Source organism: Triticum aestivum, chromosome 5B (genome assembly GCF_018294505.1).
Source record: "Triticum aestivum cultivar Chinese Spring chromosome 5B, IWGSC CS RefSeq v2.1, whole genome shotgun sequence".
Lineage (NCBI taxonomy): Eukaryota > Viridiplantae > Streptophyta > Magnoliopsida > Poales > Poaceae > Triticum > Triticum aestivum.
Genome location: NC_057807.1, coordinates 429,656,771 through 429,800,949, shown reverse-complemented (window position 1 = coordinate 429,800,949; position 144,179 = coordinate 429,656,771).

The window sequence follows — 144,179 nt, the reverse complement described above, 5'->3', positions numbered from 1 at the left end:
GCATGGAACAATCAAAAATTATAGATACGTTGTAGACGTGTCAACGTCTAACTTGTTTTTGCAGGGTATGTTGTGATGTGATTTGGTCAAGACGTGATGTGATATACATTGTTGTATGAGATGATCATGTTTTGTAATATCGACAACTGGCAAGAGCCTTAGGGTTGTCTTTTAAGTATTGTATGACCTGCATGTCAATCATTAAGCGCCATATAATTGCTTTACTTTATCGCTATGTGTCGTGGTTTTGTCACGACAGATGTCCTAATGAAAGGACTTAGGTGTGGAGTCATCGCAACTAGGTTAGCTTGAAGGGTTTAACCGGGACAAAGGACACAAAGAGTTTACCCAGGTTCGGCCCCTCGCGGTGGAGGTAAAAGCCTACCCCTACCTTTAGTTGTTTTGCTTGAGTTTCGATTACAAGGGAGCGAATACACATGACCTAGTTCTCGATTGCTTGTTTCTTCAGTTAACCCGTCGCCGGGTCTCACCTTTATATACACAGGCGGAGACATGGCGACTTACAGAGTCCCGGCCGGCTCACACATCGTGACCGGCTCGGTTTGTAACTAAGCCTTACCTTACCAGACAAGATATCATACAATGGTTTGATAGGCCCCCGGTCTCGAGCCTTCTCCAGGCCCGCCTCCATGAGCCCGCCATCTTCACGCCTTAGGCCCCCTTGGACTTCTTTATACTGAATTGCGAACGGTATAACCCGGACCCTCCTGGGTGGGTCATACCTCAGAGTTATATCCCCAACATTAGGCCCCATGTTGACTTGAACTTGTTCATGTCAATCTTCACCCTCTGGACTTGAATAGAACCGTGCTCCAGTGTTGAACCTTATTCGTGCCATTATAACCCACCATGGCATAACACCAGTGAACCTTTGTAACCCGCCATGACGTCATGCGCATTGATTTCGCATACAACCGAGGATATCTTAACGGATCCTTATCTTTAATAGCCTTCCCGAAAATTGAGGCGCATTTATTGTTAACATAATCATCTCGTCTCCTCGATTCTGCGCATGGCATCTCATTTCTTCCTTATAAATAGGGACATGGGCCCTCCTTCACCTTTTACCCCCTGCCTCTGTGTCTTCTTCCTCCTCGAGACTCTGCTGCGACCACCGCCCTCCTTCGGTGACATCCACTCCGGCCGCTGCATCAACCTGAACGGACCAGAAAAGCACGGCGCACTTCCATTGTTTCAGTAGAATGATAAGCACCCACCTTTCCCCATAGCAAATCTGCATTAGGGTTTCGGCCGTTCGTCAGTGTTCTTCACCGTTTCTCATGGTTCCTCTTTAGAACATGTAGTTTGATCTAAAAATAACACCGATATTGCGTGGTACTGGTTTAGCATTGTTTTTCAATCGCAGTTGCCTCCCTTTGTCCAAGATTCGATCTTAGCTCATGAGTTCCTCCACTGCCGCAACCTTAGGTTTAAGATTTATTCTTATTTTCTGAACTGCCACACATCCCAAATTATAATCAGAACTTGTAGCATCTTTTTATCCAACACTTAGAGAAATCTTTACTCCAATCCATATATGTAGATATTAGCTCCGCTATGGCAACTTAAAAGAGAATCTGTAACCCGCCAAATGCCTGCCGACTTAAATCTGAACTTTTTAAACCACCAATACTTCTCGGTGTTGATATTATCATTATGAATTTAACCTGCCAAATTTTCCTTCTTAGGCTTTGCGTAGCCAACATGACTAAGACCGTCACTTCATGCAACTGGGTTCCTTCAGTCATCACGGAACAAATTCTCAAGGAGTACGTTCAAACAGGCATCTTGGCAGCAAAGGATGCCATCAACTGGCGGGTTCTAGAACCAAATGAATCCAGACCTCAGCCAAGTGAGAAGGAGGTTATAGTCTTTATTGATCACATAAAGCGGGGTTTCTCACCACCTGGGTCAAAATTCTTCCGCGATGTTCTACACTTCTTTCAACTCCATCCCCAAGACATCGGACCCAATTGTGTTTCAAATATCTTCAACTTCCAAGTCTTCTGCAAAGTATATCTTCAAGAAGAACCCAACGTTGAGCTCTTCAGAGATTATTATTACTTGAACCGCCAGACTGAATTCATAGATGGGCCTAGAACTCGGTGGAATCTCAATCCAGCGACGAAGATATGCTATCTTCCCTTATGCTATGCTTCCAAGTCACCCTAAAGACTAGAATCAAACTTGGTTCTACTGCCAGGACACGTGTCCCTATGATGAGAATCTTCTGTCTGGTTTCTGCGACCACCGGCTTAACCCAAAACACCCCCTTCCATACCGGCATACTACCGCTGAACAAGCCAAGTACATGCCTACCTTTTCAAAGGTTAGAGCTTTGCTAGCCAATGGATTAACCGGTGTCAACCTGGTCCATTGCTAGGTTGCTTGGAGGGTTATGCCTTTGAGCCACCGACTCAGTTTAATGTGTGCATACACTGGCGGCGTCAAAGATCCTCAATGCCACTGCCAAATACGTCTGACTGATAGAGCGATCAATGACTTGACCAAATCTCTGCTTGGGGGAAGCTTAGAGAGCTGTAGCAAGGCGGGGTTGAATCCCTTCTGCGCTCTTAACCCGCCACCAGATGTAAGCTCTCCAACTCATTTACTTTGCTTACTGTTTATATAAAGCTGCATATCCCTTATCTTCTTTTGACTTATGCAGGCCGACTCTGCTTTCTGGAACAAGAAGTATGAAGAGAAGAAGAAGGAGGCCAAAAAACCCAGGGCCAAGACCAAGGCCCACAAGAAAAATAAGAAGAAAACCAACACCTCAGGACTGTTCACTCTAGAGGATTAGAACCAACGCCTCAGGACTGTTCACTCTAGAGGATTAGTCGGAGGTAGAACTTGATTCTCTTGGTTCCCTTTTTATGCATCTTATTAACACTGACTCCTCTAAGGATGATGCGGAAGCCAGCCAGGGAGGTGATGAAGAGGTAACTATTATTTCCTCTAATCCAGAGCCTTTGCCAAGACAGAAAATTTGACGAGTGACCCGGAAAGTAAGGTTTTCTCACCCTTTAGCTTACTTGGATCCAAACTTTATTTTGAAGCAACTACAACATGAGACCTGGCGCAAAACCCAAAATAGTGGAGGTGGAGAACTTCCCTCCGGTTTACCCAACACACCGGGCCCTCGCAAATGCCGGAAAGCGATGCCTCAGAATTCAATCTCTTTTTATCCAACGACGGGTCTTATTCGCCAACCACTTAATCCTTCTGACTCAAATTATTAGGCAACTTCTCATTCTTCTTCTGGCGACTCTTCGTAGACCCAAATGCCTACCTTCATAGTTGCCCATGGGTAACAACATTTTACTTTGTCATTTAACATCTGTAAATTGAAATACTGATATATCTCCATCGTATCTACTTTTCCAAAAACTTCTGCCCTTGTTTTGGACTCTAACTTGCATGATTTGAATGGAACTAACCCGGACTGATGTTGTTTTCAGCAGAATTTCCATGTTGTTATTTTTGTGTAGAAATAAAAGTTCTCGGAATGACTTGAAACTCCACGGAGATAATTTTTTGAATTAATAAAAAATACTGGCAAAAGAATCAAGACCAGGGGGCCACACCCTGTCCACGAGGGTGGGGGGCGGCCCCCCCTATCTCGTGGGCCCCCTGAGGCTCCACCGACCTCAACTCCAACTCTATATATTCACGTTCAGGGAGAAAAAAACCCAGAGAGAAGGATTCATTGCGTTTTACGATACGGAGCCACTGCGAAGCCCTAATCTATCTCGGGAGGGATGATCTGGAGTCCGTCCGGGGCTCCGGAGAGGGGAATCCATCGCCGTCGTCATCATCAACCATCTTCCATCACCAATTTCATGATGCTCACCGCCATGCGTGTGTAATTCCATCATAGTCTTGCTAGACGATGATGGGTTGTATGAGATTTACCATGTAATCGATTTGGTTTTGTTAGGATTTGATCCCTAGTATCCATTATGTTCTGAGATTGATGTTGCTATGACTTTGCTATGCTTAATGCTTGTCACTAGGGCCCAAGTGCCATGATTTCAGATCTGAACCTATTATGTTTTCATGAATATATGTGAGTTCTCGATCCTATCTTGCAAGTCAATAGTCACCTACTATGTGTTATGATCCGGCAACCCCGAAGTGACAATAATCGGGACCACTCCCGGTGATGACCGTAGTTTGAGGAGTTCATGTATTCACTAAGTGTTAATGCTTTGGTACGGTACTCTATTAAAAGGAGACCTTAATATCCCTTAGTTTCCAATAGGACCCCACTGCCACGGGAGGGTAGGACAAAAGATGTCATGCAAGTTCTTTTCGTAAGCACGTATGACTATATTCAAAATACATGCCTACATTACATTGATGAACTGGAGGTAATTCTGTGTCACCCTATGTTATAACTATTGCATGAGGAATCACATCTAACATAATTATCCATCACCGATCCATTGCCTACGAGCTTTTTCACATATTGCTCTTTGCTTAGTTACTTTACATTGCTACTATTACAATTACTACAAAACTGCTACTATTACTTTTGCCACTGTTACCGTTACTTCCATACTACCTTGCTACTAAATACTTTTCTGTAGATATTAAGTTATCCAGGTGTGGTTGAATTGACAAGTCAACTGCTAATACTTGAGAATATTCTTTGGCTCCCCTTGTGTCAAATCAATAAATTTGGGTTGAATACTCTACCCTCGAAAAATGTTGCGATCCCCTATACATGTGAGTTATCAAGACTATTTTCTGGCGCCGTTGCTGGGGAGCATAGCTCTATTCTTTGAGTCACTTGGGATTTATATCTGCTGATCACTATGAAGAACTTGAAATACGAAAGAACTAAAAAATTTCCCTCAACTACGAGGGGAGGTAAGGAACTGCCATCTAGCTCTGCACTCGATTCACCATCTGTTTTGAGTGAGCTTGCGATACCTAAACCTGCTTCTGCTGTTAATTCTCATATGTCGCATGTTATTGATGATGCCACTTCTGCTACACATGATACTTATGATGAAACTACTTCTATGCTTGATAATACTGTGCCACTAGGTGAATTTCTTGATGAACAACTTGCTAGGGGTAGAGAGAATGAAATTATTGAAACTGATAATATTGATGAAAGTGATGATGAAGATTATCTCCCTAGATATGAACTGCCTGTTGTGCCTGAGGGTTATGTCATGGATGAAGAAACTGCTAGAGATTTTCTTGCTTGCAATTATAGATCTGATCTTAAGAAATTGTTAGATAAGCTGATAGAAAAGTCTCTTAATGCTAGAATGAAATATGACCCTGCTTTTTCTACTTCGCCTATCTTTATTACTGATAAGGATTATGATTTCTCTATCGATCATGAGATAATTACATTGGTTGAATCTGATCGTTTTTATGGCTACGAATCTGAAACTGTTGTGACACATCTTACTAAACTGAATGATATAGCCACCCTATTCACTCATGATGATAAAACTCGTTACTACTATATCCTCAAGTTATTTCCATTCTCATCAAAGGGTGATGGTAAAACTTGGCTTAATTCTCTTGATCCTGGTTGTGTGCGTAGTCCCCAGGATACGATTTGTTAATTTTCTGCTAAATATTTCCCCGCTCATAAGAAACAAGCTGTTTTAAGGGAAATATATAATTTTGTGCAAATTGAAGAAGAGAGTCTCCCACAAGCTTGGGGGACGCTTCTCCAATTACTTAATGCTTTGCCTGATCATCCTCTCAAGAAAAATGAAATACTCGATATCTTTTATAATGGACTAACCGATGCTTCCAGAGACCACCTGGATAGTTGTGCTGGTTGTGTTTTCAGGGAAAGAACTGTTGATCAAGCTGAATTGTTATTGAATAATATGTTGATTAATGAAAACAATTGGACACTTCCTCAACCAACTCCTATGCCAACTCCGAAGAAAAGGGGTATTCTATTTCTCAGTCCTGAAGATATGCAAGAGGCAAAGAAATCTATGAAAGAAAAGGGTATTAAAGCCGAAGATGTTAAGAATTTACCGCCTATTAAAGAAATACATGGTGTTGATAACCCGACATAGGTAGTAAAGGTAAATTCTCTCTATAGATTTGATGAAGGTGATATCCCTCGTTATAAGTCTGCTAGCCAATGCTTGGATGAGTTTGATAATTTTATTGTTAAACAAGAAAACTTCGATGCTTATGTTGGTAGACAATTGAAACGTAATGCTTATATGATTGAACACTTGAGTGATTATATGTCTAGAGTTAAAGGTGAACTTAAACTTATTAGTAAACATGCCTCTATGGTTACCACTCAAGTAGAACAAATGCTTAAAGCTCAAAATGATTTTATCAATGAATTAAATAATAAGAGAAATGATAATGTTGTGAGGGTTATGACTAGTGGTGGTAGAATGACTCAAGAACATTTGTATCCTGAGGGCCACCCTAAGAGAATTGAGCAAGATTCTCAGAGAAATAATGTTGACGCACCTAGTCCTTCTAAAAAGAAGAAGAAGAAAAATGATAGGACTTTGCATGCTTCTAGTGAACCTGTTGTAGACACACTTGAGAATCCCAATGATATTTATATTTTTGATGCTGAAAAAAAATCTGGTGATGAACATGAACCTAGTGATAATGTTAATGATAATGTTCATGTTAATGCTCAACCTAGCAATAACAATGATGTAGAGATTGAACCTGCTGTTGATCTTGATAACCCACAATCAAAGAATCAACGTTATGATAAAAGAGACTTCATTGCTAGGAAGCATGGTAAAGAAGGAGAACCATGGGTTCAGAAACCCATGCATTTTCCTCCTAAACCATCCAAGAAAAAGGATGATGAGGATTTTGAGCGCTTTGTTGAAATGATTAGACCTATCTTTTTGCGTATGCATTTTACTGATATGCTTAAAATGAATCCTTACGCTAAGTACATGAAAGATATTGTTACAAATAAAAGAAAGATATTGGAAGTAGAAATTTCCACCATGCTTGCTAATTAAACTTTTAAGGGTGGAATACCAAAGAAACTAGGAGATCCAGGAGTACCAACTATACCATGCTCCATGAAAAGAAACTATGTTAAAACTGCTTTATGTGATCTTGGAGCCAGTGTTAGTGTTATGCCTCTCTCTTTTTATCGTAGACTTGAATTGAATAAGTTGGCACCTACTAAAATACCTTTGCAAATGGTCGATAAATCAACCGCTATACCTGTCGGTATTTGTGAGGATGTGCCTGTTGTGGTTGCAAACGTTACTATCTTAACGGACTTTGTTATTCTTGATATTCCCGAGGATGATAGTATGTTGATTATCCTTGGAAGACCCTTTTTGAATACTGCAGGGGCTGTTATTGATTTCAACAAAGGCAATGCCACTTTTCATGTTAATGGTAATGGGCATATGGTACACTTTCCGAGGAAACAACCTCAAGTTCACAGTATAAATTCTATTGGAAAAATTCCAACTATTACTATTGGAGGTTTTGAATTTCCTCTTCCTACTGCCAAGAAGAAATATGGTATTCTTTTTATTGGGGATGTACATATCCCCGTTGAGGTAACTTAGTGCTATTTGAAAGTTCTCCAGTTTCATGTGATTCGGAATGAGTTTGTTAACAAGACTTGATCAACCTTGTTAGTGGATTCCTTTTGATGAGCATGAGATGGATGAAGTTAGAAAGCACAACTCTCTGTGCCATCCTTTCACGTTCTGTTATTTAGATTAAATAAAGCAAAAATATTATTTTTGTCTGTTTTCTAAAATTGTCCCTGCAATAAAAATACCCCGAAAATAAAAGTTCTCCAAATGCCCTGAAAATGAAATATGATTTTTCTAGAATATTTGAGAATATTTGGCACTGAGAACACATCAAGGGGAGCCAGCACCTGGCCACGAGGGTCCAGGGCGTGCCCACCCCCTGCCTCGTAGGCCCCTGGTGGCCCCCCTCCACTTATTCATGCAACCACACACTTCTTCTTCCTCCCAAAAAAAATCACCAACCAGCTCAAGCACGAGTTCTAGCTCATCTTGCTGCCATTTTTGATCTCCTTGCCCAAAGCTTCTTTCACGAAACTTTTTTGGGGGATTGTTCTTCGGTATGTGACTCCTCCAATGGTCCTATTAGTTTTTTAATGCTTTATTCATTGCAAATTTTTGCTGCTGAGGTGACCCTGTTCTTGAGCTTGCATGTCAAATTTATATAGTCCCAAGTAGTTCTAATGCATGATAGAGTCTCTAAGCACTTGTGGGAGTAGTTGCTATCAATTTTGTTGAGTTTGGTTCACTTTTATTTGAAGTTACTAAAAATTTCAAAAAAATTCAGAAAATGATGAAGAGATTTTTGAGGGGCTCTTCGAGCCAAATCTCGAAGGATAAGCAAAGTGAAGAGGATAAAAGCCCAAATATAATCTCCTTCGCACTGTGGAGGTTCGGCCATGTGAATGTCCTTGTGATGAGTTCTTTAGAGCAGCCGTGATTCATGATGATTTTTATTATTTAGCTGAGAATGCAGGCCTCACCGACTTCCTCCACGACCAGCTCAATCAGCACGTACCTCATCCTACTAGAGGCCATTTATGCGTACTGGAGCATGACACCCGCTCCAGACCCTGAGCCGGAACCACCACTTGACCCTTATCGACAATCCGTTTATCAGTGGGATCCGGAGGAGACCGCCAACCAGTGGCACCCAGATGACACTCCTCCGCACACCGGAGAAGGCAGTTTTGATCCGTGGGATTAGAACAACTTAGGTCGAAAGCCTAAGCTTGGGGGAGTACGTATTTCTCACCGACATTACATTCATGTTCACACACTCATTCCAGTTGTCGGTGCTCATACTTTTTCATTGTACTATCCATGCTAGTTTATTTTCTTTTCTAAGTCTTTTTCTTGTGTGTTTGAAAAACCTTAAGAAAAACAACAAAAAAATAGTTATAGCTTTTAGCTAGTTTACTTTCCGTGCCTGTAGTAGTAGTAATTAAAACAAAACTCAAAAAAGAATTATCATTCTTCTTTTGCTTGTTGGGAGCTTTCCCATGTAAATAGTTTTATTTCTTTTCTTTTCTTTGGGGGTCGAGAGGAGAAGACCATGATGAAAATGTTGAGTGGATCTCTTATGCATTATTATTGATTTAACCAAGATCCCATATTACCTTGTCTTATCCCTTGAACTGAATACTTGCAGATTCCAGCTTAGTCCAATGCACATGCACTATTATTGTTATCCACACCGTTCGGTCGTGCAAGTGAAAGGCAATAATGACGATATATGATGGACTAATTGAGATGAGAGAAGCTGGTATGAACTCGACCTATCTTGTTTTTGTAAATATGATTAGTTCATCGTTCCTGATTCAGCCTATTATGAATAAACATGTTTGCAATGACAATTAGAGATTATAGTTGCTTATGCCATGCTTAATTAGCTAGGAGTTTAAATGGTTTACCTTGTGTGCCAACATGCTATTAAAATGGTTGTGATGTGGTATGATAGGGTGGTATCCTCCTTTGAACGATTCGAGTGGCTTGACTTGGCACATGTTCATGCATGTAGTTGAAACAAAATCAACATAGCCTCCATGATATTTATGTTCATGGTGGATTATATCCTACTCATACTTGCACTCAGTGTTGATTAATTTTAATGCATGTTCATGACTGTTGTCGCTCTCTAGTTGGTCGCTTCCCTGTATTTTTCTAGCCTTCACTTGTACTAAGCGGGAATACTGCTTGTGCATCCAAAATCCATAAACCCCAAAGTTATTCCATATGAGTCCACCATACCTTCCTATATGTGGTATCTACCTGTCATTCCAAGTAAATTTGTATGTGCGAAACTCTAAACCTTCAAATGAAATTCCGTTTTGTATGCTCGAACAACTCATGTATCAACTAGGGCTATCTATATCTTCCATGCTAGGTGGGTTATTCTGAAGAGGAGTGGATTCCGCTCCTCACTCACGAGAAAATAGCTGGTCACCGGGATGCCCAGTCCCATGCTCAAATCAAATCAAAATAATTGCAAACAAAACTCCCCCAGGATTGTTGTTAGTTGGAGGCACCCGTTGTTTCGGGCAAGCCATGGATTGATGATTTTTGGTGGTGGGGGATTACAAACTTTACCATTCTGTTTGGAAACCGCCTATAATGTGTGTAGCATGGAAGATATCGAGATCTCTCGGTTGTTATGTTAACAATGGAAGTATGGCACTCAAAATATTATTTATCACTATTTCAAAATCGAGCTCTGGCACCTCTACAAATCCCTGCTTCCCTCTGCGAAGGGCCTATCTATTTACTTTTATGTTGAGTCATCATCTTCTTATTAAAAAGCACTAGTTGGAGAGCACCGCTGTCGTTTGCATCCATTACTATTAATTTATATTGAGTGTGACAATGACTGGATCTCTTTTACCATAAATTACAATGTCTAGTCAGTCCTTGATCTTCAGGGGTTCTCTGCATTTATGTTTTGCGGTCTCAGAAAGGGCTAGCGAGATACCATCTTGTTATATCATATTATGATTGTTTTGAGAAAGTGTTGTCATCCGAGATTTATTATTATTTCTCGCTAGTTGATTATGCCATTGATATGAGTAAACATGAGACCTAAATGTTATTGTGAATGTGGTTAGTTCATAATCTTTGCTGAAAACTTGAATGCTGGTTTTACATATTTACAACAACAAGAGCAAATCGAGTTTGTAAAAGTTTTTCTTTATCACTTTTAGTTTGTTAACTGAATTGCTTGAGGACAAGCAAAGGTTTAAGCTTGGGGGAGTTGATACGTCTCCATCGTATCTACTTTTCCAAACACTTTTGCCCTTGTTTTGGACTCTAACTTGCATGATTTGAATGGAACTAACCCAGATTGACGTTATTTTCAGCAGAATTGCCGTGGTGTTATTTTTGTGCAGAAATAAAAGTTCTCGGAACGACTTGAAACTACATGGAGATTATTTTTGGAATTAATAAAAAATACTGGCGAAAGAATCAAAGCCAAGGGGCCCACACCCTGTCCACAAGGGTGGGGGGCGCGCCCTACCCCCTGGACACGCCTCCCTATCTCGTGGGCCCCCTGAGGCTCCACCGACCTCAACTCCAACTCTATATATTCACGTTCGGGGAGAAAAAAAACCAGAGAGAAGGATTCATCACGGTTTACGATACGGAGCTGCCGCCAAACCCTAATCTCTCTCGGGAGGGCTGATCTGGAGTCCATTGGGGGCTCCGGAGAGGGGAATCCGCCGTCGTCGTCATCATCAACCATCCTCCATCACCAATTTCATGATGCTCACCGCCGTGCGTGAGTAATTCCATCGTAGGCTTGCTGGACGGTGATGGGTTGGATGAGATTTACCATGTAATCGAGTTAGTTTTGTTAGGGTTTGATCCCTAGTATCCATTATGTTCTGAGATTGATGTTGCTATGAATTTGCTATTCTTAATGCTTGTCACTAGGGCCCGAATGCCATGATTTTAGATCTGAACCTATTATGTTTTCATGAATATATGTGAGTTCTTGATCCTATCTTGCAAGTCAATAGTCACCTACTATGTGTTGTGATCCGGCAACCCCGAAGTGACAATAATCGGGACCACTCCCGGTGATGATCGTAGTTTGAGGAGTTCATGTATTCACTAAGTGTTAATGCTTTGGTCTGGTACTCTATTAAAAGGAGACCTTAATATCCCTTAGTTTCCAATAGGAACCCGCTGCCACGGGAGGGTAGGACAAAAGATGTCATGCAAGTTCTTTCCCATAAGCACGTATGACTATATTCGGAATACATGCCTACATTACATTGATGAACTGGAGATAGTTCTGTGTCACCCTATGTTATAACTATTGCATGAGGACTCACATCCAACATAATTATCCATCACCGATCCATTGCCTACGATATTTTTCACATATTGCTCTTTGCTTAGTTACTTTACCGTTGCTACTATTACAATTACTACAAAACTGCTACTGTTACTTTTGCCACTATTACCGTTACTTCCATACTACTTTGCTACTGAATACTTTGCTGCAGATATTAAGTTATCCAGGTGTGGTTGAATTGACAACTTAACTGCTAATACTTGAGAATATTCTTTGGCTCCCCTTGTGTCGAATCAACAAATTTGGGTTGAATACTCTACCCTCAAAAACTGTTGCAATCCCCTATACTTGTGGGTTATCATATACTTATATCCTCCTTTTCTATTTTCAGCGGTATAGCAAAGCCAAGCAAAAAATTGAAAACGAATAAGCCGGCTAAAGACCCAAAGTCCATGAGCCGGAGAAGCAAGCACCAGAATCTGAAGCCTCAATTCAGAACCCTGAGAACACTGCTGATGAGCCCCCACCAGAAATTCCAAACACCCCTGTGGATGCTATGAACATTGACCCATCCGGAACTAAGCCGCCAAGCCCAACCAAACCCGTAGAAGATGTTGAAGACATTCTAATTACTGGCACTGGCTTTGTAGAGCCAGGAAATCCTACCATTCTGGCAAAACACTCTGTGAAGGAAGAGCTAGTTGAAAGACGGAAGGTCAAGTTTGACATTGCCAACTACTCTCACTTGGGTGTCAATGAATTATTCTCTGGCTATCTTAGTCAACTTCATGCTAGTCGTGATCTTGAGGTGGATATCATCAAGAAGATGCGCCAGAATTATGAGGTATGAACATCTAGCTCCTCCGTTTATACACTTATCCAGCCCCAAGTCTTAGCCATAGGAAAAGATTAATTGAGCATGGTGAAGACTTTAATCAATATACCATAATAAATTTTGAGCCATAGCCCCCATGAACCAGCTTGCCTTGACAAAGATGAGCCAGATCATTTAGATTAGCTCTACAGAATAAAACTTCACCTCATAACCCTCACAGGCCGGCTTATCCGAAAAAGATGAGCCGGATCTTTCTGCAACTTTAAATTTAAAAGAGCTTCTTCACACATTAGCCCCCAAGTGCCGAGTGCTTTGTTTGCAAAGGGCTTGGGACTTGTATGTATATTATGTCTTGAAAAATTGGATGATGAATGTATAATCTTTACTTGCAGGAGACCTTGACTCAAACTGAGTCTCAGTTGAGCGACTTACAGACCAGGCTGGAACATCAAGAGGCTGAGACCCGGAAAGCTGATACCAAGTTTAAATTTAGCTTGGATGAAAATGAAAAGCTCAAGGCCGACTTTGCTATGGTGAAATCCACCTGGGCTGAGGAGAAGTCCGCCTTAACACAAAGAGCAGAAAACGCCGAATCGTCTTTGAAAGAGGTCACCGCAGAATTGACCGGCTTAAAGTGCCACATTTCTCAGATGACTGCTTCTATATTTCGTAAGTAACACAAGACGCTTTGAACTATTCCCAAAGTTCACTTGTAACCCGCGTGGTGACTCATCTACTCATTTTGTTTAACAGGCCCCAGGAGTGCCAACCTTGGCCAGGACATACTGGTGAAGCTGAAGGCCACTTACACTTTGGTGGGGCAACTTTGCACAGGCGCTCAGTGCACTATAGCCTCCATCTCTCACACCAAACAGGCACCTTCACTTCTCAGGGAGGTTTTGGACAAACTCTCTGTCCTGCCCACAAGAATTGAAGAGATAAAGCGATCATATGCCAGAGCTGGTGCTATTACTGCCTTGAGCCGGGCGAAAGCATGGCAAGCAGAACTAGACCCGGAAGAATTGGCCACTAGTTGCCCAAGTCTAAAATAAGACGGGTCTCCCTTTGACCAAAATGACTTTGTTGCTTGTGTGAAGGAGATGCGCCCATTGACAAGCAAGCTAGCCAAAGAAACTAATCTATCCAGATATCTGGCGGCTTATATAGCGGAAAATTCAAAAGTGAAGGCGCCGGCTTATGAAGTCGTGGGTCTCATCCCTCCAATACATAAGCACACATTTGGTCCTGAAGTTGATCCATCCTGGGTTATAGATGATGAGGCTGAATTTCAAGCCTTAACTGGCATCAACTGGTCATCGCTTAACTTCCAGACGATGGAAGAAGAAGAAGAAGAACCGACGCGGGTTAACCCAGAGTCTTCAACTCATCAGGAGCAGAACAACTAATCCAAGGGGCGGCTCTCAGACCACAGCGTAACGTTTCTTGTGAATTTTTTTGAATCATTTGGGCTTCGTGAGGGCCTTCTAATAGGCTAGTATGAAACACTAATCTTACATGCCATCGTGCATGTTTACTTGCTGAATATTTTAAACCACCGATCTAATGTTGAAGATCTGTTGTTTGCATTTATAATATTAACCATCATGTGGGTCATATTATCATATTCCCTGCACACAAGTAATGACATGTGCACTGGCGGCTTAAACTAGGGCTGGTCACAAATATCTTTTGAACAACCTTGGTAACATAGTCTTTGATAAGAGACAAAGCGCTATCTAAGTTGGAAATATGCTAACGACTCGAAGTCGAAAACCAGGGTAGTTTACCAGAACCCTGAACATTTATAAGAACATGTAAAAACATACCTATAGACGAGAATAGCTCCTTTTCAGAATAAGAAGTCGTAGACATTGAATGTCATAATGTTGGTTGCGCGAGGAAAATCTCTTGGTGGCTTATAAGCTATTGTCGGGGCGGGTTATTACCCCAATATGCTCAATTATGAGTCATATAGTCAAGGCTACATGGCCTGAATTGTAAAAACCATATGAAGAAAAAAGTTGAACATAAAGTTTTGCAGGAAAAACAGAAATCCAGAAACACAAGGCTTTCATAGGCCGTCGGGCCAAAACACAGATGTTGGTGTTTACACCTGGCATGTAAGCCGATCGAGAGGGTAAGCATGGCTTCATTGAGCAGGAAGCCCCCAAACGATTAATAAGACGACATGTAAGCCGGATCAAGAGGGTAGGCTATGCTCAATGAGCAGGAAGCCCCCAAGTGACCATAGGAGATGACATGCAAGCCAGATCAAGAGGGTAGGCTATGCTCAATGAGCAAGAAGTCCCCAAGTGACAAGAGGAGATGGCATGTAAGCCGGATCATGAGGGTAGGCTACGCTCAATGAGCAAGAAGCCCCCAAGTGAGCACAGGAGACGACATGCAAGCCGCATCAAGAGGGTAGGCTACGCTCAATGAGCAAGAAGCCCCCAAGTGACCATAGGAGGCGGCCTGTAAGCCGGACCAAGAGGGTAGGCGACGCTCAGTGAGAAGGAAGCCCCCAAGTGGCCTTATGAGGCGGTATGTAAGCCGGACCAAGAGGGTAGGCGATGCTCAATGAGCAGGAAGCCCCAAGTGGCGTTATGAGGAGGCATGTAAGCCAGACCAAGAGGGTAGGCGACGCTCAATGAGAAGGAAGTCCCCAAGTGGCCTTATGAACAAACAATAAAGGCTCAAATACTTAGAAATGAAACAAAAGAGGCCCTGAATTAACAGGGATGCCGGCTTTATTATAATGATCATAATATATACATTTAAGAAAATATGTACATCACAAGAACCGGCGGCTCAAGTGTAATATGGCCGAAGATGAGCAATGTTCCACGACCGATGGGTCTCCTCCTCCGATGTGCGTGAATCTTTGTGTTCTCGAACATCAATAAGGTAATATGACATGTTGTTTAGGTTATTGCTGACCACAAAAGGCCCTTCCCAAGGTGGGAATAACTTATGCATGTCTGTTTGATCTTGGATGAGTCGGAGCACCAAATCGCCTTCTTGAAAGGTTCGAGTTTTAACCCAGTGGCTATGATAGCGATGCAGATCTTGCTGGTATATCGCCGAACGAGCCGCCGCAAGGTCAGGCTCTTCATCCTATAAATCAAGAGCATCTTGACGTGCTTTTTCATTATCAGCTTCTATGTAAGCCGCAACTCGAGGCGAGTCGTGACGGATATCGCTTGGAAGAACCGCCTTGGCCCCGTAAACCATGAAGAAAGGTTTGTAACCTATTGACCTATTGGGGGTGGTGTCTATACTCCACAACACTGAGGGTAATTCCTCAACCCAACAACCCGGTGTCCTTTGCAAAGGGACCATAAGTCGTGGTTTGATTCCTCTCAAGATTTCTTGATTGGCTCATTCAACTTAACCATTAGACTGGGGGTGAGATACAGATGAGACGTCAAGACGAATATGCTCTCGTTGATGGAACTCTTTCATAGCACCTTTGGACAGATTAGTGCTATCATCAGTTATTATGCTGTGAGAGTAACCAAAGCAAAAGATTACTTTTTTCATGAATTGAACTGCCGTGGTTGCATCACATTTGTTGACCGGCTCCGCTTCAACCCACTTAGTAAATTAATCTACTGCCACCAAGAGGTGGGTCTTCTTATCCTTAGACCTCTTGAAAGGTCCAGCCATATCAAGCTCCCAGACCAAAAACGGCCAAGTAATTGGAATCATCCTCAATTCTTGAGCCGACACATGAGTCCGTCGAGAAAACTTCTCACAACCATCACATTTGCTAACTAGATCTTATGCATCAACACGAGCCATTAACCAATAAAACCCATGACGAAAAGCTTTAGCCACAAGGGAATTAGAGCCGACGTGATGGCCACAATCTCCTTCATGAATTTCTCTTAGAATTTCATGACCCTCTTCAGGAGAAACACAGCGCTGGAACACTCCTGTGACACTACATCGGTGTAACTCACCATTGAAAATAGTCATGGATTTAGACCGCCGGGTTATTTGCCTGGCCAAAGCTACATCCTCACGTAACTCTCGCCAGGTCATATAAGCCAAATAAGGAACTATCAAACCAGGGGTGGCGTGGAGAGCCTCCACTAACTGTGCCTTTGGATCAGGAACTGCAAGATCTTCTTCGGATGACAACTTAACTGAAGGATTATGCAATATGTCAAGAAAAACATTAGGGGGCACCGACTTACGCTGAGATCCTTGCCGGCTCAAAGCATCAGCTGCCTCGTTCTTCCTGCGATCAATGTGTTCCACTTGGTAACCTTTGAAGTGACTAGCAATGGTATCAACCGCCCGATGATAAGCCACCATGAGCGGGTCTTTAGAATCCCAAGTGCCTGAAACTTGCTGAGCCACCAAATCCGAGTCACCAAAACACCTGACCCAACTTAAATTTATCTCCTTGTCCACTCGCAGGCCATGGAGTAGATCCTCATACTTAGCTGCATTATTAGTACAAGGAAACATCAACCTTACAGCATAACAAAAATTTGTCACCTCATGGGGAAGTCAATATAACTCCAGCCCCCGAGCCCTCAAGCTGCCTAGACCCATCAAAGTGGATTGTCCAATAAGTATTGTCCGGCTTGTCCTCAAGCATCTGCAACTCTGTCCAGCCATTGATGAAATCCACAAGAGCTTGAGACTTGATAGCTGTCCTTGGCCTATATTTCAAACCATGGGGTCCAAGCTCAATGGCCCATTTGGCCACTCAGCCTGTGGCTTCTCTGTTTTGAATAATATCACCTAAGGGAGAAGAGCTGACCACAGTAATGGGATGACCAAGAAAATACTGCTTCAACTTGCGACTGGCCATGAACACCCCATATACTAGTTTCTGCCAATGCAAGTATCTCTGTTTTGACGCAATTAAAACCTTACTGACATAATAAATCGGCCTTTGGACTGGATATTCCTCACCCGGCTCTTTCCTTTCCACCACAACTGCTACGCTGACGGCTCTGGTATTTGTTGTCACATATAGGAGCAAAGGTTCCTTCTCAATAGGAGCCGCAAGAACCGCTGGCTCAACCTGCTGCTTCTTAAGTGCTTCAAACGCCTCATTAGCAGCATAACTCCAAACAAAATGATCTGTTTTCTTCATCATCTAGTACAGAGGAATAGCCTTCTCTCCCAAGCGGCTTATAAACTGGCTTAAAGCTGCAATATGACCCGCCAGACATTGAACATCATTGACACATGCCAGCTTAGCTAGTGAAGTGATAGCCCTGATTTTCTCTGGGTTAGCTTCAATGCCTCTCTCAGAAACCAAAAAACCCAATAGCTTGCCTGCAGGCACACCAAAAATGCACTTGGTCGGGTTAAGCATCATCTTGTAGACCTCGAGATTATCAAAGGTCTCTTTCAGATCCTCCAACAGAGTCTCCTTCTTTCTGGATTTCACAACAATATCATCCACGTAGGCATGAACATTGCGCCCAATCTGACTATGAAAATAGTTCTGCACACAATGTTGATAAGTCACCTGGGCACTCTTAATCCCAAAAGTCATAGACACATAGCAGAAAGCTCCAAAAGGCGTGATGAAGGCCGTCTTCTCTTGGTATTTGACTGCCATCTTGATCTGATGGTATCCAAAATAAGCATCCAGAAAACACAAATGCTCACAACCCGCCGTAGCATCTATGATCTGATCAATACGGGGAAGAGCAAAGGGATCAACTGGACAAGCCTTATTAAGGTCTGTGTAATCCACACACATGTGCCAAGTGCCATTTTTCTTAAGTGCCAGCACCGGGTTAGCCAACCACTCAGGGTGGAAAACTTCAACGATGAACCCAGCTGCTAAGATCTGGACCACCTCTTCCCCAATGGCCTTACGTCTCTCCTCATTAAAATGACAGAGGAATTGCTTCACCGGTTTAAACTTAGATCGATGTTGAGAGTGTGCTCAGCGAGTTCCCTCCGTACACCTGGCATGTCTGAAGGCTTCCATGTAAAGATGTACCAGTTCTCACGGATGTACTCGATGAGCGCACTTTCCTATTTCGAATCCATATTAGCACCAATAGTGAACTGTTTGGCTGAATCATCAGGGACGAAGTCAACCTGTTTGGTGTCATCTGCCGACTTAAACTTCAACAAAGGGTCATGCTATGTTATTGGCTTCTTCAAAGGGGTCATATCTGCAGGGTCAACATTTTCTTTATAAAACTTCAGCTCCTCCATTGCACAGAAAGACGCAGCATAAGCAACATTGCCTTCTTCACATTCCAGAGCTATTTTCCTATCACCATGCACCGTGATGGTACCCTTGTGACCCAGCATTTTGAGCTACAGATACACATAACAAGGTCGTGCCATAAATTTGGCGTAAGCTGGTCATCCAAACAGAGCGTGATAGGGGATTTTGATCTTGAATACTTCAAAAGTTAATGTCTCTGCCCTGTAATTATGTTCATTGCCAAAAGCTACTTCCAAAGCAATCTTACCAACTGGGTAGTCTGACTTGCCAGGCACCACTCCATGAAAAACTGTAGAGGATGACTTAAGATCTTTGTCAGTCAAATTCATCCAGCGAAAAGTATCATAATAAAGGATGTTGATACTACTGCCCTCCGTCCATAAGCACCTTAGTGAACTTGTAACGTCCAACCTGAGGAGCCACCACCAAAGCAAGCTGACCCGGATTGTCAACCCGGGGCGGGATCCTCACGGCTCCGTACAATTGGCTACTCGGACCATTGTAAGTATCGATGTACGGCCGGCTCAACCGTACTCACCGCTCGCTTATGAACCTTCTGATCTCGCTTGCATAAGCTAGTAGTGAAAACATGATATTTGCCGCTACTTAACTGCTTTGGATTACTCTCATACCCTAATTGTTATTGTTGATTGCCCTAATTGGGTTGCTGGTTAAAGCTGCCCTGATTGCCCTGACCTTAAAAACCGGAATTTGAGCCGCCACCTCCAAAGCCGAACCTGTATGAACCGGATCCCGACCCGCTGTGCAGGCCATTATTGTCATTGTTGTTCTGAGGAAACCCGGAGCTCATAAACTCCTTCATGATAAAACAATCCTTCCACAGGTTAGTCGATGGTCTATCTGGATAACTGTGCTTCGGGCAAGGCCGGTTCAATTCTGCCTCAAGGTTAACCTTTGACCCTCAAGTACGAGGGGCTGGTTTCCCTCTTCGACGCTAACCGTCATTTCGGGAGTTGGTATTGGACACAAAATCTGACCCATCGTCAGGTTGCTTGCACTTACCGTTACCACCCTGGCCATGACCTGTCATATTCGGCTGTTGCCCCTTTCCATTGCCATTCTTCTTCCCCTTGTTCGACTTCTCCTCATCAGACCCTGGATCTTAAGTATTGTCAGAGTCGGCGTATTTGATGAGAGCCGCCATGAGCTCTCCCATATCATTACAGTGACATTTAAGCGACCCCAATTTCTATTTGAGGGGGATAAACCGACAATTCTTCTCCAAATAAGGACAACAGGACCAGTGTTGATGTTGTACGAAGAGTGAATAATGGCTGAGACCTAGCGGACCTAGTGACTGGTTGACTCATCCTCCCGTTGGATAAACGTGTCTAGGTCAATAATCGACAGAGGCTATTTACATGTGTCTTTGAAATTCTGAATAAAATGTGCCTTCAACTCCGCCCATGAATTGACAAAATTTGGAGGTAAACCTTTCAACCATGTTTGAGCCGGCCTGTACAACATCATGGTGAAGTACTTGGCGCACACAACATCATTAACATCCAGCATTTCCATGGCCAGTTCATAACTCTCAATCCAAGCCTCAGGCGGTTGATCAACTGTGTAGTTAGGAACCTTATGAGGAACCTTAAAATCTTTAGGCAGACGTTCGTTTCGTTGAGCCGACACTAGACAGGGCACTCCAACTGACCTAGTAGTCACCCTGGCTTCTATAGACAAGGAAGGGTTTATTTGATGTTGTTGAAGAGCCGCCAGCTGAGCCGTCAGCTCCGCCTCTTGGCATGCCCGTGCCTGATCTTCCTGGTTCTGGACACACTGGTACAGTGACGTGCTATATAAACGGTTTTTAACCCCTTTTCGTGATGGTGTTTGGAACTGTCGCCAAGTGAGTGTGGGCGATAGGGAGGTCCTTCCCACACGACCAAGAAACCATCGGGGACAGGCCCTCCTGGTACACTGGCTCGGGCAAAATGAGTTCGTGTGAAATCTGGCGGGGCATCAAAACCCAATTATTTCTGTTTGTATTTACATCCCACACGGTGAATCCTAGAAAAACATTTCCGATCGTATGTATATCACACACAGTTTTTTGTGTGGAAACGTTTGTGCAAGGTGGCCTAACGCAAATAGTTCTCTGCCGGAAGCCGCGTGTGATTGTTAGTTGTATGAACACGCCTACTTTGTAGAAACCGTGCGTGTTGTTTGAGTTCATCGCCCACGGTGTTGTCTGAGTAACCGTCTGCAATAGAAAACCCCAATAAGCAGGGTAATTAGCCTATTATTGATAATCCATGTACTAATCAAATTGATATTTCTTATAAAACACACCAGATATTTCATACCCATAAAACAACAACCAGGATTTCATAATCGAATTACATTAGATAGCTTCGGCACTCAGTTAGGACAATAGACAACAGCACCAAGTTTCACATGCAACATCGAAAACCTTTGGAAAGTAGCATCATACACGGTAAATAGATAGATGAATCTCATCTAGGAAACGACAGAAGCGGAAGGCAAATATTGAGCCTTTGGTGATGTTGAATGTCCTTGCAACTTTAGGCCAGTGGCTATGGATAATTGCCCGCCCAACCTTCATCCGCTTCAGGAAGACTTCAATATTGTACCATGGGTGTTGAATGAATACCTTCCTCGGCTCTTGACCATGCAGGTGGTTTGAGAGGTAATCATCGGTGAATTGTTTTGAAAAATACCGAAAACAAAGATATGCAAACAAGTTAAAAGAGTTAGTACCATCCTATAGTTGACTGATGGCGCAAGGGGTAAAAACAAGGTAAAAGAGTTAGTACCATCCTATAGTTGACTGATGTCTTCTTCATTGTGCAAACAAAGATCTTGTTGTTATTCTTTGCAAGTTTCTTCATCCTAACAATCTTTCTGAGTTTCTTAACTTGACTGATATTCATGGACATCTCATTTCCCCATATGCAAAATGGGTTGACCAGTGGGTCTAAGCCTCTGATAGCAGGACCTACATGTGCAAGACCAAATTGTAAGAAACGTAAATATTAGAATGATTCCTGCAACTACACAATAATGTGCTATTAGCCAAAGGACCATGCTTAAACAAACCTCGATGGTAAACCGCAGTGTCTCCCATTGTTTCCCTGCAACACACATAAGGAAGATCTTGATTAGGTTAATTGAGGGTTGTCATACTATCAGTAGAATATGTATTGAGTACAGCCAAATTAGATTTATTTCACATGCATAATAATACAAAATTGTACCCACAACAAATGAAAATCAAATTGCAGAACTAAACCAAATAGTTAAATGGACAGCAGACCAAATGAACAAAAATAGTTAACTAAGCACGACATTGCAGAATAGAAACATGTACTAGAAGATAAGCCAGTTAACAAAACAAAGATTGCTTGAGAACATTACTACGAAATGTAGCAATTGTTGGACCAAACTGTTAACTAAACATTACATTTCAGAGGACCAAAGTTTTAACTGAATTTTACATTTCAGAGGACCAAACTATAAACTGAACATCAGATTGCATATTAACATTACACATGAAAAATCACTAGAAGGCATTGTCGGTGGCCTCGAGAAAACAACACGAACTGTATTTTAAAGTAGACAACCGCGTGGCAGTGTCGACGGTGGCCTCGAAGACAAGGTGCTCCTCCAAGATCTAGCGGTCGGCACACATGGCATCCATAGCGACCTCGTGTGCGCGTGCGGCCATGATTTAGTTCTTCGCTGCCAGATGCTACTGAGCTCCATGTTATACTGCGTGCAAAATGGTTGTGGGTGGCGCTTAATTGGAGGAGGGGGATAGTGATTTCGGCGAAAGGTGTCGTGCCGTCGGTTGGGGCATGTGGTACGGGAAAGGAGGAGGATGGTGTGGGTGGGGTGTGGATTATCTGACCATATCGACGAGGCCGCGCAGCAAGAAGAAGGGTCCGCGGCGAGGTGGCCGCGCAGCAAGAAGAAGGATCACCGACGAGGAGGCGGCACTGCAAGAAGAAGGGTCGTCGATGAGAAGGCGGCACTGCAAGAAGAAGGGTAGCCGGCAAGGAGGTGACACTGCAAGAAGAAGGGTCGCCAGCGAGGAGGCCGATCTGCCAGTAAGCAGCAGTGAAGGTTTGAACTTGGAAAGCAAGGAGGAATAATGGAAATGTGGCTTTTGGTGGGAGGGAGGGGGTGGGGAGATGGATATTCCCGCGGTGGCAATTTTTTTTCGCTCGGTGCTGTGAGAAACTGGCGCGCAAGTGTTGTTCAAGCGGGGGTGGTGGACTGTAGACGATGAAGCTTCCTACGTAAGCCAGACAAGACGGTGCGCCAAGATATTTTATATCGCATCCCACATGATTATTTCTAGTAAACTGTTTGTGGTATACCTGATTTTTTTAATTATGTTTTGAAAGACAAAATGGTTTTATGGAGGGAAAGGATGGTGTTTGAATTGTTAGAGCATTTATGTACAGTGAACATGCAACTACATGAGTGTCGTGTTTAAATTTGGAATTATTCCGGGTTCGTTTGGCATTTTTATGGATTAATTGAGTTTCTCAGCATTTAATGTGCATAATTCAAACATGAACTACAAGCATGCTCCAGTGCCCCAAAGTTTGTTGAAAAATCACATGTGTGTCTTTGGGTGAATTTATAGGTCCCATGCAAGAAATGGGGATGAAATTCAAACATCTGGGCGTCATGGCTCAGTTGGGGACATTGAGAAACTTGGTTTTTAAATTCCTGGAAATTCAAAACTCGCCTGAAAATCATGAAACTTGGCATGGTGTCATTTCATGTCACCAACATGTTGTGGTAAAATAATTGATTGCATTTGGACAAGTTTTTGGTATAAGCTTGTTGCAAACCGAAGCTTCTCTCGAGAAGACTCGTGGTTCCCGAGGGGGGACGTGTCACCTTTGTGTTCGAAATGATATATGTTGCATCCCCCCTTATTTTTTTACAGAGGCAACATAGAACTATATGAGTGTTGTGTTAAAATTTGGAATTATTCCGGGTTCGTTTGGACTTTCTTATACATTAATCGAATTTCTGGTGATTTAATATGCATAATTCAAAGTTGAACTACAAGCACATGCTTCAATGCACCAAAGTTGGTTGAAAAATCACATGTGTGTCGGGTCAATTTCTAGGTCCCATGCAAGAAATGGGAATGAAATTCAAACATCTGGGCGTCGAGGCTCGACCGGAAAGATTGAGAAACTTGGTTTTTTAATTGATGTAAATCCAAAACACGCCAGAAAATCATGAAACTTGGCATGGTGTCATGACATGGCAGCAACATGCTGCGGTAATTTTTTTGGCCAAATTGGGACAAGCTTTGGTATAAGCTTCATGAAAACCGGAGCTTCTCTCAAGAAGGCTCGTGGTTTCGAGGGGAACGTGTCACCTCCGTGTGCGAAACGACATACGTACATTGCCTTCTCCCACCTTAATTTGTTTACACAGGCAGATTAGACCAAATAGAAGTATCGTGCTAAATTTTGGAATTATTCCGGGTTTGTTTGGCCTTTTTTATACATTAATTGAATTTCTGGGCATTTAATGTGCATAATTCAAATTTGAACTACAAGCACATGCTCCAGTGCACCAAAGTTGGTTGAAAATCACATGTGTGTCCTTGGGTGAATTTCTAGGTCCCATGCAAGAAATGAGAATGAAATTCAACATCTGGGCGTCGTGGCTCGGCCAGAAAGATTGAGAAACTTGGTTTTTTTAATTCATGTAAATCCAAAACATGCCTGAAAATCATGAAACTTGGCATGGTGTCATGACATGGCACCAACATGCTGCGGTAATTTTTTTGGCCGAATTGGGACAAACTTAGGTATGAGCTTCGTGCAAACCAGAGCTTCTCTCAAGAAGGCTTGTGGTTCCGAGAGGGAACGTGTCACCTCCGTGTGCGAAATGACATACGTACACTGCCTTCTCCCGCCTTAATTTGTTTACACACGCAGATTAGACCAAATAGAAGTATCATGCTAAATTTTGGAATTACTCCAGGTTCGTTTGGCCTTTTTTATACATTAATTGAACTTCTAGGCATTTAATGTGCATAATTCAAATTTGAACTACAAGCACATGCTCTTGTGCACCGAAGTTGGTTGAAAAATCACATGTGTGTCCATGGGTGAATTTCTAGGTCCCATGCAAGAAATGAGAATGAAATTCAAACATCTGGGCGTCGTGGCTCGGCCAGAAAGATTGAGAAACTTCATTTTTTTAATTCCTGTAAATCCAAAACATGCCTGAAAATCATGAAACTTGGCATGGTGTCATGACATGGCACCAACATGCTATGGTAATTTTTCTGTCTGATTTGCGAAGGCGCACACATTAAAAATCAATAAAGTCATTTTGGAACAAGCGTTGTCACGTTACAAATCGGAAACACAACTATTATTGAAACCATGGGCGTTCTACTTCCCAATTACGTGCCGCCATGCGTCCCTTTTTTATTGGCTAGGAGGTGCCGTGTGGGGTTGCTATTTGAGTACGGGAGGCGTGCAATGAGACCCCTGCGTGTGCTCATCGAGAGGAGAGCCCTTTGACCTCTATCCGTAGGGCACCTCCCTCCCAGCGTCTCCATTAATGGCGCCCGAGCCCCTATTTCACGATGTAGCTATGTCTCACTGGACTAAGATTTAAGAGAGAAAAATAAAAATCTGAAAAGAAAGTTTTGCACGGATCTTGATGTAAGATCCGACGGACCTATATAGCATCAACTGTGACTTATAGCAAGCATGATGAATATAGGATGATGACAGTGGATAATAACTGTCTTACATATTTAGGAACATAATTAAAGAAAGCCAAATGCGGCGACGCCCTAAATACACAAGGGCAAAAGAAGAAGGAAGACAACGATCTGGCTTGCCAATCTCTACTTTCTTGATGCATTGTTGCAGGTTGCGGGAACTAGTCTCCGCGACGAGCGGCGATGAGCTCATTCCTGTCCTCAATATGCTTCTTGAGAGCATCCATGGATTCCTCCACCAGCCTTTTGCGCTTCATGCACAACACAACATTCTCGTCCATAAGTTTCTCGACGATGATGCTGGTCCTCTTCAACAAGGCACTTGTCTCCTCCTTCTACTCCGCACTTCCGACGATCTTCACCCTCAATAGGTCGAGCTCGGCCTGGAGCTTCTCACTGCTCTCCCTTAGTTGTCGGACGACGCCGGTAGCCTGTTCAAATGAGGCTTTCATGTCGTCCTCCAACCTCGCCCAACCAGAGATCTGATCCATCTGGCTATGGACGATCGCATGCATGCGCCTGTAAGAGTCCTCGCCTACCCGAGAGACATTTTCCCAGGCCACCACGATGCAGGAGGACATCTCTGCTACTTCCGCGGCGCGGCCGGACATCTCTGCTGCTTTCACGATGCGGTCACAGTAGTCTGCTGCATCGACGGCATGGCGGGACCTCCGTGCTGCTTCGGCGGCGCGGCGGGACCTCTGTGCTGCTAGGGCCATGTGGCTGGACATGTCGGCTGCTTTCGTGGCGAGGTGGGACATCTCTCGTGCTTCCGCTTCCATGCTCGCCTCTCCCTGGTGGTAATCTCTTGACCCAGAACTCACGCTGGCCATGGCAGACGGAAGGGAACGATGATGAATGACTTGTTTGTTTTTTGTCGATGAGGAGTTCAGGAGGAATGTGCAGTCATCTTAGAGTAGTAGTATTTATAACTGAGTACTAATACGCCCCTAAGTGGGAAACCATTTAGGTTTTGATTGGTGTGAAAAGGTTTGCAATTTGGAAGGTGACGGGATGCAGGCTCAAAATTTATTGACGGTTCTATAATTTCTAAGTGTGGCACTATTCCCGGATGGTGTAATGTGGGCACGCTTTCTCGGCCGCATAAGTGGCGTTTGGTGCACCGCAATAGGCAATGCAAGCACATGTCTTGTTCCAAGAACCGTGAGCGCTCGTTATTACCATCGCGCACACTTCTTTTAATTAGAATGTGTGCCCGTCTAGTGCACATATGTTGATCTGTCTAATTGTTTCTGTTTGTTGTGGCTAATCGCAAACAGTTCATCCATGTGAAGTGTATGCCATCAATCGCACACACCTTTGATCTGGCTGATCGTTTATGTTCTGTTGCCTAATCACAAAAAGTTAATCCTTCTGAAGCGTATGCCCTCAATCACACACACCTTTATCTAGCTATCCATTTCAGTTGTTCCCCCTCATCACAAACAATTAATCTGATCGAACTGTATGCCGTATATCGCACACGCCTCCATATGGCTGCCCGTTTCCGTTCTTCTTCCTCATCACAAATAGTTCATTGAACTGAACCCTATGCCGTGCATCGCACACGCAACTAAAACTTGAACCGTGTTTGATGCATCCGTCATCGCAAAAGTTTTTCACCTTTTTTGACGGTTTTTTACACCACAATTTGCGATTATTACATCGCACATAGTTTCGTAAAAGGGTCTCTGATCGTAGTGTCGCGTTAGCAGCATCCTGCAGTAGTGACATATTGATTACCATGAGGTGGGACTCGGTGCTGTTCACAACTGGAAATCACTGGTGATTCAATGCGCCGGCTGTAACTTAGACTTTGGCACTGAGTTGAGTGGATTCGACCGCGGCTATAAGAGTAAGCCGCCTGCTGGGCTACCGCAGTCTGAAGAAGCTCCACAGCCTTGCAGGCCTCGACCACCGCAGGAGACTCGCCTTCCACTGGGAGAGCCGCCAGCCCTGAGTCTGTAGCAATCATGTTACCCAACGGGTTAGAGAAGTGACCCGAAGGTGTTGAGACTCGCTGAGGTGGGGTTAAATCTGCATGGGGCAGGTCTGCTGCACGGGGCTGAGCCACCGCTCCAGTCGCAGGCACCTCAGGGGACTAGGCCGCACCGCGCGGGTTACTTGGCCTTGCGCCAGGCGTGATGAAGAGGTTCCTTCCTTCAAATTGTTGAGGCAAACGACTCTGGTGCCTCCTCCATAAGACGACGTTAGATGCATTCTGATCCAGACTCAAACGAAAAGCCTCAGCATGAACTCGTTGAGACTCGGCTTCCAAAGCGACTCACTCTGTTGCCATCCTGGCGTTCTCAGCATTGAGCTCCTCCTTAGCCTGAGCTATCTCATCCCACAATTTTGCAACGTCCACCTTATGTCGTGCCTGAGTCACCGGGGTTACTTCCACTGTTAACAAAGTTGCCAAAGACTCCAAGAGCTCAGATAAAACGTGAGCCAGCGAGCGCACAGGGCCACTTGCTTCAGCCGTCGCAGCGGCCGTTGAACTAGAGGTCATAGCCGCAGCGGTTGATGAATTCAGAGCCTGTTGCGTACCAGTCATGAAGATAGCTGCCCTGCTCGGCGGCTCATAGGAGTCCGGAATACTGTCACCATCAGAACAACCCCCAAGCCTGCCGTCTTGCAGTTGATAGATTGAATCGGTCTCGCCAGTTGAGGACTCATCAACTCAATAGATGGTCATCTCTCCACCAGACATAGAGTCCTCCTCAAGATCTGCCCCATGGATGAAACCAATGAAGGCACGCTTCTGGGCGGGTTGAAATTTGGCGGGTCTCGCGCGCCGAGCCATTTCAACGGCATCGGAGCAGTCGACCGACTCAGGATCTGATTCGCTGATCTTGCTGATGAAGACTTGAATTCTACCGAAGGGGACCCGATATCCATAATCGATTGAATCGGCCTCGCGACCCCAACTAGAGTCGTCTATGTAGATCTTGCCACGGCGGCTCTTGGTCATTTGTCCCATGGCGTATCCCTTGATCCCTGAGAAGCTGCCCTTCAAGAACTCGAAACCACCATGCTCTTGCCCCATGGTGGGCGCCAACTGTCGTGGCTTTATCACGGAGATGTCCTAATGAAAGGACTTAGGTGTGGAGCCATCACAAGTAGGTTAGCTTGAAGGGCTTGAACGGGACAAAGGACACAAAGAGTTTACCCAGGTTCGGTCCCTCATGGTGGAGGTAAAAGCTTACTCCTGCCTTTAGTTGTATTGCTTGAGTTTCGATTACAAGGGAGCGAATACGCATGACCTAGTTCTCGATTGCTTGTTTCTTCAGTTAACACATCGACGGGTCGCACCTTTATATACATAGGCGGAGACCTGGCGGCTTACAGAGTCCCGACCGGCTCACACATCGTGACCGGCTCGGTTTGTAACTAAGCCTTGCCTTACCAGACAAGATATCATACGACGGTTCATAGGCCCCTGGTTCCAGGCCTTCTCCAGGCCCGCCTCCATGAGCTGCCATCTTCACGCCTTGGGCCCCTTGGACTTCTTTATACTGAATTGCAAATGGTATAACCCAGCCCTTCCTGGGCGGGTCATACCTCGAAGTTATATCCCCAACACTATGCGTTAGCAATAGTTGGCGAGACGACCTCCACGCAACAATGGAGATCAAGGTGTCGCGCTGGTGACAATGAAGATCATGACGTTGCTTTGGGGATGGAGATCAAAATCACAAGATATGATGGCTATATCATGTCACATATTTTGATTGCATGTGATGTTTATCCTTGATGCATCATATTTTGCTTAGAACAACTGTAGCATTATAAGATGATCCCTTCACTTAATTTCAATATAAAAGTGTTCTCCCTAAGTACGCACCATTACTAAAGTTCGTGTTTCGAAACACCTCTTGATGATCGGGTGTGATAGACTCTACGTTCACATAAAGTGGGTATAAGCCAATTCTACACAAGCAGAATACTTGGGTTAAACTTGACGAGCCTAGCATGTACAAACATGGTCTTGGAACACTGGAGACCGAAAGGTCGAACATGAGTCATATAGTAGACATGATCAACATAGATATGTTCACCATTGATGACTACTCCATCTCACGTGATGATCGCTCATGGGTTAGTTGATTTGGATCATGTATCACTTAGATAACTTGAGGGATGTTAATTTAAGTGGGAGTTCATTAGTAATTTGATTAAGTGAACTTAATTTATCATGAACTTTGTCCTGATAGTCTTTGCAAATCTATGTTGTAGATAAATGACCCGTGCTACTGTGTAACATCCCAAATTTTCAATTTGGAATATTATACATAGGTCATCATATGCATATCATATTTTAATTGCATTTTGGTTTGATCGTAGAAATTCTTAACAACTCAAGGACCTACCGAGAGAGTTGGGGATTTCATTTATTTTCATATTTGAATTTTCTCAAATTGAAAAGAGGATCGTTTTGATTTTATTCTTTTTCTCTCCAAATATTTCAAATATTAAAAATAAAAGACAGGAGATAAAATCACTTCTCCAAAATAAAAGAAGTATTGGAGGAAAAATGTTAAAATCAAATAAATATTTTATTTGGATTTTTATTGCTATTTTACTTTGAATTAGGAAAAATACGCATTTTTCAAAATTGCATTAGTAGCCCAAATAAATGCTTACTTTGTGTGCAATATTGTTAGAGGACCGTGAAAATTTATTTCGGGATTTTTGGACTTCGTTTGGTTTTTTTACTCATTTTACTCCGTCCGTTTCTAAAAAAAATCGCAACCGACCTACGGGCCGTGCCCGAGCCGGACTCTTCTGGCCAGCCCCTTTAAAGGGAGAGCCCGAGGCCCCGCCTCAGCCCAGCTGCCACCCTGCCCCAAACCCTAGCCGCCGCCGCCCGCCACCCATGACGCGTCGCCACTGCCGCCGCCGCTGCTGCGCTGACGCCTTGCGCCGCCACCCCGTGCTGCCGCCTCCCTGCCCGCCGGAGCCGACGCCGCCGCTGCCGACGACACAGCCGCCGCCCGCCGACAGCGCCGCCGCCGCCCGTCGAAACCTCGCCGGAGCCTCACCGGAGTTAGCCGCCGCCGCCGCCGGTCTTTTCGCTCGGTTAGGTAAAACCGTTCGTTTTTTAAAAACTCTAGATTGGTTTTTTTCATTATTAGATGGGTTTTTGTGAGGTTAGGTTAATTTGTGAACTCTCGATCGTTAGCTCGTTTTAACGAATGAATTCGTTCGTTTGACTATGTTAGCGGACGTTCGTCCGATGGGTTTTTCTTTTTCTGTTTATTTTCGCCAGGGACCTATCCGCGATTAATTTTATCGCAGATTAGCCCCTGTTCTTCAAACCCTCGCAACTTTTTAACCGTTAGTCGGAATCTAGTGCAACCACCGCCAAAATCTTCGTGTCGAGCACTTCTTTCTGTTTAATCAACTTGAATAGGATTTTGACCAATTAAAATTTGGTTTCAAGCAGTTTTGGTTTAGATCTTCTTTTGAGCGTAGTTTGAGTTTTGTAGCTCCATTTCGGTTGATTCTTTTTGCAAATCGAAGCTCTTCAGTTGAACTTTCAGATTGGATCTTCTTATTTGAGTTTTAATCATGCATCTATGCTTGAGTGCTTATGTATGCTATTGTTTGTTGCGATAGAATTCCCGGAGTGTGAAGCGTGCTACTACGAGTCTCTAGGGTTTGCAGACCGTCAGCAAGGCAAGTAATACTTTGATCATATCCCTTTACTACCCAGTTTTTATGCATTAGTTCCAATCCTCAAACATTGCATGGTTAGGACCTGTATAACATGCGGGTTTGGGAAGTAGATGATGAGGTAGAACCTATTGCCCTTTTATTATCAAACCTTTGGGAGTTACTTCTACGTTATGCTCAGATTGCTATGCTGTGCTCATAGACGTGGATTGGTTGAGTGTATCCATGACAGATGTGAGAATTGTTAATTAATGGTTAACTTCAGGTGGCTACTTAAATACACATTTGGGTGGATTGGTTGCGGGCACCTGTAGAATCCAGTGTTGTCCTAGGATATCCCGGAGTACCTACGTGATCATCCTATGGTTCGCCACCCAGGCTCGAAGGGATCATAAGATTATTCATGCTAGAAACTTCCGTGTGCAGCCACAAGCTATTATGGGCTCTAGCATAGTTGAGTAGGTTGCATGACCTCTTTCAGGGGTGGGCTAGCAGATGTCCATCCAGAGTAAAGAGTTAATGTTTCTGAAAGACTGTGTCTTGGTCATCCGTTTCTCAAACACCATGTAGTGCGAGAAATCCAATGGAGGAGATCGAGTCTTGTGGGGAAAAGTGTGCAAACCTCTACAGAGTGTACAAAATAATCATGGTTAGCCGTGTCCCTGGTTATGGACATCTTGAGTATCTGGTTCTTGGATTATCATGTTGATCTCATCACTCTAAATTAATTTGTTGGGTAAATTGATACATGTTTAATTGGGGTTGAGTTGGAGGAACTTTCTTAATGTTTAACAACCACCATGATAGTTAAATAAAATATATTCCTTTGTTGTTGGAAAAAATTGGCTTTATGCAAAACATTAACCATAGAGCTTTCCACCAGCCATATATGCATGTAGTGATAGAATTTTTTTTGTTCATTACTCTTTTCTGTTACATTGCCAGCATATTCCCTGTGCTGACCCATTTCGGGCTGCAACATATCATGTTGCAGACTTTTCAGACGAAGAGTAAGGTGCGCTAGGTCGTTGTCGTTCACTCAGCTATGCTATGAGAGTTGATGGACTCACTTTATCTTCCAAGCCTTCCATTGTTATCTTATTTAGATGGCCTTAAGCCATATTACTGTAATAAGTTCTCTTTTGAGACATTCAATGTAATAAGTGTGATTGAAACTCTGTTATAAATCCTCGAGTACTGTGCATGTTAGCATTACCTATCCAGGGATGACACTGATGCACAGAGACTTGACCGTTTGAGGTCTGGTCGCTATAAGATGGTATCAAAGCACGTGCTGATTGTAGGACATGACCACTAAGTTAAACCATAGGTCACTCTTCTCTAGTCATTTCTGACTCCTCTCCCCTTTTCCACTCTATAGGATGACGGACTCAAGGAACAAGTTTACACAACCGGATGAACACTCCCCTTTTGGGCAACACTTGAAGGAAGTCACTAGGTACCCGAACATCGGAATACCAAGCTTCACCGGGACCTACATCGCCACTTTACCAGAAGAGGAGCGTTGGATGATTCGAGTTCAAGTTCCAGGAAGGACATTCATGCTAGTTACTTAGCCCATAGAGTTTTCCTTTGATGCACCAACCTAGAGTCTAGGAAAGAGCATGGCAGCCCACATCACCATGGGACGCATGGCGAAGTTTATCACAAGGATCTTAAGGACACTATCTACCAGATATGTGGGCGCCGAGATGAGCAATGGGAGATGATCAGCACCAGGAGGTACATGTCCATTGCAGCTTTCATCCAGGAGTTAAACCAGCACATTCGTCGCCAGGAGAACCAGATGTGCGCAAGCATGATAGATCTTAAGAAGTTGATGACCAGGATTATGGAGCTAGAATAGGAACTCAAGTCTACACGCGGCGGATATGAGGAGGTAATGACAATACTAGTGGAGAAGAATGACGACCTTACGAGGAAGCTAGGAGTATTAATGGGAGACCCCGCGCCAGGAGGAGATGACGACCATTCCAAGGACATTCGTTATGAGGACTACATCATCATTGACGACACCGATTCTGACCCTGACGATAGTGATGATGACTACAAAGACGAAGCTGGAGCAGATATCATGGAGTCATCCACCGATCAGAACTTCTAGACGACCACCACATTATTAGTGGTATACCCCATGTATATATTATTAGTCTGAGCACTTTTGTAATGGTAGTTAGATCGTCTTTATGCCCTTGTTTGAATTGATTGGTGTGATATGAATATGTTTCTCTCATGTGCATATGTGTAGTGTTTTCCCTTCAGACATCATTCTATTCTATTTTCTCACCTTTTCTAAACCCATCAGATGCCTCCGAGACGTGACAATGGATTTGATTTCCCACCGGAGCTCACTCAGTTGATCCAGCAAAAGAATACCTTGATGCAGCTACTAGTTCAGAATCAGAACAAAGGCAACAACAACAACAACCCACCACCACCACCACCTGTTGATCACTTAGCCCGTTTCCTAAGGCTGAATCCGCCCATGTTCTCTAGTAGCACCGAGCCGATTGTTGCAGATGATTGGCTCCGCAAGATTGGAAGGGAGCTGACCACTGCAGGATGCATAGATGCGGAGAGAGTGCATTTTGCGGCACATCAGCTAGATGGACCCGCAGCATCATGGTGGGGGAATTTCACTGCCACTTATCCCATTGACACTGTTACATGGGATCAGTTTCAGCAGGCTTTCCGCACTGCCCATGTTTCAGCTAGAGCTATGAACATGAAGAAGCGCGAGTTTCACAACTTGCACCAAGGAGGACGCACAGTGGGACAATATGTGGATGAGTTTAGTAAGTTAGCACGCCATGCCCTGAAGACGTAGCTACATATGCTGCTAAGCATGAGAAGTTTTTGGAAGGACTGAGTGATGAGCTAAGCATGCAGTTGATGGTGGCAACATTCAACAACTACCAAGAGTTGGTAGATAGAGCTTTTATGATTAAAGGGAAGCAACAATAGATAGAGAGCCGCAAGAGGAAGTATGGACAAGGGAAGTACAATTCAGGAGCTCAGCACAGACCTCGTTTTACCCCGAACTCGGGAGGACACATTCACCATAACCATGGAGGCCACACTACCAATGGGGAAGTTCGCATAACCATAGTGGCCCCAAGAATGAGAATGGGAATGGAGGAAGCAACAGCCAGAACCGTTCCAACCCAGCAATGCCCGCCAAGAAGGATCTAAGTCACATAACCTGTTTCAAGTGCGGGAAGAATGGACATTACGCCATTGAGTGTTCTGAAGCCAAGAATGGAAATGGCAATGGAAGCTCTGGGAAGAAGCCCAACCCTTTCAACAGGGGACAAGTGAACCACGCTAGCGTGGAGGAGGTTGAAGAGCAGCCAGATGCAGTTATAGGTAAGTTGTTCGTTAAGTCATTTACTGCAATCGTTCTTTTTGCTACTAATGCATCGCATTCATACATATCAAGGGGATTTGTGGATAAGTATAAGTTGCCCACCAAAGTTCTTAGGACACCTTGATACGTCTCCAACGTATCTATAATTTTTGATTGTTCCATGCTATTATATTACCTGTTTTGGATGTTTAATGGGCTCTACTATGCACTTTTATATTATTTTTGGGACTAACCTATTGACCGGAAGCCCAGTCCAAATTGCTGTTTTTTTTGCCTATTTCAGTGTTTCACAGAAAAGGAATATCAAATGGAGTCCAAACGGTTTGAAACCTTCAGGAGAGTTATTTTTGGAACAAAACACAATCCAAGAGACTTGGAGTGGACGTTAAGAAAGAAATGAGGCGGCCACGAGGCAGGAGGGCGCGCCCCCATCGTCGTGGGCCCCTCGTGGCTCCCCTGACCGACTTCCTTCGCCTATATATACTCATGTACTCTGAAAACATCCAGGAGCACCACAAAACCCTATTTCCACCGACGCAACCTTCTGTACCCGTGAGATCCCATCTTGGGGTCTTTTCCAGCGCTCTGCCGGAGGGGGAATCGATCATGGAGGGCTTCTACATCAACACCATAGACTCTCCGATGAAGTGTGAGTAGTTTACTACAGACCTTCGGGTCCATAGTTATTAGCTAGATGGCTTCTTCTCTCTCTTTGGATCTAAATACAAAGTTCTCCTCGATCTTCTTGGAGATCTATTCGATGTAATTCTTTTTGTGGTGTGTTTGTCGAGATCCGATGAATTGTGGGTTTATGATCAAGATTATCTATGAACAATATTTGAATCTCCTCTGAATTCTTTTATGTATGATTTGTTATCTTTGCAAGTCTCTTCGAATTATCAGTTTGGTTTGGCCTACTAGATTGATCTTTCTTGCAATGGGAGAAGTTCTTAGCTTTGGGTTCAATCTTGCAGTGTCCTTTCCCAGTTACAGCAGGGGCAGCAAGGCATGTATTGTATTGTTGCCATTGAGGATAAAAATATGGGGTTTATATCGTATTGCTTGAGTTTATCCCTCTACATCATGTCATCTTGCCTAATGTGTTACTTTCTTATGAACTTAATATTCTAAATGCATGTTGGATAGCGGTCGATGTGTGGAGTAATAGTAGTAGATGCAGAATCGTTTCGATCTAGTTGTCGCGGACGTGATTCCTATATACATGATCATGCCTAGATATTCTCATAATTATGCACTTTTGTATCAATTGCTCGACAGTAATTTGTTCACCCACCGTAATACTTATGCTATCTTGAGAGAAGCCACTAGTGAAACCTATGGCCCCCGGGTCTATTTTCCATCATATAAGTTTCCGATCTATTTTATTTTGCAATCTTTACTTTCTAATCTATATCATGAAAATACGAAAAATATTTATTATCTCTATCAGATCTCACTTTTGCAAGTGGCCTTGAAGGGATTGACAACCCCTTTATCACATTGGTTGCGAGGTTCTTATTTGTTTGTGTAGGAACGAGGGATTTGCGTGTAGCCTCCTACTGGATTGATACCTTGGTTCTCAAAAACTGAGGGAAATACTTACGCTACTTTGCTGCATCACCATTTCCTCTTCAAGGGAAAACCAACGCATGCTCAAGAGGTAGCAAGAAGGATTTCTCGCGCCGTTGCCGGGGAGGTCTGCACACAAGTCAAGACATACCAAGTACCCATCACAAACCCTTATCCCTCGCATTACATTATTTGCCATTTGCCTCTCGTTTTCCTCTCCCCCACTTCACCCTTACCGTTTTATTCGCCCTCTCTTTTCCCGTTCGCCTCTTTTTCGCTTGCTTCTTGTGTGCCTGTTTGCCCTGATGGCCTTGCCTAAAAGCCTTGATCCTCACCTTAAAAGGTTGGAAGAAATCGAAAACAACGTCAGAAGCTTTATGACTTTAAAATTTGAGCATAATAATTTCTTTAGAAATGAGTTTAAAGAACAGAAAAGCTTTATGGAATACATGAATAAAGAGCTTGATGATACGTCTAAGGAATTTTATGGTTTGAAATCTCAGTTTGCTCGTCTTGAAAACGTAATAGCCCAAATTTCGGATAAGCAGGCACCTTAGTTAATAAGATGGCCGCCAAACCAGAAGGGTTAGAAGGAAATAGGGATGAAGATCTAAAAGTGATTGACGTGTCTCCTATTAAATCTTTGTTTTGCAATATGAATCTTGATAATGATGGGACTGGAGATGAGTCAACTTTAGTTAAAAGGCGTCCCAATGATTCAGAGTTTTTAGATCTTGATGCAAAAATTGGTAAAAGTGGGATCGAAGAGGTCAAAACTTTACATAGCAATGAGCCCACTATTTTGGATTTCAAGGAATTTAATTATGATAATTGTTCTTTAATAGATTGTATTTCCTTGTTCCAATCCGTGTTAAATTCTCCTCATGCTTATAGTCAAAATAAAGCTTTTACTAAACATATCGTTGATACTTTAATGCAATCTTATGAAGAAAAACTTGAATTAGAAGTTTCTATCCCTAGAAAAGTTTATGACGAGTGGGAACCTACTATTAAAATTAAAATTAAAGATCATGAATGCTATGCTTTGTGTGATTTGGGTGCTAGTATTTCCACGATTCCAAAAACTTTGTGTGATGTGTTAGGTTTCCGTCAATTTGATGATTGCTCTTTAAACTTGCACCTCGCGGATTCCACCATTAAGAAACCAACAAGAAGGATAATGATGTTCTTATTGTTTCAAATAGGAATTATGTGCCCGTAGATTTTATTGTTCTTGATATAGATTGTAATCTTTCATGTCCTATTATTCTTGGTAGACCTTTCCTTAGAAAGATTGGTGCAATTATTGATATGAAAGAAGGAAATATTAGATTCCAATTTCCATTAAGGAAAGGCATGGAACACTTTCCTAGGAAGAAAATCGAATTACCTTATGAATCTATTATGAGAGCCACCTATGAATTGAATACCAAAGATGGCAATACTTAGATCTATTCTCGCTTTCATGCCTAGCTAGGGGCGTTAAACGATAGCGCTTGTTGGGAGGCAACCCAATTTTATTTTTGTTCCTCGATTTTTGTTCCTGTTTAGTAATAAATAATTCAGCTAGCCTCTGGTTAGATGTAGTTTTATGTTTTAATTAGTGTTTGTACCAAGTAAAGCCTTTAGAATAACCTATGGTGTTAGTTAATTTGATCTTGCTGAAAAACAAAAACTTTTGCACGCACGAGAATAATTTTAATAAATCACAGAAATGTTATTTTCAGATGATTATTTTTGCAGAAGATTAATAGAGAAATTACCTAGGACTTCCTAATTTGTTAGAATTTTTGAGGTTCCATAAGTATTCGAGAGTTACAGATTGCTACAGACTGTTCTATTTTTGAAAGATTCTATTTTTCGTGTGTTGTTTGCTTATTTTGATGAATCTATGGCTAGTATCGGGGGTATGAACCATAGAGAAGTTGGAATACATTAGGTTTAACACCAATATAAACAAAGAATGAGTTCATTACAGTACCTAAAAGTGTTGGTTTGTTTTCTTATACTAACGGAGCTCATGAAACTTTCTGTTGAGTTTTGTGTTGTGAAGTTTTCAAGTTTTGCGTAAAGATTTGATGGATTATGGAATAAGGAGGCAAGAGCCTAAGCTTGGGGATGCACAAGGAATCCCAAGGTAAAATTCAAGGACAACCAAAAGGCTAAGCTTGGGGATGCCCCGGAAGGCATCCCCTCTTTCGTCTTCATCCATCGGTAACTTTACTTGATGCTATATTTTTATTCACTACATGATATGTGTTTTGATTGGAGCGTCTTGTATGATTTGAGTCTTTGTTTTTTAGTTTACCACAATCATCCTTCCTGTACACACCTTTTGGAGAGACACACATGAATCGGAACTTATTAGAATACTCTATGTGCTTCACTTATATCTTTTGAGCTAGATAATTTTGCTCTAATGCTTCACTAATATATTTTAGAGCACGGTGGTGGTTTTATTTTATAGAAATTATTGATCTATCATTGCTTCACTTATATTATTTTGAGAGTCTTTTAGAACGGCATGGTAATTTACTTTGGCTATAAAATCAATCCTAATATGATAGGCATCTAAGATTGGTATAATAAAAACTTTCATAAAAAGTGCATTGAATACTATGAGAAGTTTAATACTTGATGATTGTTTTAAGATATGAAGATGGTAATATTAGAGTCGTGCTAGTTAAGTAATTGTGAATTTGAGAAATACTTGTGTTGGAGTTTGCAAGTCCCGTAGCATGCACGTATGGTAACCGTTGTGTAACAAATTTGAAGTATGAGGTATTTCTTTGATTGTCATCCTTTGTGTGGTGGTCGGGATCACGCGATGGTTAAATCCTACCAACCCTTCCCCCAGGAGCATGCGTGTAGTGCTTGGTTTTGATGACTTGTAGATTTTTGCAATAAGTATGTGAGTTCTTTATGACTAATGTTGAGTCCATGGATTATACGCACTCTAACATTTCCATCATTGCTAGCCTCTTCGGTACCGTGCATTGCTCTTTCTCACCTTGAGAGTTGGTGCAAACTTCACCGGTGCATCCAAACCCCGTGATACGATGCGCTCTGTCACACATAAACCTCCTTATATCTTCCTCAAAACAGCCACCATACCTACCTATTCTGGAACTTCCATAACCATTCCGAGATATATTGCCATGCAACTTTCCAAGGTTTCATTTATTATGACACGTTTCATCATTGTCATATTGCCTGGCATGATCATGTAGTTGACATCGTATTTGCGGCAAAGCCACCATGCATAATTTTTCATACATGTCACTCTTGATCCATCCCGGTACACCGCCGGAGGCACTCATATAGAGTCATATTTTGTTCGAGTTGTAATTCATGAGTTGTAAATAAATAGAAGTGTGATGATCATCATTATTAGAGCATTGTCCCTTGAAAAAAAGAAAAAAAAGAGAAAGGCCAAATAAAAAAAGGAAGGCCCCCCCAAAAAAAGAGAAAACAGGGGACAATGTTACTATCCTTTTTCCACACTTGTGCTTCAAAGTACCACCATGACCTTTATGATAGAGAGTCTCTTATTTTGTCACTTTCATATACTAGTGGAAAATTTTCATTATAGAACTTGGCTTGTATATTCCAACAATGGGCTTCCTCAAATGCCCTAGGTCTTCATGAGCAAGCAAGTTAGATGCACACCCACTTAGTTTCTTTTTTTGAGCTTTCATACATTTATAGCTCTAGTGCATCTGTTGCATGGCAATCCCTACTCCTTGCATTGACATCAATTGATGGGCATCTCCCTAGCCCGTTGATTAGCCGCGTCAATGTGAGACTTTCTCCTTTTTTGTCTTCTCCACACAATCCCCATCATCATACTCTATTCCACCTATAGTGCTATATCCATGGCTCACGCTCATGTATTGCGTGCAAGTTGAAAAAGTTTGAAAAGGCTAAAGCATGAAACAATTGCTTGGCTGAAACCGAGGTTGTGCATGATTTGGATATTTTGTGTGACGAAGATGGAGCATAGCCAAACTATATGATTTTGTAGGGATGAACTCTCTTTGGCCATGCTATTTTGAGAAGACATAATTGCTTTGTCACTATGCTTGAAGTATTATTATTTTTATGTCAACATTAAACTTTTGTCTTGAATCTTATGGATCTGAATATTCTTGCCACAATAAATATGTTAGGTAGCATTCCACATAAAAAATTCTGTTTTTATCATTTACCTACTCGAGGACGAGCATGAATTAAGCTTGGGGATGCTTGATCCATCTCCAACATATCTATAATTTTTGATTGTTACATGCTATTATATTACCTGTTTTGGATGTTTAATGGGATTTACTATGCACTTTATATTATTTCTGGGACTAACCTATTAACCAGAAGCCTAGTCCAAATTGCTGTTTTTTTTGCCTATTTCAGTGTTTCGCAAAAAGGAATATCAAACGGAGTCCAAACGGAATGAAACCTTCAGAAGAGTTATTTTTGGAACAAACACAATTCAGGAGACTTGGCGTGGACGTCAAGAAAGAAACGAGGCGGCCACAAGGCTGGAGGGCGGCCTAGGGGGGTAGGCATGCCCCCGCCTTCGTGGGCCTCTCGTGGCTCCCCTGACCGACTTCCTTTGCCTATATATACTCATATACCCTGAAAACATCTAGGAGCACCATGAAACCATATTTCCACCGTCACAACCTTCTATACCCGTGAGATCCCATCTTGGGGCCTTTTCCAGCGCTCCGTCGGAGGGGGAATCGATCACGGAGGGCTTCTACATCAACACCATAGCCTCTCCGATGAAGTGTGAGTAGTTTACCATAGACCTTCGGGTCCATAGTTATTAGCTAGATGGCTTCTTCTTTCTCTTTGGATCTCAATACAAAGTTCTCCTCGATCTTCTTGGAGATCTATTCGATGTAATTCTTTTTGCGGTGTGTTTGTCGAGATCCGATGAACTGTGGGTTTATGATCAAGATTATCTATGAACAATATTTAAATCTCCTCTGAATTATTTTATGTATGATTTGGTATCTTTGCAAGTCTCTTCGAATTATCAGTTTGGTTTAGCCTACTAGATTGACCTTTCTTGCAATGGGAGAAGTGCTTAGCTTTGGGTTCAATCTTGCGGTGCCCTTTCCCAGTGACAGCAGGGGCAGCAAGGCACGTATTGTATTGTTCCATCAAGGATAAAAAGATGGGGTTTATATCATATTGCTTGAGTTTAACCCTCTACATCATATCATCTTGCCTAATGTGTTACTCTGTTCTTATGAACTTAATACTCTAGATGCATGTTGGATAGCGGTCGATGTGTGGAGTAATAGTAGTAGATGCAGAATTGTTTCGATGTACTTGCCGCAGACGTGATGCCTATATACATGATCATGCCTAGATATTCTCATAATTATGCACTTTTCTATCAATTGCTCGATAGTAATTTGTTCACCCACCGTAATACTTATGCTATCTTGAGAGAAGCCACTAGTGAAACATATGGCCCCCGGGTCTATTTTCCATCATATAAGTTTCCGATCTATTTTATTTTGCAATCTTTACTTTCTAATCTATATCATAAAAATACCAAAAATATTTATTATCTCTATCAGATCTCACTTTTGCAAGTGGTCGTGAAGGGATTGACAACCCCTTTATCGCGTTGGTTGCAAGGTTCTTATTTGTTTGTGTAGGAACGAGGGATTTGCGTGTAGCCTCCTACTGCATTGATACCTTGGTTCTCAAAAACTGAGGGAAATACTTACGCTACTTTGCTGCTTCACCCTTTCCTCTTCATGGGAAAACCAACGCATGCTCAAGAGGTAGCACACCTATGTTAGTAAGCTCGCCAGCAGCGGAGCATATGGCAACCCAAGGATGTTTTCAGATGCCATAGACCATAGGTAGGCATTTGTTCCCCTCAGATCTGATAATCTGGAGTCACAAGGATTGGATGTGATATTTTCGGTATGGATTGGTTATCGATGTATGGAGGAAACATCGATTGTGCCAGTATGTCAATTATGCTCACCACCCCAGAAGGAAGAATAATAAAGTATGTACCCCGGCATGTGCTGAAGAGGACTCAAGTAAATTCCTTATCAGGAGTTGTACACGAGGAAGTACCAGTGGTGAAGGATTACCCAAATATATTTCCGAAGGAGTTACCAGGCATGCCACTGATACGTCTCCAACGTATCAATAATTTTTGATTGTTCCATGCTACTATATTATCTGCTTTGGATGTTTAATGGGCTTTACAATGCACTTTTATATTATTTTTGGGACTAACCTATTAACCGGAGGCCCAATCCAAATTGCTGTTTTTGCCTATTTCAGTGTTTCGCACAAAAGGAATATCAAACGGAGTCCAAACGGAATTAAACCTTCAGGAGAGTTAGTTTTCGAACAAATGCAATCCAGGAGACTTGGAGTGGACATCAAGAAAGAAACGAGGAGGCCACAAGGCAGGAGGGCGCGCCCGGGGGGTAGGCGCGCCCCCGCCCTCGTGGGCCCCTCGTGGCTCCCCTGACCGACTTCCTTTGTCTATATATACTCATATACCCTGAAAACATCCTGGATCACCACGAAACCCTATTTCCACCATCACAACCTTCTGTACCAGTGAGATCCCATCTTGGGGCCTTTTCCGGCGCTCCGCCGGAGGGGGAATCGATAACGGAGGGCTTCTACATCAACACCATAGCCTCTCCGATGAAGTGTGAGTAGTTTACCATAGACCTTCGAGTCCATAGTTATTAGCTAGATGGCTTCTTCTCTCTCTTTGGATCTCAATACAAAGTTCTCGTCAATCTTCTTGGAGATCTATGTGATGTAATTCTTTTTGCGGTGTGTTTGTCGAGATCCGATGAATTGTGGGTTTATGATCAAGATTATCTATGAACTATATTTGAATCTCCGCTGAATTATTTTATGTATGATTTGTTATCTTTGCAAGTCTCTTTGAATTATCAGTTTGGTTTGGCCTACTAGATTGATCTTTCTTGCAATGGGAGAAGTGCTTAGCTTTGGGTTCAATCTTGCGGTGTCCTTTCCTAGTGACAGCAGGGGCAGCAAGGCACGTATTGTATTGTTCCATGAAGGATAAAAAGATGGGGTTTATATCATATTGCTTGAGTTTATCCCTCTACATCATGTCATCTTGCCTAATGCGTTACTCTGTTCTTATGAACTTAATACTCTAGATGCATGCTGGATAACGGTCGATGTGTGGAGTAATAGTAGTAGATGCAGAATCGTTTCGATCTACTTGCCGCAGACGTGATGCCTATATACATGATCATGCCTAGATATTCTCATAATTATGCACTTTTCAATCAGTTGCTCGATAGTAATTTGTTCACCCACCGTAATACTTATGCTATCTTGAGAGAAGCCACTAGTGAAACCTATGGCCCCCGGGTCTATTTTCCATCATATAAGTTTCCGATCTATTTTATTTTGCAATCTTTACTTTCTAACCTATATCATAAAAATACCAAAAATATTTATTATCTCTATCAGATCTCACTTTTGCAAGTGGCCGTTAAGGGATTGACAAGCCCTTTACCACGTTGGTTGCAAGGTAATTATTTGTTTGTGTAGGAACGAGGGATTTGCGTGTAGCCTCCTACTGGATTGATACCTTGGTTCTCAAAAACTGAGGGAAATACTTACGCTACTTTGCTGCTTCACCCTTTCCTCTTCATGGGAAAACCAACGCATGCTCAAGAGGTAGCACACCTATGTTAGTAAGCTCGCCAGGAGCAGAGCATATGGCAACCCAAGGATGTTTTCAGATGCCATTGACCATAGGTAGGCATGTGTTCCCCTCAGATTTGATAATTTGGAGTCACAAGGATTGGATGTGATATTGGGTATGGATTGGTTATCGATGTATGGAGGAAACACCGATTGTGCTAGTATGTCAATTATGCTCACCACCCCAGAAGGAAGAATAATCAAGTATGTACCCCGGCATGTGCCGAAGAGGACTCAAGTAAATTCCTTATCAGGAGTTGTACACGAGGAAGTACCAGTGGTGAAGGATTACCTAGATATATTTCCAGAGGAGTTACCAGGCATGCCACTGATACGTCTCCAACGTATCAATAATTTTTGATTGTTCCATGCTACTATATTATCTGTTTTGGATGTTTAATCAGCTCTACTATACACTTTTATATTATTTTTGGGACTAACCTATTAACCGGAGGCCCAGTCCAAATTGCTGTTTTTTTGCCTATTTCAGTGTTTCGCAGAAAAGGAATATCAAACGGAGTCCAAACGGAATTAAACCTTCAGGAGAGTTATTTTTCGAACAAATGCAATCCAGGAGACTTGGAGTGGACGTCAAGAAAGAAACGAGGAGGCCACGAGGCGGGAGGGCGCGCCCGGGGGGTAGGCGCGCCCCCGCCCTCGTGGGCCCCTCATGGCTCCCCTGACCGACTTCCTTTGTCTATATATACTCATATACCCTGAAAACATCCAGGAGCACCACGAAACCCTATTTTCACCGCCGCAACCTTCTGTACCTGTGAGATCCCATCTTGGGGCTTTTTCCGGCGCTGCGCCGGAGGGGGAATCGATCATGGAGGGTTTCTACATCAACACCATAGCCCCTCCGATGAAGTGTGAGTAGTTTACCACAGACCTTCGGGTCCATAGTTATTAGCTAGATGGCTTCTTCTCTCTCTTTGGATCTCAATACAAAGTTCTCCTCGATCTTCTTGGAGATCTATTCAATGTAATTCTTTTTGCGGTGTGTTTGTCGAGATCCGATGAATTGTGGGTTTATGATCAAGATTATATATGAAAAATATTTGAATCTCCTCTCAATTCGTTTATGTATGATTTGTTATCTTTGCAAGTCTCTTCGAATTATCAGTTTGGTTTGGCATACTAGATTAATCTTTCTTGCAATGGGAGAAGTGCTTAGCTTTGGGTTCAATCTTGCGGTGTCCTTTCCCAGTGACAATAGGGGCAGCAAGGCACGTATTGTATTGTTGCCATCAAGGATAAAAAGATGGGGTTTATATCATATTGCTTGAGTTTATCCCTCTACATCATGTCATCTTGCCTAATGCGTTACTCTGTTCTTATGAACTTAATACTCTAGATGCATGCTGGATACCGGTCGATGTGTGGAGTAATAGTAGTAGATGCAGAATCGTTTCGATCTACTTGTCGTGGACGTTATGCCTATATACATGATCATGCCTAGATATTCTCATAACTATGCACTTTTCTATCAATTGCTCGACAATAATTTGTTCACCCATCGTAATACTTATGCTTTCTTGAGAGAAGCCACTAGTGAAAACTATGGGCCCCGGGTCTATTTTCCATCATATAAGTTTTCGATCTACTTTATTTTGCAATCTTTACTTTCCAATCTATATCATAAAAATACCAAAAATATTTATCTTATTATCTCTATCAGATCTCACTTTTGCAAGTGGTCGTGAAGGGATTGACAATCCCTTTATCGCGTTGGTTGCAAGGTTCTTATTTGTTTGTGCAGGTACGAGGGATTTGAGTGTAGCCTCCTACTGGATTGATACCTTGGTTCTCAAAAACTGAGGGAAATACTTACGCTACTTTGCTGCATCACCCTTTCTTCTTCACAGTAAAACCAACGCATGCTCAAGAGGTAGCAAGAAGGATTTCTGGCGCTGTTGCCGGGTAGGTCTACGCACGAATCAAGACATACCAAGTTCCCATCACAAACTCTTATCCCTCGCTTTACATTATTTGCCTTTTGCCTCTCGTTTTCCTCTCCCCCACTTCACCCTTGCCATTTTATTCGCCCTGTCTTTCCTGTTCACCTCTTTTTTGCTTGATTCTTGTATTTGTTGCCACTATGTCTGGAACTGGGGAGGTTATTGTTGATAAGGACAATAGTAATAACATGGGAAACTTTGATTCTTTTGATGATCCTGCTGAAGAACCCACCATCTTACATACTAAAAAGTTTAGAATCGGTAGTGGTAATATTATTGGAAAAGGGGTTATTCAAGATTTCTTTACTTGTGCTGGTGCTTTGCCCGCTATGGGCGGATCTATTCTTCATAGAACTAGTAGTCTTGCGGATGCTTTACCCTTGCTTATAGTTGAACTTGAAAGACAGTTTATGCATATGTATCCTTGCATACAAAGGATTTTCCTAGAATTTTCCAATATTGGGCATTCTTCTGTTAAGCGTGCAACTACTATCTTTTTGGCACATGAGTTCAGATTTATAAAGAAAGAAGCCAAAGAAATCATTGTGCACTATAGGGTGGACGCTGGTCATCCTCCCTTAGAGGCGATTCTTTTTAATCAAGAAGACATAATGCGTTGACGATATTTAGATCATGTTGCTTATAATGAAAACCTTAGAAAGAAGGTTCCTACCGATGTTCTAGTTGATAGAATCTCCGAACTTAATGATGATTTTTCTATTCAAAACAATGGGCTGGGATTTTCCCTTGAGCAAAGGCTCATGACTTTTTGCCAATAGAATGCTTATAATGATGAAGTGGTTGTGCAATATGAGGGGCCAAAGGAGGAACGCATACCTCCCGAGCTTGATCTTGGGGACTTCTGTCCTATTAAATTTAGCCCTTTTGATTACTTTTGCTTTCCACAAAGAAAACTTGCTGCTGAACGTAGGGAATATGAGATGAGTTTTCGTGATTTGCCTTATCATGATTCATGATGGCACTACTTAGATCTATTCTTGTTTTCATGCCAAGCTAGGGGCGTTAAACGATAGCGCTTGTTGGGAGGCAACCCAATTTGATTTTTGTTCTTTGCTTTTTGTTACTGTTTAGTAATAAATAATTCATCTAGCCTCTGGTTATATTTGGTTTTATGTTTAATTAGTGTTTGTGCCAAGTAAAACCATTAGGATAACCTACGGTGATAGTTAATTTGATCTTGCTGAAAAATAGAAACTTTTGTGCGCACGAGAATAATTTTCATAAATCACGGAAACATGATTTTCAGTTGATTCTTTTTGCAGAAGATTAATAGAAAAATTACCGAGGACTTCTAATTTGGTAGAATTTTTGAGGTTCCAGAAGTATTCGAAATTACAGATTACTACAGACTGTTCTGTTTTTGACAGATTCTGTTTTTCGTGCGTTGTTTGCTTATTTTGATGAATCTATGGCTAGTATCCGGGGGAGGGGGTATGAACCATAGAGAAGTTGGAATACAGTAGGTTTAACACCAATATAAATAAAGAATGAGTTCATTACAGTAACTTAAAGTGGTGGTTTGTTTTCTTGCACTAACGGAGCTCATGAGATTTTCTGTTGAGTTTTGTGTTGTGAAATTTTCAAGTTTTGGGTAAAGATTTGATGGATTATGGAATAAGGAGTGGCAAGAGCCTAAGCTTGGGGATGCCCAAGGCGCCCAAGGTAAAATTCAAGGACAACCAAAAGCCTAAGTTTGGGGATGCCCCGGAAGGCATCCCCTCTTTCGTCTCCATCCATCGGTAACTTTACTTGATGCTATATTTTTATTCCCCACATGATATGTGTTTTGCTTGGAGCGTCTTGTATGATTTGAGTCTTTGATTTTTAGTTTACCACAATCATCCTTGCTGTACACACCTTTTGGGAGAGACACACAGGAATCAGAATTTATTACAATACTCTATGTGCTTCACTTATATCTTTTGAGCTAGATAATTTTGCTCTAGTACTTCACTTATATCTTTTTAGAGCACGGTGGTGGTTTTATTTTATAGAAATTATTGATCTATCATGCTTCACTTATATTATTTTGAGAGTCTTTTAGAACAGCATGGTAATTTGCTTGGGTTATAAAATTAGTCCTAATATGATGAGCATCCAAGATAGGTATAATAAAAACTATCATATAAAGTGCATTGAATACTATGAGACGTTTGATACTTGATGATTGTTTTGAGATATGAGGATGGTAATATTAGGGTCATGCTAGTTGAGTAGTTGTGAATTTGAGGAATACTTATGTTAAAAGTTTGTGATTCCCGTAGCATGCACGTATGGTGAACCGTTTTGTGATGGAGTTGGAGCATGATTTATTTATTGATTGTCTTCCTTATGTGTGGGGGTCAGGATCGCGTGATGGTTAACTCCTACCAACCCTTCCCCTAGGAGCATGCATGTAGTACTTTGTTTTGATAACTTGTAGATTTTTGCAATAAGTATGTGAGTTCTTCATGACTAATGTTGAGTCCATGGATTATATGCACTCTCACCCTTCCACCATTGCTAGCCTCTTTTGTGCCGCGCAACTTTTGCCGGTATCATACACCCACCATATACCTTCCTCAAAACAGCCACCATACATACCTATTATGGCATTTCCATAGCCATTCCGAGATATATTTCCTTGCAACTTTCCACCATTATGTTTATTATGACACGCTCCACCATTGTCATATTGCTTTGCATGATCATGTAGTTGGCATAGTATTTGTGGCAAAGCCACCATTCATAATTCTTTCATACATGACACTATTGATTCATTATCCCGGTACCCCGCCAGAGGTATCCACATAGAGTCATATTTTGTTCTAAGATTCTTTAGTTGTAAGTAGATAAAAGTGTGATGATCTTCATTATTAGAGCATTGTCCCATGTGAGGAAAGGATGATGGAAGCAATGATTCCCTCACAAGTTGGGATGAGTCTCAGGAATTTATGAAAAATGAAAGAGGCCAAATAAGCCCAAATAAAAAAAGGCCAAAGAAGCCCACCAAAAAAGAGAGAGAGAAACAGAGAAGGGACAATGTTACTATCCTTTTACCACACTTGTGCTTCAAAGTAGCACCATGATCTTCTTATTAGAGAGTCTCCTATGTTGTCACCTTCATATACTAGTGGGAATTTATCATTATAGAACCTGGCTTGTATATTCCAATGATGGGATTCCTCAAATTGCCCTAGGTCTTCGTGGGCAAGCAAGTAGGATGCACACCCACTTAGTTTCTTTTGATGAGCTTTCGTACACTTATAGCTCTAGTGCATCCGTTGCATGGCAATCCCTACTCACTCATATTGATATCTATTAATGGGCATCTCCATAGCCCGTTGATACGCCTAGTTGATGTGAGACTATCTTATCCTTTTTTGTCTTCTCCACAACCACCGTCCTATTCCACCTATAGTGCTATGTCCATGGCTCACGCTTATGTATTGCGTGAAGATTGAAAAAGTTTGAGAATACTAAAGTATGAAACAATTGCTTGGCTAAAATCGGGGTTGTCCATGATTTAAATATTTTGTGTGATGAAGATAGAGCATAGCCAGACTATATGATTTTGTAGGGATAACTTTCTTTGGCCATGTTATTTTGAGAAGACATGATTACTTTTTTAGTATGCTTGAAGTATTATTACTCTTATGTCAATATTAAACTTTTGTCTTGAATCTTTCGGATCTGAACATTCATGCCACAATAAAGAAAATTCCATTGAGAATTAATCATAAGTGGGATGCTTGTCCAAGTATGGGCAGTACCCGAGCACCGGTCCACCCACATATCAAATTATCAAATTACCGAACGTGAATCATATGAACGTGATGAAAACTAGCTTGATGATAATTCCCATGTGTCCTCGGGAGCTCCTTTCTCATTATTAGAAATTGTCCAGGCTTATACTTTTCTACATAAAGGATTGGTCCACCTTGCTGCACTTTATTTACTTTGTTTACTTGTTACTCGTTACTATTTATCTTATCACAAAACTATCTATCACCTACAATTTCAGTGCTTGCAGAGAAAACCTTACTGAAAACCGCTTATCATTTCCTTCTGCTCCTCGTTGGGTTCGACACTCTTACTTATCGAAAGGACTACGATTGGTCCCATACACTTGTGGATCATCAAGACTCTTTTCTGGCGCCGTTGCCGGGGAGTGTAGCGCTTTTCGTGAGTGGAACTTGGTAAGGAAACATTTATATAGTGTGCTGAAATTTTCTTTTACTTGTCACTATGAAAACTAATCCTTTGAGGGGCTTGTTTGGGGTATCTTCACCCCAACCAGAAGAGCAAAGAGTTGCTCCTCAACCTACTGAACTTTATGAAAATATTTATTTTAAGATTCCTTCGGGTGTGATAGAGAAACTGCTAGCTAATCCATTTGCAGGAGATGGGACGTTGCATCCCGATTTACACCTTATCTTTGTGGATGAAGTTTGTGGATTATTTAATCTTGCAGGTATCCCCGATGATGTTGTCAGAAGGAAGGTCTTCCCTTTATCTTTGAAGGGAGATGCATTTACATGGTTTAGGCTATGTGATGATACGAGATCTTGGAATTATAAGCGATTGAAGTTGGAATTTCACCAGAAGTTCTATCCTATGCATCTTGTTCATCGTGATCGTAATTACATATATAATTTCTGGCCTCGCGAAGGAGAAAGCATCGCTCAAGATTGGGGGAGGCTTAAGTTAATATTATATTCATGCCCCAATCATGAGCTCTCTCGGGAAATGATTATTCAAAATTTTTATGCTCGGCTTTCTCTTGATAATCGCAACCTGCTCGATACTTCCTGTGCTGGTTCTTATATGCTGAAGACTATTGAGTTCAAATGGGACTTATTGGAAAGAATCAAATGCAACTCTGAAGATTGGGGTTCCGACGATGGCAAGGAGTCAGGTATAACACCTAAGTTTGATTGTGTTAAATCTTTTATGGATACCGATGTTTTTCGTGGATTTAGCGCTAAGTATGGACTTGACTTTGAGATAGTAGCTTCTTTCTGTGAATCTTTTGCTACTCACGTTGATCTCCCTAAAGAGAAGTGTTTTAAATATAATCCTCCTGTTGAAGTGAAAGTAGTTGCACCTATTACAGTCGAAGAAAAGACTATTATCTATAGTGATTCTATTGTTCCTACTGCTTATGTTGAAAAACCTCCTTTTCCTGTTAGGATAAAGGATCATGCTAAAGCTTCGACTGTTGTTCGTAAGAGTAACACTAGGACTTATACACCTCCTGAGCAAATTAATGTTGAACCTAGTATTGCTATGGTTAAAGATCTCTTGGATGATGATTTAGATGGGCATGTTATTTATTTCTGTGGTGAGACCGCTAATATTGCTAGGCCAGATACTAAGACACGTAGGCCTGTCCATGCTTGTTATTTCTGTTAAAATAGGAGACCATTGTTATAATGGCTTATGTGATATGGGTGCTAGTGCTAGCGCTATACCTTATGATTTATATAAAGAAATTATGCACGACATTGCACCTGTTGAATTAGAAGACATTGATGTTACTATTAAGCTTGCTAATAGGGATACCATTAAACCTGTTGGGATTGTTAGAGATGTTGAAGTTTTGTGTGGGAAGGTTAAATACCCTGCTGATTTCCTTGATCTCGGTTCCCCACAAGATGATTTTTGTCCCATTATTTTTGGTAGACCCTTCTTGAATACAGCTAGTGCTAAGATTAATTGTGAAAAGAATATTGTCACTGTTGGCATAGATGGTATGTCTCATGAGTTTAATTTCGCTAAGTTTAGTAGACAACCTCGTGAGAGGGAACCACCTAGTAAGGATGAAATTATTGGTATTGCTTCCATTGCTGTTCCTCCAACTGATATGTTAGAACAATACTTGCTAGACCATGAAAACGATATGTTTATGAAGGAAATAGATGAAGTGTTCCTTAAACAGGAACCTATGCTGAAACATAACCTTCCCGTTGAAATTCTTGGGGTTCCCCGTCCACCCAAGGGGGATCCCGTGTTTGAACTCAAACCTTTACCTGACAATCTTAAGTATGCTTATCTTGATGAAAAAGAAATATATCCTGTTATTATTAGTGCTAACCTTTCAGTGAAAGAAGAAGAAAGATTGTTGAAAACTTTGAAGAAGCACCGAGCAGCTATTGGATATACTCTGGATGATCTTAAGGGCGTAAGTGCCACGTTATGTCAACACAAAATTACATTGGAGGACGATGCCAAACCAGTTAGAGATCCTCAAAGACGATTAAATCCCAAGATGAAGGAAGTGGTAAGGAAGGAGATATTGAAGCTCCTTGAGGCAGGTATTATTTATCCCGTTGCTGATAGTGAATGGGTAAGCCCTGTCCATTGCATTCCTGAAAAGGGAGGTATTACCGTTGTTCCTAATGATAAAGATGAATTGATCCCGCAAAGAATTATTACAGGTTATAGGATGGTAATTGATTTCCGTAAGTTAAATAAAGATACTAAGAAAGATCATTACCCCTTACCTTTTATTGATCAAATGCTAGAAAGACTATCCAAACACACACATTTCTGCTTTCTAGATGGTTATTCTGGTTTCTCTTAGATACCTGTGTCAGCGAAGGATCAATCTAAAACTACTTTTACTTGCCCTTTTGGTACTTTTGCTTATAGACGTACGCCTTTTGGTTTATGTAATGCACCCGCTACCTTTCAAAGATGTATGATGGCTATATTCTCTAATTTTTGTGAAAAGATTTGTGAGGTATTCATGGATGACTTCTTCGTCTATGGATCCTCTTTTGATGATTGTTTGAGCAACCTTGATCGAGTTTTGCAGAGATGTGAAGACACTAGTCTCGTCCTGAATTGGGAAAAGTGTCACTTTATGGTTAATGAAGGCATTGTCTTGGGGCATAAGATCTCCGAGAGAGTATTGAAGTTGATAAAGCCAAAGTTGATGCTATTGAAAAGATGCCATGTCCCAAGGACATAAAAGGTATAAGAAGTTTTCTTGGTCATGCCGGCTTTTATAGGAGGTTCATTAAGGACTTTTCTAAAATCTCTAGGCCTCTGACTAATTTATTGCAAAAAGATATTCCTTTTGTCTTTGATGATGATTGCGTAGAAGCATTTGAAGTACTTAAGAAAGCTTTGATCACTGCACCTATTGTCCAGCCACCTGATTGGAACTTATCTTTTGAAATTATGTGTGATGCTAGTGATTTTGCTATAGGTGCTATTCTAGGGCAAAGAGTTGATAAGAAATTGAATGTTATCCAGTATGCTAGTAAGACCCTTGATACTGCCCAGAGAAATTATGCTACTACTGAAAAATAGTTCTTAGCAGTTGTGTGTGCATGTGATAAGTTTAGACCTTATACTGTTGATTCCAAAGTTACTATTCACACTAATCATGCTGCTATTAAATATCTTATGGAAAAGAAGGATGCTAAGCCTAGACTCATTAGATGGGTTCTTTTGCTCCAAGAATTTGATTTGCATATTATTGATAGAAAGGGAGCTGAGAACCCCGTTGCAGATAACTTGTCTAGGTTAGAGAATGTTCTTGATGACCCACTGCCTATTAATGATAGCTTTCTTGATGAACAATTAGCGGTCGTCAATGCTTCCCGTACTGCTCCTTGGTATGCTGATTATGCTAATTACATTGTTGCTAAATTTATACCGCCTAGTTTCACATACCAGCAAAAGAAAAAAAAAATTCTTTTATGATTTAAGACATTACTTCTGGGATGATCGACACCTTTATAAAGAAGGAGTGGATGGTGTTACTAGACGTTGTGTGCCTGAGCATGAACAGGAACCGATCCTACGTAAGTGTCACTTTGAATCTTATGGAGGACACCATGCTGGAGATAGAACCACACACAAGGTACTACAATCTAGTTTTTATTGGCCTACTCTCTTCAAAGATGCTCATAAGTTTATCTTATCTTGTGATGAATGTCAAAGAATAGGTAACATTAGTAGACGCCAAGAAATGCCTATGAATTATTCTCTTGTTATTGAACTGTTTGATGTATGGGGCTTTGATTATATGGGACCTTTTCCTGCCTCTAATGGTTATACACATAATTTAGATGCTGTTGATTACGTTACTAAGTAGGTAGAAGCTATTCCAACTAGTAGTGCTGATCATAACACTTCTATTAAAATGCTTAAAGAAGTTATTTTTCCGAGGTTTGGAGTCCCTAGATATCTTATGACTGATGGTGGTTCACATTTTATTCATGGTGCTTTCTATAAGATGCTTGCTAAGTATGATGTCAATCATAGAATCGCATCTCCTTATCATCCGCAGTCTAGTGGTCAAGTAGAGTTGAGCAACAGAGAGCTCAAATTAATTTTGCAAAACACTGTGAATAGATCTAGAAAGAATTGGTCCAAAAAACTTGATGATGCATTATGGGCCTATAGAACTACATACAAAAATCCTATGGGCATGTCTCCGTATAAGATGGTTTATGGAAAAGCATGTCATTTACCTCTTGAACTTGAACATAAGGCATATTGGGCTATTAAAGAGCTCAATTATGACTTCAAACTTGCCGGTGAGAAGAGGTTGTTTGATATTAGCTCACTTGATGAATGGAGAACCCAAGCTTATGAGAATGCCAAGCTATTCAAAGAAAAAGTCAAACGCTGGCATGATAAGAGGATACAAAAGCGTGAATTTAACATAGGTGATTATGTGTTATTATTCAACTCTCGCTAAAGATTTTTTGCAGGAAAGCTTCTCTCTAAATGGGAAGGTCCTTACGTTATGGAGGAGGTCTATCATTCTGGTACCATAAAAATCAACAACTTCGAAGGCACGAGTCCAAGGGTGTTAAACGGTCAAAGAATTAAATATTATATTTCAGGTAATCCTATCAATGTTGAAACTAATATTATTGAAACCGTAACCCCTGAGGAATACATAAGGGACACTTTCCAGAATGTTTCAGACTCCGAAAAGGTATAGGTATGTGGTACGGTAAGTAAATCGACTCCAAAACAACTCCAGTGGCAATTTTTATCAGTTTGGGGTTATTTAAGAATTTTAGGAAGGAAGAAGTAGTCCGAAAGGGACACGAGGCTCCCACGAGAGTGGAGGGGGCGCCCCCCCCCCTATAGGGCGCGCCCCCTATCTCGTGGGCACCTCGTGTGCCTCCTGGACTCCGTTTTCTTGCACGTTACGTATTTTGGTCGGAAAAATTCATTATATATACTCCCGGAGGTTTTGACCACCGTATCACGCAAATATCCTCTGTTTTCGTTTCGAGCTGTTTCCTGTTACAGATCTAGAGCACCATGGCATCACGCTCCTTCAACAATGAAGACAAGGATGCTTGGCTATTGAAGATAGAGCTGAAAAGAGAAGAACCGGAAGAGATCGACAAGGATGAAGGGATCAAGAAGGCCATGGAGGTTCAAGTCCCGGCAGTGAAAGAAGAAGACATCCCTCAACCCTTACCTAACCTTTTTACTCCAACGGAGATTGAAGCTTTCAAGATGGTTGAGTTAGCTCGCATACAAAATAAGTATCTCACACAGGAGAATATTTTGTTGAAGGATCATATCACCGGACTCAAGGGCATTATCCACAAGTTGGAGGAGCTTTTACGCTTGATGTGCGATTATCTGCCATCATCATCACCACCTCCATCACCTCCAAGGAAATAATCACATGGGTATGGGCACTCCCCTTGGCAACTACCAAGCTTGGGGGAGGTGCCCCGGTATCGTATCACCATCACACTCCTATCTTTACAGTTTTATTTAGTTCGATCCTTTTAGTAGTATCTTGATCTACTAGATTGAAGTTTTGATATCAAGTAGTTTCGAATTTTGCTTAATGCTCTCTTTTCGTAATCGAGTCCATGAGTTATCTATAATAAAGATTAGTGTTGAGTCAAGGGCTTTTTCTTTGTTTTTATGATCTACAGAAAGAAAAAAAAGAATAAAAGAGTTCATATTGATCTTATGGATAGTAATAACTTCACACATTGAAAGTAAGGCATAAAGGTTGTTGAGAGTTGATGAACGTAGTTTTGGTCATCGTTGCAATTAATAGGAAGTAATAAGGGAAGAGAGGTTCACATATAAATACACTATCTTGGACATCTTTTATGATTGTGAGCACTCATTAAGTATGACATGCTAAAAGAGTTGACGATGGACAAGGAAGACAACGTAATGTTTTATGTTTTCTCACATCTCAGTTAAAGTATGTTGACATTGACCTTCCGAACATGTTGAGCTTGCCTTTCCCCCTCATGATAGCCAAATTCCTAGCACCAAGTAGAGATACTACTTGTGCTTCCAAATACCCTTAAACCCAATTTTGCCATGAGAGTCCACCATGTCTACCTATGGATTGGGTAAGATCCTTCAAGTAAGTTGTCATCGGTGCAAGCAATAAAAATTGCTCCCTAAATATGCATGACTTATTAGTGCGGAGAAAATAAGCTTTATACGATCTTGTTATGGAAGCAATGAAAGCGACGGACTGCATAACAAAGGTCCATACACAAGTGACATATAAAGTGGCTTTCTTTCATACTAAGATTTTGTGTATCCAACCCTAAAAGCGCATGTCAACCTCTGCTTCCCTCTGCGAAGGGCCTATCTTTTACTTCATGTTCTTACTTTATGCTTTTATTTTGTGCTTGAGTCAAGGTGATCTTCACCTTTCCTTTTCTTTCATTTTATCCTTTGGCAAGCTCCTCGTGTTTGAAAGATCGTGGTACATATCCAATTGGATGTTCATTAGCATGGGCTATTATTGTTGACATCACCTAAACGTGAATACGTCGGGAGGCAACACAATAAGCCCCTATCTTTCTCAGTGTCCTTCTGAAACTCCATAACCACAAGTATTGCGTGAGTGTTAGCAATTGTAGAAGACTATATGATAGTTGAGTATGTGGACTTGTTGGAAAGCTCTATTGTTGACTCTTTCTGATGTTATGATAAATTGCGATTGCTTCAATGACTAAGATTATAGTTTGTTAGTTCTTAATGAAGTTTGTGAACCATACTTGATATTGTGAATTGATTATTACTTGAGCATAAGAAATTATATAATGGAATCTATACATGTTGCTGTTATAAGAATGATCATGATGCCCTCATGTCCGTATTTTATTTTTATCGACACGTCGTTCTCTAAACATGTGGACATATTTTTCAATATCGGCTTCCGCTTGAGGACAAGCGAGGTCTAAGCTTGGAGGAGTTGATACGTCCATTTTGCATCATGCTTTTATATCAATATTTATTGCATTATGGGCTGTTATTACATATTTTATCTCAATACTTATGGCTATTCTCTCTTATTTTACAAGGTTTACCATGAAGAGGGGGAATGCCAGCAGCTGGAATTCTGGCTGGAAAAGGAGCGAAAGTTGGCAACCTATTCTGCATAGCTCGAAAAGTCCTGAAACTCCACGAAACAACTTTTTGGAATTAATAAGAATTTCTGAGCGAAAGAAATACACCAGGGGGCCCACACCCTGTCCAGGAGACAGGGGGCGCCCCCCATAGGGCGCGCCCCTATCTCCTGGCCCCCCTAGTGGGCCTCCGGTGTCCATCTTTTGCTATATCATCGCTCTTACCCTGGAAAAAATCGTGGGCAAGCTTACGGGATGAAACTCCGCCACCACGAGGCGGAACCTTGGCGGAACCAATCTAGGGCTCTAGCAGAGCTGTTCTGCAGGGGATACTTCCCTCCGGGAGGGGGAAATCATCACCAACGTCATCACTAACGATCCTCTCATCGGGAGGGGGTCAATCTCCACCAACATCTTCACCAGCACCATCTCCTCTCAAACTCTAGTTCATCTCTTGTATCCAATCTTGTACCCAAAACCACAAATTGGTACCTGTGGGTTGCTAGTAGTGTTGATTACTCCTTGTAGTTGATACTTATTGGTTTACTTGGTGGAAGATCATATGTTCAGATCCTTAATGCTTATTATTACACCTCTGATTATGAACATGAATATGCTTTGTGAGTAGTTACGTTTGTTCCTGAGGACATGGGTGAAGTCTTGCTATTAGTAGTCATGTGAATTTGGTATTGGTTCGATATTTTGATGAGATGTATGTTGTCTTCTCCTCTAGTGGTGTCATGCGAATGTCGACTACATGACACTTCTCCATTATAGGGCCTAGAGGAGGGCATAGGGAAGTAATAAGTAGATGATGGGTTTCTAGAGTGACAGAAGCTTAAACCCTAGTTTATGTGTTGCTTCGTTAGGGGCTGATTTGGATCCACATGTTTCATGCTATGGTGGGATGCTTGCAATAGGGGTTAATCATAAGTGGGATGCTTGTCCAAGTAAGGGTAGTACCCGAGCACCGGTCCACCCACATATCAAATTATCAAAGGACCGAACGCGAATCATATGAACGTGATGAAAACTAGCTTGACGATAATTCCCATGTGTCCTTGGGAGCTCCTTTCTCATTATTAGAAATTGTCCAGGCTTATCCTTTGCTACATAAAGGATTGGGCCACCTTGCTGCACTTTATTTACTTTGTTTATTTGTTACTCGTTACTATTTATCTTATCACAAAACTATCTATCACCTACAATTTCAGTGCTTGCAGAGAAAACCTTACCGAAAACTGCTTATCATTTCCTTCTGCTCCTCGTTGGGTTCGACACTCTTACTTACCAAAAGGACTATGATTGATCCCATACACTTGTGGGTCATCACATATCATCTTGCCTAATGCGTTACTCTGTTCTTATGAACTTAATACTCTAGATGCATGCTAGATAGCATTCGATGTGTGGAGTAATAGTAGTAGATGCAGAATCGTTTCGATCTACTTGTCGCGGATGCGATGCCTATATACATGATCATGCCTAGATATTCTCATAACTATGCACTTTTCTATCAATTGCTCGACAGTAATTTGTTCACCCATCGTAATACTTATGCTATCTTGAGAGAAGCCACTAGTGAAACCTATGGCCCCCGGGTCTATTTTCCATAATATAAGTTTTCGATCTACTTTATTTTGCAATCTTTACTTTCCAATCTATATCGTAAAAATGCCAAAAATATTTATCTTATTATCTCTATCAGATCTCACTTTTGCAAGTGGTCGTGAAGGGATTGACAACCCCTTTATCGTGTTGGTTGCAAGGTTCTTATTTGTTTGTGCAGGTACGAGGGATTTGAGTGTATCCTCCTACTGGATTGATACCTTGGTTCTCAAAAACTAAGGGAAATACTTACGCTACTTTCCTACATCACCCTTTCCTCTTCAAGGGAAAACCAACGCATGCTCAAGAGGTAGCAGCCACTGGATAGAGACATTGAGTTTTTGATTGAGCTTTTGCCAGGCACCGGGCCAATGTCAAAGAGACCGTATCGGATGCCCGCAAAGGATTTGGAGGAAATTAAGAAGCAGATCCAAGAGTTACTGGATAAAGGTTACATATGACCAAGTTCGTCACCTTGGGGAGCCCTAGTGCTTCTAGTGGAAAAGAAGGATGGATCATTAAGGATGGTTGTTGATTATGGTGCGTTGAATGAAGTGACAATCAAGAACAAGTACCCGCTACCGATGATCAATGATTTGTTTGACCAGTTGCAAGGAGCTAAAGTATTTTCCAAGATCGATCTGTGAGAATGTACCACCAGCTGAAGATTCAAGAGTAGGATATACCTAAGACAACTTTTACCACAAGGTACGGGCTATATGAGTATACCGTTATGTCATTTGGTCTAACTAACGCGCCTGCCTATTTCATGAACATGATGAACAAAGTGTTTATGGAGTCTTTGGATAAGTTCGTCGTGGTGTTCATTGATGACATATTCGTCTACTCAAAGAATGAAGAGGAGCACAAGGAATATTTGTGTTTGGTCCTTGAGAAGCTTAGGGAACACCAGTTATATGCCAAGTTCAGCAAATGTGAGTTTTGGTTGAAGGAAGTTGGATTTCTCGGACATGTTATATCCGGAGAAGGAATAGCAGTAGACCCCACCAAGGTTGTTTCTGTGACTAAATGGGTGCACCCACATCAGTTGGAGAGATCAGGAGTTTTCTCAGACTCGCAGGTTATTATCGGAGGTTCATTGAGAATTTCTCCAGGATTGCAAAGCCCATGACAGAGTTGTTGAAGAAGGACACCAAGTTCAAATGGACTGAGGAGTGTGAAGCTAGTTTTCAGGAGTTGAAGAAACGTTTGGTTACAGCCCCAGTGTCGATTCTACCAGATCAACGAAAGGATTATCAAGTGTATTGCGACGCTTCACGTCGAGGACTTGGAGCAGTGCTTATGCATGAGGGAAGAGTTGTTTCATATGCCTCATGACAGCTTAAACCCCATGAGCTAAATTATGCTACTCATGATTTGGAGTTAGCAGCCGTAGTGCATGCGCTGAAGACATGGAGACATTTTCTCATCGGAAACCACTCTGAGGTATACACAGACCATAAGAATTTGAAATATATCTTCACGCAGAAGGAGTTGAACCTCAAGCAGAGGAGATGGTTGGAGCTCATTAAGGATTATGATATGAAACTGCATTATCACCCCGGAAAGGCCAATGTAGTAGCAGATGCGTTGAGTCGCAAGAGTTATGTTAATACACTCATGACCAGCGGATTACCTAAGGAGTTAGCAGAAGATCATCACGAGCTATGTTTGGAAATAGTTCCGAGAGGTTATGTAGCAGCATTGGAAATTCAGTCCACCTTGATGGGTAAGATCAGAGAAGCTCAGAAGACTGACAAGGAGATTGCGGAGATAAAGGAAATGATGAGAAAAGGAAAGCCTAAAGGATTTCGTGAGGATGAGCACGATACTTTATGGTTTGAGGATCGCATATATGTGCCTAATGACCCCGAGATCAGGAAGTTGATTCTGTAGGAGGCACATGATTCTCCATATTCAATTCACCCAGGAAACACTAAGATGTATCTGGATTTGAAGGAAAGTTTCTGGTGGACAGGAATGAAGAAGGATATTGCCAAGTATGTAGCAGTATGTGATGTATGTCAGAGAGTTAAGGTGGAGCATCAGAAGCCAGCGGGATTGCTACAGCCATTGCCGATACCTGAATGGAAGTGGGATAAGCTTGGCATGGATTTTATCACTGGATTGCCCAGGACTCATTTGCGCTATGACTCTCTATGGGTTGTGGTCGATCGATTGACGAAAGTAGCTCATTTCATCCAAGTGAAGACAACCTATACGAGTGCTAAGTTGGAAAAGATATACATGACCAGGATTGTATGTCTGCACGGAGTTCCAAGGACCATTGTATCAGATAGAGGAACCCAGTTTACCTCAAAGTTCTGGAATCAGTTGCATGAGACTTGGGGTACTAGGCTAGAGTTCAGTACAACCTTTCATCCACAGACAGATGGACAGACCGAGAGAGTCAATCAGATTCTGGAGGACATGTTGAGAGCTTGTGCGCTAGATTATGGATCTAGTTGGGACGACAACTTGCCGTATCCAGAATTCTCTTATAACAACAGTTATCAAGCCAGTTTGAAGATGGCCCCTTTCGAAGCTTTTTACGGAAGGAGGTGCAGGACACCGCTATTGTGGGATGAAGTTGGAGACCGTCAGTTGTTTGGACCAGATCTAATTAAGGAGTCTGAAGAGAAGGTTAAGTTGATTCGCGACAGACTCAAGGTATCCCAGTCTAGGCAGAAGAGTTATGTGGATTCTAAACACAAAGAGACAGTTTACGAAGCTGGAGATAGAGTATACCTTCATGTGTCACCACTTCGAGGAGCTAAATGATTCAGAGTTAAGGGAAAGCTAGCACCATGTTTTGTGGGACCATACCGAGTTTTGGAACATATGGGGGGAGTTGCTTACAAGCTGGAATTGCCAGAAGGATTTTCAGGAGTTCACGATGTGTTTCATGTTTCCCAGTTGAAGAAGTGCCACGTAGAGATGGCTGATATTCCTCTAAGAGATACAGTGCCACTGGAAGCAATTCAGTTGGATAGTGATTTGACTTACGAGGAGAAACCAGTGAAGATTCTCGAGTTTGCCAGCCGAGTCACATGTAACAAGGTTATCAAGTTTTGCAAAGTTCAGTGGAGCCACCATACCGAGGATGAAGCCAGCTAGTAATGAGAGGAAGATCTACGGAAGGACCACCCACACCTATTTTCTAGCCAACCCGAATCTTGAGGGCGAGATTCATCTTAAGGGGGGTAGCTTTGTAACATCCCAAATTTTCAATTTGGAATGTATACATAGGTCATCATATGCATATCATATCTTAATTACATTTTGGTTTGACCCTAGAAATTCTTAGCAATTCAAGGACCTAGAAGAGAGTTGGGGATTTCATTTATTTTCCTATTTTAATTTTCTCAAATTGAAAACAGGATCATTTTGGTTTTATTGTTTTTCTCTCCAAATATTTCAAATATTAAAAATAAAAGAGAGGTGATAAAATGACTTCTCTAAAATAAAAGAAATATTGGAGGAAAAATGTTAAAATCAAATAAATATTTTATTTGGATTTTTATTGCAATTTTACTTCGAGTTAGGAAAAATACGCATTTTTCAAAATTGCATTAGTAGTATTATTAGAGGACCGTGAAAATTTATTTCGGGATTTTTGGACTTCGTTTGGTTTTTCTTTTATTTATTTTACTCCGTCCATTTAAAAGAGAATCACAACTGACCTACGGGTCATGCCCGAGCCGGACTCTTTCGGCCGACCCCTTTAAAGGGCGAGTCCGAGGCCCCGCCTCAGCCCAGCCGCCGCCCCGCCCCAAACCCTAGCCGCCGCCGCCCACCACCTGCGACGCGCCGCCGCCTTGCGCCCCCGCCCCGCGCCGCAGCCTCCCCGCTCGCCGGAGCCGCCGCCGCCGCTGCCCGCCGACACCGCCGCCGCCCGTCGACGCCGCCCGCCGGAGCCTCGCCGGAGTTAGCCACCGCCACCGCCGGTCTTTTTGCTTGGTTAGGTAAAACTGTTCGGTTTTTTTAACTCTAGATTGGTTTTTTATTATTATTAGATCGGTTTTTCTACGGTTAGGTTAATTTGTGAATTCTCGTTCGTTAGCTCATTTTAACGAACGAATTCATTCGTTTGACTCTGTTAGCGGACGTTCGTCCGATAAATTTTCCTTTTCATGTTTTATTTTCGCAAGGGACCTATCCACGATTAATTTTATCGCAGATTAGCCCCTCATCTTCAAACCCTCGCAACTTTTTAACCGTTAGTAGGAATCCAGTGAAACCAATACCAAAATCTTCTTCTTGAGCCCCTCTTTCCGTTTAATCAACTTGAACATGATTTTGACAAATTAAAATTTGGTTTCAAGCAGTTTTGGTTTCAATCTTTTGAGCGTAGTTTGAGTTTCGTAGCTCCGTTTCGGTTGATTCTTTTTGCAAATGGAAGCTCTTCAGTTGAACTTTCAGATTGGATCTTATTATTTGAGTTTTACCCATGCATCTATGCTTGAGTGCTTATGTATGCTATTGTTTGTTGTGATAGAATTCCCGGAGTGTGAAACGTGCTACTACAAGTCTCTAGGGTTTGCATATCGTCAGCAAGGCAATTAACACTTTGATCATATCCCTTTACTACCCAGTTTTTATGCATTAGTTCCAATCCTCAAACATTGCATGGTTAGGACCTGTATAACATGTGGGTTTGGGAAGTAGATGATGAGGTAGAACCTATTGCCCTTTTTATTATCAAACCTTTGGGAGTTGCTTCTAGGTTATGCTCAGGTTGCTATGCTATGCTCGTAGATGTTGATTGGTTGAGTGTATCCATGACAGATGTGAAAGTTGTTAATTAATGGTTAACTTAAGTTGGTTACTTAAATACACATCTGGGTGGATTGGTTGCGGGCACCTGGAGAATCCAGTGTTGTCCTAGGATATCCCGGAGTACCCGTGTGATCATCCTACGGTTCGCCACCCAGGCTCAAAGGGATCATAAGATTATTTATGCTAGAAACTTCCATGTGTAGCCACAAGCTATTATGGGCTCTAGCATAGTTGAGTAGGTTGCATGACCACTTTCAGTGGTGGGCTAGTAGATGTAGGAGAAAGTAGGTGTAACTGTCCATCCAGAGTAAAGAGTTAATGTTTCTGAAAGACTGTGTCTCGGTCATCCGTTTCTCAAACACCATGTAGTGCAAGAAATCCAACGGAGGAGATCGAGTCTTGTGGGGAAAAGTGCACAAACCTCTGCAAAGTGTACAACCTAATCATGGTTAGCCGTGTCCCTGGTTATGGACATCTTGAGTATCTGGTTCTTGGATTATCATGTTGATCTCATCACTCTAAATTAATTTGTTGGGTAAATTGGTACATGTTTAATTGGGATAGAGCTGGAGGAACTTTCTCAATGTTTAACAACCACCATGATAGTTAAATAAAATATATTCCTTTGTTGTAGGAAAAAATGGCTTCATGCAAAACATTAACCATAGAGCTTTCCACCGGCCATATATGCATGTAGTGATAACATATATTCTGTTCATTGCTCTTTTGTGTTACATTGCCAGCATATTCCATGTGCTGACCCGTTTCGGGCTGCACATATCATGTTGCAGACTTTTCAGACGAAGAGTAAGGTGCGCTAGGTCGTTGTCGTTCACTCAGCTATGCCGTTGGAGTTGATGGACTCACTTTATCTTCCAAGCCTTGTGGTGTTATCTTATTTAGATGGCCTTAAGCCATATTATTGTAATAAGTTCTCTTTTGAGACATTCGGTGTAATAAGTGTGTGATTGAAACTCTGTTATAAATTCTCGAGTACTGTGTGTGTCAGCATTACTGATCCAGGGATGACACTGATGCACTGAGACTTGACCGTTTGAGGTCTGGTCGCTACATACTGTTCCATTGAATTTTAATGTGTTCCTAGAGAAAGCTAAGTTAAAGGATGATGGTAGGAACTACATGGACTGAGTTTGTAACTTGAGGATTATCCTCATTGCCGCACAGAAGAATTATGTCCTTGATACACGGCTAGGTAACCCACCCGCTCCCGCTAGTCTAGATGCTATGAACGCCTGGCAGACGCGGACTGATGACTACTCGATAGTTCAGTGTGCCATGATATACGTCTTGGAACTGGGACTTCAAAAACTTTTTGAATGCCACGGAGCATATGAGATGTTCCAAGAGCTAGAATTGATATTTCAAGCTAATGCCCGGGTTGAGAGATATGAAGTCTCCAACAAGTTATTCAGCTGTAAAATGGAGGAGAACAGTTCTGTCAGTGAACACATACTTAGAATGTCTGGGTAGCATAACCACTTGACTCAGCTAGGAATTCATCTTCCAGTTGAGAGTGTTATAGACAGAGTTCTTCAGTCATTGCCACCAAGCTACAAAGGCTTCGTGATGAACTATAATATGCAAGGGATGATGAAATCGATTCCCGAGCTCTTCACGATCAAGATAGAGCATCAAGTGTTGATGGTTAACAAGACCACTAGTTTCAAGAAAAAGTGAAATGGAAAGAAAGGGAACTTCAAGAAGAATGGCAAGCAAGTTGTCGCTCCCGTGAAGAAGCCCAAAGCTGGACCCAAGCTTGAAACTTAGTGCTTCTACTGCAAAGAAAATGGTGACTAGAAGCGGAACTACCCCAAGTACTTGGCAGATAAGAAGGATGGCAAAGTGAAAAAAGGTATATTTGATATACATGTTATTGATGTGTTCCTTACTAATGCTCGTAGCAGCGCCTGGGTATTTGATACTGGTTCGGTTGCTCATATTTGTAACTTGATATAGGAGCTGCAGAATAAATGAAGATTGACTGAGGATGAGGTGATGATGCACGTCAGAATGGTTCCAAGGTTGATGTGATCGCCATTGGCATGCTACCTCTACATCTACCTTCTGGATTAGTTTAGACCTCAATAATTGTTATTTGGTGCCAGTGTTAAGCATGAGAATTATATCTGGATCTTGTTTATTGCGAGATGGTTATTCATTTAAGTCAGAGAATAATGGTTGTTCTATTTATATGAATAATATCTTTTATGGTCATGCACCTTTGATGAATGATCCATTCTTGTTGAATCTCGATTGTAGTGATACACATATTCATAATATTGATGCCAAAAGATGCAAAGTTGATATTGATAGTGCAACATACTTGTGGCACTACCGTTTAGGTCATATTGGTGTAACGCGCATGAAGAAACTCCATGCGGATGGACTTTTGGAATCACTTGATTATGAATAATTTGATACTTTTGAACCATGCCTCATGGGTAAGATGACTAAAACTCCGTTCTCCGGAACAATGGAGCGAGCTAATGACTTATTGGAAATAATATATACCAATGTATGCAGTCCAATGATTATTGAAGCACGCGGCAGGTATCGTTATTTTCTAACCTTCACAGATGATTTGAGTAGGTATGGGTATATCTACTTGATGGAACACAAGTCTAAAACATTTGAAAAGTTCAAAGAATTTTAGAGTGAAGTGGAGAATCATCCGAACAAGAAAATAAAGTTTTTATGATCTGATCGCGGAGGCGAACAGTTGAGTTAACGAGTTTGGCCTTCATTTAAGACAATGTGGAATTGTTTTACAACTCATGCCACCTGGAACACCACAGCGTAATGGTGTGTCGGAACATCGTAACCGTACTTTATTAGATATGGTGTGTTCTATGATGTCTCTTACCAATTTGCCTTTATCATTTTGGGGTTATGCATTAGAGACAACCACATTCACATTAAACGGGGCACCATCTAAATTCGTTGAGACGACATCGTATGAACTATGGTTTGGCAAGAAACCTAAGTTGTCACTTCTTAAAGTTTGGGGATGCAATGCTTATGTAAAAGGCTTCAGCCTGATAAGCTCGAACCCAAAGTGGAGAAGTGCATCTTCATAGGATACCCGAAAGAAACTATTGGGTATACCATACACCACAGATCCGAAGGCAAGATCTTTGTTGCTAAGAATGGGTCCTTTCTAGAGAAGGAGTTTCTCTCAAAAGAAGTGAGTGGGAGGAAAGTAGAACTTGATGAGGTAGTTGTGCCTTCTCTCGAAGCGGAAGGTAGCACATCAGAGAAAAATGTTACCATGATGCCTACACCAACTAGAGAGGAAGTTAATGATGATGATCATGAAACTTCAGATCAAGTTACTACTGAACCTAGTAAGTCGACCGGAACACGTACCACACTAGAGTGGTACGGTAATCCTGTCCTGGAAATCATGTTGTTAGATAACGACGAACCTACGAACTATGAAGAAGCTATGATGAGCCCAGATTCTGAAAAATGGCTTGAGGCCATGAAATCTGAGATAGGATCCATGTATGAGAACAAAGTGTGGACTTTGGTGGACTTGCCCGATGATCGGCAAGCCATTGAGAATAGGGATAATTGGTTTTATGCCCCTAGTTGTGTCCCACTCGACAGGATTGCCCCTAATTTCCAAAAGCCAGCGGTTCTATCCAACCCACTTTGATCGTCTTGTGCTTTTGCCCTTTGACCATTTGACCGTCACTTTGAAAACTTCATAACTAATTCATACTAAATCAGAAAAATGCAAATAAGATACCAAAATGTTCGAAAAAACATCACATGTATGTTAATGTCACTTGCATTCATGACAAAAGTGTTGGTAAGTGTACATCCAAGTTTTAGCTCTTTTTACACCACCATGAATAGCAAAATCTTAAAAAGTTCAAAAAAAATCCAAAAAAATTTGTGTAAAAGAATGACAAATGTTTTAAGTGCTTGCCAAGTTTCATCAGGGAATGACATTTGTGGAAGTCATGGCAAAAAAACAATCAATTAATTGTTTTTTTTTGCCATGACTTCCACAAATGTCATTCCTTGATGAAACTTGGCAAGCACTGAAAACATTTGTTATTCTTTGACACCAAATTTTTTAGGTTTTTTTTGAACTTTTTAAGATTTTAGTATTCATGGTGGTGCGATAAGAGCTAAAACTCGGATGGGCACTTACCAACACTTTTGTCATTAATGCAAGTGACATTGACATACATGTGATGTTTTTTCGAACATTTTGGTATCTTATTTGCATTTTTCTGATTTAGTATGAATTATTTATGAAGTTTTCAAAGTGACGGTCAAACGGTCAAAGGGCAAAAGCACAAGACGACCAGAGTGGGTTTCACAGAACCGCTGGCTTTTGGAAATTAGGGGCAATCCTGTCGAGTGGGACACAACTAGGGGCAGAAAACCAATTATCCCTTGAGAATAAATGGATCTTCAAGAGGAAGATAGGCGCTGATGGTAATATCACTGTCTACGAAGCTTGATTTGTTGCAAAATGTTTTTGACAAGTTCAAGGGGTTTACTACCAAGCGACTTTCTCACCGTAGCGATGCTTAAGCCTGTCTGGATCATGTTTGCAATTGTTGCATTTTATGTTTACTAGGAAATATGCCCATGCGTTGCAACGTGATAAAAAAGTACCTTATCCACTCCATTTTAATCCCTAAAAACCGCTCGATCAAGAACAACCGCCCCGAGCCACTCTTCTGCTACTCTTTCATTTTCTTATTACAGAATGATGATCACGATCGCAAAACCGGTGCACACGAACTCTAGTACAGTCTCTCCCTATATTCAATAAACACTTTCAAGTGCGCCAAGACACGCTTCAAGTGTAGCATCGGTTGTCCAATGGTGGACATGGTGGAGGCAGGGTCACATCGGCAGTTTACATATTTATGGATTTCATATCTTTATTTTTAATTCCATAAATTGATCCATGTCAATTGGTATATTTACTTCTCACTCAATCATTTTATGGCTACCCCTCAATGAAATTACTTGTAATGCCAGATGATTATGCTGTATTGCACGAAGATAATTTAAATTGGTAGCAACATTCAGTTTTCCTTGTAGAGTACATTTGAACTCATAGTAACATAGTAGTAACTATAGAAAAGCTTGCACAAAATACTGATAATGATATGTAAATACCATACAATCAGTACAAAAGTTACCTTACTCAAATTTATACATTCACAAAATAATATTTGGGAACTATTGATTAAAAAACAAGGCGCGTGGCACCTAGTGGTTGATAAACGGGTGGTATTTGTCAACTAGATACTCTTATCCTCTCTTTTTTTAGTTTTCAACCAGCACATATGCTCCAATCTTTTCCCATTCAGTTTTCTTTCTTCCTTATCCATCCAGTCAAACACACAAACATCAGCTTCATCAAGGCAACCAAGAGCATCACGAGTAGTTAGGCGAAAGAACGACAAGTTCATGGAGCCTCTTTTGGTTGCAGGGTGGTGGAGCTTCAGAAAATTCACAAGAACCCCACTGATCAGTAAAAAGAACAAGTAAATGTTCGTACAATTTTCTTCCGTCGCTTAGGAGAAAAGATAACACCAAAATATCTCACACTAACAATCAAATAAAAGTTAAGATATTCACCAAGATATCTTGCAGAAAGTCTCTCATCTACCAGAGCTAGATAGAATTCTGCATCTTCAACCTTGAAAAGAACAGTTGGTTTTATACCAGATAAAAAGAACCACTGAACAAAAAGTTAGTACATGACATCTTGAAAAGGCAAAATAAAACTTTAAATATAGTAAGATGTACGTGTGTCTTATCTTTACAAGTATTTCCATTGTGAAAAGAAAAGGTATATTACAGATATGTAGCTATTGGAAAATCAGAATGTCATTTCTATGTTATCATGCTTTAAGTCTCCATGTATAATTGTTGGCTCCCAATGGTGAAGATATTCTAGCCTGTCAATATTTTTTCTTTGTCCTCAGCAGTCGATGAGGCAAACAACTTCTGAATGTGTTATCTTGTGTCAAAGAAAACAATTAACTTGTCCTCACAAATCCATGAGTCAAACAACTTCTGAATGTTCATGTGACGCCCGGGTAATTAAGCTACAGTAATCCCCGCTAATGATGCCACGTCACCTCGGTTACTGTGGATAAACTCGCGTTAGTTCGGAACCTAGTTTGAATTTCAAATTCAAAATCGAGCAAACAATAAAAGTTTTCAAATATTAAAATTTAAATGTTCGGAGTGCACCAAATAATACATAGGTAATTATGGTGATGAAACCACATTTTTATAAAATGTTTAAATGCTCAAAGGAAAATAAAACAGCAGCAAAAGAATTTAATTAAATGCCTTTTGTATTTTGTAAAATATTAAACTATTTTATTTAGCTGTCCAAATTAATGTGGCAGTGGTATCTTTAGCACACCATATTTAGGTGTTGTTCTCACATTCTTCAAAATTGAAATAAATTAATAATTTAATAAAACCGAAAGGAATAAATAAAAGAAAAGAAATAAAGAAAAATAACAAGGGGAAAATAAAACAAACAAAAGGAGAAAACCTCCCCTCCCGTTGGGCCCCGGCCCAGCTGGCCGACCGGCCGGCCCAGCCGCCCCCCCATCTCTGGCCTACAAGGCCACTACCCCCCCAGAAACCCTAACCCGTTGCCCCCGTCGTCCCACTCCCCCCACCTTTCCCCTCGTCCCCTCACCCGCCGCCACCACACGCAACACACGCACACACACTCATGCACGCATCGTGCCTGGGGGAGGGGCGCCCCTGCTCGATCCCCTCCTCCCGCACGGCCGCGCCCAATCGCTCGCCGCCCCGATCCCTTCGCCCCCGCCGCTGTGCGCCGTCGCCAGATCACCAGCGCCACCTCGCCCCGACGTCGCCCTGCCACCTCGTTGCCATCCTCCTCGCGGCCCCGTCGCCTCTCCCTCGTGGCTAGACGCCTACTCAACGTCGTCGACATCGCCGCCACCTCGCGCCGTCGTCGGAGCCCGCCGGACCGCCTCCTCAACCCCGTCTCCGCCTTCCTCGCCGGTCGTCCCCGTCCACCTCCTCGTTCCCCCGCTGCCTGAACCCCTGCAACACCCCTGTGAGCACGCGCCCTCCTCCTCTCCCCTCTTCCCCTGTCACCGTGCGCCCGAGCCGTTCCCCGCCGTCGCCTCGCCGTACACGGCTGCCCGACCGCGCCCTGCGCGATGCAACTTCCCGCTCGGCCGCGGCGCCCCACCCGCGCGGCCCAGCTTCGCTCGTTGTTGCGCTGCTCGCCTCTGGCGCCCCGCGCACCTGCCATCGCGCCTCCCCTCAGCTCCGGCCGGCCTCGCTGCGCCGCCCTGCACCGGCCACGGTCGCCGGTGCCGGACCACACGCCGTCCCCTTTCCCCCTGTCCGCGCGCTAAGGCGCCCGGCGCACGCGCCTGCACGACCGGGGCGAAGCCCCGTTAGCCCAGTGCCCGCGCCCGTTAAGGCCTTGACCCTATGACACGAGGGGCCCACAGCCCCAGAAAAAAAAGTAATAAAATAAATAAATAAAAATGTTAATTAATTAATTAACTAAATTAATTAACTTAATTAATTCTGTTTAGGCTAACCTAATCACTAGTTAAACTAATTAAACCTGTTTAGTTATCCTTAGACAATGACATGTGGGACCGAGTGGTCTGTTGACTAGTCAAAGTCCACAGTTGACCGTTGATGTCATGCTGACATCATGATGACGTGATAAAATGATTTTGGGTTTAATTAATTCAGTTAATTCTAAAAATGACATAAAACTTTAAAAATTAATATAAAATAATCCGTAACGATGAGACGAATCCGGATACGCAGTCCGTTCGTCCGCCACGCACCCCTAACATATCAAACTCGCAACTTTCCCCCTCCGGCTCCTCTGCCCGAAAACACGAAACACCGGGGATATTTTCCCGGATGTTTCCCCCTTCACCGGTATCGCCTATCCCTATGTTAGGTCACCCCTAGCACAAGGTATTGCCGCGTCTTGCTTTGTGTTACATTTGATTGCTTTGTTATTTATTGTGTTCCCCCTCCGTTACTCCTTTCCGGTAGACTCCGACACCGATGCTGATGCCCCTGTGGACGACTACGTCACCGATGACCCCTCCTTCTTGTCTGAGCAACCAGGCAAGCCCCCCCCCCCTTGATCACCAGATACCGCCTATTCTCCTCTATACTGCTTGCATTAGAGTAGTGTAGCATGTTACTGCTTTCGTTAGTCCTATTCGGATGCATAGCCTGACATTGTCGCTACATCTGTTGATACCTTACCTGCAATCCTAAATGCTTAGTATAGGATGCTAGTTTATCATCATTGGCCCTACATTCTTGTCAGTCTGCCTTGCTATACTATCGGGCCGTGATCACTTGGGAGGTGATCACGGGTATATACTATACATACATACATACTATACAGATGGTGACTAAAGTCGGGTCAGCTCATTGAGTACCGGCAAGTGATTCTGACGAGGGGGCTGAAAGGACAGGTGGCTCCATCCCGGTAGAGGTGGGCCTGGGTTCCCGACGGCCCTCGACTGTTACTTTGTGGCGGAGCGACAGGGCAGGTTGAGACCACCTAGGAGACAGGTGGGCCTGGCCCTGTTCGGCGTTCGCGGATACTTAACACGCTTAACGAGATCTTGGTATTTGATCTGAGTCGGCTACGAGCCTATACGCACTAACCATCTACGTGGGAGTAGTTATGGGTATCCCGACGTCGTGGTATCAGCCGAAGCACTTCAGACGTCAGCGACGGAGCGGCGCGCGCCGGATTGGACTGGAACGCCACTAGGCTAGGTCTGCTTCCGGCCGCCCACGCAACGTGCAGGTGTGCTCAGGGCGATGGGCCCAGACCCCTGCGCGCTTAGGTTTAGACCGGCGTGCTGGCCTCTCTGTTGTGCCTAGGTGGGGCTGCGACGTGTTGATCTTCCGAGGCCGGGCATGACCCAGGAAAGTGTGTCCGGCCAAATGGGATCGAGCGTGTTGGGTTATGTGGTGCACCCCTGCAGGGAAGTTAATCTATTCGAATAGCCGTGATCTTCGGTAACAGGACGACTTGGAGTTGTACCTTGACCTTATGACAACTAGAACCGGATACTTAATAAAACACACCCTTCCAAGTGCCAGATACAACCGGTGGTCGCTCTCCCTCAGGGATACGAGGGGAGGATCGCCGGGTAGGATATGCTATGCGATGCTACTTGGAGGACTTCGACCTACCCTCTTCTGCCTGTTGCAAGACGAAGGTGACCAGAAGCATAGTCTTCGATAGGACTAGCTATCCCCCTCTTATTCTGGCATTCTGCAGTTCAGTCCACTGATATGGCCTTCTTACACATATACCCATGCATATGTAGTATAGTTCCTTGCTTGCGAGTACTTTGGATGAGTACTCACGGTTGCTTTCTCCCCCCTTTTTCCCCCTTTCCTTTCTTCCTGGTTGTCGCAACCAGATGCTGGAGCCCTGGAGCCAGACGCCACCGTCGACGACGACTACTACACTGGAGGTGCCTACTACTACGTGCAGCCCGTTGATGACGACCAAGAGTAGTTAGGAGGATCCCGGGCAGGAGGCCTGCGCCTCTTTCGATCTGTATCCCAGTTTGTGCTAGCCTTCTTAAGGCAAACTTGTTTAACTTATGTCTGTACTCAGATATTGTTGCTTCCGCTGACTCGTCTATGATCGAGCACTTGTATTCGAGCCCTCGAGGCCCCTGGCTTGTATTATGATGCTTGTATGACTTATTTATGTTGTAGAGTTGTGTTGTGATATCTTCCCGTGAGTCCCTGATCTTGATCGTACACATTTGCGTGCATGATTAGTGTACGATTGAATCGGGGGCGTCACAAGTTGGTATCAGAGCCGACTGCCTGTAGGAATCCCCCTTCCACACTCCTTGGCCGAAGTCGAGACTAGTCATTACAAAACTTTTACTAACTTGGCTGTGTGCCTTACGGGCCCACATCGCCATTGGGTGGTAGTAGGATCTTTTATTCCTCGACCTATGCTCTGGGACTCTGACATCTCTTCTATTCGGGTTAAACGATTTTTACTAAAATCTGACTTTAGGTTCTCGAAAATACTTTCTCCCGGAGAGCCCCTTTAGTCCAGATGGTCACCGACTGCACCAGAAGATTTCGAAGTTACTTGCCGAAACTCCTTTTGAGACTTTGTGCCCGTTGCTTTTGCAATTCCCTACCATCGAAATATCCCTATGGATAAATACATACACTTGACGTTCTTACTTTTATTCCCAGTTGATCTTGTTATTACAAGATACCCCGAAATTCTCTCTATTGATCCGAGAATATCTTGTGCCTACTGTCTTGCAATTCCTTGTCTCCTGAATACCCCTATGGATAATTCTCGCACTTGTCGAGTATCCGCTTATCCCCAGTTGTTCATGTGTTTCACAAAAGTCTTCAAAATAATATTCGATCTTCCGAAAATCCTCTGGAGCCTTTGGCTCTTGAAATTCTTGCTTGCTTGCATTATGGTTAATCCCATAAGTCTCGTAGTCTTAATGACATTCCTTGTCATTATCATTTTGAGTCTGTTGACTCAATATTCTGCGAATACATGCAATCATCATTGATCCCTATAAATTACCTTTCGGCTGAGCTTCCATTCTTTTAACTGGAATTGGTTCTCGACCAATCGAATTGTCTTTGATTGTACCCTAAGGCTATTCAACTTATCCACCCCTAATCAGAGCATTGCTTCTGGTCCCTTGATTTGGGAATCATAATTCCTTTGCATTTGACAATTGAGTTAGTTAGTTGTTTCTATAATCCGGTGCACTTGCATTCCTTCTTCCTTTGATAGAGTACCGATACCCACACCAGCTCCGTTGTGGACCATCGGTTCCTTTGTTGGATTTTATGTCCTTCATATTAATCACGTTGTGAGCTCTTCCCCTGATACATAATGCCTTTGTTAAGTTGTATCCTCTGCTTGGCCAACCATGCTCTGCTTTCGGGCTTGTGTTATTTACTCTTGAAACTTGTGGTATATGTTTCTAAGAAGCCCCTATGGGTTGAACATATGCCTTCTCTAAATCGTGTGAACTCAAAAGTTTTCATGAGTCATACTCTTCTGGTGCTTCACCAGATAAAATTTCAACACTGCAACTTCATCGAACGTGAGAAGTGAATGAAAGGTTATGCATTGGAGAAGTGGGAGTCGACCTTGAACTTGTGTTCATGCCCATGGACACGATGTAGATCTTATCATTAAAGCTTCTCTTAAATGAATTATTCCTTTGGTATAAGTTCATCTTATATCTAGGATCTGGCCTTCTGCAATCGTGGTTCCGACCATGATTGTTCTTCTTTGATCTCATTTCTCGGACAAGTTAAAACAATTGTCTTCTATGGATCAATACACCAGTCCAACCTTTACTTTGATCTTGTGTCGAGTATTACCCCCCTGGTATCTCGAGATTATCATGGAACTGCATAACTTCTTATGAGTTCTTCATCAAGTGTTACCTTCCCACTGATTCCAATTTTTCGCGGGCTCTGAGTTATTGAACACTCAAAGACCCCGATAACTGAACCGAGTCCGCTCTACGGTTCAACAACTCTTCAGTAAGCTTCTATAAGTACGAGTTTGTACCCGATCACGCCGTTCCTAGCCTGTTTGGCTATATCATTGTCGTGACGATTCTAACTGTGCTACCTGGTCCTTATTCTCGGAGCACCAATTTTCGACGATGAACTCACCTTACGTCGATCCTCATCGTCATATCATTTCGCCTTGAACAATAAACTTGGTTTCGAGTTTGTGTCGTACCCTTGGTTCCAATAACCTCTTGCTTCATCATTCCTTTGACTTGATGTCGTCGCTGATTGACTACATCTGCATGAAATCTCTCGACAATTGTGTCGTGATCATCATCAACCTTATGAGCTCTTCCAGGAATTCAATTGAATTCATGATGGGTAATACCATCCTTGCCCCTCGATGATTCCTGTTCTCATCGACCACTTTATTGCCCTCCGTTCAACACAACTTGTTCGTGTTTTGTGTAAACTTTGAGATCACTGCTACCCGGCATTGTTCTTCTTTACCTTGGAACATTAACATCTCTTATGTCCTCAATGTTGTGAGAATTTCACCACCTCTGGAGAATTCTTGATACAAGTGATACTTATCACCATCACCATTCTTTTCCTGGTCACCGTGTTATTTCTAAACACCGACAAATAGACTGTGATGTGTAATCCCAAAACTTCTAGCAACCCTATTGCTTTGAAGTTAATGGTCGGTCATTCATTCTTAGACTGTTGATTATTGAATCACCATTCTGACATTGGTCGTGCAACCCAACCCATATTTCGGGTGCACCTTTCAACCAATGTTTAATTGTGTATGTTTTCCTCGAGCTTACTTCCTTATATCATTTGATCTGACAAATGTTATCTCCTTGTTCACTTAATTGTGGAAATCCATCTTTTGGAAATCTCGAAGAATTGTCGTTGAGTTCATCATCCACCTCCTTGTCCTCTCTGGGGATAATGATGAACTCTTGTTAACGGAAATCACTTCATGGTTCATTTCCCGAGAATCTTACAGTGTTATCCCATCAATTTGTGTTACACCTTTCTTCTCAGGCATCCTGAGCCCGAGGTATCCTGACACCAATCATACCTGAACCTTGGTCAGATGTGATGGTTTGAACATATTCATTGGTCTTTAACCCGATAAGGTGATGTCATCCTAACACACCTGCCCGGAGGGCCTATTGTTATAGTTCTTCCTTTTAGCAGTGTTAGTCATTCTTCCGTGAGGAAATTGGAAGACTTATTCTATAAGTTGTTCCTGATGGATCCTTTGTGTTTCCAAAGTCTGATCTTCACCTAATGACCATGTCAATGCTATCTCGAAGCATGCCTGTGGTACTCCGATTTTCAATAAGAACATTTGAAGCCCAATGCTAAATGTTTCTTGCTCAATTATCCAAGCACCGTTGTATGGGTAATGTCATGAAATTTCTCTCCCCTACCTAAGGAGTTTTCTACATAATATCCTGTCATGGATATCATGCTCTGCTTGTCCTTGGGAAGGATATACCCCTGAAATATGTGTATAAACACATTTTCCATTCCATTGATCTATTTGATCTGATGAGCACCTTTTCCTTTCCATTGTTTTGTTTAACCTTTCTTGTGATCTATATGATCTAAGCAGTAATATTCTCCTGCTTATGTAAACACCTCGGTGTACAACTCTGTCAGCAAGACCCTGTTACTATTGTTGAAAACATTCCGGTAACCACCGATGGACGAGAACTTTGCCTATTGGCCCGCCTCGTTCAACGAGCAGGAAAATGGTTCTCTTCGTCCCTCGCCCTTGGTATCGATGTTGTTGCCGACATGTCTGACAGGCTACCCTTTGACACACCTTGCTATCATGACCGTGCAAGATGTCACTGCTCCTATTATAAAAAAAAGAACCACATGGTGGGCCCATAACCCACAGTTTCACAGGATCGAAACCTGACTCTCCTATACACCCTGTTGCCAAAGTTATTCCTATAGCTTGACTTCGTATGTAATTTGCGAGCCACCTTCCTAGTGATCAATTCTGGTATCGGACACAATACTTATTCCCGTTGCTCTGAACCCCATTCACACTCTGTTTCAGGCAATGAACGATTGCCTATCCACTTGAAACTTCTTATTGCACCGTCTTACTTTGCTCTCGATGTGTTTCATTTGTTCAACTCGAGAGATACTCATATGTTCATACTTGGGAAAACCCCCAGAAGATTTTCCCTTGTAACATCCTATCGTTGTAGAGCTGCCCCTTACCTATTCGTAAGTACGATGGAGATCCCGAAGAAAGGATGACAAATTGATCATGGTGACTTGAAGCAGTGAAATGAAGACATCAACGAAAGGGATCAACCTCTTCGAAAGGGAAGCCAAGACTGAGAAGACTCGTTAGGTTTTTTGCTACCAACACCTTCGCCCCTTACTCCACCGCTTAAATCTCGGGACGAGATTTCTTGTAGTGGAGGAGAATTGTGACGCCCGGGTAATTAAGCTACAGTAATCCCCGCTAATGATGCCACATCACCTCGGTTACTGTGGATAAACTCGCGTTAGTTCGGAACCTAGTTTGAATTTCAAATTCAAAATCGAGCAAACAATAAAAGTTTTCAAATATTAAAATTTAAATGTTCGGAGTGCACCAAATAATACATAGGTAATTATGGTGATGAAACCACATTTTTATAAAATGTTTAAATGCTCAAAGGAAAATAAAACAGCAGCAAAAGAATTTAATTAAATGCCTTTTGTATTTTGTAAAATATTAAACTATTTTATTTAGCTGTCCAAATTAATGTGGCAGTGGTATCTTTAGCACACCATATTTAGGTGTTGTTCTCACATTCTTCAAAATTGAAATAAATTAATAATTTAATAAAACCGAAAGGAATAAATAAAAGAAAAGAAATAAAGAAAAATAACAAGGGGAAAATAAAACAAACAAAAGGAGAAAACCACCCCTCCCGTTGGGCCCCGACCCAGCTGGCCGACCGGCCGGCCCAGCCGCCCCCCCATCTCTGGCCTACAAGGCCACTACCCCCCAAAAACCCTAACCCGTTTGCCCCCGTCGTCCCACTCCCCCCACCTTTCCCCTCGTCCCCTCACCCGCCGCCACCACACACAACACACGCACACACACTCATGCACGCATCATGCCTGGGGGAGGGGCGCCCCTGCTCGATCCCCTCCTCCCGCACGGCCGCGCCCAATCGCTCGCCGCCCCGATCCCTTCGCCCCCGCCGCTGTGCGCCGTCGCCAGATCACCAGCGCCACCTCGCCCCGACGTCGCCCTGCCACCTCCTTGCCATCCTCCTCGCGGCCCCGTCGCCTCTCCCTCATGGCTAGACGCCTACTCAACGTCGTCGACATCGCCGCCACCTCGCGCCGTCATCGGAGCCCGCCGGACCGCCTCCTCAACCCCGTCTCCGCCATCCTCACCGGTCGTCCCCGTCCACCTCCTCGTTCCCCCGCTGCCCGAACCCCTGCAACACCCCTGTGAGCACGCGCCCTCCTCCTCTCCCCTCTTCCCCTGTCACCGTGCGCCCGAGCCGTTCCCCGCCGTCGCCTCGCCGTACACGGCTGCCCGACCGCGCCCTGCGCGATGCAACTTCCCGCTCGGCCGCGGCGCCCCACCCGCGCGGCCCAGCTTCGCTCGTTGTTGCGCTGCTCGCCTCTGGCGCCCCGCGCACCTGCCATCGCGCCTCCCCTCAGCTCCGGCCGGCCTCGCTGCGCCGCCCTGCACCGGCCACGGTCGCCGGTGCCGGACCACACGCCGTCCCCTTTCCCCCTGTCCGCGCGCTAAGGCGCCCGGCGCACGCGCCTGCACGACCGGGGCGAAGCCCCGTTAGCCCAGTGCCCGCGCCCGTTAAGGCCTTGACTCTATGACACGAGGGGCCCACAGCCCCAGAAAAAAAAGTAATAAAATAAATAAATAAAAATGTTAATTAATTAATTAACTAAATTAATTAACTTAATTAATTCTGTTTAGGCTAACCTAATCACTAGTTAAACTAATTAAACCTGTTTAGTTATCCTTAGACAATGACATGTGGGACCGAGTGGTCTGTTGACTAGTCAAAGTCCACAGTTGACCGTTGATGTCATGCTGACATCATGATGACGTGATAAAATGATTTTCGGTTTAATTAATTCTGTTAATTCTAAAAATGACATAAAACTTTAAAAATTAATATAAAATAATCCGTAACTCGGATGAAAATACTTTGTACATGAAAGTTGCTCAGAACGATGAGACGAATCCGGATACGCAGTCCGTTCGTCCGCCACGCACCCCTAACATATCAAACTTGCAACTTTCCCCCTCCGGCTCCTCTGCCCGAAAACACGAAACACCGGGGATATTTTCCCGGATGTTTCCCCCTTCACCGGTATCGCCTATCCCTATGTTAGGTCACCCCTAGCACAACGTATTGCTGCGTCTTGCTTTGTGTTACATTTGATTGCTCTGTTATTTATTGTGTTCCCCCTCCGTTACTCCTTTCCGGTAGACTCCGACACCGATGCTGATGCCCCTGTGGACGACTACGTCACCGACGACCCCTCCTTCTTGTCTGAGCAACCAGGCAAGCCCCCCCTTTGATCACCAGATATCGCCTACTCTTCTCTATACTGCTTGCATTAGAGTAGTGTAGCATGTTACTGCTTTCCGTTAATCCTATTCTGATGCATAGCCTGTCATTGCTGCTACAGTCATTGATACCTTACCCGCAATCCTAAATGCTTAGTATAGGATGCTAGTGTTCCATCAGTGGCCCTACGCTCTTGTCCGTCTGCCATGCTATACTACTGGGCTGTGATCACTTCGGGAGGTGATCACAGGCATATACTATATACTTTACACTGTTACATTACTGTTGATACTATTTGGAGATGGGGGCTGAAGGGGCAGGTGGCTCCATCCAGGTAGTGGTGGGCCTGAGTTCCCGACGGCCCCCGACTGTTACTTTGTGGCGGAGCGACAGGGCAGGTTGAGACCACCTAGGAGACAGGTGGGCCTGGCCCTGTTCGGCGTTCGCGGATACTTAACACGCTTAACGAGATCTTGGTATTTGATCTGAGTCGGCTACGAGCCTATACGCACTAACCATCTACGTGGGAGTAGTTATGGGTATCCCGACGTCGTGGTATCAGCCGAAGCACTTCAGACGTCAGCGACGGAGCGGCGCGCGCCGGATTGGACTGGAACGCCACTAGGCTAGGTCTGCTTCCGGCCGCCCACGCAACGTGCAGGTGTGCTCAGGGCGATGGGCCCAGACCCCTGCGCGCTTAGGTTTAGACCGGCGTGCTGGCCTCTCTGTTTTGCCTAGGTGGGGCTGCGACGTGTTGATCTTCCGAGGCCGGGCATGACCCAGGAAAGTGTGTCCGGCCAAATGGGATCGAGCGTGTTGGGTTATGTGGTGCACCCCTGCAGGGAAGTTAATCTATTCGAATAGCCGTGATCTTCGGTAACAGGACGACTTGGAGTTGTACCTTGACCTTATGACAACTAGAACCGGATACTTAATAAAACACACCCTTCCAAGTGCCAGATACAACCGGTGGTCGCTCTCCCTCAGGGATACGAGGGGAGGATCGCCGGGTAGGATTATGCTATGCGATGCTACTTGGAGATGATACTTGGAGATACTACTTGGAGATGCTACTTGAAGATGATACATGGAGGACGTCAATCTACTCTCTTCTACATGCTGCAAGACGCAGGCTGCCAGAAGCGTAGTCTTCAACAGGATTAGCTATCCCCCTCTTATTCTGGCATTCTGTAGTTCAGTCCACCGATATGGCCTCCTTACACATATACCCATGCATATGTAGTGTAGTTCCTTGCTTGCGAGTACTTTGGATGAGTACTCACGGTTGCTTTCTCCCCCCTTTTTCCCCTTTCCTTTCTTTCTGGTTGTCGCAACCAGATGCTGGAGTCCAGGAGCCAGACGCCACCGTCGATGACGACCCCTACTACACCGGAGGTGCCTACTACTACGTGCAGTCCGCTAATGACGACCAGGAGTAGTTAGGAGGATCCCAGGCAGGAGGCCTGCGCCTCTTTCGATCTGTATCCCAGTTTGTGCTAGCCTTCTTAAGGCAAACTTGTTTAACTTATGTCTGTACTCAGATATTGTTGCTTCCGCTGACTCGTCTATGATCGAGCACTTGTATTCGAGCCCTCGAGGCCCCTGGCTTGTATTATGATGCTTGTATGACTTATTTATTTGTAGAGTTGTGTTGTGATATCTTCCCGTGAGTCCCTGATCTTGATCGTACACATTTGCGTGCATGATTAGTGTACGATTGAATCGGGGGCGTCACAGTTCAGGTGCCTCAGTGTCTTCAATAGAAAGAACTCCATATTCAGTTCTCATCTTTCTATGAGAACCCATGATAGAATCTTCAATCCATGTTTAGCTCCATGTCACCTCCCCACCGCATCGGCCATGTCTCCCTCCGGTGAGGTGGTCGCCTCCATCTCCTCCGTGCTCGCGGTCCTACTCATATTCCTCCCCTGCTTATGATGAAGGTGTGAGCCTGTGAGGAATTCTCTCATGCACATGCAAATATTATGGTGACGTGCATGTCCTATAACTAGGATGGAGAAGTCCGTGACATAGGAATCGCCGGCGAGGCTGCAGGGCATGAAGAAGACTCTCCATCCATACGAATAGGGGCGACAGGGCACTTCTTAGTGGAGGCCGCATTGACGATGGAGAGCTCCCAGAAGTCCCGTCCCGATGAAGGGTGTGACATTCGCTAACCCATGGTGGCCGAGAAATGGGACAGGATGGCACCGTTTGCTCACTCATGCTTACAAATTAGATTCTCCCACATGAGAAGGTCCATGGACGAGATTGTGAGGCATATACAACATTAATATAACTATTTCAATGGAGGAGGAATTGCGAGGCTGGACGCTCAGCATACTGGGCTCAGCCCATCATGGAGAGGGTCGCAAGGCCGAATGGATTCATGCAGCTGGGCCTTGGCATCTCTAGGAGGGTGGGTTGCTCTGATGATGTGGCCCACACGCTCGAGCGGAATGGTTAACGGGCACTAGCACAACATGCACTCGTCTCCTCTAATGCAGGCAGAGCACCGCCGGTGCAGGGACACAGGGAACAGCAGCAGGGCGCGACAGAGGAGGAGGGCATTGGGAACAGGCATATCCGGGCGACACGGACGGAGGAGCTCTGGTCCGATCGGATTTGGTGGCGGCCGACCTTTTGTTGGAGGCTTTGGGTGGCGGTGCTACCTCTTGAGCTTGCGTTGGTTTTTCCCTTAAAGAGGAAAGGGTGATGCAGCAAAGTAGAGTAAGTATTTCCCTCAGTTTGATAACCAAGGTATCAATCTAGTAGGAGATAACACACAAGTCATTGAATACTTGCACAAACAATCAACAAACTTGCACCCAACGCGATAAAGGGGTTGTCAATCCCTTCATGGTTACTTGCAAAAGTGAGATCTGATAAAGATAGATAAACGGTAAAGTAAATATTTTTGGCACTTTTGGTTTATAGATCGAAAAGTAAAAGATGCAAAATAGTAGACCGGAAACTAGTACGATGGAAAATAGAACTTGTAGGATGGAAAGGAGAACCGTGGGCGATAGGTTTCACTAGTGGCTTCTCTCAAGATAGCAAATAATACGGTGGGCAAATTACTGCCGAGCAATTGATAGAAGATCGCATAATTATGACGATATCTAAGGCAATGATCATGAACATGGGCATCGTGTTTGTGTCAAGTAGACCGAAATGATTCTGCATCTACTACTATTACTCCACAAATCGACCGACTCCTGCATGCATCTAGAGTATTAAGTTCATGAAGAACAGAGTAACGCATTAAGTAAGATGACATGATGTATATGAATTAACTTAAGCAATATGATCAAAACCCCATCTTTTTATCCTTGATGGCAACGATACAATACGTGCCTTGTTTCCCCTACTATCACTGGGAAAGGACACCGCAAGATTGAACCCAAAGCTAAGCATTTCTCCCATTGCAAGAAAAACCAATCTAGTAGGCCAAACTAAACCGATAATTCAAAGAGACTTGCAAAGAAATCAAATCATGCATATAAGAATTCAAAGAAGACTCAAATAATATTCATAGATAATCTGATCATAAATCCACAATTCATCGGATCTCGGCAAACACACCGCAAAAGAGTATAGTTTGACACAAAAAAGGAAAGAGACATCGCTCATGAAAAGAATAGGGGGTTTCGTATAAGCATCTCCCTTTGCACCGGGGAACAAAATGTTGTGGGCGTGTCAGTGTACAAAGTACACAAATACAAGAAGAAGAACAGAAAATGTGTGGGGCCTGCTGGCGTGGCCAAAGTGATCAAGCGATCATGGTCTCCTGGTTCCCGGGGGCCTCGGAAAGCCCCCGGTTAATTACTCCCGCGGATAGCACCGCATGACACCTCCGATTAAGCTGCGCAGTCGTCGTCTTCGGTCTTCGCTTCGCGTTCCTCATGCATGGTGGTGGTGGTGGTGTGTGTGTGGCGGCGGCAGAGTCCGTGTACGGAGTGGTACACGCGCCGTCAAAAACGTGGCCTTTGCTCCAGCCACGCCCGCCTACGCCGTCTTGCCTCGTCGGCCTTGAGCGGCGTCGATGTGGTTGTTGAAGTAGCATGCATGTTTGGGCTTGGCTTGGACGTCGTCGATGACATTGTAGATTCGTCGGGAGTGCGAGGGGTATGCCCCATGGGAGTAGATGTCGATAGGAGAAGAAAGAGTGGATGGATGTGCGACACATGGCGTACACACATCCGTCGATGACCGCATATGGCGGTGAAAGTCGCCACCTTGCACCACTCGGCACGTGTGACACGTGTTCGTGCCGATGAAGGGGGAGGCTGCGAGATACGCTTAAGCGTGTCCCTACCGTAGCAGAATGTTGTCTCCGCCGCCATAGCTATGATGAGTCATCGTGACTCGTCGAGTGTCGCGCCGCCTCCATGGTTACGACGAGGAGAGGTGACTCGTCGAGCGCCGCGCCGCCGCCGACGCATCGAATGGACCATGTCGCCGAGTCCCGGCCAGCCCATGGCGCCTCCATGGACCGGCAAGGCATCGGTGAAGGAGACCTCGCGATGCGGCGGAGCCTCGCCCAGGCGCCGCCGAGGGTGTAGGTAGAAGGGGTGGCGCCCTAGATGGCGCCGAGTCGAACTATGCATGTCGACGAGTCCCGACCAGCACATGGCGCCTCCATGGACCGGTGAGACGGGGCGTGTAAGGCCTCGTGATGTGGCGGTGCCTCACCCAGGCGCCGCCGATGGTGTAAGTAAAAGGGGGCGCAGTAGTGTGCGCCGAGTGGAACTCACTAGAGTGCACCGCGTCGAACGATGCGTGCCGCCGAGTCCCGACACGATGGTGTTGCTGGCAGACTCGGCGACCGAGGGTGTGCGGGAGACCGCGCACAGTCGACGGCCCCGGTACGTCGTCCTCATGTGTGGAGAGTGCGCCCGGGGCACGCGTGGGCGGCAGCCCCATCTTCACGGTAGTTGTCGTCTTGCGCGGAGAGTGCGTCGAGGGCGCCCAGCCCCGGCATGTCGTCGCTGATGGTGTGTCCGGTATGGAGGGACCGCCGGGGGCTGCCCACGAAGGGCAACGCCGGCGCGTCATCGCCGGTGGTGAGTCCGGCATGAAGGGGTCGCCGGGGCTGCACATGAAGGACAACCCCGACACGTCATCCCCCGTGATGAGTCCGGCGTGAAGGAGTCGCCGGGGGCTGCACGCGAAAGGCAGCCCCGGCGGGTCATCGCCAGTGATGAGTCTGGCGTGAAGGGTGCGCCGGGGGTTGCGCATGGGCGGCACCCCGGCACGTCGTCACCGTCTTCACACCAGTCGTCGGTAAAGCGTGCCATAGCCGTGAGCTGCGGGCACGCCGGAGGCCACGCACACACGGCGGTCCCGACTCGTCATTGCCCGGTGGAGAGTACACCGGGGACGCGCACACGCGGCAGCCCCGGGGCGGCGTCGTCGTCTTCAATGAGGTGAGACGGAGTTGACGGGCCGCCTCAACTCCGGCAGTCCGACGGCAGCTCCGTTAACCGCCATCGAGAGAGATGCATGGAGAAGGAAGAGATGGGACGAGTTCATTGCTCACCTTGAGAGAAGATGATCGGCATGGCGTCGATCTCCACCACCAGCTTGCGATGTGCACGTGCAGGCTGGTAGAAGAGAGGGCCTCCGGTGAGCCTGGTCCGGCTGTGCACAGAAGCCACGGCCGCCCGCAGGAGCTGGCCGTGTGCGTCGGGAGTTCTGGCCTTGGCCTCCTCCTCCCGATGCCTTCCTTCTTTTGCCGTGTGGGTAGATGGATTCCCCTGGTGTCTCTCCTGGGTGCTTCGTGCGTGAGTTCCCTTCCCCATCGATAGCTCGATAGCTGGATGGGGTGAGTATTTATAGGGAGTTGGAGAAGGGTAGGGCGCTGCACCAACCGCCGTCGCCGTTCCGATTTTCTTGGACTTGATAAGGATCACCGTGCGTTTATCTCCTTCGGCGTTCTTGATGCACAAGCCTGCACATAAAGGAACAATTACTTGATACGTACCTAGCTGTGTGGGTGTGGCTGCACGCGGGCCTGGAGTGCTTCCGCTCAATGCATGATCTTCGTGGTATTTGAGTACGTATAAACACGGGCTGGCCGGTATTCTTTTTTTTTTGCATGGTGGCTGGCCGGCATTCGTTACTCGAGATATACGCACGTACCGGCGAGCCGGACACGTATTGTGGTACGCGTACGTACAATGGGACACATTCATATTAGCATTACGTGCTGCCCGGGCCAGTACGTGGGTCTTTTCATGCATATAACCGATCAACCGGTGCGTTCGTGTACAACCGATGCGCTCCATGTACGTAACCCTTTCTCAAACTTGCATGGCCATGCAGTGCAGTTGCACCCACGTACACATTGAGCTAGCTTAATATACAGTTAATCAATTAACCGGCCATTCGCCTATTAAAATTTCTTTTAGCCAACAGTTTTCAATGTACATGCGTGCACGTGTATGACACGCATGCAATATCCATGGGCACTCCTTGCTCCACATAAAATATGGGTACAAAATATTTCCGTACTATTTTTAGTACAAATTCTCATCGAACAAGTATTACATTGAATATGTCTTCAAGAACATCGAGAAGAACATGGTATTGAGAATCAAAGAGAGAGAAGAGCCATCTAGCTTCTAGTTATGGACCCGTAGGTCTGTGGTAAAGTACTCACGCTTCATCGAAAGGGTAATGGTGTTGATGTAGAAGCCCTCCGTGATCGAATCCCCCTCCGGCAGGATGCCGGAAAAGGCCCATAGATGGGATCTCAAGGGTACAGAAGGTTGCAGCGGTGGAAAAGTGTTTTCGTGGATCTCTCTGGTGGTTTTGGGGTATAAGAGTATATATGGGTGAAAGAATTATGTCAGGAGACCTCCGAGGGGCCCACGGGGTAGGGGGCGCGCCCTCCACCCTCATGGTTGCCTCGTTGCTTCTCCGACTTCATCTCTAAGTCTCCTCATTTGCTTCTGGTCCAAGAAACATCATCGCGAAAGTTTTTATTCCGTTTGGTATTCCTTTTCTGCGAAACTCTAAAGCTGGCAAAAAACAGAAACTGGCACTAGGCTCCAGGTTAATAGGTTAGTCCCAAAAATAATATAAAATAGCATAATAATACACATAAAACATCCAAAACAGATAACATAATAGCATAGAACAATAAAAAATTGTAGATATGTTGGAGACGTATCAAGCATCCCCAAGCTTAATTCCTGCTCGTCCTTGAGTAGGTAAATGATAAAAACAAAATTTTTGATGTGGAATGCTACCTAACATATTTATCCATGTAATTCTTTTTACCGTGGCATGAATGTTCAGATCCGTAAGATTGAAAACAAAAATTTAATATTGATATAAAACAATAATACTTCAAGCATACTAATAAGTCAATTATGTCTTCTCAAAATAACATGGCCAAAAAAAGCTTATCCTTGCAAAATCATATAGTCTGGCTATGCTCCATCTTCATCACACAAAATACTCAAATCATGCATATCCCCGATGACAAGCCAAGCAATTGTTTCATACTTTGACGTTCTCAAACTTTTTCAACTTTCACGCAATACATGAGCATGAGCCATGGACATAGCCTATGATGGAAGAGAATATGGTGGTTGTGGAGAAGACAAAATGAGGGAGATAGTCTCACATCAACTAGGGATATCAATGGGCTATGGAGATGCCCATCAATAGATATCAATGTGAGTGAGTAGGGATTGCCATGCAACAGATGCACTAAAACTATAAGTTTATGAAAGCTCAAAAAAAGAAACCAAGTGGGTGTGCATCCAACTTGCTTGCTCATGAAGACCTAGGGCATTTGAGGAAGCCCATTGTTGGAATATACAAGCCAAGTTCTATAACGAAAAACTCCCACTAGTATATGAAAGTGACAAAATAAGAGACTCTTTATCATGAAGATCATGGTGCTACTTTGAAGCACAAGTGTGGAAAAAGGATAGTAACATTGTCCCTTCTCTCTTTTTCTCTCTTTTTTTCTTTTTCTTTTTTTCTTCTTTTTTTCTTCTTTTTTTCTTTGGCTTCTTTGGCCTCTTTTTCTTATTTTTGCTTCTTTGGCCTCTTTTTTTATTTATTTTTATTTCCTCACATGGGACAATGCTCTAATAATGATCATCATCGCACTTCTATTTACTTACAACTCGAAAAATTACAACTCAATGGTAGAACAAAATATGACTCTATGTGAATGCCTCCGGCGGTGTACCGGGATGTGCAATGAATCAAGAGTGACATGTATGAAAGAATTATGAAAGGTGACTTTTCCACAAATACAATGTCAACTACATGATCATGCAAAGCAATATGACAATTATGAAGCGTGTCATAATAAATGAAACGGTGGAAAGTTGCATGGAAATATATCTCGGAATGGCCATGGAAATGCCTAAATAAGTAGGTGAAAGAACATGCGGTGCCCCCATGTTTGGTTTGGTAATTGATGACAATATCTATGGACTTATGGTTGTCTTGAGTTATATTTGAAGGTTTTGTCCGTAGGCTTTTCTTGGAATACATGTGTTGGTTTCAAGGAGAGGTTGTGTAGACCAAGGTGCTATTCAAGGAATTACCTAAAGATTGGTCTTGTGAGAGGTTGACCAAGACTAAGTCAAAGAGTGAATCAAGTTGATCAACATACTAAGCGTACAAGATGTACCAAGGTATCAAGTGATCCCATGGTATGGTAAGCATTGTCCATGGTATGCGTGAGAGTTCTTTGTGGGGTTAGGTTGCGGTGTGCAAGTTTAAGTGGAGCATCATGAAGAGATCAAATGCTTGAAGCTTGCCATCCATTTTGGTGTCAATGGACTTGTGAAGATGTGCCGAAGAGTGTCTCACCCATAGTGGAGTATGGGGGAGCAATCATCTAGTCTTCATCGACCCAACGCAATCAAGAAAGGTGGTCCATCTTGAGGAGGACAAGATCGTCATCATCTAGCTCAAGTGGACCATGTGCAAGGCAAAGGTTTTCCCTTGATTGGTTTTCTATTTTACCGGTCTCATGGTGGTAGTTGGGAGACCGGGTTTTAGGATCGATTGTCGTACTATCAATGGGGGCTCTCGATCAGTAGCTTGATCGTATAATTCGTAGAGAGCACAAACCATTGCATACTTGCATCATCTTTCTTGGTTCTTGTTTGGTTCTCTTGATGACAAGCTCGAGTTCATCGAAAACGGAGTTCACTTGCATCTTCTATGATGTTTTCGATGTTGGAGGTTTTGTCGGTTCTTCTTTGTTGGAGGTTTCTCTCCTCTTTTTGTTAGGCATACCTCCCCTGCCACTTTTTGTTTTGATGCTACTCATTGTCTTGTATCCAACAAGCTTGAGTTTGCTCAATTCGGAGCTCATTTGCAGAAGTTATGGCAGTTCTGTTTTTATTGGATCCATTTGTTGTCTTTAGCTACGTTTTGAAGGCATCCAAGTGCTAAAGCCTCTGTGGCGTGCGGTAGTACTGCTCAAGGGAGCGGTAGTACCACAGGGGACAGCGGTAGTACCGCTCCTGGTGAGCGGTAGTACCGCTGCCTCTAGCCCAAAACGCTGGAGCACACGAAAGTAGGCGCGGAAGTAAATTTTTACTTCCGCGGCCAACGCGGTAGTACCGCTCCTGATGAGCGGTAGTACTACTGCCTCGTGTCCTGGCGCCGTTGCATGCGGTAGTAGGCGCAAATGTAATTTTTTACATCCGCCCTCACACGGTAGTACCGCTCCCTGTGAGCGGTAGTACCGTGCTGACTTTTTCTCGTAGCTAGCTCCTGCGGTTGTAGGCGCGGTAGTTTTTTCCTTCCGTGGTCGCGTAGTAGTACCCCAAGGGCAGGCGGTAGTACCACAAGGGCAAGCGGTAGTACCGCTCCTGCAGCAGTACCTCCCTGTTGCCCCTTTGTAGTGTTGTTTCTTTGGGCTTCTGCCGCCCAAGCGGTAGTACCGCTACCCCTAGTGGTAGTACCGTGAGGTCGAGCGGTAGTACCGCTCTATGTGGGCTGTGAGGATAATGGTTGGATTTTTCCCCACCTATAAAAGGGGGTCTTCTTCCCCAATGGAGCTTATCTCTTTAGCTCGTGTTCTTCCCCCATTGTTGACCTTCTTCGAGCTTGCTAACTCTCAAACCCTCCAATGATTCTTGCTAGTTCTTGAGGGAAAAGAGAGAGGAGATCTAGATCCACATTTCCACCAATCACTTTCTCCTCTAAGTGAGGGGAACCCCATGGATCTAGGTCTTGGAGTTCTTCGTGTTCTTCTTTCGTTCTTCCTCTCATTTTCCTCCCTAGCATTAGTTGCTTTGGTGGGATTTGGGAGAGAAGGACTTGGGCACTCCGTGTGCCCTTGCCATTACATCTGATGCACCAGTTTGAGTTCTCCATAGTGATACGTGGAAGTTACAAGTTGAGAAGCTTGTTACTCTTGGGTGCTTGGTGCCCTTGAGCTTGTTCCTCTTGGGTGCTTGGGTGCCCTAGACGGTTGGTGGTGTTCGGAGCTCAATCATTGTGGTGTAAAGCTCCGGGCAAGCGTCAGGGTCTCCAATTAGGTTGTGGAGATCACCCCAAGCAATTTGATGGGTACCGGTGACCGCCCCAAGGGTTGCCAAAGTGTATGGGTTCGGTGACCGCCCCCAAGGGTTGCCATTTGTACGGGTTCGATGACCGCCCTCAAGGGTCCCTTAGTGGAATCACGACATCTTGCATTGTGCGAGGGTGTGTGGAGATTATGGTGGCCTTAGTGGCTTCTTGGGGAGCATTGTGCCTCCACACTGCTCCTAATGGAGATTAGCATCCGCAAGGGTGTGAACTTCGGGATACATTGTCGTCTCCGCGTGCCTCAGTTATCTCTTACCCGAGCCCTTTATTTATGCACTTTACTTTGTGATAGCCGTATTGTTTCTTGCCATATATCTTGCTATCACTTAGTAGTTTATCTTGCTTAGCATAAGTTGTTGGTGCACATAGGTGAGCCTACACTACAAAGAAAATACACTTCCGTGATGATACGTGTTTGTCACAGTAGGTCACGTTTTCTATCATGCATGTACATCCATGACGATTTTATGACAAAATCAAGATAGTCATACCTGTGCTGTCGTAGAAGTGTTCTAGGACATTACCAAAATTATCATCACGGAAGTGGCCACTTCCATGATGATAATTCACGCGTCATAGAAGTGCTTTCGTCAAGGGTGACCAACATGTGGCATCCACCATAACGGAATGCCGTTAAGCTATCGGGTCCGGTTTTGGATCCGATAACCCGTTAACAGCCCCGACGAATGGGGTTTTTCCACATGTAAAATCATCATTGGCTGGAGTAAACACGTGTCGTATCACCGTTGGGACAGATGTCATCCACTCATTGGATCGAAGGCGCCTATGATACGTCGATACGTGGCATGACCCAACAGAGGCCTATTCCTGTGAAAAGGCCGGCCAGTTTGACTAGGTCAAAAGGTGGCGGGCCGGCCCACAGAAAGCCTATTAATGGCATGTTCGCATATAGCCCATTTACAGCCCGCTAACACAGGGCCCGTTACGGCCTATCCGAATTAGGCCCAGTAGCGTTATCTGGGCCGTCCAATATGATTCCAGTCTGTTTTAAGTTCCGGCCCATGTATGGCCCATGACGTCTTTCGACCCATATGAGGCCCTTGGTAACTCTTGGCCCATTAACGGCCCGTAGTGAAACTAGCCCGTAATGAATAGTGTATCACTTTATACCCATTAACAGCCCATTCTTCCATTGGCCCGATTCCAGCCCATGTTATCTTTCGGCCTTCTCAGGGCCCATTTATTCTTGGGCTCATTTCTAGCAGTCGGTTACTTACGACCCGTTACTGTCATTTTTTGCTTGTGGGCCAAATTCAGCCCGTTGTTACAATCAGCCTGTTTGTGGCTCGTTAATATGTTGGGCCGATTCCAGCCCATGTTATCTTTCAGCCTTCTCAGGGCCCATTTATTCTTGGGCTCATTTCCAGCATTCGGTTACTTACGGATCGTTACTGTCATTTTCTGCTTGTGGGCCAAATTCAGCCCGTTGTTACAGTCGGCCCGTTTGTGGCCCGTTAATACGTTGGGCCATTTTCATAGCGTCATCAAATACGGCCTATTAACGAAGGCCCATTGTGGTCGGCCCATGATCGGACGATTCCAACTCTAGCCCGTTTACGGTCTTAATGTGGTCTGTTATTGGCCCATGTTTGGCCGATCGATCATACGGCCCATATAAGGCCCATTGATGATACGGCTCGTAGAAGCCTCAATGTGTCTACGGCCCGTAGAAGGCCCGTTGTGCCTACGGCCCGTAGAAGGCCCATTGTTTCTACGGCCTGTAGAAGTCCCATTGTTTCTACGGCCGGTAGGTGGCCCAGTGTCACTACAGTAAATATGTAGACCATGGTTATTGTGGCCTAGTTTTAAAAAAATAGGTTATTGCGGCCATGAGCAAACCGCGGAAAAAGAACTGCACTAACTACAAGCAAACAAATAAACAAGACAACAATGAAATAAATAAGCAAGCAACTTACGCTAGTCTACCATGGCTATTACACATATTACATCCACTGGGCATCAAAGTTCGCCACCAGTGCAAATATAGGGAACAAAGCAGCATATAAATGCCGCAGCAAAACAAGTCCAGAACTGAAACCACTTTAGAAAAGCTCAAGAAACAATATCCCGGGTACCCATAATGCTGGCAAGATGATTAGCAAGCTTATTAACTTTCTCTTGTTTGGCGCTTAAATCCTCCAGTGCTTGCTGTTGCACAAGAAAGTACACATCTGATTTCTGCAGGGACTTCCTCAGTCCTTCGGCTTGTTGCTGTAGCACAGCTGACTGATGCCTTTCAACTTCTAGCTGAGACTGAAGAATCCTAAGTGATTCAGGCAGAGAGTTCAAAGAGCTTGTGCCAGCGGTACTGGCCAGTAACTCGAACATTACATCAACGCAGGACTGTGGTTTTTTTTCACTGTCTACAAGATCGTTTTTATCACCTTTCTTGGAGACCAACAGGGTTGTCTCACTATCTTGAACCTGATCTGCATTACTTTCTCTACCATTGCATAGTGGGGTTCTCTTCTCCAATATTCTGTTTGCATACTACAAGAGAAACAAGCAGACACATCACATGTTTAACTTGTAGTATATGAAACTCATTTTGGTAAACCGGTTCAGTAGTAAGGTGAACAGGATAACAGCATGAAACAAACATATATCTATGTACTATGGTCATTGTATTGTCCATATCATTCTAGTTTATGTTGCCTAATCAAGATAGAGACACAGTTCAACTCATATATTTTTAAGACACAACAGCATAGACAGAATATAAGTGTGAGAAACTACACAACATTGGCAACACTTGTAATGTGCATCACATGAGAACATAACTGTTTATACAACTTAAACTGAAATCAACATAGAGCAAGAAGTTAGAACAGCAATCCAGTTAAGAAATAGGTTTAAAACATACCTGTTGCACCATTGGAGTTTCAATTGGATCCTTCAAATTTGGAAGTAGTTGGTATGAGTAAATACAGTGATGCAACAACAAAGGAGTATGGACCATAGCTACGGAATCTAACCTGAGAACAGTTGCTCTTCTGCTTTAAACATGGAGTTTGGGTTCGCTGTGGTGGTCTTCGTGCTTTGGGCACTGCAGTAGCTTTACAAACTGCTCGTGTGGGGGTACTCTGTGGTGGACATGGTGCTTTGTCAACTAGAAGTGGGTTACTATCCGCTCAGGTTGCGGTTAGATGGGTTGTAGCTGGTTCTCTGCACAATGGTGTAAGTGTGCAATCTGGAAGAGTCTTGATTATGTGTGGTGGGGCTAGTTTGTGGGCCAGTACAACCATGGTTCTATCTGCATAGACGGGTAGCACTGTCTTTTGTGAAGAACGGGTTTTTCCTCCTTTAGATACTGCCATCACCCCCTCCAATTCAAATGGCTGATAAACAAGAAAATAAATTGAACGTACAGACATTGTATGATAGATAGATGTGGTAATTCACATATATGTTGTCTAACCAAACAGGACAACATGACACAATTTCACATATATGATGCCTAACTTAACAGGATAGCATGACACAGTTTCAGATATATGATGGATAACTTAACAGGATATAATGGCATAATTCAACATATGATGAGTATCTAAACAGGATGACATGACAAAACTATATGATGTCTTTCTAAAATAGGTTGGGCTGAAATAATTCACATACATGTTGTCTAAGTATACAGGATGGCATGATATAATTGACATAATTGATTCATATACTAAGCAGCTGGCACTCGCATGTATGATCTCTAAACTAAGCAGATGGAATTCAATATTGTGCATATGATGTCTAAACTAAGCAACGCAAGACACCATATGCATCATATGAGAAATATAAACATTGCAACTTAGAGCATAAACCTCAGGTGGGATATAGGACTGGTTATCTGTCTCTGAATCCTCCTCTGAGGAGCTCCCTGTAACCATCAAGACATATGCTTCAACAGGTACCATTGCCTACTCTGAAGACCTTGTTTTCACTCCAGATTTTTCTATAACTGGCTTAAATGGCTGATACACATGAAAGAGTAGTTCAATATAGACAGATTGTCGACAAATGGAATACGTAATGAAAAAAAGATGGCATGAGATAATTCACATATATGATGCCTGGCTACATGGCGGTGCATAATTCACACATATGATAACTGGCTGAAAAATATGGCATTGCATAATTCACATATCTGATATAGAAAGAAAACAGGAGGCATTCACACAAAGCATGTCTAATCTAAGCAGATGACATGGCAATGCAAAACACTACATGCATGATATGAGCAATATAACCCTGCCAAGTTAGAGCATGCACCTTCGGGGGGGGGGTATACGACTGGTCATCTATCACTGAATCCTCTTCCGATGAGCTATCTATAACCAGCAAGAAATCTGCAGTGATAGGTAGCACTGACTGCTCAGAAGACCTTGTTTTCACTCCAGATTTTCCCATGACCGACTCAAATGGCTGATGCACAAGAAGAGTAGATGAATGTATAAACGTTGTTGACAAATGGAATACATTATAGAAAAATATATGGAATGATACAATTCAGATATACGATGACTAGCTAAACAGGATGGCATTACATGATTCACGTATATGATGCCTGTATAAAGAAGATGGCATTGCATAATCCCCATATACTCCCTCCATTCCTAAATATTTATCTTTTTAGATATTTCAAATGGACTACCACATACGGATGTGTATAGACATATTTTAGAGTGTAGATTCACTCATTTTGTTCCGTATGTAGTCACTTGTTGAAATATCTATAAAGACAAATATTTAGGAATGGTGGGAGTATGATATAGGAACCAAACAAGCAAATCTAAATTAAGATGATGACATATAAGATGTATAATGTAAGCAATGCGAGGCGCCATATGCATGATATGACCAACATCAGAATGCCAAGTTAGAGCAAACACCTCAGGTGGTAAACAGGCGTGGTCGGCTCCTTCTGAATCCCCATCTTAACAGTTATCTTCCTCTGGAATACAATCTGGAAATGCGGGAGGGGGGGGGCACTTCGCCCACCATGGAGCGGCGTCTGCATGACATTATATTCCGACGCAATGGTCTTCTCTTTTTCTCTACATGTTTAGTACAATTGTGTACAATATCTGACATGCATAATAAAATAAATAGTTAGATTTTGTCACGCCTAAGGGGTGCATGGAAAAATGAAGAATGATGGTAGCAAACGAGTGGATGGATCCAAAACTAATGATAGCACAGGTAGATTATAATTTCAGTTTAAAAAGATAGACAATGGATCATCTATTGTTTGTTGCCCACCCAACATGAACCACATAGAAGACCCTAGATGAACTAGATAGTAGACAGATACTATTCGTTGCTGCCTCGATATGAGACCCACGGGCATTTTAAAACTGAAGTTTGAATGATAAAGTAGCAGGTAATAATAACCGATGTATAACATAAGCAAACACGAAAGACTGCGACCGCTCTTCCGGAACTGTGTAGTCCTCAGGATCATCTGCTCAGTTGATGATGGTAATGCAGTTGGCGTGGTTGTCGGTAATGGGGAAGATGATCTGAGGCGGCGAAAGAAAGTCTGCAGGGGGATCTCTGCTGCAGTGAACGCTTCTATCGATGGTGCACCTCAGGTGGGGTGGATGACGGCATGGCAGGAGCAGGACATAACAGACAATGTTTTCTTTGACGCCTATCTGAAAATGAAGTAAATCTGTAAGGGCTCCTTAGAATTGGAGGATTCTATAAACGCAGGGACAGGAAAAACACAGGAATAGGATAGGAATGCACGTGCAAAACAGAGCATTTGGAAACATAGGATTTCAGTCAACCTGAGTGTTTGGTTCACATAAATTGGAAGAACACAGGAATGGAGAAATGTGGTCAAATTCAAATCAAACCACGTGAAAATGAAAAAAATAAGAATCTTATTATGCCAGTAATGAAATTAGTTATGTTCTTCATGCATAGTAATTTGAAAAGGACGTCCAAGTGAATATTAAAATTCCTATGTTTTTTCTTTGAAAGAGACACCAAAGGAAAAATCCTCCAGTTTTGCTTTGCTCCACTCCTTCTAACGAAATGCATGAATAGTAGTTCCATAGAAAAGGATCCCTGAGGGATCGACATGAATGCAGAGTAACAAAGTGATGCGATGAGTGTACAACCTCTTTGGCAAAGCCTTGTGGATCTCAGCATCATTGGGTTGGACATGGAGGATGGTGATGCTGGTGTGACTTTCGGAGGCGGGGAAGAAGATCCGAGGCCTCTGGAAACGGCACCGAGGGTATTGCTCCACTGTGATGGATGGTTCCGTCATTGAATCAGCTCCGGTGAGGTGTACGGTAGCTAGGCTGAAGTAGGACAAGACAGACAATGTTAATCTAAAGTGGGACTCTAATATCATCTGCAATAGACGATGTAAAATACACCACCAAAAAGTGCTAGATGTAAAACGCATCAGCCGCGCCACGGCCGCTCCGACAGATGATGTAAGTACTGTTCACTCTGAACTTAACTGAAGAAACTGAACTTTATAGTCAAAACTGAATTTTACTGTCGAAATTGATTGAACTAGTAGCAGAGCATTGCAATAGATGTTTAGGGCGTTCGACCACTAGTGGCAGAGAAGCAGTGATCTAAATCAGCAGACGCTCGAGTAGGGAAGGTACTAGAAGAGAGCAAGTCGTGCAGTAGCACCGCGAGCGAGTGCTAAAGCAAACACTCCTGTAGCTGCCGGAGGTCATGCAGCAGCGGCAGCAGCGCGAGCGAGAGCAAGAGCATAGCAGCAGCACGAACGAAAGCAAGAGCAGTGCAGTAGCGCGACCGATATCCAGAACAGAGCCGCAACACGAGCGAGAGCCGGAGCAGCTGCAGCTAGTGCCGGTGTGGAAGTCGCTGCCGAGGAAGCAACAACATGGGTGAGATACGCCGTGGATGATGTGGCCGGCGACGGCGCCATCGATGGAGACCCGCCATGGCTGCTCGGTATCAAGCACCGGCAGCCCCATGAGATCGAATAAAAAATAAAATGTAGCAGTGAGTGTAGAACCTCCTTGGTGGCACCGGGTTGGCCTCGGCTTCATCAGAGGAATTGGTGAGGGTGCTATGGTTCTGGTGGGACAGGTCAAGACGGTGCTGTGGGGATTCAGGTGGCGCGATAGACGAGGCGAACATCGGGGCAGCTCCTTGGAGGTGGAGAACGGGGCGGCTGATCCGGCGAGACGACAAAATTGACAACGGATCCTCATCCGATGCGGTGGATGAGGGACGGCGAGCTGTTGCGATGGACGACGTAGTCGGGGAAGAGTCTCCGGCCGAGCTGCGGTCGGGAAGCCAACGGAGGAGCGTGGGGTTTCACAGGTTTTGGCGGCCTCGGTGTACGAATGGGGGGACGAAGGGGAAGGGAGGGGGGAGCCAAGCTTAGGGATGCACTTGTCCAAAATGTAGGGTAAGTTACCAGCGTACCCCCACCGGTTTTGACACCGCGATGTGGAGCTTCATTTCCGGCTGAGGGGTAGAAGGGGGATTACGCATGTCTGGCTTGCAGGACCGATTTCGGATGGGAAGGGAGTTTTCACGCACGTCAAAATTTCTGAATAACAAGGCGCGGCGCAGGTTGAAGATGCGGGAGTTTCAAAGCAGGTGAGGCAAAAGATACTCGAGCTTGAAAATTTCGGGATAACAAGGTGCGGATTCCTTCTTCGGCGGAACAAACTTAACGTGTAAAAAAACAATGCATATAAGACACAAGAGAGTCATGTCGCCTTTTACTATATTGCGATAGATGCCATTGAAAAAACTACAAGAAAAATGTAAAATAAAATCGGGAGAACAAGAGTACCCTGTATAGTACCAAATCGATTCGCACTTCCCTCAACAACAACAAAAAACAAATCAATTCCCACCAAAAGAAAGAGTAATGTCTGTTTTTATATGATTACAAATGCCAGGATCTTGAATTACAATTTTTGAATCCACATCATGTTGAATTCGAATATATCGTTAGGTGATCTTGCGGTTTATAATTGATGTAGTCGTACATTTTGATCTTCCATCATATATGAACATTTTACTCCACCATATGGACATATATATTGTCGTCTACCATATAGGCTAAATTTGGATCAATTTTCCTTATTTGAATTCGATTATTGTCAAGTTATACAATAATTTAAATATTATCTTGATAACAAAAACCATGCATAAAACAGTAATCATATTTCACTATGCACTACATGTACCATACGATCTGCAATTCAAATATTTGTATCCATTTTATGTTGGATTCAAATCATAGTACATTGGTCTAAGTATCGAGATGTTCAGGATAATCTAAACCCAGATTTCATATGTATAATTTTTGGCTGAATTCGGACAAGTTTTGGTATAAGCTTCTTGCAAAACCGGAGATTCTCTCAACAAGCCTCTGGTTCTGAGAGGGAACGTGTCACCTTTGTGTGCGAAATGATATACGCTGCCTCCCCCTGATTTTCTTTACAGGGGCAACATAGAACTATATGAGTGCCCTGTTAAATTTTGGAATTATTTCAAGTTCGTTTGGACTTTTTATACATTAATAGAGTTTTTGGACTTTTAATGTGCATAATCCAAATTTGAACTGCAGGCACATGCTCCGGTGCACCAAAGTTGGTTGAAAAATCACATGTGTGTCCTTGGTTGAGTTGTAGGTCCCATGGAAGAAATGAGAATGAAATCAAACATCTTGGCGCCGTGACTCGGCTGAGAACATCGAGAAACTTATATTCTAAATTCACGTAAATCCAAAACTCACCTGGAAATCATGAAACTTGGCATGGTGTCATGTCATGGCACTAACATGTTGTGGTAAAAAATTGGGCCAATTTGGAACAAGTTTTGGTATAGGGGCCGTTTGGATTATGCCCACACTAGCCCAACCAAAACGATGGCATGCCAAAATTTTGGCAAAGGAAATAGCCGCCGGGAACTCGCCCACACGCCAGTGCGGAATCACAACGGCTGGCGAAAAAGACAAAAAGTTGGCTGCGATCCAAACACTGGGCCAACTTGTGGTCAACAGCCAAAAATTTGGAAGGGCAGCTTGGGGCTGCCATCCAAACAACCCCTTAAGCTTCTTGCAAAGCGAAGCTTCTCTCAAGAAAGCTCGTGGTTCTAAGAGGTAACGTGCCACCTTTGAGTGCAAAACGATATATGCTGCGCCCCTTGAGTTTCTTTACAAAGGCAACATAGAACTACATGAGTGCCCTATTAAATTTTGGAATTATTCCGGGTTCGTTTGTCATTTTTATACATTAATTGAGTCTCTGGTCATTTAATGTGCATAAGTCAAATTTGAACTACAAGCACATGCTCTCGTGCACCAAAGTTGGTTGAAAAATCACATATGTGTCCTCGGGTGAATTTATAGGTCCCATGAAAGAAATGAGAATAAAATTCAAACATTTGGGCATCATGGCTCGGCCGAGAACATTGAGAAACTTGGTTTTGAAATTCTTGTAAAACACGTCTAAAAATCATGAAACTTGGCATGGTGTCATGTCATGGTACTACCATGCTGTGGTAAAAAAATTGGCCGAATAGGAACATATTTTGGTATAAGCTTCTTGCAAACCAAAGCTTCTCTCAAGAAGGATCGTGGTTCTGAGAGGGAGCGTGCCACCTTTGAGTGCGAAACAATATACACTGTCCCCCTTGAGTTTATTTACAAAGGCAACATAGAACTACATGAGTGCCCTGTTAAATTATGGAATTATTCCGTGTTCGTTTGGCCTTTTTTATACATTAATTGAGTTTCTGGTCATTTAATGTGCATAATTCAAATTTGAACCGCAAGCACATGCTCACGTGCACCAAAGTTGGTTGAAAATCACAACTGTGTCCTCGGGTGAATTTCTAGGTCCCATGCAAGAAATGAGAATAAAATTCAAACATCTGGGCATCATGGCTCGGTCGAGAACATTGAGAAACTTGGTTTTAAAATAATGAAACTTGGCATGGTGTCATGTCATGGTAGTACCATGCTGTGGTAAAAAAATGGCCGAATAGGAACAAATTTTGGTATAAGCTTCTTGCAAACCAGAGCTTCTCTCAAGAACACTTGTGGTTTTTAGAGGGAACGTGTCACCTTTGTGTGCGTAATTCAAATTTGAAATACAAGAACATGCTCCAGTGCACCAAAGTTGGTTGAAAAATCACATGTGTGTCCTTAGGTAAATTTCTAGGTTCCATGCAAGAAATGGGAATGAAATTCAAAATTCTGGGCGTCATGGCTGGGCTGGAAACATTGAGAAACTTAGCTTTTTAATTCCTGTAAATCCAAAACACGCATGAAAATAATGAAACTTGGCTTGGTGCCATGACATGGCAACAACATGCTGTGGTAATTTTGCAGTCCAATTTGCGAAGTCGCACACATTAACAATCAACAAAGTCATTTTGGAACAAGTGTTGTCACGTTACAATCGGAAACACAAGTATTATTGAAACCGTGGGCGTTCTATTTACTACCATTTACGTGCGGCCACCCGTCCCCTTTTATTATTAGCTAGGAGGCACCATGCAGGGTAGCTATTTGAGTACAAGAGGCGTGCAATCAGACCCCTGCGCATGCTTATCGGGAGGAGAGCCCTTTGACCTCCATGTGCCGTCCACCTCTCTCCCAAGGTCTCCACTAATGGTGCCCGAGCCTCAGTTTAATGGCATGGCTATGTCTCACTCGATTGAGATTTAAGAGGGAAAAAAGGAAATCTGAAAGCACGGATCTTGATGTAAGATCTGACGGACCTATATAGCATCTAATGCGACTTGTAGCAAGACTGATGAATATATAAGGATGACGACAGTGGATAATAATTGTCTTACATAATTAGGAAGATAATTAAAAAAGCCACATGCGGCTACGCCCGAAATACACAAGGGCAAAAGAAGAAGGAAGACAAGGATCTGGCTCGCTGATCTCTACTTTCTTTATGCGTTGCTGCAGGCCGCGGGAACTAGTCTCCGCGGCGAGCGTTGATGAGATCTTTCGTGTCCTCAATATGCTGCTTGAGAGCATCCACAGGTTTCGCCATCAGCCTTTGGCGCTCGATGCGGAGCATGTCATTCTCATCCAGAAGTTTCTTGACGATGACGCCGGTACTCTTCAACAAGGCACTGGTCTCCTCCTGCTGGTCTGTACTTCGGACGATCTTCTACCTCAACAGGTCGCGCTCGGCCCAGAGCCTCTCATTGCCCTCCCTTAGTTGTCGGATGATGCCGGTAGCCTTTCAAACAAGGCTTTCATGTCGTCATGCAACCTCGCCTAGCCGGAGATCTGATCGCATGCATGCGCCTGTAGGAGTCGTCGCCTGCCCACGAGACATTTTCCCAGGCCTCCGCGACGCGGTGGGACATCTCTGCTGCATTCGCGGTGCGGCGGGACATTTCTGCTGCTTCCGCGGCGTGGCCGGACCAGTCTGCTTCGGCGGCGGGACCTCCGTGCTGCTTCGGCGGCGTGGCAGGACCTCTGTGCTACTACTTCCGTGCGGCGGGACATGTCGGCTGCTTTTGCAGCGAGGCAGGACATCTCTCGTGCTTCCGCTTCCATGCTCGCCTCTCCATGGTGGTAATCTCTTGACCCAGAACTCACGCTGGCCATGGCAGACGAAAGGGGAAGGATGCTGAATGACTTGTTTGTTTGTTTTGGATGAGGAGTTGAGGAGGAATGTGCAGTCATCTTGGCATAGTATTTATAACCGAGTACTAATACGCTCCTAAGTGGGAAACCGTTTAGGTTGTGATCGGTGTGAACAGGTTTGCAATTCAATATAGCGTGGTAGTAGTAGTAATTTGGAATGTGACGAGAGGCAAGCTCAAAATTTGTTGACAGTTCTAGTTTCGAAGTACGACACTATTCCCGGATGGCGTAACGTGGGCACGTGTTCTCGGCCATGGTCTAGCATATGATATGGTAGTTTTTTTCTACTGTTGTGTACGTGCAATAACTGGCACTGTTGTATACATATCTTATGGTTAATGGGGCGTTCGACAGGAATAGCTGTGTGGCGAGCTATAGGCTAGTCTTTTTTCAGATGCATTAAACCTATCTCTCGAGACTTCTCGCACGCAGCATCGTGCCACCCACATACACTTGTACTCTCAGTTTAGTACGTTATACAGGAAGAGAAGAGGTGCACGCACGCACTCGTCGTCTCACACATGCATATGTTTTTTCTTGAAAAGGAGGATGATGACCCCCGACCTCTGCATCTGGGAGGTCACACATGCATCTGTATCTATGAATGTAGTGTTCTCAACCATCCTCTCACACAAGTATTTCCGGACGGAGGAGTACTACTCTACATGACTTCCATTTGTCCAAAAATGGATGTACCTATATACTAAAACATGTCTAGATACATCTATATTTTGCCAAATGGAAGGCATGTATTGTGGAACGGAGGGAGTGCTTGTCGTCAAAATGGATAAAAAGGGACGTATCTAGAACTAAAATACGTCTACATACATCTCCTTTTATCCATTTTGATGACAATAGTACTTCTTACCCAAAGGAACTTTATATCCAACAGACACAAAATATCTGTTCGACTGTTGGAAATTACTGATTTGATGTTGAAGTAATTGCAGCGTTGCCACCAAAACCCACCATTTATCAAGCTAAAGTAGACCGAGCTAATCCCTATATTAGCATATTACTAAGATAAACAGAAGGCACTGTAGAAACATTTAGGACATGAGCTTGTCAATCTGAATGTGGAGGGACACCAGCTTAACCCCGGCTAGAAGCTTGGGCGGAATTGTGAAGAAGGTCAGCTCCTGCATGGCGACGTCGTCGGGATCCTTGCTGCTTGTCACCTGCATTTCCACCTTGACGGCGTCGGTCGTGCCTTTGGGCTCCCCCGGCGGGCCGTTCGCCCACAGCTTGGCCACGTAATGCGGTAGTGGGGACGCCCCCGCTCCGATGCAGACGACCAACACGGTGATAGGCGCACAGATGTCGAGCACGCCGCCGACCAAGAAAAACGCGTGGCTGTCCTCCTCCGCGAACAGCGGGAGCCGTGGCTCCGATAGTGGCACTTGAAGCTGGAGCACCTTGTCCTACTGGATCCTGTGCACGTGCATGGGATGCCTGATGCTAACGTGGTGGTAGAGCGCCAGCGGCGGGCCTTCGTATCCTCAGACGGGCACGGGGCATTTGCAGGCGCGAGCGGACACACGCTTTGGTGATCGGCGAGCTTGTGGTAAGTGACGTAGAGCCCTCAACGACGAAATAACGCTGTCCACCACCGTGTTCCGCACGTCAAAGCCACTGCCGCGCTCGCACTTCTGGCACTTCCGCTGGTTCTCGGGCCGCTCGACGCGGTAGTCCGCGCAGGCCAGGTGCCCTCCCTTGCACTGCAGAAATCAATCGAACATCAAATCAATCAAGAAACCTGCACCTTGCTTGATCAGCCGAACGGACAGGTGTATTCGAACCTCATACAATGGAGGCGTCAAGGGGCGGAGGCACAAGGGGCAGTGGAGCACGGTGAGGTCTGATACGTCCATTTTGCATCATGCTTTTATGATAATATTTGTTGCATTATGGGCTGTTATTTCACGTTATGTCACGATACTTATGGCTATTCTCTCTTATTTTACAAGGTTTACATGAAGAGGGAGAATGCCGACAGCTGGAATTCTGGGCTGGAAAAGGAGGAAATATTGGAGGCCTATTCTATGCAACTCAAAAAGTCCTGAAACTCCATGGAATACCTTGAAATAAATAAAGAAAAATCATCGCCAAAGATGAAGGCCAGGGGGCCCACACCCTGCTCACGAGGGTGGGGGCGCGCCCCCTACCTTGTGGCCCCCCTGGTGGCTCTCCGACGCCCATCTTCTCCTATATGAAGTCTTTCGATGAGAAAAAAAATCAGAGAGAACCTTTCGGGACGAGACTCCGCCGCCACAAGGCGGAACCTTGGCGGAACCAATCTAGGGCTCTGGCAGAGCTGTTCTGCCGGGGACACTTCCCTTCGGGAGGGGGAAATCATCATCATCGTCATCACCAACGCTCCTCTCATCGGGAGAGGGCAATCTCCATCAACATCTTCACTAGCACCATCTCATCTCCAAACCCTACTTCATCTTTTGTATTCAATTCTTGTCTCCAAGTCCGGGATTGGTGCTAGTAGGTTGCTAGTAGTGTTGATTACACCTTGTAGTTGATGCTAGTTGGTTTAATTGGTGGAAGATCATATGTTCAGATCCTTTATGCACAATATTACCCCTCTGATTATCAACATGAATATGCTTTGTGAGTAGTTATGTTTGTTCCTGAGGACAAGGGAGAAGTCTTGCTATTAGTAGTCATGTGAATTTGGCATTCGTTCAATATTTTGATAAGATGTATGTTGTCTAACCTCTAGTGGTGTTATGTGAACGTCGACTACATAACACTTCACCATTATTTGGGCCTAGAGGAAGGCATTGGGAAGTAATAAGTAGATGATGGGTTGCTAGAGTGACAGAAGCTTAAACCCTAGTTTATGCGTTGCTTCGTAAGGGGCTGATTTGGATCCATATGTTTCATGCTATGGTTAGGTTTACCTTAATACTTTTGTTGTAGTTGCGGATGCTTGCAATAGAGGTTAATCATAAGTGGTATGCTTGTCCAAGTAAGGGCAGTACCCAACCACCGGTCCACCCACATACCAAATTATCAAAGTACCGAACGCGAATCATATGAACGTGATGAAAACTAGCTTGACGATATTCCCATGTGTCCTCGGGAGCGCTTTTCCTATCATAATAGTTTGTCCAGGCTTGTCCTTTGCTACAAAAAGGATTGGTCCACCTTGCTGCACTTCATTTACTTTTGTTACTTGTTGCTCGTTACAATTTATCCTATCACGAAACTATCTATTACCACTTATTTCAGTACTTGCAGAGAATACCTTGCTGAAAACCGCTTATCATTTCCTTCTGCTCCTCGTTGGGTTCGACACTCTTACTTATCGAAAGGACTACCATAGATCCCCTATACTTGTGGGTCATCAAGACTCTTTTCGGGCGCCGTTGCCGGGGAGTGAAGCGCCTTTGGTAGGTGAAATTTGGTAAGGAAAAATTTATTTAGTGTGCTGAAATATCTGTCACTTGTTACTATGGAAAGTAATTGTTTGAGAGGCTTGTTCGGGGTATCTTCACCCCGTACGGTTGAGCCAAGAGTTGCTCCTCAACCTACCGAACCTACTGAACCTATTGAATATGAAACTCCTTTTGGAATTCTTCCGGGTATGATGAAAAACTGCTAGCTAACACTTTCGCAGGAGATGGAACAAAGCATCCTGATGAACATCTACGCTTTGTGGATGATATTTGTGGACTATTTAAGCTTGAAGGTATACCCGATGATGTTTTTAAGAGGAAGGATTTCCCTTTATCTTTGGAGGGAGATGCATTGACATGGTATAGGCTATGTGATGATACGAGATCATGGAACTATAAAAGATTGAAATTGGAATTCCATCAAAAGTATTACCCTATGCATCTTGTTCATCGTGATCGCAATTATATATATAATTTTTGGCCTCACGAAGGAGAAAGCATCGCTCAAGCTTGGGGGAGACTTAAATCAATGTTATATTCATGCCCCAATCATGATGTCTCAAAATTGACAATTCTCCAGAATTTTTATGCTCAGCTTTCTGATAACAATCGCACCATGCTCGATACTTCTTGTGCTGGCTCTTTTATGATGAAGCCTATTGAATTTGGATGGAATTTATTGGATAGAATTAAACGAAACTCTGAAGATTGGGACCTCGACGAAGGTAAGGAGTCAGGTATGACACCTAAGTTTGATTTTGTTAAATCTTTTATGGATACCGATATTTTCCGTAAGTTTAGCACTAAATATGGACTTGACTCTGAGATAGTAGCTTCTTTCTGTGAATCTTTTGCTACTTATGTTGATCTCCCCAAGGAGAAGTGGTTTAAATATCATTCTCCAATAGAAGTAAAAGTAGCTGCACCTATTAAAGTTGAAGAAAAGATTGTCACGTATAATGATCCTATTGTTCCTACTTCTTATGTTGAGAAACCCCCTTTCCCTGTTAGAATGAAGGATCATGCTAAAGCTTCAACTGTTGTTCGTAAAAGCAATACTAAGACTTATACACCTCCTGAGCAAGTCAAAGTAGAACCCAATATTGCTATTGTTAAAGATCTCTTGTCGGATAATATTGATGGGCATGTTATTCAATTCACTGGTGAAACTGCTAAACCCTGTGATAGAGATAAACATAGACCCGTGGTAGGCGTGCCTGTTATTTCTGTTAAAATAGTAGATCATTGTTATCATGGCTTATGTGATATGGGTGCTAGTGCTAGTGTTATACCCATTGACTTATACAAAGAAATTATGCATGAGATTGCACCTGCTAAGTTAGAAGAAAAAAATGATGTTACAATTAAACACGCAAATAGAGATACTATATCTCCAATGGGAATTGTTAGAGATGTTGAAGTCTTGTGTGGGAAAACCAAATATCCCGCTGATTTTCTTGTTCTTGGTTCTCCACAAGATAGCTTTTGTCCCATTATATTTGGTAGACCCTTCTTGCGTACTGTTAATGCTACGATAGATTGCAAAAAGAATGTTGTTACTGTTGGCTTGGATGATATGGTTCATGAGTTTAATTTCTCTAAATTTAGTAAACAACATCGTGAGGAAGAATTGCCTAGTAAGGATGAAATTATTGGTCTTGCTTCTATTGCTGTACCTCCTAGTGATCCTTTAGAACACTATTTGCTAGACCATGAAAATGATATGTTCATGAATGAAAGAAGGGAAATAGATGAAGTATTCTTTAAGCAGGAACCTATTCTGCAACACAATTTGCCTGTTGAAATCTTAGGTGATCCTCCTCCACCCAAGGGTGATCCCGTGTTTGAGCTTAAACTGTTGCTTGATAATCTTAAATATGCTTATCTTGATGAAAAGAAAATATATCCTGTTATTATTAGTGCTAACCTTTCAGAGCATGAAGAAGAAAGATTATTGAAAACTCTGAAGAAGCATCATGCCGCTATTGGATATACTCTGGATGATCTTAAGGGCATCAGTCCCACTCTATGTCAACATAAAATAAATTTGGAAGCTGATGCCAAACCAGTTTGTGATCCTCAACGACGTTTGAATCCTAAAATGAAAGAAGTGGTAAGAAAAGAAATACTCAAGCTTATGGAGGCAGGTATAATTTATCCCGTTGCTGATAGTCAGTGGGTAAGTCCTGTCTATTGTGTCCTTAAGAAGGGAGGTATTACTGTTGTCCCTAATGATAAAGATGAATTGATTCCGCAAAGAATTATCACAGGTTATAGGATGGTAATTGATTTCCTCAAATTAAATAAGGATACTAAGAAAGATCATTACCCCTTACCATTTATTGATCAAATGGTAGAAAGACTATGCAAACATACACATTATTGCTTTCTAGATGGTTACTCTGGTTTTTCTCAAATACCTGTGTCGGCCAAAGATCAATCAAAGACTACTTTTACATGCCCTTTTGGTACTTTTGCTTATAGACGTATGCATTTTGGTTTATGTAATGCACCTGCTACCTTTCAAAGATGCATGATGGCTATATTCTCTGACTTCTGTGAGAAAATTTGTGAGGTTTTCAGGGATGACTTTTCCGTCTATGGTTCCTCTTTTGATGATTGCTTAAGCAATCTTGATCGAGTTTTGCAGAGATGTGAAGAAACTAATCTTGTCTTGAATTGGGAAAAGTGCCACTTTATGGTTAATGAAGGTATTATCTTGGGGCACAAGGTTTCTGAAAGAGGTATTGAAGTTGATAAAGCCAAGGTTGATGCTATTGAAAGGATGCCATGTCCCAAGGACATCAAAGGTATAAGAAGTTTCCTTGGTCACGCCAGATTTTATAGGAGGTTCACTAAGGACTTCTCAAAAATTTCTCGGCCTCAGACTAATTTATTACAAAAAGATGTACCATTTGTTTTTGATGATGATTGTGTAGAAGCATTTGAAATACTTAAGAAAGCACTAGTCTCTGCACCTGTTGTTCAGCGACCTGATTGGAATTTACCCTTTGAAATTATGTGTGATGCTAGTGATTATGATGTAGGTGCTGTTCTAGGGCACAGAGTTGATAAGAAATTAAATGTCATCCATTATGCTAGTAAGACTTTAGACAGTGATCAAAGAAATTATGCTACTGCCGAAAAGGAACTTTTAGCAGTGGTGTTTGCTTGTGATAAGTTTAGACCTTATATTGTTGATTCCAAAGTAACTATTCACACTGATCATGCTGCTATTAAATACTTATGGAAAAGAAGGATGCAAAACCTAGACTTATTAGATGGGTTCTCTTGCTTGAAGAATTTGATTTACATATTGTTGATAGAAAGGAAGCTGAGAACCCTGTTGCAGACAACTTGTCTAGGTTAGAGAATGTTCTTGATGACCCACTACCTATTGATGATAGCTTTCCTGATGAACAATTAAATGTCATAAGCACTTCTCGTGGCACTCCTTGGTATGCTGATTATGCTAATTATATTGTGGCTAAATTTATACCACCTAGCTTCACATACCAGCAAAAGAAAAAGTTTTTCTATGACCCGCGACATTACTTTTGGGATGATCCACATCTATATAAAGGAGTAGATGGTGTTATTAGACGTTGTGTACCTGAGCATGAACATGAACAGATCCTACGCAAGTGTCACTCCGAAGCTTATGGAGGACACCATGCTGGAGATAGAACTGCACATAAGGTATTGCAATCCGGTTTTTATTGGCCTACTCTCTTCAAAGATGCCCGTAAGTTTGTTTTGTCTTGCGATGAATGTCAAAGAATTGGTAATATCAGTAGACGTCAAGAAATGCCTATGAATTATTCTCTTGTTATTGAGCCATTTGATGTTTGGGGCTTTGATTATATGGGACCTTTTCCTGCCTCTAATGGTTACACTCATATTTTAGTTGCTATTGATTACGTTACTAAGTGGGTAGAAGCTATTCCAACTAGTAGTGCTGATCATAACACTTCTATTAAAATGCTTAAGGAAGTTATTTTCCCGAGGTTTGGAGTCCCTAGATACTTAATGACTGATGGTGGTTCACACTTTATTCATGGTGCTTTCTGTAAGATGCTTGCTAAATATGATGTTAATCATAGGATTGCATCTCCATATCACCCACAGTCTAGTGGTCAAGTAGAGTTGAGCAACAGAGAGCTCAAATTGATTTTGCAAAAGACTGTCAATAGGTCTAGAAAGAATTGGTCCAAGAAACTTGATGATGCATTATGGGCCTATAGAACTGCTTATAAAAATCCTATGGGTATGTCTTCGTACAAAATGGTCTATGGAAAAGCTTGTCACTTACCTCTCGAACTAGAACATAAGGCACATTGGGCTATTAAAGAGCTCAACTATGATTTCAAACTTGCTAGTGAGAAGAGGTTATTTGATATTAGCTCACTTGATGAATGGAGAGCCCAAGCTTATGAAAATGCCAAGTTGTTTAAAGAAAAAGTTAAAAGATGGCATGACAAAAGGATACAAAAGCGTGAGTTTAATGTAGGTGATTATGTATTGCTATAAAACTCTCGTTTAAGATTTTTCGTAGGAAAACTTCTCTCTAAATGGGAAGGTCCCTACGTTATCAAGGAGGTCTATCGTTCCGGTGCCATAAAAATCAACAACTTCGCGGGCACAAATCCGAAGGTGGTAAACGGTCAAAGGATCAAACACTATATCTCAGGTAATCCTATAAATGTTGAAACTAATATTATTGAAACCGTGACCCTGGAGGAGTACATAAAGGACACTTTCCAGAGTGTTCCAGACTCCGAAAAGGAATAGGTATGTGAACAATTTTTAAGGCAATATTTCTCCGTTTTGGAATATTTAGAAAAATAGAAAAATAAGTAGCAGTCCGGGGAGGACACGAGGCCTCCACGAGGGTGGAGGGTGCATCCTACCCCCTGGGCGCGCCCCCTACCTCATGAGCACCTCGTGTGCCCTCCGGACTCTGTTTCCTTGCACGATACGTATTTTGGTCGGTAAAAATTCACTATATATACTCCCGAAGATTTTGACTCTCGTATCACGCAAATATCTTCTGTTTTCGTTTCGAGCTGTTGCTGCTGCAGATTAAAGCAAGATGTCTTCTCAAGAGTCAGCCGGAGAAAGCCGGGTATCTAACCCGGCACTAGAACCAACGGTAAACAGCGACGCTGACCACTTTGGGCCGGCAACGGAGGAAGATATGGAGGCTGACCTGATGAGAGTAGATGCCATGGAAGATCAAGAAGTCAACTCTCGCCCCCGAGCTGGATTTACAGTGGGGGAACTACAGAGCTCAGCTATTCCAAACTCGGTTATCCCTTCCAATGTCAAATTTCTTTCCTATGCAAATATGAGGAGGAGTGTCTCTTGTTCTCCCGCAGCTATGCAACACCCTTGGGTGCAAGGAGCTTTAGCCATTACAGGGAAGCTTCACAAGGAAATAATGGACCTTAAGCAGCAAGTCAATAAGCTCGAGGAGGAGAACCATATTCTGAGGGGAATCATCGCCAAGAAAATTACACCAACAACAAAGAAGGAGAAATAATCACATGGGTATGGGCACTCCCCTTGGCAACTGCCAAGCTTGGGGGAGGTGCCCTGGTATCGTATCATCATCACAACTCCTATCTTTATAGTTTTTCTTAGTTCGATCCTATTAGTAGTATCTTGATTTAGTAGAATAAAGTAGTGACATGATTTAGTTTTGAGTTTTGCTTTACGATCCTTCTTTGTAATCGAGTCCGTGAGCTTTATAATAAAGATTAGTGTTGAGTCAAGGGCTTGATTATTTTGCCATGATCTTGGGTAAGTAGAAGAAAAGAATAAAAAGAATCAAAGAGTTCATATTGATCTTAGTGAAAGTAATGACTTCACATAGAAAGAGTTCGATGATTAAAAGTTGTCGGGGGTTGGCAAATATAGCTTTGGTCATCGTTGCAATTAATAGGAAGTAATAAGGAAAGAGAGGTTTCGCATATAGATATATTATCATTGACATCTTTTATGATTGGGAGCACTCATTAAAATATGACATGCTAAAGAGTTGAGGTTGGACAAGGAAGACAAAATAATGAGTTATGTTTTCTTACATTCGAGATAAAGTATGTTGTCATGGATCCTTTACCGTGTTGAGCTTGCCTTTCCCCCTCATGCTAGCCAAATTCTTAGCACAAGTAGAAATCTTACTTGTGCTTCCAAACACCCTTAAACCAGTTTTGCCATGAGAGTCCACCATATCTACCTATGGACTGAGTAAGATCCTTCAAGTAAGTTGTCATCGGTGCAAGCAATAAATAATTGCTCTCTAAATATGCATGACTTATTAATGTAGAGAAATAAGCTTTGTACGAACTTGTTGTGGACGTAATAAAAGCAACGGACTGCATAATAAAGGTTCACATGCAAGGGGCGATATAAAGTGACGTTCTTGTGCATTAAGATTTTGTGCATCAACCCTAAACGCGCATGACAACCTCTGCTTCCCTCTGTGAAGGGCCTATCTTTTATTATTATCCTCTACCTTACCAGAGACACGGTGATCCTCACCTTTCCTTTTTCTTTTTATCCTTTGGCAAGCTCAGCATGTTGGAAAGAGTATGATATACATATCTAATTGGATGTGGGGGAGCATGAATTATTATTGTTGACATTACCCTTGAGGTAAAAGGTTGTGGGGCAAAACTATAAGCCCCTATCTTTCTCTGTGTCCGATTAAAACTCCGAAACCACAAGTATCGTGTGAGTGCTAGCAATTATGAAGGACTAAATGATAGTTGAGTATGTGGACTTGGTTTTAAGCTCTGACATAGACTCTTTCCGATGTTATGATAAATTGCAATTGCTTCAATGACTGAGAATATAATTGTTAGTGCCCAATAATGTTTCTGATTCATGCTTTGGCTTTGTGAATGGGTCATTACTTGAACATGAGTAATCATATGACAAAATCTATTTATGTTGCTGTTATGAAATAATCATGATGCCTTCATGTCCGTATTTTATTTTTATCGACGCCCTACCTCTAAACATGAGGACACATTCATTGATATCGTCTTTTCGCTTGAGGACAAGCGAGGTTTAAGCTTGGGGGAGTTGATACGTCCATTTTGCATCATGCTTTTATGATAATATTTGTTGCATTATGGGCTGTTATTTCACGTTATGTCACGATACTTATGGCTATTCTCTCTTAGTTTACAAGGTTTACATGAAGAGGGAGAATGTCGGCAGCTGGAATTCTGGGCTGGAAAAGGAGAAAATATTGGAGGCCTATTCTATGCAACTCCAAAAGTCCTGAAACTCCACGGAATACCTTGAAATAAATAAAGAAAAATCGTCGCCATAGATGAAGGCCAGGGGGCCCACACCCTGCTCACGAGGGTGGGGGGCGCGCCCCCCTACCTCGTGGGCCCCCTGGTGGCTCTCTGATGCCCATCTTCTCCTATATGAAGTCTTTCGATGAGAAAAAAAATCAGAGAGAACCTTTCGGGACGAGACTCCGCCGCCACGAGGCGGAACCTTGGCGGAACCAATCTAGGGCTCTGGCAGAGCTGTTCTGCCGGGGACACTTCCCTTCGGGAGGGGGAAATCATCATCATCGTCATCACCAATGCTCCTCTCATCGGGAGAGGGCAATCTCCATCAACATCTTCGCCAGCACCATCTCATCTCCAAACCCTAGTTCATCTCTTGTATCCAATTCTTGTCTCCAAGTCCGGGATTGGTGCTAGTAGGTTGCTAGTAGTGTTGATTACTCCTTGTAGTTGATGCTAGTTGGTTTAATTGCTGGAAGATCATATGTTCAGATCCTTTATGCACAATATTACCCCTCTGATTATGAACATGAATATGCTTTGTGAATAGTTACGTTTGTTCCTGAGGACAAGGGAGAAGTCTTGCTATTAGTAGTCATGTGAATTTGGCATTCGTTCGATATTTTGATAAGATGTATGTTGTCTAACCTCTAGTGGTGTTATGTGAACGTCGACTACATAACACTTCACCATTATTTGGGCCTAGAGGAAGGCATTGGGAAGTAATAAGTAGATGATGGGTTGCTAGAGTGACAGAAGCTTAAACCCTAGTTTATGCGTTGCTTCATAAGGGGCTGATTTGGATCCATATGTTTCATGCTATGGTTAGGTTTACCTTAATACTTTTGTTGTAGTTGCGGATGCTTGCAATAGAGGTTAATCATAAGTGGGATGCTTGTCCAAGTAAGGGCAGTACCCAAGCACCGGTCCACCAACATATCAAATTATCGAAGTACCGAATGCAAATCATATGAACGTGATGAAAACTAGCTTGACGATATTCCCATGTATCCTCGGGAGCGCTTTTCCTATCATAAGAGTTTGTCCAGGATTGTCCTTTGCTACAAAAAGGATTGGTCCACCTTGATGCACTTCATTTACTTTTGTTACTTGTTGCTCCTTACAATTTATCCTATCACAAAACTTTCGGTTACCACTTATTTCAGTACTTGCAGAGAATACCTTGCTGAAAATCGCTTATCATTTCCTTCTGCTCCTCGTTGGGTTCGACACTTTTACTTATCGAAAGGACTATGATAGATCCCCTATACTTGTGGGTCATCAAGGTCCATCGAGACCTTAGAGAGCTCCATCGTCGGGTCATGTTCCGTCTGCATGATCTCACCCTCCTCGTGCACAACCATCTCTCGCTTTAGGGCTGGGGCATTACAAAGCTTTACCGTAACATATTTATACTACTTCAAGGTGCATTAAATAAAGACATGCAAGTATCAAAAGGAGAGTCACGTCATGCATGCATGCGTTGTAATTAGTGCATCGGTAAACGCAAATTATTGAAATACTACCTCCGTCCTGGTTTATTGGCCCCATTTGTAGTTTGTGCCAAATTTTGACCAAATATTTAACTAACAAAATGTTAATGCATGTCAATAAAAATTATATCATTGGATTCGTATTTGAACATAGTTTTCAATGATGTAATTTTTAGTGACATGCATGAATATTTTGTTAGTTAAACTCATGGTCAAAATTTGGCACAAAATACAATAAGGACCAATAAACCAGGACGGAGGTAGTATATCGAGTGCAGTGCTTTGATGTGTCGCGTCAACTCGTACATCAACGAGAAGTTTCATTATCTCTCCCTCGCGGACTTAACTACACCTACCTTTGGCTGTATGACAGGTTGGCCACCAACCTGTCGGGCCCACCTGTCATACACGCAAAGGCAGGAGCATCCCTCCCTCGCCAATGAGCATGGTGGCTGGCAAGACCAGGAGAAGCTTTCGCTACACGCTCTCGCTCCCGCACGCGGTGGACATGCAGTAGTTCAATCGGTGTCAGATGGCCAGAAGCGTACTGTAGTACTCCTCCAGTGCAGCAGAACTCCATCATTGTTAGACTTCCCGAAGAGGCGAAGATCCAAGCGCAGCCCGGACGCTCGGGTGGCAGTTTCATGTGTAGAGTATTCTAGGATAGCGTGTACCGTGCCTGTAAGCTTAAAATCGTTGGGGTCGGCTCCATGCTATGTAGCCGTCTCGAAGTAAAATAAAATAAAATAGTCTTCTGGCCCTAGTTGTCATCCTGGTGATTGTAGTTTACACGCTCATCTAGTCAAGACAGGAATATATATTTTAATTTGTGGTGGGTAAATGTTAGAGGTTGCAGCAAATATATTGTACACTGCGGGTATTTCAGCCAAGTTTAGAGGCAAGCATGTGGGGCCAGTGCTATGATGTGTCGCGTCAACTCGTACAACAAGGAGAAGCTTGATTTTACTACTACACGCCTTCTCCCTCGCCCATGCGCGTGGTTGCTCGCAAACGAGGACATGCTTTCGCTTATAGTACTACAACAAGCTATACCTCCCGCTCGCGATGGACGGACATGCAACAGTGGATTCGACACTGTAGAAGCAGTAGTAGTAACATCATTGTTTGTCTTCTCGAAGAGGCGAAGATCCAAGCGCAACCCGAACGTGGCAGTTGCGAACATTGGAGCATGCATATAGCCAGGCTCTTGCATGAGACAAAATTGCTATGTGAGCACACTGTTGTACTAGTACGTACTACTACTTGCTAGTATAGCCCTGTAAACAAGAAATGAGTATTTTCCTTTCTAGAGATTTCAACAAGTGACTAGCCTACACCGAGACGGAGTACATATGGAGCAAAATGAGTGAATCTGCATCATAAATAAATACGTAGTTCTCTCGTTTTCCTCTTCGTGGTGCACAATATTGAGTATACTGACTAGTCTCTTTTTGACACGTGTTTACGTTTTTTGACACACAGTACAGACGCAAGCGCTCATATACACGTGCATACACTCACCCCTATGAACGCACACACGCACACCCTACCCCTATGAGCACCTCCGAAAGACTGAGCCAACACTATCATCTTGAAATTTATGAAGTCACCATAGGCACCTCGTCGTCGACGGGAACGGGTGCCACGGGAACGTCTCCTGACACGCGATAGATGCGAGTGGCAGTCGCCTTCATAGGTGCTTGAAATTCCAAGGAGGGAGACGGTAGCGGTTCCTGAGATGTTGAACGATCAATGATGCATCCTCAATTACATGCAGAGGGAATTATTTGGAGAAGCAATAGAGCCAGCACAATGTGAATGCAACAGAGTTTGGACTCTCATATAAAGGCGCCCCACCACTCCAATCCATCTACTCCTAAGTCTCTGTGCAACACTGCTCACTCCAATCCAATACTAAGTGACCAGAAGCCACAAGCACCTATGGAGGCGATGGAAGTGAGCGGCAGTTGGATGTGCCAAATAATCCAAGGCACTGGCCTGCGGCCCCGCACCGTGCAGCGTTTCCAGACGGTGTTGGTGACCGCCGGCATCGTAGCCCTCGCCGACGCCGGCTTCGCCTCTCGCATGGACGACATGATGGTTAACTCCATCCGCAAGTTCACCGCCGTCAAGAAGCGCGTGGACGACCTTGTCATATAGCTCCAGCTCACGCGCCCAGGCTCCTCATTGCCTGCCACACTCATCGGCCTCCATGGTGACGAACTCTTTCAAGCCCTGGTGGCCCTGCTAGTGCCGGAGGTCGCGATGAAGAATGTGCACCTCGAGGCCGCGCTCGCCGCGCAGCGCCTCGCCATGCAAGAAACCGTCGACATGCACATCCACGTCTACGAGGAAATTGTCTACATTGGCCACTACAAGGGAAGCCAGGACAGAAAGACATTGGCCATCTTCCAGCGGCTGGAATCTTTGGACGCCATTGTTCAGAAGCACGTCGACCTAGCCATGAAAGCTGCTGCTACTTAGGCGTCGTTCGGTGGGTCGTCGCCCTGAGTCGAGGAGGTGGACGTTGTCGATGGATGCATCTCTTCTTCTTGCCTCCTGTAACCAGCACTGCATCGCCTCGTGGCCTTAATGTTTTATTAGTATAGTACTACCTCTATTCCCAAATATAAGTCTTTCTAAAGATTCCAGCAAGTGACTACTACATACGGAGCAAAATGAGTGAAGCTACACTCTAAAGTATGTCTACATACATCTGTATGATGTATTCCATTTGAAATAGTATCTAAAAAGGCTTATATTTAGGAATGGATGGAGTATATGGCATTTTTATTCCAGTCGTAACATTTTCACTGTGAAGTGGGGCCGCAGTTCAGCAAACCCACCCCGCCTACTGGGCGTCGGCCGAGTTTACAATTAGAAGAGAGAAACAACGGAGGAGGGCTAGCTGTAGCACGGACGCTGTTGTCAGATGGGATTCGTGTTGATAGAATAGGAGTACTGAGCACTCGTACCTCTTTTTTAGGGAAAAAATAGTTGTATGTCTAGTACCACTAGTTGGGTGCGTGCGACCTATAGCTGTCATCACTTTAGGTCTCCTTTTCGAGCCGCGGGTACACTTCACAGTACATAATTTTTCACGCATTTATCGTCCTATATGTACTCCTAGGCTATTTCCACGTGCTCCCATTAGCCGACATGTGGGACATAGAGCATCTGGGTCGTAGTGCATGCACGACTCGGAGCATATGCCAGGGTACTTTACATTTCAAACCTCATGAATTACATGCAAACCCCCCCCCCCCCCCCGCGCGCGTAGAAGAATACATAAATAAATGAATTACTACATGAAACCGGATTATTTTCATAGAAACCGGAGCATGTTCATTAAATTTTGGACATAACACGTTTATAAAAAATGACCGGACCTAAACCAGTCTAAGGGCCTCTTTGATTTTTCTCGCAAAAAAGGGCCTCTTTGATTCACAGGATACTGAAAATACAGGAATTGGGAAAGTATGATGGCGATGAACCGAGACGAGGAGAACTCTAACTCAATTAGAGGTTAGAGTTAGATTCTAACCTTGAACTAACTCTAAACCGAAGAGGTGTATGGATGGTAGGGTTAGATTGACAATAAATGCTCTTTCTCAATCATTTGACTACTTTGGACCCTATTTCCTGCCGGATTTGGTGTGACCGGCTCTTGTGTGGCCTCCTCCCACTCATAATTGACATAAATGAACCATCTTTACAAATCAAGCATGCAAAACATGATAGTTTTTACTTTGTCCATACAAATGAGATATGCCACTTAAACATACAAGTCGTCAATCAAGCTTCACAAAAAACACTCCATGAAACAAAGCATGAGCTAACTCATCACGGAAGTCATTCACGATAGGGAGGGAGCCCGGAGCCCCTCACGCACCGAGGGAGGAGCTCGTCATTGTCGCTCTGGAGGAAGGCTCTGTAGAGCCCAAGCCCCAGGAACCCCTCTGACGCTGGCCCTTGCGAGTTGAGGTCGACACTGGCATGGGTAGCAGGGCCGCTTGCCGCCGACTGGGAACTTAATCTTTAGGCCTCTAGAAATAATGCAAGCCTGAAATTAAAATACCTAGAAAGGTGAACTGAATCTTTGGGCCTCTAGAAATAACGCAAGCCTGAAACTAAAATACCTAGAAAGGTGAACTGAATCTTTGGGCCTTTAGAAATAATGCAAGCCTGAAACTGAAATACCTAGAAAGGTGAACTGAATCTTTGGGCCTCTAGAAAGATTTATTACCTCCTCAAGCAGCATCAAACAATTCCGTGCGTGCACCACAAATCTATACCAAGTTTGATCAGGATCTACTTGTCCAAATCAGAATTGGCACTAGAGCGAGCAATAACAATGATATGGTTGTGAGACAGAGAAGGAACAAACAAACTCACCCCTCTCGCGACCTCCCTGGTAGATGCACCGCCGCTACACATGACAGAGGGAGAAAAATGACCGGTGAAGGGGGAGCGAGGCGACCTTCGTAGGCCAGAGGGAGAGGGCGACGGAGGCTGGAAGGAGAGGGTGGCCGGAGGAGAGAGAGGGCGAGCGGCGCTAAGGTGGGCGGCCCTATGGGGAACAAAGAGGAGTCATGCGAGATGGAGGGGGCGATCTGGTGCGGGCAGGGGAGATTTTGTTAGTTCTCTTTTAGTGGCCCCGAGGATAACTAACCCAATTAGAACGTCTCCGCCAGGCTAGTTTTTTTAGCTGGGTTAGAGCAAACTAGCTCAAACTAACCCCTCCTGTTTCGATAATTTGAGGCTATTTCAACCCAAACTAGCTCTAACTCAAGGATCCAAACAAAGAGGAGTAGTACTGTACATGCTACAGTGTGGACCGTAGCACATTGTTTTTTATGGCCATATCACCACATTGTTTTCTACTACTGGTTCACTGGGCTACCATGGTTCACACTATTGGTTCATTGGGCTGCCATGGTTCGCACTCCTCCGACCTTAGTAGTAGTAGTAGTATATACCACATCATTCTTTGCTCCTTCTTACTACTACGTACTTCGCCGACATGTGGGAGAGCCAGCATCCGGGTCGACGTGTCATGCACCATATTAGAGTGCGGAACGGAAGGGGGCATCACCCCGGTCGCAGCACCAGTTATTCATGAGTATAGTGAGTAGTCATATCACAAGTGTTTCCAGCAGTAACGCACCGTGAAATCGCACAACCCGACCTTTCCACCAGTAAGTTTGAGAATCCGCCACTAGCTCACCCTCCTTGCCTCTCTGTCAAACCGCCTAACCGAAAACTGTCGCGCGTACTGCCCGGTAAAAGCCCTGACCTCAACTTTTAACTATGCGAAAATAGTTCGAGCTTGTTCGTTCTATATAAATACTCATTGTATGTTTATTCACCCGTGGGGTTGTTTAATGAATGGAGGGCCGGGGAGCACAAGTGAACAATACTAGTACTACTAGTACAGTAGTAAGTAGGAGTCGTACAGTAGTCACCTTAAATAGAGAGTTTCTTTTCTTTAATGCCACGTACACAAATTGAAACGGTTGTTGTGGAGAGAAAAAGATAATCACTCCAGTATATATGTACGTAGGGGGCCTGAGCGCTTGCTTTACTAGGGTTGCTCTCTTCATTCTCTCATCCTCTCCAGATCTAAACAAGACAGCGGTAGCGACATTTTCTCTCTGCTCACCGCTGGTCACAGATCCGTCCGGATCCCTTCGGCCGGTGTGTGTAGAGGACTAAAAGGTGCATTGTTCATGTGATCATCGCCGCCAAGGGAGGAAACCCACAACTGCCAGTGGGGTCCGATCCTCTGTCCGTGCCATTCTCTCCGACACATCACCGGCTCGGGAGGTCCTCTGACCCTTCTTCCTCCCTGCCATATTGTGCACAGATCGGACCTGCCGCCGCCGACATCCCGACAAACCAGAGGTACAAGTTCTTCTAAAGCGTCCTTGCTCTACTGCCCCAGCTCCCAACGTGTTTGCATGTGCATCTTTTTCTACTTCCATCAGCTCTTCCAAATCCACCTAAAGTTTTAGTATTATTAGAGGTAAAGCTACTTCATGCATTCGAATCTAGGACTTGGTTCAAACAACAAAGAAAGGGGAAAATCATAGCATGAACCTAGGACTTGATTCAAAGAGGAAATAACAAGGGGAAAGTAGTAGAGACTGGGTACCCGGTCTCTTGGTTGAAAAGGGAAATAATGGGAAAACTCAGTACAATCTGGATAAGGAACAGATCTATTATTGGTTGAAAAATGGATAGAAAGTGGCGGCTGGTGGACAAGTCAACAGAGTATGTCCAGGATTAGATTTGCTGCCCTCACATAGTAAAAGGTCTCCATGATTAGATTTGCTGCCCTCACATAGTAAAAGGTCTCCAGGATTAGATTTGCTGCCCTCACATAGGAAAAGTTCTCCAAGATTAGATTTGCTGCCCTCACAGAGCATGAACAAACTCGGCATCACCACTTTATGCCTCTTTGTAGGTACATTGTGCTGATGCGTCCACTGTCGCATGTCCTTATACCAACCTTTTGCTATTGTTAATGTAAGGGCGCATGTAAAATGAAGCGATCACACTGTTACCTTGACATGTCTAACCACTGTTATTGTTAATCTAATGCCTCTAGTGATATGATGCAATTAAATTGTGTTAACAAATGGTACTCCTGTTGTTTTCCCAAGTACGATAAGTATGTTGCTTCTTTACGCTGCTGAGTGACCTGGTGTCCCCATGGTCCCATGCCTTAAACCAACTCTTTAGCCACTGTTGATTTACTGTATCTGGTAAACAAGCAATGCCACCATTAAAGTAATCCCATATTTGACGAATGTCATAGTTGATCGTAATGCTTCCGAAAACATGAAGCATTGTTGACGTTTTAAAATTTCTACTGTCCTTGCGTGATTGCCATGAACATAATTAATATGCTTCTTTTCATTTCATGTATGTTTCGTATATTCTTATTGACCAGCAACTATCTACTTTCTACCTTTTTGTGCAGATAGGGATATCACCTGTTGCTATTGTGTCCTTTTGGTGAACTGCACAAAACACTTTCTTTTGGAATGAGTGTCTTGTGTAGTTCAACTAAAATGTCACGTGGGCAACATCTCTCAATTGTGGTGGAACTGCACAAAATGGTGATTGGAGTTTCCAAAATCTCCATCAAATTCTGCTGGTAATCTCGTACAACATTTTATTAGCTTTTGCAAGATGAGCCGTCACTGTCACCACAATGGCACTTTATTTTAGTGGAACTGCACAAAAGGATAAGCAAATTATAGTTGCACCTTACATGAGCAGGACAACCAACCTCAATGTTGCTGAATTTTAGTGCAACTACTAAAGAAGAACCTGCCAGCTCACGAGAGCAAGTACTTCTTGCTAGCTGAATGATGCAATCTTTGCCTCATTTCAAGTGAACTACAGAAAAAGGTGTCGGATTTCGGGTTCCGGCAGACCCTCTAGGTTCGAACTCTGGGGTGCACGCGGAGATCGCACCTCCTACCTACCTGCGTCTCGTCGCCTCACAAGGATCTAAAGCTACACGAAGAACAACACAAGGAACACGAGGTTTATACTAGTTCGGGCCACCATTGTGGCGTAATACCCTACTCTAGTTTGTGGTGTGGTGGATTGCCTCAGGGGCTGATGATGAACAATAGAAGGAAGAACTGCCTCGCAAGGGGTGTTCTTGTGTTGGTGGTTCTGGCTAGGGTTCTACTGCACGATCTCTCTGATCGATCTCCAGATGCCCCTACCCTAGGGGGTGGCTAGTCCTATTTATAGGCGGAGGCCCTGGGCCTCTTCCCAAATATTAAGCGGGAAGGGCGCCAACAATTGGCCATTTTGAAGGGGAACATCTAGTACACTTATCCTGACTAAAGTCGGTCCTCGCCTGCCAAAGGCTCTGGTGGTGACGCCGGCTTGGGCTCCACGATGACCTCCATCCTGCCGTTCTGCTGGTCTTGGTCTTGTTGCACCGAAATGGTTGCCTTTTCTTGATACTCTCGCCTGCGCTTGCTCCCTTTGCACCAAAGAGGAAATAAGGATTCTGCACAGGCCGGCGCCCGCCTGGCTTGGGTCGTCATGGCTTGCGTCACGGGCACCTCGCGAGGTACCCCGCCTTGATCTCTCTGCCTCCTCGCGAGCCAGCCTGATGAGGACGTGCCTGAGGAAGCTTCCTGTCATCCGCCTCGTGAGGCTTGGCCCCTCGCGAGGGTATTGAGCTCGTGTTGATGAAGATGGGCCATACTGGGCCACCCCTTGAGCCACGCCATAGGCCGCAGGCAGGCATGTCTGGGTACCCCCGTTCCCAGAACACCGACAGTAGCCCCCGGACCCAAGGCGCGCCTGGACTTGGCTTAGCAGAGAAGCGAAGGGGCAAGTGCGAAGCGCCACGGGCCCCAACAGTCTGCGGCCTTGGGCCCCACGTGGCGGTTGATTGGACGTGGGCATCCCTGTTCCCCACGCCTCCTTATTTTGCGCCCGGCTAGGCGGACCCACAGTAGTGCACAGTCATCCCTCTTCTCGTTGCTTGTGCGTCCCCTGCTCTTCTTCCTCCAGAGCTCTATCTCCGCTTCCAATCCAATCTTGAACCCTCCCCTTCCTGTCGTCATGGCACCGACAAAGAAAGGGAAGGGGAAGAATCTGGTGTCCTCGCCCCGTTTGCTGCCGCCGACGGCTTCCGCCGTTGACTAGTCGATCATACTCAATCTGGAAGCTCTGGGCAAGGTCAGTTTAGCCCTTGCCACCACCTTCAATGAGTGCGGGAGTACGACGGTCTGGCCCGCGTCCCACTTCTCTATTGACAGAATAGCCACCAAGGTCCGGTACTTCGCCGACGCACTATGGGCGGGGCTGGTTCCCCCTTTTTCCGATTTCTTCAACGTTGTGCTTTCCCATTACCAGATTCACATGATGCATTTGGGTCCTGAATCCATTACTCTCCTTGTTGTCTTCGCTTTTGTGTGTGAGGCGCTGATGGGCATCCCTCCTTCGGTTTCCTTGCTGCGCCACTTCTTCTCTTTGCGCCTCGGCGATCCCTCCCAATGTTCAGGATGCGTGAGCTTCTTTGCTGCACTAGAGGCAGCGGCCGCGGGGATTGACTTCAGCCTTCCTCCGCCCGCGACTGGGTTCCGAGAGCGGTGGCTGTATGTGGATGTCAGAGTATTCGGCCCCCTGCTCTTGGAGCCAACCTTGTCTGCTGTCCCTAACTCGGGATGGGGCCATGAGGCGCTAACGAGCCCCCGGCTCGCCTTCGTCTGGCGTCACTTTGCGAGTTTGAGGGCGCTTGGTGTGACGGCACCCAAGGTGGTGAAAGAGTTCCTCCAGCGCTGCATTGCCCCCCTCCAGCGTCATTCCCGCCGGATGTGGGCCTTTTGGGGTCGTGAAGACCGCATGAGGCTCTAGAAGGAGGATCTGGCGCCTGAAGTGCGGAGGAAGGTTCTCGTGATTCTGGCCGGGGATCCTTCCCCTAGCAACGTCCGGCAAGGGGGTGCCTTGCTGTATCTTTGCTCAGGCAGGGATGATTTTGTGAGGCAGATGCCCAGCTTCGATGAATGGGGGCTGTGCCCAGTACTCCTCGTGGGGCCTCGCGAGAACCCAGTTGCGGTGGTTGCCCTCCTGGTCGCCCGTGGCGGTCCTTCCTCGAGTGGTGGAGCTGTGAGGCAAGGGCCGCCAGGGGCTGAGGGAGCTGCCATCGAGATAACTGCGCCGCGTGGAACCCCCGAGGTGGCGGCTCCTGAGGCTGGCCCAGCAGCGACCGAAGGCGTTGTGCTGCGCCCTGCGGCTTCCGTGGTTGGGACCCCTGAGGCCCCGGCCACCCTCAATGCGGCGGCGTCTGGTGGTGTGTGCCAGGGCGACGTCCCCGATGCCGGCCACCCTGGTGCTTCTTCCTTGCCGCAGACTGATACTTGCGCCGAGCTCCTAGGCCGCCTTCGAGTGGACTTCGAGGCTCTCCGAAAGAGAAGGGAGGCCTGGGGCGGCGATGATTACCCCTGCCGCCTGCTGAAGCGCAGGAAGTACTTCGCCATCGACGAGTAAGCCCTCTTTTTCCTTAATCCTTTACCTTCCCGTTGCTTCATCTGACCATTGCGCTGCAGGACCCTCCCGGCCGAGTTTACGGAGACGGCTGAGGAGCCATCTCCCCAGGCCCTGCCCTCCCCACCGACTCCAAGCGTTCCGAGCTCGAGTGCTACCCCGGAGGTGAGGTCGGTTGGAGAGGTGAGCCATCTTGTGGTGCGTCCTGATCCTGTGTTCTTCACACCCCTCCTTCGTGAGCCCTCCGGGGGCATATCCTGCCTGCCCCGGGCCTTGGTTGTGGACAGCGACTGGCTGGGGTCTTCCTCGCATTCTTCCCGGGAGGGCGAACGGGCTCAGGGCCAAGCTTCTGGCGAGGCGTGCCCGGCCATCATGATGGCACCAGCCCCCAGCCCCCTGCCCAGAGGGGGTATGCCGGTTCGTGGCCCTCCGCGTCAGCCGGGGGCGGAGGACGATGCGGAATACATGCTTGAGCGCGCTCGGGAGCGCCGCGCCCTTCTCCAAGGGTTTCTCTGGAGGGCGTTCGATGTAGTGAGCCAGCTTGGTGCAGAGCTTGCCGCTGAGGAGGCGCGCCTTGAGGTCGAGGGCCTGCGCCTTGCTGAAGAGAGGCGCAAGCTGAAGGCGGCCGCTGCCCTTGCGCGCTACCGACGCGACCTCGACGATGCGAAGGCTGAGGCATCGCTGGTCGCTATTCAGGAAGCCTGCTCCCAGGCCGCCGAGGAGGCCCGGGAGGCTGACCGGCGGCGCGAGGTCGCAGAGGAGCGGGCGCGGGAGCTCTAGGCCCGGAGTAACTCCCTCGAGCAGCAGGAGGAGCTGCGTGAGGCAGCCCTTACGTCGATGAAGGGGGCATCGGTCGACCAGGCAGAGCTCCAGAGACATGAGGAGGCACTGATGCTGGAGGCCGCTGAGCGTGCTCGTGACCTGGAGCGGCTAGAGATGAGAGAGCGCCTGGTGGCGCAGGCGGAGGATGACGTCGCCGCGCGGGAAGCCCGAGTCTTGGAGGAGCTTGAGCACTAGGTGGCGGAGGTGCGCTCGAACCTCGAGCGTGCATACGATGAGAGGCTAGAGCTGATGAGGGTCGAAGAAGAAGGTAGGACCATCGCCCTGAGGACCAGGCTGGATGAAGCGACGCGGCGCGCTGATGCTGCCGGGGCCGCCCTTTGCGCGGCACAGGGGGAGCTGGCCTCCTCCCGCGCCGAGGTGCTTCTTCTCCAGCAGAGAGTTGATGTGTCTGAGGCTGTTGCGCAGCGGAATGAGGATGAGATTCGCCAGCGGCAGACCTTGGAGTACATGCATGGCCCCATGCTCCTTACGCTCCGGGAGAGAGCTAACAGGGCCCTGGGAAATATCTGCGAGGCAGCCGTTGAGCAGCCTCATGTGGTTAACTATGCCGGCAACCTTCAGTTCTTCACTGATGTGGTGACGCAGCTAGAAGCTCGATCGGGCAGGGCCGACAGGTTGGTGGAGGAGAGGAGCCGTGCCCTGCTTGGGCGTACCTTTTCTCGTGTCATGAGTCATCTTCAGAAAATGGATCCCCACTTTGATTTTGATGCCGCCATCGCCCCGGTACCCCTGGCCGTCCGGGACGACCTAGCGCACTGGGTGGAAGACAATGTAGACGCCCTCGTCAGGGCCTTCACCGATGACAACAACGGGGTGGTCGTGGTTGCTGATGAGGGCGGCGTGGTGAACGGCACGGACGCTGTCGACGGCGACGCAGAGAGTGATGGCGAGGCCAGTGACGCCAGCGACGATCCAGGTGGCGCCCTTGAGGATGCATTGGGGGATTTTTCTGATTGACCGCGTGCTGCTCCTGTTTTTTATCCTGCACAGAGAGAGCTCGGGCTTGGCCCTGAGGGTAGTAAGAGAATTTTGGGGAGGGGGAGCCCCTCGTGTAAAAAACTTGCGGTTTGTGTAATTGTAGACTTGACATTGCCTGTATGACTGCGCCGAGCGATTGATCCTGCAATGAGTCAGTTTGCTTGTTTACCCTTGACCGCGTGGGCCCTGAGCGAGCTCGGGGGAGGGCCGTGGTGTCCTGAGTGCCTTCCGAACGAATCCATTGAACCTGTAGCGAAAACCTCCTGAGAAGGCGTGGTAGCGGCAGTCCGGGCTGCGCGCACGCTGGGCCTGGCCCGACTCGCGAGGGGCTCACGAGGGGAGGCAGCTGAAGCTGGACGGGTGCAAAGCGGCAGCCAGAACACGAGAGATTGCTCGAATGAGACTAAACACCCCTTCCCCAACACATACGCAAGTCTCAAGCTCAAATCCAACTTAAGTTCGAACAAGGGAGAAAACAACAAAAAGGCAAGAAAGAAAGCAGAAAGGCCGCGTCCGGCACCTAGTCTAGTCTTCGACGTCTTCTCACCAGCGCAGAGCTAAGTGCTGCCACTGGGCGTGGGTGGGAGCCCCTAAGGCCCGAGGGCGGCTCTCCGGAGACTCCGGGGCGTGTACAGCCCCACTCATTATTACGTGAGAGTGTCACGGGGCGGCTAGCTTCACAGGCACTGGGCCTTCTTCACAGGTACCGGCCTTGCTTCATATCGCCAGACGAGGGCCCCGCCTTGCGCCACACTCTATTGCCATCAACGACGGCCGGAGATCGAGGACGCCGCCGATGGGATAGAGCGGTTGCCAGCGGTTCCCTCGATGACCACGGGTCCTTTGCCGGGGGCAGGCCCTGCGGCACCTCCCCGGCAGAGGGCCTACCTCCTGAGGACACCTTGCTCCGAACGCCGCAGTGGTGATGCCGGATCTCGGCCCCTTTCCTACAGCCCCCGGTGCCGTCCTCCTGAGGGGTAGGAGGCTGCTGGATTGGGGCAGCCATCCGCCGAGACGACATGTACCTCCTTTGACCCATGGTTAGCGTATGCCTTCTCCTAAGGAATTAATGGTACCCAGTAGCTGCTGCCTCCAGCGCGGTCGGTGGGGCTTCCCCGGGGCTCCTGGAAGAGCTCAGCTTCTCGTGTTTCTTCCCCTCAGCTTGGGCCGAGGAACGAGCCATGGTCCTCCTCCTGCACGTGCCCTTGGTCCATCATGTGGGGTACGTACGCTTCCGGGGCCGCCGCCCCGAATGCTTCGCTGTAGTGCCCCGTGTGCCATGCAGTCCTGCTTGATGTGCCAACCTGGGGGTGGTAGTGCGGTGGTCCACTGGGACCGTGGGCTGTGACGAGTCCTCCTTCGCTGGCCGGAGGCGGAGGCGGCGCCATTGTTAGCCCAGTGCTGATGGCCAGGTTGGCGTTGGGGTAGCCTTGGAATCCGCTCGGGGCTGCGCGGGCGCGTGCAGGGCCCCCATGCGGTCTACCTTGGACCTGAGGCTGCGGCTGGGTGCAGAAGGGGTGAGCCCCCGAGGCGGCGAAGCCTAGGAGCTCTACCACCTGCTCCAGCAGCACGTCGTGGCCGCCCTCTAACAGCCTGCATTGCAGCAACTCTCGGGCCACCATGAGCGCGGCCCGTGAGTTCGCCTACTCTCGCCGGGTGCATGTCATTGTTGCCGTGACATGGCTTGAGGCCCTCGCCGCTGACCGCACCTGCCGTGGCGTGAGAGCTGGCGTCACCTGACCGCGTCGCCCACGGACCACGGGCTGCCTGGGGCACAAGGTTGAGGTCGCCCTGGGCGAGCGGCTCTGCGCAGGCGGGCCAGGCCGCCCCGGGATCGGGATTGCCCATTGGGTCACCGGACATGATGATGACAAAGCGACAAGATGCGAGGTGGCGGGAGAGGGATTCTGGTGCACCCCTACCTGGCGCGCCAAATGTCGGATTTCTGGTTCCGGCAGACCCTCTAGGTTCGAACTCTAGGGTGCACACGGAGATCGCACCTCCTACCTACCTGCATCTCGTTGCCTCGCAAGGATCTAAAGCTACACGAAGAACAACACAAGGGACACGAGGTTTATACTAGTTCGGGCCACCATTGTGGTGTAATACCCTACTCTAGTTTGTGGTATGGTGGATTGCCTCTGGGCTGATGATGAACAATACAAGGAAGAACTGCCTCGCGAGGGGTGTTCTTGTGTTGGTGGTTCTGGCTAGGGTTCTACTGCACGATCTCTCAGATCGATCTCCAGATGCCCCTACCCTGGGGGTGGCTAGTCCTATTTATAGGCGGAGGCCCTGGGCCTCTTCCCAAATATTGAGCGGGAACGGCGCCAACAATTGGCCATTTTGAAGGGGAACATCTAGTACACTTATCCTGACTAAAGTCAGTCCTCGCCTGCCAAAGGCTCTGGTGGTGACGCCGGCTTGGGCTCCACGATGACCTCCATCCTGCCGTTCTGCTGGTCTTGGTCTTGTTGCACCGAAATGGTTGCCTTTGCTTGATACTCTTGCCTACGCTTGCTCCCTTTGCACCAAAGAGGAAACAAGGATTCTGCGCAGGCCGGCGCCCGCCTGGCTTGGGTCGTCATGGCTTGCATCACGGGCACCTCGCGAGGTACCCCGCCTTGATCTCTTCGCCTCCTCGTGAGCCAGCCTGCTGAGGCCGTGCCAGAGGAAGCTTCCAGTCGTCCGCCCCGTGAGGCTTGGCCCCTCGCGAGGGTCTTGAGCTCGTGTTGTTGAATATGGGTTGTACTGGGCCACCCCTTGAGCCACGCCGCAGGCCGCAGGCAGGCAAGTCTGGGTACCCCCGTTCCCAGAACGCCGACAAAAGGCCCATGAAGTGAATAATGGAGCTGGAGGTTGACCTCATCCTAGTTGAGTTAGAGGTTCACCAGATCGAGTCATGGCGGCATAGGACCCCTCACACCGGTCAATATTGTCCTTTATCAACATGATTGTGCCTTTATCAACATGATTGTGCATTTTCATGCTGTGTCAGTGTTGTATTTTTTAAATAAAGCTATTCTATCGCAATCTTTTCTCGTTTTGGAAATAAAGTTTTCTTCAGCTAGTGTCACTATTATAGTAATTTCAAGGGGTGCGTCAAAGATTGATGCATCAGGAACATAGATAGAATTGGTGGCCAAAAGAAAAGGCTAATGTTTGTACAACCATCTCGACGACTGGTAGAGTCATAAATCCATGCTCTTTCTTATCTGTGGAAACAGGAAGACTCTACTATAGTTGTTGTGATGGTCATGAGTGTTCGCCAAGTTCTTGGGTTGTATGACACGGCTAGCCAAGATGGATTTAATCTCGATATTCACTTTATCAAAAGGCTCTAATTGGTTGGTTCTCTCGCAAGCTGGGAATTAATGAGATGTGTAGGCATCTTTGTTGTACTTATTATTTGAATCTTATTTGTTGGTTCTGAATCTTGCAAGCTGGGAAACATGGCATGATGATGCAGAGGACAACAACCATAACAAACTGTTCAAACTTGGTAGTATTTTCTATGTGAAACTGCGGCAAATGTGCTGATCATGTGCGTCCTTAGAATAATAATTCTAATTGTTGTGCATGTTGATCCCGTGGCACTGATAGAACGAGCCAATGCATTGCTTGTTTTAAGAATAAATTTTAATTAAAGCTAATTAAATTTAAGTAAAGTGACCACTAACACTTGTTATTACAGTACCAATATAGACCCACTCGTGAACCGACGTGTGTAGCCGGAATAGGTTTCTTAATGGAGGCATTTGAATGCGCCGAGGGTGCATATTATGCCGGGCGTGCAGCGGGTGAAGGAGGGGTAGTAACTGTTGTCGCCTATACACACTCAGTTTATTGTTGAATCCAGTTCCCCAAGAGCTGAAAACCGAACTGCTGCTGCCGCCTACTCACTCGTTCACTTGAAGAGACTCCAATGGCGATCCGAGGGGTGAGCCTGCTGGATATAGACTTTGGCAAGGAGTTCACCTTTGAGTTCTCCATTCAGTCCCATGGCGGCACCAAGTTGAATGTGATGTACACCAACGATCCGGACTCGACGAGGCGGAAGCAGTAGCTACATGACGAGAAAGCACAAGGTCGCAGGACTAGACCTTGAGCTCATCCATTCGTCTCCTGATAGGGACCAGCGGATCGCGGTCGCCTAGGTATGTGTGCGAGACGAGGTTCTCATCTACCACTGTTGTAGGTCCATCATAGGTTGTGGAGCATTCGCCCGTTTCATTGCCAGCGTCGACTGCACCTTCGCTACGGTGGAGAGAAGGAAGAACGTGACGATTCGGCCATCTGGTGCAGCAAGCTTGTCAACATCTAGAAGCAATACAAGATCATCGTCAATGGGCAGGAGAAGGACTCCGTGGTTGACCTCGCCGAGACCATAATCAACCCCTGCTACGCCAACATGAAAGAAGACAACGATACCAAGGAGCTCCACCGGCCACCCTCCATCCGAACAAGTCAACCCTCATACTCCCCTCCGCCTGCGTCTTCCCCCGCTCCGGTTTGTTCGGTCCTCAGTCTCGACGTCATCCTCCACCTTGGTGCTCTCGCCATGGCACCGCCGTCTGTCGTTCCCAACATGGCCAGCAAAACAAGAGGAATCGGGAGACAACTATTCATCGAGAGGCTGGCAGTCCCAGGCCCACCAGGTCCATGGCCTAAGTTTTGTTGTTTAACATGGGCAGCCCACGACAAGTTTCAATGTTTTTTGGATCAAGCTGCCTCTGGGCCTCCTAACCTAGCTTGTCTACAACATCAGCAACCCAAGTTATATTTGGTTTTTCAAGATGACGCACAACTCAGTTCTTTTTTTCTATATATATTTTTTGAACAACATAAGGTTCCGTTAAACCTGTCGTTCGTCCAACCATTTTATAGACCTTCCCACTTCCTTTATTTTTTGTTTTCATTAATCCTATATCTGAATTTTCATCCTCTTTCTTTTTCGATGTAAACTGAGTTTTCTCTCAATACTTTTCCCTAGAACCAACTCAACTGTCCCACGTCTAGCCTAAAAAATAATAATACCCCATGTCCTATTAACTCATCAAATTAAAATGATATTTTATTTTGAAAATTGAAAGTTCTTACAAAATAATAATAATAATTGTTTATATATAACTTGGCAAGTTAACTCCTAGTGATTGCGTACACAAGCTTGCAAAGATTTTACTGACCAATGCAGTAATAGATGTGCAATCATGTGTTTATGTTTTTATAACATTTCTCCGTCCAGCCCAACACGATATTTTCACCCAGCCCAGCAAGTCAAGGATTTCGAGAAAAATACTAATGGACTTTAAATTCTACTATATATATAAACGTGCTGAATAGATGCTACATCATTGTTTCACCCAACCCACCAAATGGACTAAAAAACAAATGGAATGGCTGACAAGTGGGCCAGTAGGTCAAAGCCTAAGCAAGGCATTGGATTTACATCCAACGGCCGGCATTCTTCTTCAATCTCTTGTCTTCTTCCCCCAGTACTGCCAGGACCGCCTGCTCCAGCCTCCGGCGTCTAGCGGCGTTGTTTTGCACGCCTCGCAGCGAAACGCTACCACGCCGACGACTAGGCCATCCTCCACTCCGCACCTGCTGTTATTCTCTGCCGACTATAGGCCCACCCCGCACCTGAACCAGTCAAGTTTCCCACTCCTCTCCGTCTTCGACTCCACTGTCGCGTCTTCCCCATCTCTGGGTCATTCTAGTCTGCGGCCCTGCCGTTGTCCACCGCCTTGCTGCGCTCGACGCGGCATGGTCAACAAACGAGAGTCATCGGAAGAGGACTGTACGTGAGAGCCTGACGGCTGGGACCCACGAGGTCCATGGTCGTACGCAAGAAAAGTTCCTCCTGATTAAGCTATTTCCTTCCACTGACAGCTAGGACCCACCGGCTGTATCTTCGCACGGAAGGAAGTGCCTCCTTATTATGCGAAAAAAACTATTCCTCCCGATGACAGCTCGGACCCGACAGATTTGATGGCTGACTTGTGGGCCTACTAAGCAGACGTGTACGCAGGGCTTTGTCAACTTAATCAACAAATGATTCTAGCAGCTGGACCGTTGGATGTTAATCCAATAGCCGTGCTTCTTCTTCAACCTCTGTTCTTTCTCTTGTCTCCCATGCGTGGTATTGTTGTCGCGCACCCGAACCAGTCAAGTTTCCCACTCCTCTCCATCTGCGATTCCACTGTCGCGTCTTCCCTATCTCCGGGTCGTTCCAGTTTGGGGCCTCTCCATTGTCCACCGGCCTTGGTGCGCTCGGCACGGTGTGGTCAATGTGGACAACAAACGAGAGTCATTAGAAGCCTCACACCGCAGCCGAACTAGTGAACCCTCGTACTCCTCTCCGCGCGGGATTCCACTGCCGCGTCCCCTTCCTAGGCCTCATTGTCGTCCACCACCCCGGTGCTCTCTGCGCGGCATGGTCAACATGGTCAAGGAACGACTTCCATCGGAAGAGTACTGTATGTGTAGAGGCTGACAGCTGGGTCCATGGCGGCCGCTAGGAAGTGCCTCCTTATTACGTGCAAAATAATTATTCCTCCACCTGACAGCTCGGACCCACCGGACGGGCCACCGTATTTCGCAAAAAAATGTTTCCCTGACTGCTGGGACCCACCAGCTACATCTTCACACGCAAGGAAGTGCGTCCGGGCAAAAAAAACGATTCGCCCCCCTGACTGCTGGGACCCAACATCTACATCTTCACACGCAAGGAAGTGCGTGACAATCGGGACCCACCTGGTCGAAGCATACGTAGCGTTGTCATTCTGGTCGCGAACGTGTACTTACATATTGGTCGATGTAGAGGTGCGCACATGTTGTAGTAGAGGCACGCACGTAGCATGTACACGTATGTACAGTGGCCAGTGTGCAAGAAAGAAAATACGACCACGTACGTACATATGGGTGGGGTCTCGAACACCTACTCGTGCATACGTACGGCCAGGGCTCGTGTACATGGCTTGATCGGAACAGAGAAACAACGTCGTCTTCGTGTTCATGGGGAGGCAACGGAATGCTCGTGTTCATCGGGAGGCAAGGGAATGTGTCGTGTTCATCGGGAGGCAGCGGAATGCGTGGGAGCCAACCGGCTTGGACAGAACAGCCGATGGAAATGAGGCCTTGCATACCGCAGAACGGAGGAAACAACCTTGTGTTCGACCGGCCACGTTCAAAATGGGATCTTGTTCATTGGGAGGGGTCTAGCGTACTGCAAAACGAAGGAAACAAACTTGTGTTGGACCTCCTATGGTCGAAACAGGGTCATGTTGAACAGGAGGGGTGTGGCGTACCACAAAACGGACGAAACGAACTTGTGTTGGAGTGCTACGGTCGAAACAGGGGTCCTGTTCATTGGGAGGGGTGTGGCGTACCACAAAACGGACAAAATGGACTTGTGTTGGAGCTCTACGGCCGAAACGGGGGTCCTGTTCATCGGGAGGGGTGTGGCGTACCGCAAAACGGGACACCACGGGATACAGTTCATCTCCACCGTCGACCTCCTGCAGCCTCCACGGGCTACTGTTCATCCACCGTCGACCTCCTCCAGCCTCCACCTGCGACTGTTCATCCACGGGCTCCTGTTCATCCAGCCTCCACCGCGTGCTACTCCACCTGCTACTGTTCAACCACCCCTCTCCACGGCCTCCTGTTCAACCACCCCTTCACGGGCTATTGTTCAACCACCCCTCCACGGGATATTGTTCATCCACCCCTCCACCATCTACCATTCATCCAGCCCTCCACGGGGTTGTCCTGTTCATCCAGCCCTCCACGGGGTCCTGTTCATCCAGCCCCAAACCGGCTCGATCGATCGGGGTCCTATTCATCCAGCCCCAAACCGGCTCGATCGATCGGGGTCCTGTTCATCCAGAGGCAACACCACGGGGTCATGTTCATCCACACCCAATGCTCACTATTCATCCAACCCCCCCCCCCCCCCCCCCGCGCGCGTGCAATGCTCACTGTTCATCCAGAGGCAACATCGATCAGCTTCAGTTAGCAGCAGTAGCGAAGGAATCGCTCGATCGGGTTCAGTTAATAGCCATTGATCGATCGCTCGGGTTAAGTAATGCGTAGCCTGCAGTGCAATCACTCGGGTTCAGTTAGGCAACGCCTCGCTAATATAGAGCCCAACGCCTCGCACCCACGTGCGTACGAGTACGAGAGAAACGCGCATCGCTCGCTCCCCGACCACCCACCGTAACCGGGAACTCCCTGAAATTTTCCTCGCCCTCGCTTCTACCACGGTTTTTTCTGTCATGGATGGCCCAAAGAATGTCATGCAGTTGCGTCTGCAGCCCGCCCAAGATGAAAAACCCATTTTCTGTCATGATTTTTTGTAGAAGTAGGAGCCCACCACATCTATGATAATACCGGGTTTTGTCACAATTATCGTCATAGAACTGTCATAAGTATGACATAAAAAAATTCATTCGGCCCAAAATGTCATGGATGTGTCTTTTTTTTGTAGTGCTAGTAGTTGTAGGTTTTGTGCTTGACAAATTAACCATTAGGTTTATTCCGCATTTGTTCAAGCCTATACCGTAATTATTTTAGAAGTGCCTATTCACCCCCCTCTAGGCGACATCCACGATCTTTCAGTAGGTATGGTGGATGTTTTGAGGAAGGTATATGGTGGGTGTATGGTACCGGCGAAAGTTGCGTGGCACAATAGAGGCTAGCAATGGTGGAAGAGTGAGGGTGCGTATAATCCATGGACTCAACGTTAGTCAAAAAGAACTCACATACTTATTGCAAAAATCTATTAGTCATCGAAACAAACTACTACACGCATGCTACTAGGGGGATAGATTTGTAGGAAAAGACCATCGCTCGTCCCCGACCGCCACACATAAGGAAGACAATCAATAAATACTTCATGCTCCAACTTTGTTACATAACAGTTCACCATATGTGCATGCTACGGGACTCACAAACCTCAACACAAGTATTTCTCAAATTCACAATTACTCCACTAGCATGACTATAATATCACCATCTTCATATGTCAAACAATCATAAAGAATCAAACTTCTCATAGTATTCAATGCACTTTATATGAAAGCTTTTATTATATCCCTCTTGGATGCCTATCATACTAGGACTAAATTCATAGCCAAAGCAAATTACCATGCTGTTCTAAAAGACTCTCAAAATAATAAAATTGAAGCATGAGAGTTCATCAATTTCTATAAAATAAAGCCACAATCATGCTTTCAAAATATATAAGTGAAGCACTAGAGCAATATTGCCTAGCTTAAAAGATATAGGTGAAGCACATAGAGTATTGTAATAAATCACGATTCATACATGTCTCTCTCAAAAGGTGTGTACCACAACGATGATTGTGGCAAACTAAAAAGCAATGACTCAAATCATACAAGACGCTCCAAGCAAAACACATATCATGTGGTGAATAAAAATATAGCCTCAAGTAAAATTACCGAGAAACGAAGACGAAAGAGGGGATGCCTTCCGGGGCATCCCCAAGCATAGGCTTTTGGTTGTCCTTGAATATTACATTCGGGTGCCTTGGGCATCCCCAAGCTTAGGCTCTTGCCACTCCTTATTCCATAGTCCATCAAATCCTTACTTAAAACTTGAAAACTTCACAACACAAAACTCAACAGAAATCTCATAAGCTCCGTTAGTATAAGAAAATAAATCACCACTTTAAGGTACTATTGCAAACTCACTCTTTATTTATATTGGTGTAATATCTACTTTATTCCAAGTTTTCCATGGTTCATACCCCCGATACTACCCATAGATTCATCAAAATAAGCAAACAACACATACAAAACAGAATCTATCAAAAATAGAACAGTCTGTAGCAATCTGTAACTCTCGAATACTTTTGTAACTCCCAAAATTCTAAAAAAAATAGGACAACCTAAGAAATTTGTGCACAAATATAAAGCAAAAAAGAATCAGATCAAAAGCATGTTTCAATAAAATCCTGGAAATTATTTACTAGCATGCAAAAAATTCTGTTTTTTAGCAGGATCAACACAACTATCACCATAAGCTATCATAAAGGTTTAACTTGGCACAAACACTGATTAAAACATAAAACCACATCTAAACAGAGGCTAGATGAATTATTTATTACTAAATAGGAATAAAAAGTATTGGGTTATTTCCCAACAAGCGCTTTTCTTTAAAGCCTTTTTAGCTAGGCATTGAGATTTCGATGATGCCCACATGAAAGATAAGAATTGAAGGACAAAGAGAACATCATAAAACATGTGACAAAAAAAATCTAAGTCTAACATACTTCGTATCCTTAGGCATTTTATAAGCAAACAATTTATCAAGGCAAGCAAGAACTAGCATATGCAAGGAAGAAGAAAGAAACGATAGCAATCTCAACACGAAGAGAGGTAATGTAGTAACATGAAAATTTCTAACCATATTTTCCTTTCTCATAATAATTACATGCAGTATCATAAGAAAATTCAACAATATAGAAATCACATAGCATATTCTCAACACGATCCACATGCATGCAAAGTTGGCACTCTTCCAAACTAGTGGGCTTAACATTAACTAAAGTCATGACCTCTCCAAACCCACTTTTATCAAAAAAATCATAAGATTGAACACTATCCAAATATGCGGGACCTAAAGTTTACACTCTTCCATACCCACTTTCAATATTGTTTCAAACATTATTATCAATCTCATATTCATTATGGGGCTTAAATAAAATTTCAAGATCCTAAGAAGAATCACCCCAATCATGACCATTGCAACAAGTAGTAGACATAGCAAAACTAGCATCCCCAAGCTTGGGATTTTGCATATTATTAGCACAATTGACATTAATAGAATTTATAATAACATCATTGCAATCATGCTTCTTATTCAAAGATCTATCGTGAATCACTGCATAAAGCAATTCATCACAATTTTTAGATTCACGAATTTCAAGCAAAACTTCATAAAGATAATCTAGTGCACAAAAATCACTAGCATTTGGTTCATCATAATTGGATCTCTTAAAAAGATTAGCAAGTGGATGAGGATCGATAAACTTTTAGCAAGTGAAGATGCAAGAAAAAAGAAGGCACATGGTAACACAAGCAAACAAAAGATCAAACGGAAGAAGGGCAAAGAAAAGGCAAAAAAATGAAAATCATTTTAGAAGTGGGGCAGAGGAAAATGAGAGGCGAATGGCGAATAATGTAATGCAAGATATGAGAGTTTATGATGGTTACTTGGTATGTCTTGACTTGGTGTAGATCTCCCCGACAATGATGCCAGAAATTCTTCCTGCTACCTCTTGAGCTTGCGTTGGTTTTTCCCTTGAAGAGGAAAGGGTGATGCAGCAAAGTAGAGTAAGTATTTCCCTCAGTTTGAGAACCAAGGTATCAATCTTGTAGGAGACAACACACAAGTCACCGAATACCTGCACAAACAATAAACAAACTTGCACCCAACGCGATAAAGGGGTTGTCAATTCCTTCACGGTTACTTGCAGAAGTGAGATCTGATAAAGATAGATAAACAGTAAAGTAAATATTTTTTGTATTTTTGGTTTATAGATCGGAAAGTAAAAAATTGCAAAATAGTAGATCGGAAACTAGTATGATGGAAAACAGAACTTGTAGGATGGAAAAGAGACCCGGGGGCCATAGGTTTCACTAGGGGCTTCTCTCAAGATAACAAATAATATGGTGGGTGAACAAATTACTGCCGAGCAATTGATAGAAGAGCACATAATTATGATGATATCAAAGGCAATGATCCTGAACATAGGCATCACGTCCGTGTCAAGTAGACCGAAACGATTCTACTACTATTACTCCACACATCGACCGACTCCTGCCTACATCTAGAGTATTAAGTTCATGAAGAACAGAGTAACACATTAAGGAGAACATGGTGCTAATTTGGAGCAAAAGTGTGGAAAAAGAATATACAAGCCAAGTTCTATAATGAAAAATTCCCACTAGTATATGAAAGTGACAAAATAAGAGACTCTCTATCATGAAGATCATGGTGCTACTTTGAAGCACAAGTGTGGAAAAAGGATAGTAGCATTGTCACTTTTCTCTTTTTCTCTCTTTTTTCTTTTTGTTTCTTTCTTCTTCTTTTTTCTTTTTTTTCCTTGGCTTCTTTGGCCTATTTTTTATTTTGCCTTCTTTGTCCTCCTTTTTTTTCTTTGTTTTATTTCCTCACATGAGATAATGCTCTAATGATGATGATCATCACACTTTTATTTACTTACAACTCGAAGAATTACAACTCAATGCTTAGAACAAAATATGACTCTATGTGAATGCCTCCGGTGGTGTAACGGGATGTGCAATGAATCAAGAGTGACACGTATGAAAGAATTATGAAAGGTGGCTTTGCCACAAATACAATGTCAACTACATGAACATGCAAAGCAATATGACAATGATGAAGCGTGTCATAATAAACAAAACAGTGGAACGTTGCATGGCAATATATCTCGGAATGGCTATGGAAATGCCATAATAGGTAGGTATGGTGGCTCTTTCAAGGGAGGTATATGGTGGGTGTATGGTACCAGTGAAAGTTGCGCGACACAAGAGAGGCTAGCAATGGTGTAAGGGTGAGGGTGTGTATAATCCATGGACTCAACATTAGTCAAAAAGAACTCACATACTTATTGCAAAAATCCATTAGTCATCAAATCAAAGTACTACGCGCATGCTCCTAGGGGGATAGATTTCCCCGACCGCCACAAATAAGGAAGACAATCAATAAATACTTCATGCTCCAACTTCATTACATAACAGTTCACCATACGTTCATGCTACGTGACTCACAAACCTCAACACAAGTATTTCTCAAATTCACAATTACTCCACTAGCATGACTCTAATATCACCATCTTCATATCTCCAAACAATCATAAAGAATCAAACTTCTCATAGTATTCAATGCACTTTATATGAAAGTTTTTATTATATCCCTCTTGGATGCCTATCATATTAGGACTAAATTCATAACCAAAGCAAATTACCATGCTATTATAAAAGACTCTCAGAATAATATAAGTGAAGCATGAGAGTTCATCAATTTCTATAAAATAAAGCCACCGCCATACTCTAAAATGATATAAGTGAAGCACTTGAGCAATATTGCCTAGCTCAAAAGATATAAGTGAAGCACATAGATAGAGTATTCTAATAGATCACAATTCATGCGTGTCTCTCTCAAAAGGTGTGTATAGAAAGGATGATTGTGGGAAACTAAAAGGCAAAGACTCAAATCATACAAGACACTCCAAGCAAAACACATATCATGTGGTGAATAAAAATATAGCCTCAAGTAAAGTTACCGATAGACAAAGATGAAAGAGGGGATGCCTTCCGGGGCATCCCCAAGCTTAGGCCTTTGGTTGTCCTTGAATATTACCTTGGGGTGCCTTGGGCATCCCCAAGCTTATTCTCTTGCCACTCCTTATTCCATAATCCATCAAATCCTTACCCAAAACTTGAAAACTTCACAAGGGGGTACAATAGTGATCCAGGAGTGAATCACTGGACAACGTTCAGAATTATCCTTAGGTACTTAAGAGGACCAAGGAAATGTTTCTCAGTTATGGAGGTGATAAAGATTTCATCATAAAGGGTTACATTGATGCAAGCTTTAACACCAATCCGAACGACTCCGAGTCTCAATCTGGATATATTTTAAACGTGTGAGCAATTAGTTAGAGTAGCTCCATGCTAGAGCATTGTAGGCATAGATATTTGCGAAATACGCACGGATCTGAATGTTGCAGACTTGTTGACTAAAACCTCTCTCACAGCAAAATATGATCACACCTTAGAACTCATTGGGTGTTAATCACATGGCGATGTTAACTAGATTATTGACTCTAGTCTAGTGGGACACTGTTGGAAATATGCCCTAGAGGCAATAATAAAGTGGTTATTATTATATTTCCTTAATCTTGATAAATGTTTATTATTCATGCTATAATTGTATTGACTGGAATCTTAAATACATGTGTCAATACATAAACAAATGCTAACTCCCTAGTAAGCCTCTACTAGACTAGCTCGTTGACCAAACATGGTCAAGGTTTCCTAACCATAGACATGAGTTGTCTATTGATAACAGGATCACATCATTAGGAGAATGATGTGATGAACAAGACCCATCCATTAGCTTAGCATATGATCGTTCAGTTTATTGCTAGTACTTTCTTAAATGTCATGTACCTATTCCTTCGACCATGAGATCATGCAACACCTGGATACCGAAGGAATACCTTGTGTGCTATCAAACATCACAACATAATTGGGTGATCATAAAGATGCTCTCGAGGTATCTCCGAAGGTGTCTGTTGAGTTGGCATGAATCGAGTTGGGATTTGTCACTCCGTATGATGGAGAGGTATCTCTGGGCCCTCTCGGTAATACAACATCACAAGAAGCTTGCAAGCAAAGTGACTAAGGAGTTAGTTACAAGATGATGTATTACAGAACTAGTAAAGAGACTTACTGGTAACGAGGTATGAAGATACCGACGATCGAATCACGGGCAATTAACATCCGACGGACAAAGGGAACTACATATGTTATCATGAAGGTTCGACTGAAAAGATCTTCGTAGAATATGTAGGAACCGATATGGGCATCCAGGTCCCGCTATTGGTTATTGACCGGAGAAGCATCTCGGTCATGTCTACATCATTCGTGAACCCATAGGGTCCGCACGCTTAATGTTTGTTGATGATATAGTATTATATGAGTTACGTATGTTGGTGACCGAATGTTGTTCGGAGTCCTGGATGATATCACGGACATGACGAGGAGCTCAGGATTAGTCTGTGGTAAAAATTGATATATGGGATAATATTGTTTGGTCGGAAGGGTTCCGGAATTCACCGAAAGGGGTTTCAGATGTTTCTCGAAATGTTTGGGTATGAGAACACTTTATTTGGGCCAAGGGGTAAAGCCCACGAGGCTTTAGGAAGGTGCAAAAATGGAATTTTGCGGAGGCCATTGCGTCTGGGGCCAGACACCCTGGTGTCTGGGGCTAGACACCAAGGACCCTGGCGTCTGGTCCTGGAGTCCGAGTAGGACTCTTGCCTTGCGGGCTAAACCGACTTTGAGGAGGCTCTTTCTCCAAGAAACGACCCCATGGCTCAACATATAAATAGAGGGGCAGGGCTAGCACCTGGAACACATCAAGATTCACCAAGTTGTGTGCCGGCAAACCCGCCCCCTCTAGTTAATCCTCCATCATAGTTTCTGTTGTGCTTGGCAAAGCCCTGCAGAGATTGTTCTTCACCACCACCGTCACCACACTGTCGTGCTGCCGGAACTCATCTACTACTTCACCCCTCTTGCTGGATCAAGAAGGAGATGAAGGGAATATGCCCTAGAGGCAATAATAAAGTTGTTATTTTATATTTCCTTATTCATGATAAAGTTTTATTATTCATGCTAGAATTGTATTGATCGGAAACTTAAATACATGTGTGAATACATAAACAAATACAATGTCCCTAGTAAGCCTCTACTAGACTAGCTCGTTGATCAAAGATGGTTATGGTTTCCTAACCATTGGCATGTGTTGTCATTTGATAACGGGATCACATCATTAGGAGAATGATGTGATGGACAAGACCCATCTGCTAGCTTAGCATAATGATCGTTCAGTTTATTGTTATTGCTTTCTTTAAGTCAAATACATATTCCTTCGACTACGAGATTATGCAACTCCTAGATACCAGAGGAATACCTTGTGTGCTATCAAACGTTACAACATAACTGGGTGATCATAAAGATGCTCTACAGGTATCTCCGAAGGTGTTTGTTGAGTTGGCATAGACCGAGATTAGGATTTGTCACTTCGAGTATCGTAGAGGTGGTGTAGAGACCTGCTATACAAACGGTTTTTAACCCCTTTCTGCGATGGCGTGAGGAACCGTTGCCGAGTGAGTGTGGGCGATAGGGGGGTCCTTCCAACACGACCCAGAAACCATCTGGGATAGGCCCTCCTGGCACATAGGCTGGGGCAAAATGAGCTCGTGTGCGATCTGGCGGGGCATTGGAACCCAATTGTTTCTGTTCGTATGTACATCCCACACGGTGAATTCCAGAAAAACACCATTAGTATGTATATCACACATAGTTTTTTGTGAGGAAATGTTTGCGCAAGGTGGCCTAACGCAAACAGTTCTCTGCCGGAAGCCGTGTGTGATTGTTAGTTGATCGAACATGCCTACTTTCTAAAAACCGTGTGGGTTGTTTGAGTTCATCGCCCATGGTGCTGACTAAGTAACCATCTGCAATAGAAAACCCCAATAAGCAGGGTAATTAGCCTAATATTTATAATCCATGTACTAATCAAATTGATATTTCTTATAAAACACACCAGATATTTCATATCCGTATAACAGCAACTAGGATTTCATAATCGAATTACATCAGATAGCTTCAGCACTCAGTTAGGCCATTACACAATAGCACCAAGTTTCACATGCAACATCAAAAACATTTGGAAAGTAGCATCATACACGGTAAATAGACAGATTAATCTCATCTGGGAAACTGCAGAAGCGGAAAGAAAATATTGAGCCTTCAGTGATGTTGAATGTCCTTGCAACTTTAGGCCAGTGGCTATGGATAATTGCCCGCCGAACCTTCATCCTCTTCAGGAAGAGTTCAATATTGTACTATGTGTGTTGAATGAATACCTTCCTTGCCTCTTGACCATGCAGGGGGTTTGAGAGGTAATCATCGGTGAACTATTTTGAAATATACTGAAAACAAAGATATGCATAAATCGTTGTTATAAATTTTGAAATGGTGCAAGGGGTAAAAACAAGGTATAAGAGTTAGTACCATCCTATAGTTGACTGATGTCTTGTTCATTGTGCAAACAAAGATCTTGCTGTTATTCGTCGCAACTTTCTTCATCCTAACAATCTTTCTGAGTTTCTTGACTTGACTGATATTCATGGACATCTCATTTCCCCATATGCAAAATGGGTCGAACAATGGGTCTAAGCCTCTGATAGCAGGACCTACATGTGTAAGACCAAATTGTATGAAACCTAAATATTAGAATGATTCCTGCAACTGCACAATAGTTTGCTATTAGCGAAAGGACCATGCTTGAGCAAACCTCGATGGTAAACCGCAGTTTCTCCCATTGTTTCCCTGCAACACACATAAGGAAGATCTTGATCAGGTTAACAGAGATGCCATACTATCAGTAGAATATGTATTGAGTACAGCCAAATTCATTTATTTCACATGCATAACAATACAAAATTGTACCCACAACAAATGAAAATCAAATTGCAGAACTGAACAAAAAAGTTAAATGGACAGCAAACCAAATGAACCAAAATAGTTAACTGAGCATGACATTGCAGAATAGAAACATGTACTAGAAGATAAGATAGATACCAAAACAAAGAATGCTTGAGAATAGTACTATGAAATGTAGCAATTCTCAGACCAAACTGTTAAATGAACATTACATTTCAGAGGACCAAACTGTTAACTAAACATTAGATTGCATATTAACATAACAGAGGACAAATCACTAGAAGGCACTGGCGGTGGCCTCGAGAAAACAACACGAACTGTATTTTAAAGTAGACAACCGTGTGGCGGTGTCGATGGTGACCTCTAAGACAAGGTGCTCCTCCAAGATCTGGTGGTCAACACGCATGGCATCCATAGCGACCTCGTGCACACGTGCGGCCGCGATTTGCTTCTCCATTGTCAGATGCTACTGAGCTCCACATTATAGTGCGTGCAAAATGGCTTTGGGCGGCGCTTAATTGGAGGAGGGGGGCAGTGATTTCGGCGGATGGTGTCATGCCATCGGTCGGGGCATGTGGGACGGGAAAGGGGGAGGATGGTGTGGGCGGGGTGTGGATTACATGACCATATCGATGAGGCCGCACAACAAGAAGAAAGGTCGACGGTGAGA